The sequence below is a fragment of the Callorhinchus milii genome, unplaced genomic scaffold (assembly GCF_018977255.1).
Source record: "Callorhinchus milii isolate IMCB2004 unplaced genomic scaffold, IMCB_Cmil_1.0 Scaffold1, whole genome shotgun sequence".
In the NCBI taxonomy this organism is placed as follows: Eukaryota; Metazoa; Chordata; class Chondrichthyes; order Chimaeriformes; family Callorhinchidae; genus Callorhinchus; species Callorhinchus milii.
Window position 1 is genome coordinate 28,937,989 of NW_024704742.1, and position 144,179 is coordinate 29,082,167.

At 42.3% G+C, this 144,179-nt stretch overlaps 1 protein-coding gene across 1 annotated transcript; it reads left to right on the plus strand.

Moving 5' to 3' along the window:
• Nucleotides 1-8,229: 8,229 nt before the first annotated feature.
• Nucleotides 8,230-98,289, plus strand: slc7a11 (solute carrier family 7 member 11). Its single transcript, XM_007897739.2, has 12 exons — nucleotides 8,230-8,509; nucleotides 22,525-22,651; nucleotides 31,106-31,221; nucleotides 55,599-55,724; nucleotides 56,992-57,091; nucleotides 58,997-59,041; nucleotides 81,605-81,728; nucleotides 84,063-84,166; nucleotides 85,928-86,024; nucleotides 86,982-87,131; nucleotides 90,103-90,280; nucleotides 98,023-98,289. The coding sequence occupies exons 1-12, from the start codon at nucleotides 8,230-8,232 to the stop codon at nucleotides 98,085-98,087; spliced, it is 1,512 nt and encodes a 503-aa protein (XP_007895930.1). The 3' UTR covers nucleotides 98,088-98,289.
• The last annotated feature ends 45,890 nt before the right edge of the window (nucleotides 98,290-144,179 follow it).

Consider the following 144,179-nt stretch of genomic DNA (forward strand, 5'->3'; position numbering starts at 1 on the left):
AAACATACACACACGTATATACACACACATTAGTGTTGTGCACTAAAAACATTTTTTTGACTCTGTATGTCTGTCTGCAACAATATTAAAACTAATTTAATTGTGAAAATAAATCCTTGCATTTGACTTAGCATCTTTCACATGGGGAGGGTGTCCCAAAGCACCTCAAAAGATTCACTGTAAAGTGTAATGTATTTCTTTTGGGAAAATGTTTATTTCTGATTGTCTCACATGAACGCAAAGACAATCAGAAATAAGCTTTTAGGGTTCAAATTATGCAGCTAATAAAAGTGGATAATATGATAATCACAGAAACATGGCTGAGAGAGGAAGCTGTCTATAAGGATCGAGAAAAACAGAAATACGTCCACAGAGGCTGGAAGTAAATGAACAAAGCTGAGTGTTTTATAAAGAGTTAGCATTAAATCTGGACTTGTCAATTGAAAATAGATATGTGTGAGTTGCTTGATACAAGATGTCTGCATTTCATTACATAAGACATGTGCACATTAAGCCAAAATAAATGATTTGACAAAACAGGATGTTATATACTCACTTAACATAATTTTTCGGTAAAAATCACTGAAATTGACTGAGGGATAAAATAGCTCATGTCAGTTTGGTGTTTTTATACGCCAGTTTATTTGTGTTCAAATATTTCAAAGGATAATGTCAGGAAGTAAAGATGGGAGAACATGCACTACCTTAGTGATGGCGGCAGATGCCATGAGATAAGGAAACTAATTCCCAGATTATTTCACAATCCCCGTTTCTGTTGTTTAACAGGCAGAAATCACAAACAAAATTCCATTGGAGGCTGCAGCAGGGATGAATGGTTTGGCATCATCATAGTGTTAAGACAACGATATGGCAACAACGCAACAGTTAAGTGACTCCACATCTCTTAAAAGAAATTCTCAATCTCTTTATGAGAACCAAGTATCCTTTAAATTAATTCTAGCAGAAAGGCCATCCAGTCAAGAAAAGGATATGAGTGGTTTGTTGTTCAGTGATTTTGAAGAGCTAGAGAGCTAGTTGCTTCCTACTAATAGTAGAATGTAACATGTTTACCCCAAATGCATTAATGGTATTTCAGCAATGGTCTTAAAACAGACTTGAATGACAGCAATTACAAATCTGACAGTGGTTTGAACCTCACCCATTAATGAGAGCCAATTAAGGTTTTTAAGGTTTGGTAACACCACACAAAAAAATGATACTACAGTGACTCCAAATTTGACTCTGAATCCTGCCATTAACACCAATGACTTTACCATTTAATTTCAGGTCTTATATATACAAAGCAATATAAATTTACATTCATGAAGCTTTTTTCATATAGAGAAGACGTCCAAAAGCACGTGATAATCCTGGCTTGGCACCCGAAGGAAGGAAGATGACCAAAACACAAAGAATATTTGTCATGTCCCAGAGACCTTGAACTTGTAGAACTTGACCTTGAACCAATCTCATTTTGCTTTGCTTTGCTTACTCTTTCTGTCTACTCTCACTTAATTTTACTCTTGGCTCAACTTTTGATAATATGTGCTGACTGCAATGACAATTTTAGTAACATACTATTGAATGCATACTATTAAAGTTCATGGTAAAATTATAATGAAAATCTGACAATTTGGCCTGGTTGGTAGCACTCCCATCTCTAGGTCAAAAGGTGGTGTGTTCAAGTTGCATATCAGAACCTCAATCTCACAGTCTTGGCTGATCCTGCAGTGTACAGTGGAGGAGTATTTCACATTAACCTGACCATCCTTCTTGGGGAGAGGTAAACTGGGTCTCTTGGACTTGAGCCTTCTCCAAAGTGATGTGCTTGGCAACAGCACATTGCTAATGAGTCGGTTGCAGTCTCAGGAGTCCAGTTCCTGTGCCAAGCGTGTTGACAGGGTGGTGCTGATGACAGACCAGCCAGTGTGACTCATCAGTAGGACTTGGAGGAGCAGACCAGTGAGGAGGAGCAGGGATTTTTCCCATCATCTCCTGTTAATCATGCAAACACAAACATAATGAGTAGAGTGGTCCTAACTGGACAAGCCGTGGAAAGCTTGCCAGACACTGCTTTCAATAGGAGGTTTTGCGGTTTTAGATGGTTAAACTCTTCAAACTGGGCTCCCTGAACCTTGGCTCTTGTCAAACTGGTCATGGATGTTGGTGGGACATTGCTGTGTGCAAATTGGCCTACTAAATGCGCAATCATTACACTTTATGGTAAATCCAGTAAAACATAGCAATGTCCCATAAATAGCCAAGTTATGAATGAGCCATTTTATCTGGAAGATTGTTTACTAGGACACCTGGAGAAAATCCCTTCTCTTTTTGGATAGCACCATGGGATCCTTAACATCACCTGGACAAGCAAACCAGACGAATTCCCAATCATAGTGTGCATCTGGCCTATTTTTGTTAGTGCCAGAACAAATATCGGAACTGGTTGGGGAATGAATGGAAACATTTTGGGTGTAGTTCAATCTTTATGTCTTTATGTCAATCTTAACACAAGGTGTGTTAAGTAATTGGTCCTACTTATGAAATTTGCCAGTGTGTCTCACCGTATTTTTGATCAAGTGTGAGAGCACCTTAGCAATTACAGTGGCTACACAACAGATGCAAAGCCAATGCTAAAAAGATTCATATTAAAGGCAGAAAAATGTATCCTTTGGACTGCTTTGAATTTCTTAATGTCAAGAATGAATCAACAGGATCAGAAACTATTTTCTCTACTGGTGGGAATAAAATTGCCAGCAGAGGCATGGGTACAACAAACAACAACAATATTACATTTATAGAGCGCCTTTCACGTCGGGAGGACGTCCCAAAGCGCTGAACAGTCAGAGGTCAGGGCCCAAGCATGGGGGAGAGGTGGTGTAGGAGTAAGGGGAGGCACCGATGTGGGAGGGAGTCGAAGAGAAGGGTTTTGAGACCAGCCTTGAAGGAGGCAAGGGAGGAAACAAGGCAAAGGGACCGTGGGATGGAGTTCCAGAGTGTGGGGGCAGAGAGGCTGAAATATACCGATGGTAGGGCGGATAGGGCAGGAGACATGGAGCAGGCCAGAGCTTGATGAATGGAGGGAGCGGGCAGGTTGGTAGGGAGTCAGCAGGCCAGAGAGGTCGGAGGGGGCAAGGCCATGGATGGCCTTAAAGGTGAGGACGAGGATCTTGAACTCGATCCTCTGGGGGATGGAGAGCCAGTGGAGTCGGGCGAGGGTGGGAGTGATGGGGTCATGGAGCCTGGTGTGTGAGAATACATGAGCTGCAGAGTTTTGGATGATCTGCAACTTGTGAAGGGAAGAGTTGGGAAGGCCGATGAGGAGATAGTTCCCGTAATCAAGCCTTGAGGTGACGAATGCATGGGTGAGGGTTTGGCAGCCTGAGGGGTGAGGCAGTGGTGGAGTCTGGCAATGTTGCGGAAATGGTGGTAGGCAGTGCCGGTCATGGTGCAGATGTGGGGGAGAAAGGACAGTTCAGGGTCAAACAAGACACCCCGGTTCCTGACTGCTTAGTGAGGTTGAGTGTGCAGCCATGAAGGCTAATACTGCCAACGCCGGTATGAGTGGAAGGACACAATACCATCAGATGGTTTTCCTCACTATCAGAGAAGTATTGGGAAAGCGGGATTGTGGAGACGTTGGGGTATTTGGGATATTTGGACTTTTATAAATAAGTAAACTTTGCATTTCATACAGCACCTATTATATTGAAATGCGTCACAGATAGTAACTGAGTAGTAATTTAGCTGTCAGCTTGGCACAGTTGGTAGCACTCTTGCCCTATTTGAGTGAATTCAGTTCAATGCTACTTTGGAAGGTGCAGTGAAAATGACACAGACAGGTGTAGTTTATTCTAAGTAAATACGGCAGACATTCTGCACACAGCAAGGTCCTCAAAACAGCAATGAGAATAATCAATTTTATCTGGGGGGATTGTAAGACAGGAAGGTAAATTCCCTTCTCTTTTTCAAATAGAGCCATGGAATCTTTCAAGTCTAGGTAATGAACAGGCAAATGGGACCTCTGTTTAACATCCCATCTGAACAATGGCACCTCTGGCAACTCACTTCTCCCCTAATACTGCGCTAGAATGTCAGCCTAGACTACCAGCTCCAGTCCTGATGGGGTTTGAACCTACAACCTTCTGATGCAACAATGAATGAATGGCAGCTTGACAAAGGACAAAAAGCAGTCACGACTAGTGTCTTTATTTTGCCCATCATTTGCATACCGCATAGGTTGTCAGTATGGTACCCATTCAATTATGGATGGTATTGTCATGTTGCAATATGAATGACAGCCCGGTCTGACTTTACTGTGTCATCTCATTTTAACTGGAGGTTCCCATTGTGTGAAACACAAACGGTCATTGTTCTCTCCATTCTGCAAACATACAAACTCATTCTGCAGGCCTAGCATAAATGTACTCTGAACATTTGGGAAAGTGGGAGTATACTGCTTCTATCTAAAGCAAATTGAAAAGAATATACAAGGATGACAATAGGTTTAACATATTCCAAAATTGTGCCAATGTGATTTCATATGAACCGCAAAAAATTATAGCATAGTCCTGTTTACTTATCATTTTTCTGTTTCCCATGTATCTGTCCTTTCCCCATACACCCATAGTTTACTCCCTTCTTTTAAAACTAATATGAATTCTGCTTCAACCACCGTTCCCAGTAGGACATTCCATATCCTAATTACTCTGGGTGAAAAAAAATTCTTCTAACCTTCCCATTTGCTTGTTTACTAATTATCTTAAATAGTACTGAACGGATTGCTCTTAAAAGAGTCAGCACAGACACAATGAGATGAATGACCTTTGTATGTGTTGTAATTTTCTCTGGTTCTAATGTTCTGCAATAATTTAGTTGCTAAATTCAGGAGCTTATCCTCAAAATTGCCAAAGAAGACAGCTGCGTGCTTAAAAACAAGCAATGAAAATTTGAAAGTTTATATAAGCAAAAGGATAGTGTTCATCAAAAATGTTTGCTGTATGTTATTATATAAATCACTTGGTCAGAAACCAAGACATCAAAGGGAATCTAAGTTATAAAGAAAACTCATGGAAGTCGGGCTTGTTTCTTTAGGACAGGGGTGACTGCTGACTGACCTGATTGAAGTTTTGAAGATTATGAAAGGGATTCATAAGGTTGATCTGGCAAATTGTTCACTATCATAGAATCATACAACTATACAGCACAGAAGGAGGCCATTCGGGCAATCATGTCTGTGCCGGTTCTTTGAAAAAGAGCTATCCAAATCAAACCCATTCTCCCGCGCTCTCCCCATAGACCTGCAAACTTGTCCTTCCCAAATAATTATCTACTTCTCTCTTAAAAGTTGTTATTGAATCGGCTTTCATCACCCTTTCAGGCAATGCATTCCAGATCTGAACAACTCGCTGTGAAAAAATTTCTCCTCACCTCCCCTCTGTTTCTTTTAACAGCTATTTTAAATCAGAGTTCTCAGATTACCGACCCACCTGCTAGTGGAAATAGTTTCTCCTTGTTCACCCTATCGAATCCCCTCATAATTTTGAAAACTTCTATTAAGTCTCCTCTTAACCTTCTTTGCTCCAAGGAGAATAATCCGAGCTTCTCCTAATAACTGAAGTCCCTCATTCCTGGTCGCATTCTGGTAAATCTCCTTTTCACCCTCTCCAATGCCTTGACAGCCTTCCTAAGGTGTGGTGCCCAGAACTGAACACAGTACTCTAACTGAGGTCTAACCAGTGTTTTATAAAGGTTCATCATAAGTTCCTGACTTTTGTATTCTATGCCCCTATTTATAAAGCCTAATATCCCATATGCTTTCTTAACAGCTTTATCTACCTGTCCTGCCACCTTCAAAGATTTACTTGTATAAACCCCAGATCTCTCTGTTGCTTGAGCCCCTTTAACATTTTACCATTTTTTCTAGCTTATTTTGCCTCTCCTCAGACTTCCTCCCAAAATCATCCCTTTGCATTTCTCTACATTAAACTTTATCTGCCATGTGTCTGCCCATTTTACCAATCTGTCTATGTCCCTATGCAGTCTGCTACTATTCTCCTCAATGTTTACTACTTTTCCTAGCTTAGGATCATATATGCCTAATAATAATCGCTCCAAAACAAAATTACTAACGGCACTCAAGCGGCAGCAAGACGGGCTCTTGAACAGAGAAGTGTTTGAGGGATGTTATGAGATAGTGACGTTGAGAACTACAATCAGGGTTGAGTCTAAGGTTCAATGGCCTTTTTCTGTGCCAACATGTTTTTATGTACAGGTAAATATAAATGCTAGCTACATTCTGAATAGTGCTGGGTTAAGTTATCCACACATATTCCACTATTTGACGCAACTTGTGGAATTCCAACAGATTTGCTTGCACTCCACAATAACATTCAGACATGACAACAACGACAACAATTGACATTCATTGAGCCCTGTAGCTCAGTGGTTAGAGCACTCGCCTTGCAACGAGAGGACCTGGGTTTGATTCCCTGACAGGCGACTTGTTGGGGAAGTTTCCTTACTCCACACACCTCTGCGTACCCAGCAGTAAGTAGCAACCCAGTTTTTAGTTGACTGGTGGATCGCTTTTCTGTGGATAATAATTCCTTCCAAAAAAAATGTGGTCACTCAATCCACGACTGTTTGTAGGACACTGCTGTGTGCAATTGGCTGCCGCATTTTGCCCACATAATATCCAGGCAAATTCACTTTACAGTTTATTCTGTGAAGCTCTTTGAGACATATTGAAAACGTGCTGAAGTGCTATATCAAATGCAAAGATGATTATTATTATTGTGTCGGGAGAACATCTCAAAGTACTTTACACAGCTAACTAGGCATCCAAGCTGGACAAGTTGTGGCACAGGGGATATTTTGAGCCAGGCACAGCTGACAATAAATGGATTTTAGTTAAAATAAATAAAAGACATTGCTGTGCACAGCTGGCTGCTGCATCTCCCACACAAAATACACAGTCACTCTACTTTACAGTATATCCTGTGAAGCGTTTTGAGATGTCTCGGCAACACGAGAGGCTCTATATCAAATGCAAGCATTATTATTATTATTATTTTATGGATTAAGATGGAAATTCACCATTGTCGATTAAAAGATTGATCAAGATTTTTTTCGCCAACAATGTTTAAAGCATCAAAACACACTAGGCTCATGCTTGGTCAGCAAAGGCTAAAAATGCACTCAGATAAAACAAAAACAAATTGCCAAAACACTTCTGTTTCATTAAGACAGGAACCAAAATGTGAAAACAAAATCGATGCAATGTGCGAATTCCTTCCCCTTAGGCAATGAATTTGTACTTCTGTGGGTTGAGATTTATTCTCTCGTGTTTTATATTCATGGGGATGTGTTTTTTTAGTGTCTGTGGTGTGTGTGGTGTGTGGTGTGTGTGGTGTGTGGTGTGTGTGTGTGTGTGGAGAGAGTGGAAGTTTGTTAAAGAGGTCTGAGGTTGCTCTAACGATACAGATCTGGTCAAGTGTTGAGTGTTCAGTGCAGGTCGTTCTTCTATGGATGATGCAAGAGATCCCAAGTAAGTCGCATGAGCCCAAGTTTTTGTTTGCCTGGAGGTGAACACAGGAGCGGGCGGGACCTGCTCAGTACTTTGAGGAGGTTTCCAAACAGCAGTCAGTGCAGTCTCGCACACATGAGGCAGCAACAGGTGAGATGGACATCAGATACAATCCAACTTAAAACACACACCAGCACCACCACCACCACACACACAGGGACTCACTCACTCACTTCACTCACTTCACTCACTGAAGGCAAAGCAAAAATCCAGGGCTTGAGATCAGTCAGTGACAGACACACAGACTGACACACAGACAGACACAGACAGACAGACAGACACAGACAGACTGACACACAAACTGACACACAGACAGACACAGACAGACACACAGACAGACAGACAGACAGACACAGACAGACTGACACACAAACTGACACACAGACAGACACAGACAGACAGACAGACAGACAGACAGACAGACAGACAGACAGACAGACACAGACAGACTGACACACAAACTGACACACAGACAGACACAGACAGACAGACAGACAGACACAGAAAAAAAACATCAAAGAAGACCACGTTTGGTGAATCAGTTAACATTGAAAGGCAGAAAGAAACCCACTGCCTCCCTCCTCCTCCCTCCTCCTCCTCCTCCCTCCTTCCTCCCTCTCCCTCCTCCTCCTCCTCCACCGATGCCCACCGGCCCCGAACCCACCCTCCCCGCAGGGGGTCCCCGCAAAGGTGATGCCAACCGCTTCCCTGCGCCCACGGACTTGCCCGAGTCCGGCAGAGTCCCCCGGAACAAGGTGATGCTGAAGAAGAAAGTGACTCTGCTGAGAGGAATCTCCATGATCATCGGGACGATCATCGGCGCCGGCATCTTCATCTCCCCCAAGGGCATCCTGCAGCACACCGGCACCGTGGGCGCGTCCCTGGCCATGTGGGCGGCGTGCGGCGTCCTGTCGCTCTTCGGTGAGTGGCGCTCACTTTTGGCTCCTAAACTTCGGACCTTAGTCTTAGCGGTAGGGGGGGGGGGGGTGTAGTGGGGGGGGGGGGGGTGTGTGTAGTGGGGTAGGGGTGTAGGGGTGTGTGGTGGGGTAGGGGGTGTAGGGGTGTGTGGTGGGGTAGGGGGTGTAGGGGTGTGTAGTGGGGTAGGGGGTGTAGGGGTGTGTAGTGGGGCAGGGGTGTAGGGGTGTGTGGTGGGGCAGGGGGTGTAGGGGTGTGTGGTGGGGTAGGGGGTGTAGGGGTGTGTGGTGGGGTAGGGGGTGTAGGGGTGTGGTGGGGTAGGGGTGTAGGGGTGTGTAGTGGGGTAGGGGTGTAGGGGTGTGTGGTGGGGTAGGGGGTGTAGGGGTGTGTGGTGGGGTAGGGGTGTAGGGGTGTGTGGTGGGGTAGGGGGTGTAGGGTGTGTAGTGGGGGGGGGTGGGGTGTGTAGTGGGGCAGGGGTGTAGGGGTGTGTAGTGGGGCAGGGGGTGTAGGGGTGTGTGGTGGGGTAGGGGGTGTAGGGGTGTGTGGTGGGGTAGGGGGTGTAGGGGTATGGGGTGAGTGTAGGGGTGGGGTAGGGGGTGTAGGGGTGTGTAGTGGGGTAGGGGGTGTAGGGGTGTGTGGTGGGGCAGGGGTGTAGGGGTGTGTGGTGGGGTAGGGGGTGTAGGGGTGTGTGGTGGGGTAGGGGTGTAGGGGTGTGTGGTGGGGTAGGGGGTGTAGGGGTGTGTAGTGGGGTAGGGGGTGTAGGGGTGTGTGGTGGGGTAGGGGGTGTAGGGGTGTGTGGTGGGGTAGGGGGTGTAGGGGTGTGTGGTGGGGTAGGGGGTGTAGGGGTGTGTAGTGGGGGGGGTGGGGTGGGGGTGTAGGGGTGTGTGGTGGGGTAGGGGGTGTAGGGGTGTGTGGTGGGGTAGGGGGTGTAGGGGTATGGGGTGAGTGTAGGGGTGGGGTAGGGGGTGTAGGGGTGTGTAGTGGGGTAGGGGGTGTAGGGGTGTGTAGTGGGGCAGGGGGTGTAGGGGTGTGTGGTGGGGTAGGGGTGTAGGGGTGTGTGGTGGGGTAGGGGGTGTAGGGGTATGGGGTGAGTGTAGGGGTGGGGTAGGGGTGTAGGGGTGTGTGGTGGGGTAGGGGTGTAGGGGTGTGTGGTGGGGTAGGGGGTGTAGGGGTATGGGGTGAGTGTAGGGGTGGGGTAGGGGTGTAGGGGTGTGTGGTGGGGTAGGGGTGTAGGGGTGTGTGGTGGGGTAGGGGGTGTAGGGGTGTGTAGTGGGTAGGGGGTGTAGGGGTGTGTGGTGGGGTAGGGGGTGTAGGGGTGTGTAGTGGGGTAGGGGTGTAGGGGTGTGTGGTGGGTAGGGGTGTAGGGGTGTGTGGTGGGGTAGGGGGTGTAGGGGTGTGTGGTGGGGTAGGGGGTGTAGGGGTGTGTAGTGGGGTAGGGGTGTGTTGTGGGGTAGGGGTGTAGGGGTATGTGGTGGGGTAGGGGGTGTAGGGGTATGGGGTGAGTGTAGGGGTGGGGTAGGGGGTGTAGGGGTGTGTGGTGGGGTAGGGGGTGTAGGGGTGTGTAGTGGGGTAGGGGGTGTAGGGGTGTGTGGTGGGGTAGGGGTGTAGGGGTGTGTGGTGGGGTAGGGGGTGTAGGGGTATGGGGTGAGTGTAGGGGTGGGGTAGGGGGTGTAGGGGTGAGTGTAGGGGTGGGGTAGGGGGTGTAGGGGTGTGTGGTGGGGTAAGGGGTGTAGGGGTATGGGGTGAGTGTAGGGGTGGGGTAGGGGGTGTAGGGGTGTGTGGTGGGTAGGGGGTGTAGTGGTGTGTAGTGGGGTAGGGGGTGTAGGGGTGTGTTGTGGGGTAGGGGGTGTAGGGGTGTGTGGTGGGGTAGGGGGTGTAGGGGTATGGGGTGAGTGTAGGGGTGGGGTAGGGGGTGTAGGGTGTGTGGTGGGGTAGGGGGTGTAGGGGTGTGTAGTGGGGTAGGGGGTGTAGGGGTGTGTGGTGGGGTAGGGGGTGTAGGGGTGTGTGGTGGGTAGGGGGTGTAGGGGTATGGGGTGAGTGTAGGGGTGGGGTAGGGGTGTAGGGGTGTGTGGTGGGGTAGGGGGGTAGAGGTATGGGGTGGGTGTAGGGGTGGGGTAGGGGGTGTAGGGTATGGGGTGGGGTAGGGGTGTAGGGGTATGGGGTGGGTAGGGGGTGTAGGGGTATGGGGTGGGTTGTAGGGGTGTGGGGGGTGTGTGTGGGGTGTGGGGGGGGGTTGGGGTGTGGGTGGGGGTGTGGGGTGGGGGTGGGAGGTGGTGGTGGTAAGTGGTTGCCCTAAAAAAAAGGAACGATTACCCCCCCCACCCACCTCAAACAAATCAGGTGTGGGAAGCATCCACAGTCATCTCGAAAGCTTTCCATGACATTTGCAAAGATTTGCAAAGAGTAGTAGCACTTCTTGTGGCTCTTGTTTGGTTGTATGAACTCAGTGCCCTGTCCTCAGTCTTGAGGGAAAGCGAACATGTTGCCTGTTCAAACAGTTAATAACCATCAGCAAAGTGATGCCAATATATATGGAAGCGCGTAAAACGTTCACTGAGTGGTCGTGGATTTATACTAGAAACGGGGTGTACATTTTGTGGACTTTTAATTCAATTGCGATTAAAAAAAAGGGTCTTGTCAATCATGCGGTGAGTTCTTGTTGACTTCACACCCAAACTTTTCGGAGTGCGTTAAAGCCGAACACAATGCTTTTATTGTGTTAAAACATGATTTATGTTGGGTGAGTTGGCTAAGAGATATAAATGGTGAGGTGGGATATGCAACAACTACAACAACAAGGTTGCATCTGTTTAGCGCCTCTCACGTTGGGAGGATGTCCCAAGGTGCTGGACAGTGTATAGCATTTCAGACCCGAGCTGGGGTCAGGGGGGAGAGGGGAGGGGAAGCGGGGGTGGCCGAAGGCATGGTCGAAGAAGAGGGTTTAGAGGTGGGACTTGAAGGAAGCTAAGGAGGGGGCAGGGCAGAGTGATTGGGAGATGGATTTCCAGTGGTTGGGGGCAGAGAGGCTGAAGACTCTCCCACCAATGATGGGGCAGGTGGGGTGGGAGATGTGGAGCAGCCAGAGCCGGCTGAGCGGAAGGAGTGGGCGGGTTGGTAGGGGGTTAGGAGGTCGCAGAGGTAGGGTGGGGCGAGGCCATGGAGGGCTTTGTATGTGAGGACCAGGATCTTGAAGTGGATCCTCTGAAGGATAGGGAGCCAATGGAGTCAGGCGAGAATGGGGGAGATGGGGTCATGGAGTTTGGTGCGGGAGAGGACACGGGCTGCAGAGTTCTGGATTATCTGCAGCCTGTGGAGGGAGGAGTTGGGAAGGCCGACAAGCAGGGCGTTTGCATAGTCGAGCCTGGAGGTGATGAAGGCATGAACAAGAGTTTCAGTGGCCCGAGGGGTGAGGTAGTGGCGGTGTCGGGTGATGTTACGGAGGTGAGGGAAGGCAGAGCGGGTCATGGCTTGGAAGTGGGGAAGAAAAGATAGTTGAGGGTCGAACAAGACACCCAGGTTCCTGACTGGCTTGGCGAGTTGTAGTGAGCAACCATGGAGGTTGATGCTGCCGGAGCCTGAGGTGCAGAGGCGTTGGCGTGAGCCAATCAGGAGGGCCTCAGTCTTGTTCACATTCAACTGTAGGAAATTTGCCCTCATCCAGGACTTGATGTCCAGAGACAGTCTGTCAGGACAGCAGTGGTCCTGGAGTTGAGAGTGAAGGCAGAAAGATAGAGTTGGGTGTCATCCGCATACAAATGGAAGTTGACTCCATATCTGCGGATGATGTCAAGAAGGGGGAGCATGTAGATATTAAAGAGGAGAGGGCCGAGGACAGAGCTCTGGGGGATGCCAGACGTGACAGGGGCTGGAGTGGAAACCGTTGGAGACAACAAAGTGGAGACGATGAGAGAGACAGGATTTGATCCAGGCAAGGGCAGCTCCGCAAAGATTAAGTAAAGAGGAGAGGATGAGGATGGAGTGGTCGACAGTATACATTTTGAATATTCAAGAATAACCCTGCAGTCAAAGAATCGTAGGATCCATCGAATGTTACTTTACTCTGATTTCCTGGCTGGCATTATTTCTGAATAAGTTCAAACATATTTCCGCTGCCAAGGTTAGATGTTATTGTTGACGTTATCTTCTGAAAACATCAGCCAGTTGCAACAACAAACTTAATTAATAATCATAATTTGCAACTGGTTTCAAATCTTTTCAATAGGACAGTAATTGAATCCTATAATGTTGAAAAATGCTTTACAACTTAACCTTATATAGCACCATTCACATGTTATCATGTCTTGAAGCACATTGCAAAGGCATATGTGTAGGCAAGGAAGAAAAAGGATTTTGAAAATGTTGAGAAAAGTCATGAACAAAGAAATACATTATTAAAAGAAAAAGTTTTTTTTAAGCAAGAGTTTGAAAGGAAGAAGAGAAGATAGAAGGTGAAGGGATTTAGAAGAAAGTTCCAAATCCAAGGGCAAGGAACAAGCAGTTGGAATGAGCTTTGGATGTCAGCATACACTCAAAGCATTTGCTCTCTTGCATCTTCTGACAGGCATCAATTAAAACAATAATTTATATTAATGTATTAGCTTTCATGTAAAATAATTCAATGCACTTGCCAAATGTGGCGGTGCACACCGAGCAGGGATATGGTACATGTTTCTAAAGGCTTCTGAAAACACTGGCAAGGCAAATGGTATTGGAAGAGAGTTTCAGAGGGTACCTGCATGGTGACTGGTAGTTCAAGCATTGTTGGTAGAGTGATTGGTGTGGAAAACAAGCAATAGGTTAGAGTGAGAAGAGCAAAACGTATATGAGACTGTAGGTCTGGAGATAATTGCAGAAGTAGGCTAGGCAAGAGTACAGAAAGATTTGTGTGTGGAAGATTTAAATGCAGTTCTCTGATGCAATCTAATGGATCTTAGTGAGGAAGGGGGGAATGGGTGAGGTGTGGGGCTGGGAAGGGAATGGGTGTGCGGAGTCTTCGGAAAAGGTTACACATTAGGCTATATATAAATTTTGTAGTATACTATTTACTCTGTTATTAGGGGGTGTTACTTGTTTTGAAGTGACGCTATGATCTAAACTTTTATTTTTGAAAGTGTGAAACAGCTCTGTGCAATTCTTGCCTCTAGGTTCGAAAGCTGTGGATGTAAGTCCCACATCAGAACTTGAAACTGTTTGTGGGACATTGCTGTGCACAATTGGGGGATGCCGTGTTGGCCTATAAATGCATAGTCACTCCATTTCCCAGTACAACCTGTGAAGAGCTTTGACACATTCTTCTGTCGTGATAAGGTGCTATACCAAAGTGCATGGATTATTATTATTATTATTCTCTTTATATTCTCACCAATGTATCAGTTTTGCTCAAATGGTAACGTGCTTGCTTCTGGGTTGGTAGATGATCATAATAATAATAATAATCCTTGCATTTGATATAGCGCTTTAGCACGTATTCAAGACATCTCAAAGAACTTCACAAAATATACTGTAATGTGAGTCGATTGTATATTTTATGGGCAAAACACAGCGGTCAATTGTGCACAGTAGTGTCCCACAAACAGTCGTAGAATGTCAGTTCAAGCCTAAAGTTGGGGCAGTTTGTCACAATTAGTTAGGACAAATAATAATAATTATAATTTTAATATAGTGTCTTATAGGACCATCAAGTCATCTCAAAGCTCTCAACAGGAATTACTGTAAAGCACAATGATTGTATTTTTTGTGGGCAAGCTCGGCAGCCAATTTTGCGCACAGTAATGTTACCCCAACAGCCATTAAGTGAATATCTTTACATAGAAGGTGTTCGGAATGCAGAATTCTCTGCCATAAAGAGTTGTAGAACAGCGCTTCATTTATATTTTATAAAACAAACTAGATTGATGCTTGAAAGCATTAAAGGATATGGGGAGCGAGCTAGAGAGTGGGATTGAACTAGGATTCTTGTGTCCAGACATGATGGGCTGAATCGCCTGTTTCTGTGCTGTAACATACTATTATGACTCTGTGGTGTTCACCAGAACTTTGTCAAAGCAACCTTCCCTTGCTTGTAACATCAATTGATATGTTCTTATGTTTCTCACTTTGAAACTCCAGAAGCTACCCATCATACCTTATTTCAGAAACAATTGTATGGCAAAATTGAAGTAAATGTTGCGGTCGGTGGATAGACAGGAGCAGATTGCGAGGCAGATTGCAAGGCAGAACTTCATTTCAGTTGTTCTGATGACTTATATCACAGACCAGTGGCTTAGTAAGAGTTTAAAAATATTGAAGAAAACAAGGTAGATGAGGTTGTCTTTTTATGCTTTACAACAAACAAAAGAATAGTTGATATAGACAGAATCTTTCTGATATCTCCTTTTTTACTGGTGCAGTATAAATAATCTGATACTACTTAACTTTTATTGTGTGAACTGAATCCTGGTTAATAAGCCAAAACTTCATACATCTTTTTTGGGGTGATACTCTAGGTAGGTGTTATATTCTGATTTGTCTCAATGTATTTTTGTTGTTTTTTTAACCTAAAAAAAATCTATTGTGTGTGAATGGCAATTTGATAGTGTTTAAAAGAAGTGGATTTAATTGATACTGGGCTCATTATGAGGAGTCTAAATTGCAGTATTTCTCAATGAGATTCCTTAATAATGAACTGCCTTCTAAAGAAGGTCATTGCAGATAAGCTGAAAGTTGGACGATTGACACGGCTACTCCTAAATGCAACCAGGTCAATCCCCGATGTGGTGTGTGGTGTTGAAATCAGAAAGTGGGTGGCACAACTTGTTCAAGTAATATTATACACTATGTAAATGCAGTGATGTAGGAAGGTCCTATTACCTGGTAGCATCCAAGGTGAGTGAACTTGTCCATCCTGCTCCAAGGGTTAAAAGGCAAGTCCTTTGATGTACAAGTCATTAAAGGGACTGTTTTATGTGTATTGGAAGACGAGAACTCCACAGAGTATCCAGCAGGGAAAAGGGAATTGTTGTCATTTTGCTAATAATCATGTTTTTGAACAATTTGAAAGGTATGCTCTGGGGATTGCTGCTTTGAAACAGTTTCAAAACATGGCTACTACAGACACTACATCAGCCTCCATGAACACTGTCGCATTGTCCTGTACTTCGCAGTCCTGTAGCTGAGTGGTTAGAGCATTCGCTTTGCAAGCGAGAGATCTGAGTTCAATTCCAGGCAGAGGGCGAAACCTTGGGCAAGTTTCCTTACTCCACACGCCTAATAATAATCCGTCCAAAAACCAAAACCAATAATTAAATTGGTCATTTTCAATCTACGACTGTTTGTGGGACATTGCTGTGCGCAATTGGCTCCCGCGTTCGCCCACAAATATACAGTCAATTCACTTTACAGAGTGTTCTGTGAAGCGCTTTGGGACGTCCTCCTGACATGAAAAGCGCTATATCAAATGCAAGGATTATTATTATTGTTATTATTATTGGATATCCCTGATCTGGCGCTGTGGAGTTTCAAAAGTGCGAGCTTCTGATTTGCAAGACAATACATTCTCTTTAATCTTTCATTCTTCCTAATGCAAGTTGCTTCGAGAGTGTTTAAAGCACCTCAAGGAATTTCCATCGGATCTTTCGGTTCCTCACCTGAGACCGACTATTATGTGCAAAGGAAAGAGAAGCGTGAAACAAAGTCTGCAAGTGAAGGCAATGAAATGCTCGCAGCAAGGGAATAAAAGTAAAAGCGGTGGAGCAGGTCAGTGACCTCTTTAAACTCAATTCTTAATGAGGAAAATCAAACGCAAACACCTTCATTGCTACTGTGTATTACACGCTAGATAAAAGATTTCTAGCAATGAGCAACAGGTTGTAATTAAATGAACCCATTTGTTTCATGATGCTATGAACCACAGGAGCAGAGCAAGAGCTGATTTTAACTATCAACAAAACGCTGATGTTCAATTACTGCCTTAAACTCGGACCACCACTTCATCTCCCTTAACATCTCCGTACGCCTTCTCCCTACTCAAACCACTTCTATCACCTACCGCCCCCGGAAAAAAATCTCCCCCCACTCCCTCTCTATTGCCCTGGAGTCATCCGAATTCCTGCCCCTCTGGACCTCCTCTTGCAATGACCTACCCTCCTTGATCTCTCTTCCCCACAACTCCCTCTCCTCCATCCTTGACTCCGTTGTCCCCCTTACCTCCCAATCTACCTCATATTCCCATAAATTCCCCTGGTACACCAGCCATCTCTGATCCCTCAAGACCCTGTTGAACGCACCTGGACCAAATCAAACCTAACAGTCCATCAGCAGATCTGGCTTGACCACACTAAAACTTATCACTCCACTCTCGCCTCCACCAAATCATCCTTTTACTCCAAGATAATCTTGGAGGCCAAGGACAATCCCAGGCTCCTCTTCTCCATCACTAACCGCCTCCTCCATCAGTTTCCCGCGCCTTGCCCATCCTCTCCTCCAACTCCAACTGCGAGGAGATGTTGGACTTCCTCGAATCCCAAATCGAGGGAATTCGTTAAGCTACCTCTCCCCCGTCCACTGGCATCCCCTCGCCACTTGCCATCCACGTCCCAGGCCCCACTCATCCCCCCCTATACACCTTCAACCCTTTCTCTCCCTCCTCCCTCATCTCCATCATTTCAAAAATGAAGCCCACCACCTGCTTCCTCGACCCGATCCCCACCGCTTTCCTCACCTCCCAGCTCCACCTCCTGGTCCCTCTTTTAATCTACATTATCAACCTCTCCTTGTCCATTGGCACTGTTCCCATCCCCCTAAAAACAGGTGTTATCACCCCCATCCTCAAAAAATCTTCCCTGGACCCATCCCTACTCTCTAACTATCGCCTCATCTACAACCTCCGACTCCTCTCCAAAGCCCAGGAATGAATCGTTGGGTCCCAGCTTCGCTTTTTTCTCACTGATGAGAGCTAACGTCCTGCAGTTGAATATCAACAAGACTGAGGCCCTCCTGCTTGGTTCCCATAAGCGCCTCCATACTTCGGGTGCTGACAGCATCTCCCTCCATGGATGCACTCTACATGTCACAGAGCCAATATGGGACCTCGGCATTTTGTTCGACCTCAACTGTTCTTCATACCCCACATCCATGCTATTCATAACATCCAGGCTCGACTACGCAAACTCCCTGTTTGGCGGCCTCCCTAACTCCTCCCTCCATAGGCTGCAGATCATCCAGAACTCTGCAGCTCATGTCCTCTCAGACACGAGACTCTGAGATTCTATCACCCCCACCCTCACCCGACTCCACTGGTTTCCCATCATACAGAGGATACAGTTCAAGATCCTGGTCCTCACTTTCAAAGCACTCCATGGCCTTGCTCACCTCTACCTCTGCGACCTCCTAACTCCCTACCAACCTTTCTCCCTCTGCTCAGCGGGCTCCAGCCTGCTTCACGTCCCATTGGCAGGCAGGCCTTCAGCCACTCTGCCCCCACTCTCTGGCACTCCATCCCGCAGACCCCTCCCTTGCCTCCTTCAAGACCCATTTCCAGACTCTCCTCTTCAACTGTGCCTTGGGTCACTCTCCTCCCTCCCTGCCCTCCACCCTCCCCGATCCTGACCCCCAGCTCGGGTCCAAAACATTGATTGTCCAGCACCTCCTGACATGAAAGGCACTATACAAACATAATTTGTTGTTGATTCTTAAGTTTAGATTGTACGTTGAATCAGAAGCTCACAAAAGTTGTTCAGTTGGAAAAGGCCCTTTGTCCCAATTGATATCCTTTCAGAACATAGCTACCATTTTTCCATCGCAGTTTCAAGTTTTTCTTAAATGAGTCCTCATGATGTGACTTCTACCACCCTCCCTAGTAAACCATTCCAGCTGTTGTTTACTCTATGTGAAGAAATACCTGCTCGTTTTGTCCTGAGCTTGATCTTCACAACCTTGAATCTGTGTCCTCTTATCCTGTTACTTTAGCATACTTGGAAATATTATTTGGGTTAGCTTTCTCTATCTGATTATTTATTACTATCTTCTGGGGGGGAGGGGAGATAAGTGAGTCTCCTTGCTTGGATTGAACCGGCTCCAAGGTGGCATGCTCGGCAATGGAATGTGGAAGTCAAGTCAACTCTCTGTGTTTGTCTCAGTGGTCCGGTTCCTGAGCCAGGCACTGCCGATGGGAGACCAGCCAACCAGGCTAATCTGTAGGAATTAGAGGAGCAGACCAGTCATTGGGGATAGAGATTCTTCCTATCTCAGCTTCCGTTCACCATGCGAGCCAAAACCCTAGCAGATAGGGTCCTAATTCGTTGGACCACCAAGCAGCAGGAAGCTTGTTAGACAGTGCTTTCAATGGTAACTTGTGTTCTTTTAGCTGATTAAATTCCAGCACCTCTCAAATGCATACTCTGGGGTCCCAAAGCCTTGGCTCTTGGCCCTTGATACTCTCCGGAATTAGGAAAGCAAGATACGTCCCTCCAGGGAGAGAGTGCATAATCCATTCCAATACACAGGAATTTCCATGTATAGGTGAGATGCATGGAACTTTCAGTTTGGTTTCAATATTCTTAAGCATGGTGATGGGTTTCTGCATGTGTCAGATGCTCAGCTGACCACATTTTTTTTATTAAGCATCTTAAAAGCCTCTATAAGGTCTTAGGATTTTTCTTAACACTAAGGCTTAGGCCTTAAGGGCTTTCCTTGATTTGTTTACTAGATAAATTCAGTGTGGCACTGAATCATAGAGACCATGGAGGTCCCAGATTTAATCCTTAACTTGTGCTGAATCAATCATTCTTAGCTGGGATGGCAGTTGATGTGCTGCAATTGGCTAGAGAGGAAAAATTCAGCCCAAGTTCTCACTGTTGATTGCTATCTGATGGTCCCTGCTGGGCTGTGAGCATTTGTGGTCTTCAGGGAGGACAGGATCAGATTTTGCTGTGAGGTCAAGGATTGAAAAAGTGCTACTCGAAACATGAAACAAGAATTTTTATTTAGACTGTGAGTGTCAACATTTACTGAAACAGGAGATCACAAACAGCAACTCTTGTCAGTGACTGGATATGTGTTATGCCAATCTGCAGCAGCTCCACAGGGACACATTGGAATTTTCTCAGGTCGGAATGACATACATCTGGTTGCTTTATGGGACTTCCCATTATAGATATTCAATGTACCCAGCTTTAGAGAAAGGGAAACAAAAGAAAAAAATTGCTTTGTTTTGAGTTTCCTTCTCAATGCACAGACTGACAAAATTGATGTAGAGGCTGAAGGTGATTGGCAACAAGAGGCAGGTATTAAAAATAATGTTTATAATGGTAAATTATTGGACAATGTGTATAGAATATTAGCTAGATAGGAGATGCCTCAATAGTAATCCAAGGTGTGTGTGCATGGGTGTGAGGCTTCAGATGACATCAAGAGTCACATGTTCCATCTTCAGTAGTTTTTATTCCAAGTAAAACCAAAGATCTTTAGTGCCTTTGTTCTCTATTTGAGTGGCTGAACTTAGATGAAAGATTACGTATGAGCTTCAATGGACTGAATGACCTTTTTGGTCTCTCAACAGAAGCAATCATATACTTCCTATCCATAAAAATAATAATAGTGAAATAATACACCTTGCATTAAATATAGTACAGAAAAATATATGTCATGTTGGGGGAACATCTCAAATCGCTTCACAGAAAAGTATAGTCACTGTGTATTTTGTAGGCAAACCAAACAGCAGACTGTTTGAAAACAGTTGTCAACATCTACCCCAGCTCAGGTACTGTGTACTGAAAGAATTTCCAGAACAGGATAGCTGTGCTCGACAAAATCTGACCAACTGATCACCTAACCTAGTTATGTTGGTAATAATTTAGCAGGGTTGCCTTCAGCAAAGCACCTGCAGAATAACCGGTTCCTGAACATTTAACAGTCTGTGTGGATGGTGGGTTCTGCCATTGACAAGGGCAGCAATGTCGATGCTGTCTGTCCACTCACTGCCAATGTGAAATTTCTCACTGTCACTGAAGGTAACTGAGCGAAACTTCTGAATATCCGACTAACCTTGCACGGGGTCCATTAGTCAGCCCTGGGGAGATATTTTCTACTGGTGACCTTTCCATTTCCCAGAAACACAAAAAAATTCAATAATAATTTTGATTATCGCTATCCACATGCCTTGCACCCTTCAATCACGCTCTGGAGTCCCTTGCTGGGAATGAGTTCTACAAATGTAATGATGCTGGGCTGAAGACTTCTAAATTGCATAATTACCTTCTGCAATTCTGTGCTGAAAACACACTGAGAAGTATTTGAGGGCGTGTTATTGGGCTGCAACACACTGCAACACAAAACTGTCCGATATTTGTTCCACAGCACAAAATCTCAGAAGCAAGTGCAAACTCGGAGCACTGTGATGGAAGCAAATGCACAGTGTTGAGCATGTGACTGGTAAAAGAGGGTGGAGTCCTCTAGCTTTGTAGGGAGAGCACTCGCCTCAAGTGAGAGGATCTGGGTTTGATTTCCAGGCAGAGCGAAATGTTGGACAAATTTCCTAACTACACACGCCTCTGTTTACCTGGCAGTAAGTAGGAACCCGATTGTTAATCAATTTGCGGGTTGCTTTTCCAGGGTAATAATCCCTTCAAAAAAAAATATGGTCTATCAATCCACGACTGTTTGTGGAACACTGCTGTGCACAATTGGCTGCTTCATTTCGCCACAAAATATTCAGTCAATTCACTTTGCAGTATATTCTATGAAGCCCTTTGAGACGACTCAAAGACGTGAAAAGGTGCTTCATCAAATGCAAGGATTATTATTATCATTACACTCACTTTTTGAAGAGAATAATTCACCAGTGCCTCCAGAAGTATTGAATTGTCATTTTCAATGCAATCTTTGCACTATTTTATTCTGAAAGATATGCACTTATACTGAAAGGTTTAAATCTTTGTCCGTGCTTGATTAATTGATGTGAACCGAGGCTGTGGGAGCAATATACAGGCATCCCCTTTATAGTTCAGTCATCTGAGTCTAACTCTCAATGGTATGTAAAAACAGAGTTTAAAAAATATACTTAGCATAGGAAACATGACTGACAATATTTCTAATGTGGGAAACTGGCTGCTCACGACAGAAGCTGTAAGTATTCCACAAGAACCCACTGTTGGAAACAAACAAACCTGAGCTCTAATAACCCTTAATAACAGGTTTGCTCCCATAATTGGCATAAGCCAATAATTGTCATGAGCTAGATTAGAGAGGGGACATAATAATTCTTGCATCTGATATAGTGCTTAGAACGTCAAAAGGTATTAAAGCGCTTCAAAAGCAGAAGATCACAAAGAGAAGGAGGAGCCAGGGTAACCTTAAAATTGATCCATTGGATTTATGTGTTTTATGTGTTTACTTCAGGGAAAGAGAATTGGGCCAAACATGATCCACTCCCACCCCTCACCCCCCACCATATAGACTACTGACACTCATAGTCAAGTGGAGTCCTGTAGCTTAGTAGTTAGAGCGCTCGCCTCGCAAACGAGAGGCCCTTAGTTTGATTCCCAGCAGGTTGAATGGTGGGCAAGTTTCCTTACTCCACTCGCCTGTTTACCTAGCAGTAAGTAGGAACCCAGTTGTTAGTCAATCGGTGGATCACTTTTCCGGGAGTAATAATTTATTCAAAATAAATAAAAATAATTTGGTCACACAATCCACGACTGTTTGTGGGACACTGCTCTTCGCAATTGGCTGCCACGTTTTGCCCACAAAATATAAAGTCAATTCACTTTACATTATATTCTGTGAAGCACTTTGAGACGTCTCGAAGATATGATAAGGCGCTGTAGCAAACGCAAGGATTATTTATTATTATGATAGTCTCAAACATCAGGAACTGCTGCTTGGTTAAGGTACTTGAAGATGGCCAGTACCTGTTGAGTCAGCAAGTTTATAAAATGGGAGTTGTGGGAATAGGGTGGAGGAACCATTAAAAAGGTCAAGGGATTGTAAGAATCTTCGAAGTGTAACTTGTTTATTTTTTTTTCTTTGTTCCTTTCTTTTGACAGGAGCACTATCGTACGCTGAACTAGGGACGAGTATAAAAAAATCCGGGGGTCATTATATCTACATACTAGAAGCCTTTGGGCCACTCACTGCTTTTGTCATGCTCTGGGTGGAATTGATCGTCATACGGTGAGTAGATTTCCAGACCCTCAGTGCTTACATTCCAAACAACAATTTACATTTTTATAGCGCCCTTCACTGTCCTTCACAAGGACAGTGTCATTGCCGAGCAAGGGAGGTGGGGGAAGGCAAGGTGACCGTAGGCACAGTCAATGAGGTAGAAAAAGAGGGAGGACGAGGCAGAGAGGTAGAGGGGGATGAGTTCCAAAATGTGCAATCATCGATGATGGGACAGAGGACACGCAGCAGGCCCAAGTTTGCCAAACAGAAGAGATGAACAGAAGAATGGAGTAGAAGAAGATCACAGAGATAGGGAGGAGGTAGACTGTCCTTGAAATTGGTCCATTGGGAACCAGGGGACCAGTGGAGTCTGGTGAGAACTGGGTTAATTGGCAAGAAGTGTTTAGTTCAGGTGAGGATGAGGGCAGTTGGAATAACAACAACAACTTATATAGCGCCCACCACACAGGGTAGCATCTCAGAGCTCTTAACAGTAGCAGAGCCTGACTCTGAGCCGGTGGGGAGATGACCGTAAACACAGTCAAAAAGGAAGGTTTTCAGGTGGGATTTGAAAAAGGGGCGAGAGGGGGCAAGGCGGAGGGATTGAAGGTTTCGGAGCGTAGTGGCTGAATGCTTGACTTCCAATGGAGGAGCGGATGGTGCGATGTATAAGCAGGAGGCCGGTGCCAGTCGAGCGGAGGTGCCAGGTGGTGAATTGGGGAGGGCGGAGGTCGGAAAGGTAGGGAGGATCAAGGGAGTGAAGGGATTTGAACAAGAGTATGAGGATCTTGAAGTCAATCTATTTGCTGATGAGGAGCCAGTGGAGCCTGGCCAGAAGTGATGAGATGGGAGTACGGAGTTTGGTCTGGGTCAGTATGCAGGCAAACATGAAAAACATGAATGAAGTCTTCAGCAGCATTTTATATGAGATAGGAACCCGAAGCAGGCAATGTGGCAAAGAAAAGCAGTCTTGTCAAGGACCGAATGTGAGGAAGGAAAGCTGTGGATCGAATTTAATGCTAAGGTTGAGTACTGGTTCATTGACTTTGGGAGAGAGCCCGGGGAGGTTGCGATCAGAGCTAGAAATGAGGAACAGGGACAAATGCATTTTTTTTCCTGCCTAGTATAAAACTTCAAACAATGTTCCGGTCTGCAAACTGCATTTATGTTAATATTCAAATTCATATGAATCATACACAATTGAAAATCTCTTATATATGCTCATTATCAAGGGGTTGAGTTCTGACTTATATCAGGGGTTTGCACCTTTAGTGGGATATTTTGCTCTTCTGGATTCTTTGAATGTGGAATTAATTAAAACAAAGGTTTTAAAACAGAGATGGCAATTGCACACATGTGAACAAATAGTTGAATGGACTCCTTCTGTGCTGAAAAAATCTATGTTGCAATCCAAATAGCCTGAAAATCTCCTTATTATGGCTCCTGGCTTGTGACTCAGTTTGATTAAACAAAATACAGTAGGGTTAAAAAAAAAGTTGTTAGAGCTGATATACTAAATAACACCAATGGTACTGATAAATGGATCACTGATAAAAGCACCCAGTCAATGTATTAAATTACTGACTGGCCCACGGTGGTGCTGGAAATGGAGCACCTCTCCCTTCCCTGGACCTGCCATTATTGTGTGTCAGCCTAGTACAGTAGGTAGCACTCTCACCTCTGAATCAGAAGATTGTGGGTTCAAGTCCCATGCCGGGATTTAAAATCACATAGTCTTGGCTGACACTCCAATGCAGTGCTGGGGGTGTGTTGCATTGTCGGAGTTGCAGTTCTTTAGATGAGACGTTAAACCAAAGTCCCTTCTGCCTGTTCAGGTGAATGCTGAAGATCCCTTGGCACTATTGGAAAAGAGAAGGGAGTTTCTCCCAGTGTCCTGGCTAACAATCCTCCAAATGGTCAGTTATTCCATGGCTGTTTGTGGGACATTGCTATGAGCAATTGACTGCCGCATTTCGCCCACAAAATCCAAAATCAATCCGTTTTACAATATATCCTGTGATCCATTTTGGGACATCGCAATAATGTGATAATAATAATAATAATAATAATAATCCTTGCATTTGATATAGCGCTTTTCACGTCGGGAGGACGTCCCAAAGCGCTTCACAGAACACACTGTAAAGTGAATTGACTGTATATTTGTGGGCGAACGCGGCAGCCAATTGCGCACAGCAATGTCCCACAAACAGTCGTGGATTGAAAATGACCAATTTATTATTGTTTTTGGTTTTGGAGGATTATTATTAGGCGTGTGGAGTAAGGAAACTTGCCCAAGGTTTCGCCCTGCCTGGAATTGAACTCAGGTCTCTAGCTTGCAAAGCGAGTGCTCAACCACTGAGCTACAGGACTCCGAATGAGGCACTACATCAAATAATAATCCCTCTCCAAAACAAAAGCAATAATAAATAGGTCATTTTCAGTCCACGACTGTTTGTGGGACATTGCTGTGCGCAATTGGCTGTCACGTTTCACCCACAAGTATACAGTCAATTCACTTAACGGCATATTCTGTGAAGTGCTTTGCGACGTCTAGAAGACATGAAAAGAGCTATATCAAATGCAACGATTATTATTATCAAATGCAAGAATTATTGTTATTTTTATTATGATTGTTGATTCAGAAGCAAGCCTTTTGTGATGGTCAGCCTTTTACTCTTTCAAGGTCAGTAAAATGACTACCATGTCTATAGCTGTCCCCTAGAAGGAAACCATTCAGCCCATCAAACCTATACTGGTGTAAGCTGCCCCATTTTAGCTATCTAATAGGTACAATCTAATAGCTATCTCCCTGCTCTTTTCGGTGCCCTTTTACATTGTTCCTTATGTTCATCTTCGGAATATTTTTATAGCTTTTCCTCACCACTTTTGAGTTGGAGTGCAATTGTTTCAGCTGTCAGTTTCAAAGATATCATTAAAGAGGCCAGGGCAAGTTATTATTCCTGGTGTGCTACTGCTGAATAGTGTCAACGCTGGCATTGTTGAAACAAATTAATGTGTTTAATCCCTCCCTTTTCTCCCTCCCCCCCCCCATTAACAGCAGCACAGGATTCTCTCATGCCTATGCAGAGACCACAGACAGACAAATCTTAATTAACGTGGGCAGAGTGGCAAAGAAAGCTTGGCAACAGTGAACATCTCGGAGATGACATAGCCAAATTGCATCACACCACTGAAGTTCTTTATACCACCTCAATATCTTTATTAGGACTCCAGTCCATAATTGGCTGGGATCATTGGTGACCTTTTATAAAGAGGGAGAATGCCGTTAAGTAAAGTCATTGGCATTGTTTAGTCATTGATTCCCCTTCCTCTCAAATACAGGTCTAGTCACACACAAATGTATTAGAAGGCTACTTAAATTTAAAGGTAATGCAACAGAGGAAATATTCTCAATATAAAGTATTAAATGCTACTGAAATATGTAAATCAAACTTTTCTCCAAAGGCATGCTATTTCAATGGATGTTAAAACTAGTATCATTGTTGAGAAATATAAACTCGAGCAGAAAACTGGGAAAAATTGTACAAAATAGTCGTAAATGTAAGCTTTAATTTGCAGTTCATTGTATTGATTAAACTTTTAAGCACATAAGTAATTAGTAATTGATGTGCGGAAGTCTCTTAATTGACTGCTAATTTGCACAAATCTTCTGTTATTGAGTAAGAATGTTTGCTTGATGTTGTTTAATGAGCGGCTCACTTTAGCTTTCATGACTCAAACAACAGTTTCAAATACTACAGATTCCCATCATACTGAAGTCATACTGAAGCAATAATAGTGTTCTGCTCAGGACACACCCAGAGTATTGCATATAGTTCTGATTACTACGACAGAAAAGGGTTATCCATGCTCTAGACGCAGGCTAGAGGAGAGCAAGAGGACAATTCACAATATTAGAGGAATGAGCTATAAATAATTAGGTATGAGGGTATATGTTTGGCTTTGCAAAGAGAAGTATTTCTTTACCCAGAGGATAATTAATGGTTGAAGTAGGTTACCAGGAAGGGTGATTGAGGCCAGGGCACTGGAATCATTTAAAAAATAATTTGATGCTGTGATAGGAGAATGGTACGGTTGGTAAACTGGAAGGATGAGATCAAATGGGCCAAAAGACCAAACCAATCTTGTGATTGTGTGATAGCTGCGGTGGCAATTGCCTTAAAGAATTTCAGTTCAATGCTTCAGGTGGAGCTTCATTCAAGATACTTCAGACATCCTTTTGCAATGACCCAAAGTTTAACCCACTGTTGTTTCTCGCAATAATTTAATTTGTTGTCATCAGTTGCTTCATGTTTCTTTTTTGCAAATCCTTGAGCAAATAGAACAGGGAATGCACACTCCAAAGGATCCAGTGGAAGGTTATACCCAAAGAAATATCTTAATGTAGAACATGCAATGAAAGATATTTCTGAGTTTTAATATTACCGGTGACACCACCTATTGACCGCAAAATAATATTGCTCAAGATAGGAAGATAATCAGCTCTTCCTATTGATGTCCATATAACAGTGACTGTTAAAGTAGAACATTGGGATCATTCTATTGGTCTGTTGGGTATATATATGAAGCAATTCCATGCAAGAAAAAAACAATTTTTATTGGAGGTCAATAATGATATCTAGCAGATCCATTCTTCCAGCATGGGTTTGTTTTTCATGTGTCGACCATCAGCACATTAAAAGAGATTAGCATTACAACCATGTGCCCGGTACATTGGACTGAAATATTATAGCACTAAAGACCACATGGAGAAAGTTCACAGCCCAGGTGAGTTGCAAAGGATTTTAGTATTTGCGCACTCAGTGTGACCTACCATTATTGCATTTGATTCAAGACTGAGGTGGATAGATTTCTGTTAGCTAAGGATATCAAGGGATATGGCGCAAGGATGGGCAATTGGAATTGAGGTACAGATCAGCCATGATCTATAGAACAGTGGAACAGGCTCAAGGGACTGATTGCCTACTCCTGTTCCTATGTTCCTATGATTGTCCCTGTTCCTGCTCCCCATATTATGTCGGGAATTCTACCTTAGTCATTTATATTAAAATCAGACAGTCTTTGAGGGGGGAGAGCAAATTGATAGATAGGTTGTGGAAGAGAAGGGATGTTTTGCAACAGCAATTTTTTAAAAAGCAATTTCACTGGGGGAATTGCCAGCACTGATACAACAAGTCTCCGACATCCAAGTCCTTGTTTTCTTAAATTCACGGCAGCCCAGAAAATAAAAGATGGGAGCATTGACTGATTAGAAAGCTGCAATGCCACTTTGGTCTCTTTTGGGGTGAGGGGTTCACTCTTAAAGTATTAATATTTTCAACTGGATCATTAGTGATTCGGGCTGTAGCAATTCATTACGTTGACATCCCAACATTCTTCTGATTATTGAAGTGATTAATTACGGATTGCATCCTAAATAGATCTAGCTTCCTGCTTAATGCCCTAGTTACATTACAGGAGTGATGTGACATCGCTTGCAGTATGAAAGCGATTTGTAACGGAACACCAAAATTGCATTAGTCACTGCAAGTTTCGCTTGCCTGTGGCTAAGTTCACAGAACATTCTGGGTGTTTGTAACTAATAATAATAATCCTTGCATTTGATATAGCACCTTATCAAGTCATTGAGATGTCTCAAAGCTCTTCACAGGATATACTGCAAAGTAGTTTTGACTGTATTTTTGGAGTGAAACCAGACAGCCAGTTTTCGCACACAAACAGCCATAAAGCAAATGACCAATTTTAGTTTTGGGGATTGTGGTCCAGGACACTGGGAGAAACTCCCTTCTGTTTTCAAATAGTGCCATGGGATCTTTAACACCCACCTGAAAAGGTAGACAGGACATTGGTTAAACATTGGTTAACATCTCATCTGTACTTGCGTCAATGTGGTGCACCCCCAGCTCTGCAATGGAGTGTCAGCTTGGATGATGTGATTATAAGTCACAATGTGGGTCTTCAACCCCAAAATCTTCTGACTCAGAGGCAAAGGTGCTACCACTGAGCCAGGCTGCTACAACTAATAATAAAAAATAATAATCCTTGCATTTGATATAGCGCCTTATCATGTTGTTGAGACTATTGTTTCACAGGATATACTGTAAAGTGTAGTGACTGTGTGGTTTGTGAGTGAAACACTGCAGCCAATTGCACAGAGCAGTGACCCACAAACAGTCATGAATTCAGTGACTAAATTATTATTATCATCTAAGACACTTTCTGGCACTCACTCTCACACACTCTTTCTCACAATCTATCTCGCTATCTCACATTCTCTCTCGCACACTCTCTCTTACACTCTCTCACACTCTCTCTCTCACTCTCTATTTCTAATTAAATGCACGTGCAGAGTTCAAGTTCCCAGCACTGAACATTGTGCTTTTTAGTTTACTTATTAGAAATAGGAGTGCAGCCAGCATGCCAAACAGTAATAAAAATATTTTGAAGTGTGGTCAGAAACTTTTGAACCCTTTTTGAGGGTGTATAAGTTTTGTTACATCACTTGTGGTAACAACAGTTCCTACATAATAATAATAATAAACCTTGGACTTGATATGGTGCTTTTTGACGTCTTCTAGACGTCTCAAAGCGCTTCACAGAATAGACTGCAAAGTGAATTGACCGTATATTTGTGGGCGAAACGCGGCAACCAATTGCACCCAGCAGTGTCCCACAAACAGTCGTGGATTGAAAATGACCAATTTATTATTGTTTTGTTTTGGAGGGATTATTATCAGGCGTGTGGAGTAAGGAAACTTGTCCAAGGTTTCCTCCTGCCTGCCTGCAAGTGTCTCGCTTGCAAGGCGAGTGCTCTAACCACAGAGCTACAGGTCTCCACTTGCACATCTGTTTGCACTGGTTGGTTCAATCCTGGAGCAGAGCTCAACTCAAAATCAAAGGCAGTTAACCTCAAGTCAAACCAGTGTTGTACTAAAATATTAGCAATGATTGAATGTGGGAATTGCCTGGAATCAATGTGAAAAGTGCATTACTCTTTAATTGAGGCACTCAATTGTGTTGTTCAGAGATTCATTATACTTGTATAGTGATGTGTCATTATCACATTGAGTGAAAACTGTTCCACTCTGCATGTTTATCTTATACTATTGACGTCTTTCATGACGTCCAAGCCTGATTGCACTGCTCATTGGTCTCTCCAACTCTTCCCTGCACAGTTTGCACACTTTCCAGCTTGTGTCCTATCTTGCACCAGGCTCCACAAGCCTATCATCCTTATCCTTATTCAGCTTGAATGGCTCCTTATCCCACAATATCCAGTTGAAAAACAATGTAGGCAATTGTCTCAAATTTGCGTGGGATCTGGTATTGTACCTGAATTGGCTAGCTTTAGGTTTGAAGAACTTTAGGGTAGAAGCAGGTGCTTGTAATAGAAAGTACCAGTAAAGGAATATTCCTAGTAATAATAAGCATTATTAATAGAAAGTACTGCATTATTATTGGTAAGTTGGCAAGTTCAAAGTACTATTATTGTAGTATTATTGTGATATTTTTAATAGAAAGCCTCTATTAGTGATAAATGGTGTCACGTAAGAACTACTAATGAAAAGTAATATTGACGGCAGGTGCTAGAAATTGGAACTACAAATAATAGTACAGTAACTGTACCACAAATGAAAAATGCTAGAACTTAGAAGTGATTAGCCTGGATGATTCTCAAATCCATACCAACATGAATTAGTTAAAAAAACTGCAGTCACCTCTGAAAAACATCTTCATATCCTTCAGCACTCCTCTACATCCATTCCACTGAAGTGAGTGCACAATGAGCTTTGTAAATGTAAATCAATTACTTCATTTTCAAAATAGAATTATCAGCTGGTTTTGTCACTATTCACACAATGCTTGTTTCCGGCAAAATAAAGCTGGCAAAATATGGAATAAAATCAGTGGCTCCCTCTTTATGCACTGTACAGAGCAGCAGAGAATGAAGTCTTGCAGAGCTAAAAGATGCAGGGGGTTTGGCTTGATGATAGATTTATTTCATGTTTTATGGTATTATCTGACCCTCACTTCCATATGTTACAAATATATGTGATGCTCCTGAGCAGTTCAGTCTAATGAAATTCTAAGCAAGACATTTAGCATGCTAAACTCCACAATACCAAACAAACATCCCTGCGTAAATTGCCTGCTCTGTTCGCCCACAACAAAACGTAGCCATTACACTTCACACCATATCTTGAGAAGCGCTTTGAGATGTCCTCCTGACATGAAAGACACTTTACGATAATATAATAATTATCATTATTATTTCATTTCCTTCACTTCTGAATTAAGACTGAATTAAAAAAAAATGCAACATTCTTGAGTTTTAAGACAATGGTCTCAATACTAAGATTACGTGAAATCTTGGGTCGCTGGCTCTTTAATGATCTTCTCAAAGGTGAGCAGAATTTAATTTATTGTGCTTTTTTCCGACAGTCCTGCAAGTATTGCTGTGATATCGCTAGCCTTTGGGCAATATATACTGGAACCAATATTCATGCCGTGTGCAGTTCCAGACATCGCCATCAAGATTGTCTCCACCGTTGGAATCAGTAAGTTCAGACGTGCATCCACATAAATGTTTCCCTTCCTCACGTACAGGATTTTAATCTTTGTGAAATAAATCCATGCTTGACATTTCAAATTATTGGCGTTAGATCTCATAATCTACTATGTCTATCTTCCTGAGTGGAATAGATAACTGGGGATCTCCTTTGAACTGAACTGACTCAAAGATACATGTTTGACAATGGGATTCCGCAATCGAGTCAACCCTTGGTGACAATCTCGATTGTCTAATTCCTGAGCCAGGTGGGTTCTCAGTTTTCCAGGACGTTGATGATGATAGACTAGTCAACATGGCTCAATGGCTGGACTTGGAAGGGTAGACTAGTTACTAGGCGCAACTAAGGCTAGTTTCTAGTAACCAATCTACTAGGTAGGATGATTACTTAGCAACATGCTACTGCTAATCCTGCAGCCAAAGTTCTAATGGGTAAGATAGTCCAACCTGGACAAGCAGCAGGAAGTTTGCCATCAGTGTTTTCAATGCAATGCTGAAATTCAGGTAATAAGTAGGGTGCATTGCTCCAGGAAGACAGTACTCATTCCATTCCAGAGACAGAAATATTGATATATCAGTGGCATGCATATGTGAAACTAAACACCTAAACACCTAAAGTCTATTTTGGATACTCTTAAGCATAGTGATGAGTTTCCAGACATTTGAGTGATATCGTCCTCGGAGGGGAGTCACTTTGTATTGAGCCAAACAAACATGCACATGTAATACCAGCTTACCATTGGTCAGGGGATTGGGCTACAGTGGTCTGCAATACCCTTTATTGGCTCAGGAGGTGGGAGCAGGGATGATGTTAAACACGTGGAAATTACTCAGAAATGTAGTCAAAGCCAAATAAACATTCATCACCAGATATCCCTCTGTTCCATATTTAAATGCTGCATAATATGGCATGACACTAAACCACAAATCATTTTAATTTATGTTTCATCTCATTCAAATACTTGGATAGGGTAAATAAATTTGGCTCACGTTCTTCGTCCCTTAGTTGTAAGAGGCGAGGGAGTGAGAGCCCAGATTAATGTGGGTGAGGAATTTGGCAAAACTCCGAAATGCATGCTGAAACTCTTTGATCTTTTATTGTTCATTGCACTGAAAAATGCCTAGCAGGACAGTTTACTTGTGCGAAACCTAATCGGATTACATGCTTTTATTCTTCCTCTTAAAGAGCTTGTTTCGCCATCAGGGGCACTTTTCTGGAGCAAACTGTTACTAAGGAATGTGATTAATTTTAACAGTTTTTATTCTTATCTCTCGGCTTCTTTTTGCTAAATAAATTAGATCAGTCTTTGCATTAGAAGTGCTGAGCATCAGCAGGAGAACTTGTCGAGAGATTTAAATCAATGGCGGCTGCCATCTTCATTAATCCTACCCGAGCACTTCAGTCGTTGTGTCACTTCAGCGTCAGACTTACAAATTCAGACCTTCCCTCACACTGCCGAGCTCGGTAACCTGACTCAGCCAATGTCACTCACACCTACAGTCCTAATCCTTTAAACAAACACACAAAAAAACAACAGAAGTAATAACAATAATAATGATAATAATAATAATCCATGCATTTGACAAGAGGTTTGAGACATCCTCCCATCAGGAGGATGTCTCAAACCTCTTCGCAAGATTTTATTGTAACATATATTTTGTAGGTGAACTCCTAGTAGAGAAAAAAAAGTAGAAAAGGATGTTTGAGATTGAGAACTTTTTGTGACTGATTGCAATGTAAAGCTGCCGCAAATCTGAGACATTGGTGTTTAATGAGTCTGAACATGGACTCACCTAGACTGGTGCGAATGTTCAGGGAACCGCTTCTTGACCGTCCTGTGGGCCATAGCCAGCCTGCGGGCCATGGATTTTGCCATCAATGGTCTAGTTGACAGGAGGAGTAGAGGATCAAAGAGATCTGGAGATTCACATCCACAAATCTCTAAAAGAAGCTACACAGGTAGATAAAGCTATAAAAAGGCAAATTGTATCTTGGGCTTTATATCCAGAGAGATAGAATATAAAAGTGAGGAGAGCATGTTGAATTCATACAAAACCTTTGTTAGACCACATTTCTGGTTTCCAATCATAAGAACAATATAGCACTGATGGAAAGAATACAGCGTAGGCTTATGAGGATAATACCAGGGCTGGCAGATTATTGCTATTAGGATAGACTGGATAGGTTAGGAATTTTTTTCGCTAGACAAGAGACTCTTAAGTGGGGACCTAATAGACATAGTTTAAATTGTAAACAGATTAACATAAATTGACTGTTTCAACTGGTTTGGGATTCCGTAACCAGGGACACAAGTTTAAGATAGTGACTTGGGGGATCTAAACGTGAATTTAGGAGGAACTACTTCATACAGAGGGTATTGATATCATGGAACTCCCTGTCCAAAGTGGTGGTTGAATTAGATGTTATAGATGGATAGAAGAGGAACCTGGACCTTCACATGAGGGACAGTGGAATGGAAGGGTATGGGAGGAAGTAAGGAATGGGTGAAAATTTGTGTGCAGTATAAACACCGGTATGAACTGGTTGGGTCGATTGGCCTGTTTCTGTGCTGTATATTCTTTGGAAATTTCTTTGTAAATCACTTGACCAATCTTTCCTTGCAATGTGGAGTGCAATATAAACCTAAGACATAAGTAAAAACTGCTCAGGCATTTATTCCCCATCCGATATTCTGTGTGACGTACTGAGCAAACTGCAGCCATCTGTGAGAGAGGATAAATATTTAAAGAAGGATGTTAAGATTTGTTGGCGTACCACTGTGCCATTGATGTACCTTAGTGCTTTCCTCTAATTATTCGAAAAACAACAATCTCCAGGTTCACCAAAGGGCATTCATCAGTGAAAATACTTAGAAAGATTTTAGAATAGGAAAAGACAATATAGCCTCCCCTTTTCATAAACCTAAACCACACTATCTATTTTCTCATCATATCCCGCAATACCTTCTCTTTCCAATAACACATTTATTAGTGTTATTCAGTGTTATTCAGTACCACTGCAAGTTCCTGTAATTTGACACACTATGATGAATTTGCAAACTAATTGCTATAAAATTACCAAACTTTGGAGAATCATCAATCTATGTTTTACCTTGTAATCCCAATTTTTGAAATCTTCAATGTACCAAACAAATCTCCAGCATGCACCTTGTCAATCCCCTTCTACCAAATTATATCACAATAATAATAATCCTTGCATTTGATATGGTGCCTTATCATGTCATTGAGACGCTTCAAAGCGTTTCACAGAATATATTGTAAAGTGGATTGACTGTATATTTTTTCACCTTTTCCAAAGCAAACAAAGATAGTCAGGAACTCAGGGTAGCATGCAGAAAAATCAACTTTTGGGCATTTAGGAAACTCTTCCAAAACCAAACTGAGAATTCCAGGCTGCATGCCACCTGGTCATGGAAATTTCCAAGCTGCATGGAACTCCTATTTTTGTATGGGAAGAAATGAGGCTTAGTATTCTGGGAAGGTGAGATCAAATGGGTGAAAAACCTTCTTCATCCACACCTCTCTTGCAATCTCCTTTTTCTTTTCCTTTGTTGGTCACATTCTTCTTTTCACTTAACCTCTGAATTAACTCATTTGAACTTCTGTCGTCCGAGAAAGATAGTGATTGGTAGAATTACCCATCAGGCAAGGAATTTTGTGAGTAACAATTAGGACAAACACCACTGCCATTGGGTTTCTTTTTGTATAGGCAGTCTTCCTGTATAGATTCTGGTAATGTTTAACACAGAGAAGTTCAAACACTGCGGTCACAATTGCAGTGATTTGTTATGGGAGTCATTCATAACAACTTCCACATCACAATTATCAAATTCTTCCAGTAACAGAGAGCCCTGACCTGTGAATCCTGCTGGGACCATGCAGGAATGCAAGTCCTCATGATGTGCATCCAGTTACTGGAAGGAGTCACTACTTTGGCTCTGAGTAATTACCTGGCCCGATAGAAAAGTGCAGACATATTTGCAAAAAATTGCGGAATGTTTTACAACTCTTGCGGAGGGGTTTGCTAGATTTTGCAAGGAGATTGCAGGGTTTGATTGGTGCTATTGAGGTACATTTTACTGCTACATGTTTTCACTTTATTGATAAAAACTAAACATAAGGAAATAACAAATATTAGATTGTTGCAAAAAATTATTAATTGCTTCTTTAAAAACTGGGTGGCTTTTTTTTTGGGTGGGAGACACCAGCAAGGCTACAGGAGCTCACCACCTCCTGCCTCTCAGGGCCAGTACCGCACACAGACACAGGGACCGGAGAGACACACTCACTCTGAGACATAGAGAGACACACTCACTCTGAGACATAGAGAGACACACACACGTACTCAGAGACACACGCTCACAGACACAGTGAGAGGCATACACACTCACAAACACAGAGAGAAACACAAACACACTCACAGATACAGAGAGAGACCAACAGACACAGATAGAGACACACACACTCACAGACACAGAGAGAGAGATACACACTCACAGACACAGAGAGACAAATACATGCTCAGAGACACAGAGAGAGATACATACACTCACAGACACAGAGACACACATACTGTCAGACACAGAGACACACACACTCACAGAGACACACATACTCAACAACAACAACAACAAATTACATTTATAGAGCGCCTTTCACATCGGGAGGACGTCCCAAAGTGCTGAACAGTCAGGTGTCTCGACCTGAGCATGGGGGAGGGGTGGTGTAGGGGTGAGGGAAGGCAGAGAGGTGGGAGGGCGACCAACGGCACGATCGAACAGAGGAGGCAAGGGAGGAAGCGAGGCGAAGGGACTGTGGGATGGAGTTCCAGAGTGTGGGGGAGAGAGGCTTCGTTTGCTGTGACGAAGTGGAGGCGGTGTGAAAGGTAGGACCTGAACCAGTCAAGGACAGAAACTTGAGGGTTGAGGTGGGAGGAGAGGAGGTGGAGGAGGAATGAGTGGTCCATGATGTCAAAGGCGGCGGAGAGGTCGAGGAGGACGAGGAGGCAGAAGGAGCCCTGGTCGCACTTGGTCAGGTTGTCGTTTGTGACCTTGACCAGAGCAGTTTCTGTGCTGAGGGAGCACGGAAACCCAATTTGAGGGGTTCATGGAGGGAGTGGGAGGAGAGGAAAGAGCGAAGCTGGGAGGCAATGGCTCTCTCAAGGACCTATAGGAAAGGGAGGTTTGAGATGGGCCAGTAGCTAGATAGCTGTGATGGGTCAAGGGAAGGTTTCTTCAGGGTGGGGGTGATAATGGTTATTTTGAAGGGGGAAGGAACAGTGCCAGATGACAGGGAGAGGTTAATGATGTCGTTCATAGACACAGAGAGACACACACACTCATAGAAATTGGAACCCATATAGTCAATGCTTTAATGCAGTGTTGTGGGTGCACTGCATGGTTGGCAGTGCTGTTTAGTGGATGAAACTTTCAACCAAAATCCCGTCTGTCTATCCAGGTGGATGTCAAAGATCCCATAGCACTGTTCAAAAAGAGAAGGGAGTTTCTCCTAGTGCCCCGGCCAACAATCCCCCAAATAAAATTGACCACTCCATGGTTGTTTGTGGGACATTGCTGAACACAAATCAGCTGCCACATTCACCCACAAAATATACAAAGTCACAGCACTTTACAGTTGATGCTGTGAAATGCTTTAAGACGCCTTGATGACGATGTGATAACAACAAGATTACATTTGTATGGCGCCTTTCATGTCGAGAGGACGTCCCAAGGCAGCATATCGATACAAGGATTATTATTATTTCTTTTCAAATATAAAGTTCTGTGCAGATTATTGTTGCACCTTCTTCCTTTAAAGAAAATCAATGTAATTTGCCATATCCATATTTGGGAAGTGTTAAATAACATATTTAATAGCAGCTCCCTTAAGCAGTGTGCACCATTAATCTTGTGGTCTTGTTGCCTTGAGTAATGTTCCATCAATCCAAATGACAAATGTGTTCAGGGAGCTGTCTCTCATGTCGGCCCCAGGCTCAATCTTTTATTAAAATGAAAAAGCAGAGACGTTTATGTTTGGGGGCCCATTTAGTGTGTATAAAACGGGTGGTAATAATAAATAGACAACCTACATACAAGCAATTTTTTTATTTTTTTTAATAATAACAATAACAATCTTTGCATTTGATATAGCACTTTTCACGTCTTCTCAATGTCTCAAAGAGCTTCACAGAATAGACTGTAAAGTGAATTGACCGTATATTTGTGGGCGAAACGCGGCAGCCAATTGCACACAGCAATGTCCCACAAACAGTCGTAGATTGAAAATGACCAATTTATTACTGTTTTGTTTTGGAGGGATTATTATAGGCACGTGGAGTAAGGAAATTTGCCCAAGGTTTTGCCCTGCCTGGAATTGAACCCAGGTGTCTCGCTTGCAAGGCGAGCGCTCTAACCACTGAGCTTCAGGACTCCACCTTCTTTTAAAAAGAAGTCCAGTGCCCCAATCAAACACCTGGACGATCTATGGTTGAGCTCTTGCTGAGAGCAAGGTTTGGTGCAATTATAATTGTGAGAGACCACAGTCGTTGGAGCACAGTCATGTCTTTTTTTCAATAGAAACTTTAGAGAAAGAAATATTAAGGATCTGAAAAGTGTGCAGTAGAATGGGACTAGGTTAGGGGTATCACATGGAGTAAAAACACCACCTTGCACCTGATGGGCTCATTGGCCCGTTTCTTTGCTGTAGCATTCTTTGATTCTGTAACACTTTGACATTTCGTCTAAATGTCAACAGCTTCTAAGCTCTCACCCTTTTCCATTCCCCCCTGCTCGATAAAACAAAATCAGATGAAGAAAACAATTCCTCACATGTTTGTTTGTGGTGACAACATCCTTCTGTTCCTGAGTAGTTGGATCAGTAGAAATAAACTTTCTGAATGTGTTCTGTCTGATACCCAACCAACTCCCGAACACGCTTGCAATAGCTTCAGGAGGCTCTCCTGATTGGCTCCGCACATCAGGCACTGGCAGCATCAGCATCCATGGATGCATACTCCACCTTACCAAATGAATCAGAAACCCAGGCTTCTTGTTCGACCCTCAACTGTCCTTTCTCACCCACATACGTGCAATGACCCACTCTGCCTTCCCCCACCTCCGCAACGCTGCCTCGCCACTCAGGCCACCGAAATCCTCATACATGGCTTCATTACGACCAGCCCCGACTATGCCAACATCCTCCTTGTCAGCCTTCCCAACTCTTCCCTCCACAAGCTGCAGATCATCCAAGACATGAAAAGCGCATATCAAATTCAAGAATTATTATTATATTATTAACTGTGTAGCTTGTGCCCTCTCCCACACCAGGCTCCGTGATTCCATCACACCCAACCTCGCCCACCTCCACTGGCTCCCCATCCCTCAGAGCATCGAGTTATAAATTCTCGTCCTCACCTTCAAGCCCCTCCTTGGCCCTGCCCACTCCTACCACCCCAACCTGCTAATCCCTTAGCAACCTGTCTCTCCCTCCGCTCAGTACTCTGGCCTGCTCCATGTCCCCCGCCCATCCCACCCCACCATTGGTGGTTGGGCTTTCAGCCTCTCTGCCTCCACCCTTTGGAACTCCATCCTGCATTCCCTTCACCTCGCTCCCTCCCTAGACTCCTTGAAGGCAGGCCTCAAACCCTCCTCTTCGACCGTGCCTTCGACCACTTTCCTACGTGCACTCTCCCCGCCCTCCACCCTCCGTAATCCCAACATCCCCCCAGCTCGGGTCCTAATCCCTGTTCAGCACCTTGGGACGTCTTCCCGACATGAAAGATGCTTTACAAATGTAATTTTGTATTATAGTAGTTACTACTTATTCTCAATTGGAAGGTGCTCTTCCAAAAATACTTGGTGCTTTAAAAGTGCAAGTTGTTTTCCAATATAAAAAATGTTTAATCTTTATCTGTTTCAAGCTTCTTTTCAACAATAACTTGCACAGATAAAGCACCTTTTACATTTAAAAACATCTTAATATGCTTCACAGAGATTAAGTGGGAGTCCAAGTTAGTTGAGAGATGGAGGGGAATCGAGGGAAGTGAGCAAAAGTTCAGTAAAGGAGGTAGATTTTTACAAGGGTTTCAAAAGTGGAGAGGGATGGAGGGAGCTAGGCAGAGGAAGAATTTTCGGAAGAAAATTTCACAGAGCAAAGTGGCTGACAGCTCACCTACCGATGATGGGGCAGAGGGGTCAAGGATGGGGCAAGAACGTTTACAGTTCCCATGTAAACTGTCTTGTCATAATCTTTAAGACACAGTAAATGCAGTGTAGGGTTTATATGGAGTTCTGAAACATCCCATGGGATTTATTCCAACATCTAATTTTTAATACAATATTTTGACATCCTTTAGGCTCTCAGCTGTAAGATACTGAACCAGGGTTTAATCACAGTACTTGGAGTATAGGCTATTCACTGTTGTATACTAATCTTCCGCTAGCCAACTAAATACTAACATTACTGTCTTACTTGGCCACACAGGTCTCCCCGTCCAATAAATACCGTTGCCATCCTCTCCTGTGTGTCACCTGTGTCAATGTCAGACACAACCTTCTCACATTCAAAGGCTGTGCAATAAATCACTCGCGCAATCCTTTCAGTGCACCAGCTAAAGGGGGACTGCTTTTTTTTTGCCTGCAGCTGTTGTTCAATAAATTATCCTTGAATTCCCAACATACCAGCTGTATCCATTGTACCCAAGAACACCAGATGTAAGTAGTGTACAGTAAGGAGTGTCCTTCAGTCACTGGGATCCGGGTGTTTAAGTGGCCCAGAATGTTACCACCACAACGCCAGCTCCACGGTTCCAATTCAACCCAAACAGATGGGATGAATCACTTTCCCTTTCCCTTTCATCTATCCGTGCAGCACACAACCGCCCATAATTCACAATTGATTGTCACTAAATTGCAGACTCACTCAGAGAGGCCATAAGGATGGCTGATGCTGAAAATAATGCTTGGAAATACGCAGTTGCTGAACTTTACAGTCAAATTCTGTGTAAACACTTTGAGACGTTGCGATGATGTGATAAGTTGCTGTTCCAAATGCAACGATTATTAAAGTAATGACACATGGGAGCAAGTGCATCAGAGGAGTGTGGAAGAAACTTTACTTTGCACACTGTATCCCTGATGTTTTGCCATCTCCATGTTATTTCTCAACAGCCTTGTCAACAAATTTTCAGTTCTGCAGCATAAACTGATTACATAAGTACAAAAGATCACCCTCAGACTAACGCAGGGCAACAATAAAACACCAGGAAATCGCTTGTCAAGTCTCCACAAAAGAAAAACAGATATCCGTCTATGATCTCACCAGTTCCTTTTCCGATTTAAAATGATATTTTGAATTCCGAATGCTAAAAGAATATGATAAATGTATGCATATACTTACACATATAGATACACACCTAGGTTTTAAATGTGGTAAGTAAAATAATTAATACAATAGAAAAATTGAACATTTTACCAACAAACTGTTTGGTTTGCAAAAAACAGTACTTTTTCTTCACAGTCCAGGAGACAATCAGTTCTCTCCTCTCTCGCACTCTCTCTCTCTCTCTCTCAGTTTTGCTCTTAATTTGCTTTTGTCTCTGACCCAGGGACTCATCGGACACACTATTTCGGAGGTCTACTCACTGCTGACCAAAATCCTTTGATCTATATGAATTATTGATTGAGTTTCAGGTTGAGCAGGGCATTAGAATATTTGAGGTTAAAGTTAGATTCTAACTCTCTAACACTCCATTAGAGTTACATTAGTGAGTTTGTGCTTCCAAAAGATCCACAACCCTGCCAATTCCCATGATAGGTAGCGGTGCTCCATGAAGTCAGCCCTGTCAATGGCAATGCAACTACTGCCTCTCAATGGGGTTCACACGATCTTTACAGAGGTTTAATGCACTGGGAGTCTTCAGATGCTGCGACTGAATTTCAATTTCTATAAGATAAGAGAGAACAAAACATTTGCTACTTTATAACATCTTATCACATCAAAATCTTAGCAATAATTATTGTTAGTCCCTCCAGAGTGTGCCTCAAACATGTAACTCATGATTTCACCTTCAAATACCCATGATTTCCATGTGCAATGAGGTCAGTCATGTTAGAAGGTATTCTTCTGTCGTTTTACACTTAAAGTAATTGTGGCACTTGCCTCCCTCAGGCCCTGGTCTCCGAACAGCAATGATTTGTGTCAAATAATTTGTACGATTGTTACTTCTGTTTCACTCTTATTTATTGTTCAAGCGTGGACTGAGTGCATCCAGCTTGATGATGGCATACTCCCCTGTGCCACAGCTATTGACTATGAGTCAGCAGCACGATAGGCAAAGCAGAAGAGACATTTCTCTTCTACAGATATAAAAAGGATAAAATCGCAGCTGTGTCCTTTCCGACTTGCTTTTGATTTATAGCATTGCAAACATCCAGGTAATCCTCAACAGTAGTAATATAGAGCATTTCAGTTCCCATTCAGTGTTACACTGAGTAGGAGAATAGCTAGAAACATTGAATGCAATGATATCTGCAAGAGCCAGATCTTCAATAACTACAGCTGAGCATGTATCCAAAGTAATGCTCTGCAGTACACTCTGTGTAAATAATGAGAGCAGTAAACAATTGGCCCAAGAATCATAGAGTTGACCAGTGTTTATGAGATGGTACATGCCAACCAGTTGTAATATCACAGGGTCACATTGTTAATATCAAACTACATGCTAGGAACAAGGAGCACTTGCAGCACACCTTAGGGTCATGGAGCGATGATTCAGCATAGCCTTGGGAACAGTTTCATGTCAACATGCCAGACTAATATAAAACATGTTCAGGTAAAGGAGAAGGCTGGCCAGAATCTGTTAACTGTATGCGAGTGGCACCAAACTGCATCGGACATTCCGATGCGATCTATCATGATTCATGCGTTGTTAGGATTTAATTGGATTGTGCTGTCCCGATAAGATAAGATCAGCACTGTGGCTGCCTGGTGCCAGTCAGTGAATTAGACAGGTGTGCATTTTCGTGCAGTACAACAGTTTAAAATGTAGTGGTCCAATTGCCCGCTGATATGCCTTCAGCATTGCAATTAGTCCATGACTGTTCCTCACTGCTCAATGGCTTCCAAATTCTTTAAAGGGGCAACGCATTGTTTTAATTAAAAATTAGTTTGGAAACATGATGCCAACGTGTGCATGTATGCTGTACGTAATTCGCAACAGAAATGCTCGATGACTTTCAGGCTGCTCCCTCTTTCTTGGGGAAAAAAATAACTAGGTTTGTAAAATAAATTTGTGATGATTTGTACGCTTCTTCTTTAAACGTTCCTGGTTCCAAATGGATGCAGACAAGAGGGAGAAGGGAATAGAGAGAATTTGGAGGGGTGGACGATCATGTGGAGTATAAATACTGCCACAAACTAGTGGGGCTGAATGGCCTGATTTTGTGGTATAACAGTCTGTGTAATTCTATATGTTCTTTCAAGGGAAAAGGAGGAGGCCATTCAACTTGTTAGGCCATTGCTGCTAGATGTGTCAGCCTGGCTGACACTCAAGATTAGGTCTGGGGAGCATTGTTTTGTTGGAAGTGTCGTTATCAGATAGGATGTTAATTCTGATGTCCCATCTGCCTGTTCAGTTGGGTATTAAAGATCCCATGGCACTATTTGAAAAGAGAAGGACGTTCTCCTAGTCTACTGGCCACACGCCCCCAAATAAAATAGGTCATTCACTTCATGGCTATTTGTGGGATATTGCTGTATTGCTTAATTGAATGCTGCGTTTCACCTACAAAATGTGTTTCACCTAATTCACGTGAAACACTTTGAGACATCCTCCTGACATGAAACGCGCCACATCAACTATAAAGATTGTTATTATTAGATCCATTTGATCCATTGAGCCTGCTCAGCTTTTTTTTGATTGTGGCTGATCTATAACTCAGTACCATTTGTCTGCCTTTTTATCCTTACTACCTGATACTCTGACTAGCCAAGTATTTATCTATATTCCTCTGAAACATTCCCACCGACTGCATGAACAGTTCTTTCTGAAAGTGAATTCCACAATCATGGCAAACCTTTTCATCCCATATCCTCGTTTTCCAGAGGTATCTACGGTATCTCCCTTTTAAATATCCAATCAATTCTCCATCTGAGACATGAAATGAAGATAGTGCCTCTTTAAGGTGATATCAACATTCCGTAGTTTGCTCTCCACTGGCAGCACCTCACTTGATGTTGAAGGGAAGAGGCTGCATTAAATTCAAGATGAGTGTCAGTGACACTTCTATTTCCTTGCCACCACAATAGCTTTAAAGTTATTCAGTTTCTGACACCACGTGGCACAGCTGCTGATTTTTATCCACATGCCTGTGGAAATGTCAAATGGCTGCCAGTGAAAACTCTATTCACAAGAGCCCACATGATTAGTTCAGAAGAAGGAAGCCTTTCGACTCATTTGATTTTATACCTCTACAACACCTTCTCCCCATCACAGCATCAAACCACTTTTTGAATGCGTCCAGTGTCCTGGCCTCAATTACCCTTCCTGGCAACCTGTTCCAGTAGTTAATTATCCTCGGGGAAAAAGAAAAAACTTCTTGGTATCTATCCTGAAATTGCCCTTTGTAATCTTAAACCTGTGTCCTTTTCTGCTGTCTTGGAGCATGTAAAAGCATTGATCTGGATTTACTTTTTCCCATTTAAAATGTTATACATCCTTATGAGATCCCCGCTGAGTCATCTTCCATTGAGACTGAACCCTAGTTTGTCTAATCATTGCTTATAACTCATTCCCCTAACACTGAGGATCATCCTCGTTGCTGTCCTCTGCACTACCTCTAGGGCAGAGGCAACCCCTTTATGTTGCGACAATCAAAACTGTTTGCAACATACATACAATGTGTAGCCTGACCTGAGTATTATATACTTACAGATCATTATGAGGTTTCTGTGACTATCTGTTTAATTCATTTTAAATTTCTCCATTTTACTGTTAGATTCTTGGGGGGAGTGAAGTTTATTTGTCCGAAGGTGAAGAATGTTAGTGCAGGGATTTGGAACACTTTACCATTTCAGGCACCACATGTCAATATTAAGTGCTTCAGGGTCAAGTACATCATGGTTATAGATGGTCAGTAAAGTCCTTTCTCCTCTGTTCTAGAAATCTCAATAATAATAAATAATAATATTCTTTACATTTGCGCTTTTCACATCAGAAGGATATCTTAAAGCATCATGAGATATACTGTAACGTGCATTTTGTAGGCGAAACGAGGAAGCCAATTTAAGCACAGCATTAACCACAAACAGCCACAATCAGTAGCACCCACTACTGTATCAACATTGATGTTTATCCACTTCCCACACCAATCAGTATTCCCTTTGAATAATCCTGGCAAATTAGTCCTGAATTGAGAACAGTTTGTGCTGGATTTAAAGCTATTTCACGGTCAGTGCAAAACATTGCACCTCCCTGTGCACCTAATTTGTTTCCAAATATTTAATAACGTTGCTTGTGTCCGCTCTAATTAACTACCCCACATGAAGGGCAAGTTGTTGTTTGCTGTGTCCTCGGTAAGCAGGGTCTCCTAGGAGCTGAACTGACTCCAAGGTGATTGAGCCAGCCCTTTCTGGTGGTCTTGATAGTCCAGTTCCTGAACCAGGTGGGTCCACAGTACTCCAGGCCACTGCTGATGACAGCACATACAGCCTGGCTCATCGGCAGGATCTGGAAAGGCAGACCAGCCAGTGGGGGCAGGGAGCCATCCCACTCAGCTCCTCTTAAGCCTGCAAGTCAAAGCCTGGGTGGGTAGGGTGGTCCTTCAATCCATTGCTGGAATTTCCATGCGTAGGTGGGATGCATGGAATTCTTAGTTTGATTTGGATACTCTTAAGCATAGTGATGGGTTTCCGCATGTGTCAGACACCCAGCTACCAAAAACAATTGTGTCTTAAGAAAGGTTAAGAGGTTAGAAAACAAATCCTTCAGTCCAAAAATACACATTTTTCATTTTTTTTAATTTAATTTATTTTTTTATAAGTGTAAGCATTTAAAAGTTCTCACAATTTCCATTTAATCCTGCATTACAAAGTTTTTGGGGGGAGTGGAAGCAAAATGCAGTATTGGTCTGACAACTACCACACTACAGCTCTCATGTTAACTTCTTTAGTCTTCATTTTTAACAATCTTTTACTCATGAAAATGTCGATGCACACAGAGGAAACCCTATTAATTTTGTTAGGACAAATTTATTGAGTCAATATTTCTGGAAGCATTATTGATGAATGGGTTCTCAAGCAATGGAGAAATTATGATCAAGATTATTGTACACACAAAGTCTGTGCCCTTAAGAAAAGCATATCATGTTTTTCCTGGCTGTTTTACATAGAATGACGGGAGGATAATTCAATGCAGGGCATCAAATATGGGTGTTCTTTTACAAGTCCGAAAGACTCATAATTCACAAGGAATGAGTTATTTTGCCCTTTAACATGAGTGAAAGAAACCACATTTGACACTCGATTTTGACTATTCTTTACTCTGGTTATTTGTAATTGTTTGGGAAACAAAAATAACCTTTGTGTGCAATCTGTTTTTAAAATCTTTATTCCTATAACTTTTCAAACTTTTCGGTGAATCTGGCTGCTCAGCAGCATAAGCTTTGGTTAGTGCTATCATTATAATAGTAACAGTAAGCATCAAGCACTCCCAGGAAATAGTCAATAATGTGCCTACTCACTGAGATAGGGGGTAGACATGCTTCCATACTGGAGGATCTCTTGGCTGCCGCTAGCTGTGTCGTAGCTTGTAAGAAATTGTAGATAGCAGTTTTCCTCAGAAATACCCCATATCGGGAATAGTTTTTAAGACAATCTATTCTAGGATGGAAGGAATGAATGAACAACAATGAACTGTTTTGTAATAAATTGAAGATGAGTATAGAAACCTCTCCTGGGCACTAGAGTTAACACTGCACTTTTTACCTTTTCCATTTTCTTTTTTGGGATGAGACTGCTGGCCGCTAAATATTTAGTTGTTGAACACTTTCTCAAACAGCTTCCTGATTTCTACTGGATTCCCATCTTTAACCTTAACGGATTTGGGTTACTTAAAATTCCTTCCATTCTAGGAGAGCTTTTCTTCAAAATACTGCCATTTCTGACACGTGAAGAGGACAGTATTCCAATATACAATTTATTATAAGGCATAAAGGCAGATACGAGCTCTCTCTGCTCTAACAAAATGCCTTAGCCCTTGTAGGCCCCCTGTCTATTACTTTGGTGCACATGTTTTTTTCTCTCTATTTCCCTATACCCTTGGCCTCGCTGAGTAAGGTGAGCAAATTGCAGTGAGTTGTGAACTGTGCTGCTCAGTCAGTCCAGTGATGAGATCTCTCATTCACAGAATTCCCAATGTTGCCTGGACTTGCATTTGGCTTGGCAAGTTTATACAGTCAGCAGTGAGCATACAGAGCAGAAAGATTGTAGGTTTTGAACCCTGGTCCTGGCTGAGTTTGATAATATCAGTGGGGATGCTAAGATGATCTCAGTTAAGCAGGGAATAATTAGCTAGGTTTCATGCACATCACTGTCCAGCTGGAAAGTGTGCATGTGTGTGTTGGATAAGGATGGAATCAGGCTTAGTTTTAATAATAAATAATTCTTGCATTTGATATAGCGCCTTATCACATTGTTGAGGTGTCTCAAAGCACTTTGTAGAATATATTGTAAAGCGGATTGACTGTGTATTTTGTGGGCAAAGTATACCAATGTCTTTAATGTCCTACCCCCATCCATCATGGTGGAATAGTGTGCTAAAGTTCCCTATCAAAGCTCATACATGAACAGTGGCCACTGGGATGTACCACCAAAGTGTCTGCAAAACATTGCCTATAAGGAAGCTAAAAAGAAGTTAAAACAATTTCAGCCTTGTGGGGTAACAGTCATAAATAAAGGAAAGTCTTTGAATGAAAATCTGGTGACTTGAAGCAGATCCATGCACATTCTAATGTATATAGTGTCACTTGTTAATATTAAAAAAACAAGCACTCTTATCAGAATTTATCTTTCGTCTCTTCATTTGAACAAGAGCGCTCAGGAGAATCCTGGGTAATATTGGAATGGCCCAAGGATTAGACTTGCATCAATGTCCACCATGAGCAATTACCCCAGACACATTTCTAAAAGAAAATGAGTAAATAACTCTTAACTTCAGTGGCTGATATTGTCTATTACAGTGCTCTAGAAAACAATGAGACACAGAATTGGATTCTATTTATAGCCTTTTCATTCTTAAAGCTTGTAGTTGCTCTCCTGAGGATGAAAGTGCCATCTCCTCATGGTATCACAAGTCTGTAAGAATTAAGGCCTTTAATGGTTAACTTAACTGTAGTCCAGTTAAGTTAAAGTCCCTAGATTCTGCCTATTATTAGGAACATAGGAACAAGAATAGATCATTCGGCAGATAAAGCCTCTCATGCCATTTTATTAAATCATGTCAGATCTTTCAATCCCATTTCCCTGACATTTCTGGATCGCTCTACACCAATGTGGTGAGTCATCCCCTCTCTGGTCAGTTAATTCTGCTTGTTAACCTCCTTATCTCAAGGGAATATAACCCAGATTTACCGTCTCATAGTAAATCCCTTTATTCCAGGCATTAATTTGGTGAGTCATCACTGGCTTAATTGTTACCCTAATATTTGCCTTTATCCTCAGTTAATAAATGGTTCCTATTTTGCAGTCACCAAGTTGAAGAACATTGTTTCTTGCAAAAAATCCAATGCAGCAAAGTTCAACAGATGGCTTAGCAAGCTTACTCGGTTAGTAGCTGAGCCATACAGAGAGACTGCACAATCCCAGTCTGTGCTGAGCTAGTAGATCTCAGCTAAGGTAGCAGTTGCGGCTCTATAATAAGCCTTAACGTCCTGTGGTAGGAAAGAGAAAATCAGCAGAGTTCTCAACTCCTGATCATTATCTACCAATTGCTGTTGGAAGATGCATATGCGTTGACATCAGATGAGAACAGGTGAGGATTTGGCTGTGATGCCTCCACAATAAAATAGCCATCTGATATCGCCTGGCAAGGTTCACAGATGGACAATGTGGGCAAGATATTGGAGGGCACCCAGAACTTGTTCCTCAGTGAAAGAAAAAAAAGGTAAATGCTTCATGAAAGGATTACTTGGGGGCAAAATCAATAAAAGAAAGCAAGAAAATGCTCCCCGCCCTGTCCGCTCAACCATCGGCGGTCAAGCCTTCAGCCTTTTGTGCCTACCCTCTGGAACTCCATACCAAAGCCCCTCCGCCTCGTCCCCTCCCTTGCTTCCTTCAAGCACTGTCTTAAGACAGATGAATTTCAATGTGGAGAAATGCGAGGTAATGCATTTTCGTAGAAAGAATGAGGGGGGGCAATACAGGCTGGTAATACAATCTTAAGGGGGTTGAAAGAACAGAGAGATCTGGGGGTTCAGGTAAATGAATCCTTGAAGGTGGCAGGATGGGTAGATAAAGCTGTAAAAAGGGCATATGGGATACTAGACTTTATAAATAGAGGCATAGAGTACGAGAGTCAGGAGGTTATGATTAACCTATATAAAACACTGGTTAGGCATCAGTTAGAATACTGCACCCAGTTCTGGGCACCACACTATAGGAAGGATGTTAAGGCATTGGAAAGGGTGCAGAGGAGATTTACGAGGATGGTACCAGGAATGAGGGACCTTGACTATGAGGAAAGGCTAGAGAGGCCGGGATTATTCTCTTTGGAGCAGAGAAGGTTACGAGGAGACCTAATAGAGGTCTTCAAAATCATGAGGGATTTGATAGGTTAGAAAGGGAAAAACTGTTTCCACTGGTGGGTGTGCCAGTGACTCCAGGTCACATATTTAAAATAGTCTCTAAAAGAAGCAGAGGGTTGGTGAGAAGAAATTTTTTCACGCAGCGAGTTGTTCGAATCTGAAACACATTGCCTGAAAGGGTGGTCGAGGCTGATTCAATAACAACTTTTAAAAACGCAGTGAATGGATATTTGAGGAGGATGGGTCTGCAGGGTTATGGGGAAAGGGCTAGGGAGTGGGATTGACGTTACATTGCTCTTTTCAAAGAGCCGGCACAGACTCGATGGGCCGAATGGCCTCTTTTTGTGCTATACGATTCTATGCAGACCTTCCTCTTTGACCATGCCTTTAGTCATCATCCAAACTTCCACCCCCAACCCCTTGCCATCCACCCCTCTTGACTCCAGCCCCCAGCTTGGATACAAACGTTCATTGTCCAGCACCTTGGGACGTCCTCCCAATGTCAAAGGTGCTATATAAATGTAATTTGTTATTGTTGTTATTATACAGAATCTGTGCTGAAATTCTAATGAGAAATCCAATTAGCAGCAGGCTTGCACAAAGCGATTTTATTTAAATATGATTTATGGGTCGTTGAGTAGGTTCCTAGACATGACCAACACCCTTGTTCAGGTAAAATTAATAGCAATAATAATAGCAACCCTTCCATTTGATTCAGTGCTTTCTCACATTGTCAAGACATGCCAAAGCATTTTGCACAATTTTACTGTGAAGTGTGGTGGCTTTGTATTTTGTGGGCAATCATTATTGATGTACTAAATAACTTGGCTCAGGAACCAATGCGCCCAGATTAAATAATATATATTCATGCATTTGATATAGCGCACATCATCGAAAGGTCTGAAAGTGCTTCACATTGTTAAGTGCAGCAAACAAGTATGATCAATTATCCAGAGAATTTTTGGCCAGGACATTCTTTTCTCTTTTCAAATAGTGCCATGGGATTTAACAACGCATTCCAAAGAATGGCCCTCCAAAAATGCAACAGAATATACTGTAAAGTGAATTACCTGGTACGTTGCATTGGTGTGTCAGCCGAGACAATGAGAACAAATTCCAGACATGGAGGTTGAATCCACAATCTTCTGACTTGGAGGCAAGAGTGTTACCAGCTGAGCCAGGCTGGCAATATGACTGACACCATCACTGTTTGCCAGGAGTCTCTGGTCAAAGCACAGACGAGCCTCTTCAACAGTGTGTCAATATATGGACATGTGAAGGGTTAAATTGCAAAAGATTTAATTCAGAAAATGATAATTAAGCAAAACTAAAAGATAATAATAATCCTTGCATTTGATATAGCGGCTTGCCAGGTCCATGAGATGTCTCAAAACGCTTCACAGAATATACAGAATATACTGTAAAGTGAATTGACTATATATTTTGTGGGCGAAACGCAGCTGCCAATTGTGCACAGGAATGTCCCACAAACAGTCGTGGATTGAGTGATCAAAGTATTTATTTATTTTTTATTATTTATTTATTTTTTATTATTTATTGTTTATTCATTTGTTTTATTATTTACTTACTTTTGAAGGAATTATCACCCCCAGAAAAGCAATCCACCAATCAACTAACAACCGGGCTCCTTCATTTTTGTTTTGTTTCCTCCATTCAGCATTCAGCATTTGGCGTCTTGGGACGTCCTCCTGATGTGAAATGTGCAATACAAATGTAATTTGCTGTTGTTATTGTATATTTCCTGCACATTCTCTGTATTTCCTGCATTTATTATTATTATTTATTATTATTATTATTTAATAAAATTGAGCCAGGGAGTCTTATTGTTTAGCATAGCTTAGTGGTTACAGCACTTGCTTCGCAAGCAAGAGGACCTTGGTTCGATTCCTGGGCAGGACGAAACATTGGGCAAGTTTTCTTACTCCACACGCCTCTGTTTACCTAGCAGTCAGAGCAACCCTGTTGTTAGTCAATTGGCGGATTGCTTTTCCGGGGTTAACAATTCCTTCAAAATTACAAAAAATAATAATAATTTGGTCACTCAATCCACAATGATTTGTGGGACACTGCTGTGCACAATTGGCTGCCGTGTTTCCCGCACAAAATATACAGTCAATTCACTTTACAATATATTTTGTGAAGCACTTTGAGACTTCTCAAAGACATGATGAGGCACTATACCAAATGCAAGGATTATTATTACTGCTAGATAAACAGAAGCGTGTGGAGTAGGGAAACTTGCCTAATATTTTGCCCTGCCTGGGAATCAAATCCAGGTCCTCTCACTTGCGAGGCGAGTGATCTAATCAATATGCTACAGAACTCCACGATATAACCCTCTTCTTTATTAACACTGATAACTACAGATTCACTGCATTAGGGGTGCTATCAATGTTAATAAAGAAGAAGGTTGTGCTGTGTTGTGTTAGTGTCTGCTCCCAAATATATATGAACGTTAAGTAAAGAACACCCCGTACAACACAGTGTGAACTTTTCCATTTCCCACATTAGCGAGACGTCTCTGACTGAGAAATGTGAGTTTGATCAGATCAATACTGGGCAATGGGTCCACAACCAATAGAAACTTTTTTTGAAAGACGGTCTGGACTTGTTCTGCATCTGTACATCTGTCAGCGAGCAAGGAAGACTTCAATCCTATTAAAGTTACATGGTTTTAAATCCAGGCCTGCAGAGGTCAAGAAGCAATGTGCTAAACCAGCCACAGCACTGCCCAATCTCAAAGTACAGCAAGTAGGTTTGCTGTACATTTTCACCTGATCCTTCATCTGATGTGTTGTAGATTAAATAGAAGAGCCACGCGGAACGCTCTGTACTGTTACCTTTTCCATTAGGAGCTTTTCCATTTAGTGCAAGTTCTGTCAGTGCTGTGGAAGCAAAAGCTACTGAGCGAAACTCATTTATGAGCTGTCCGCCCAAACCTAATTATTACAAACCTGTGGCAACTAGCAATGTGGATCTTCTTGTCAAGGGTCAGCCTCTCTGAGGTCTGAGCTCTACTGCTTTCTTTAATAGAGTTTCAGGCAAACTCCAGTTCTAATGAGAGATTAGAAGCAACAGAGGTCCTTCTGTAATAAAGTGCTCTGTCTCCATTTGGACAGCCATGACTGCGATATTCAGAGGTAATTACTCCCTTACAGGGAACACGGAGTATTATTGGCATAACCTGGATTTAACAAGGCAAAATTCATAGCATGGCAACTTTGAAAAAAAAACACTTATTTAAATTTGAATCAAACTCTTCACAGCGAGCAAACCGATCATCTTTGCTATAAAACCGTTAACCCATCGTGGGCAAAGGCTTTGTTTCAGCACTGAGGTGAAATAAATTGAGATTTTGTTTCTCACAATATTTATTCCCAAGACATTGCTCCCCAAGAAAGGTTCTGCAGCACTGTAATAACCATAATAATCCTGCTGTTATTCCTGTTCACCCTTTCAGCTCTGCGAGTTCATCTTATTGCACGGAACAGGCAGCCAACGCCCAAAGTTCCATTCAACAGTAATAGTGACTGAAGATTGCATTGAATTGTGAAAAATTCTAATGCCCAGTCTTAATTTGGAGCTTTCAGACTCTCTCCCCACCTTTGGAAACTCCATCCCACAGTCCCTTCACCTCGCTCCCTCCCTTGCCTCCTTCAAGAACTGTCTCAAGACCCTCCTCTTCGACCATGCCTTTGGTTACCTTCCTACCCCTACCCTCCGTGCCCTCCACCCTCCTAATCCCAACCCCCAGCTTGGGTCCAAATCCCTAACTGTCCAGCACCTTGGAACTTCCTCCCAGCATGAAAGGTACTATACAAATGCAATTTGTTGTTGTTTCAAAACAAGGTCTATCGGCTGGCCTTAATAGTGAGTTTCTGTTGTATTTCTAAGTAACCACCAAATCTTTCTCTCTCTGATGATGCACTCTCTTCAAAGTCATTTTCTTTCCTTTCTCATCTAGATCTCTGTCTGTAGCTTGTGTTATCCTCAGCAGACAAAGCTAGTGAGATCCCTGATATGCCCCAGTCACCACTTTAAATTGGTCAAGGCAGCCTGGCATCATTTGTCCTGCAATTTTCTCACAATTCATTCCGCCCACCCCCAGTCCTCTCTCTCTCTTGGGAAATCCACAGCCTCCTTTCTCTCAATGCATCTCTGAGCAGGTTGCTTGGCTGCAAGATCAGGAACACAACATTTGGAGATGGATCCTCAGCAAGGCAGTAGGTCTGAAATTGCAACACAGTTGGAACAAAAGAACTAAAACTGAAATCTCTCTAATGAGTCCTTTAAGGTGTTGTGTGCACAAGTAAGCACAGCAGCACATCCAGGGAATAAATCAGTGCCTGAATCAACTCATTTTTTAAATTGTTCTATGTTCAGTGTTTAAGACATGCAAGGATGCTGATCCGTGGCAGTCCATTGAGAGCCTCACAGTGACAGACCTGTTGTGGAGTTCAGCTGAGCACCTCTCCTCCTTGGGACAGGGTGTCCTTGGAGCTGAGCTGGCTCCAAGGTGACATGTTTGGCAATGGAATGTCGGAATCTCATTAACCCTCTGTGGCAGTCTCGGTAATCCATTTCCTGAGCCAGGCAGGTTTGCAGTACTCCAGGGCTTTGCTGATGACAAACCAGCCAGGTGGCTCGTCGGTAGGACTTGGAAGGGCATATCAGTCACTGGCAGCAAAGTTGTTCCCACTCAGCTCTTATTAATTCTGCAAGCTAAAGCCCTAAGGGATAGGGTGGTCCTAGCTGAATAAGCAGCGGGAAAGCTTGCCAGGCAGTGCTCTCAATCTTAGGCTTTGCAATTTTAGCTGGTTAAACTCCAGAAGTACCCCAAAACACACTCTGGGGTCCCCAAAACTTAGCTCTCACCAACCTACATGTAATGTTCTCTGGAATTAGGTAAGCAAGGTGTGTCCCTTTGGGGAGTGAGGGTCCACTCCATTCTGGGCATAGGGAAATCTCCATGTCTCGGTGTCATACATATGTAGAACTCTGATTTGGATACTCTTAAACATGGTGATGGGTTTCTAGAAGTGTCAATCACACCGCAGGACCAAAATATACTCATCCATCCTTGAAGCTCAAACATGCCAAGTGTCAAGGGGGCTGCAGACTTTGGAAGGAAATTAGAAATTTCCCTCCTCACAGATGCAAGAAAACTTACCACAAGTGTTTTCACAAATGATGTAAGTGAAGTGAGTTACATTGAGAGCTCTTCCCCTGCAAGAGCAGTGAGATTACGTTAAGAGCTCTTCCCCTGCAGGAGCACTCGGCCTTTAACACTGTGAGCAGCACACTCAGCCTCTGCCACCAATTTCAAAGAGTGCCCTTGATGTCGGCCATTAACTTGAAAACACTGAATATTTTCAGTCAGATAATGTCGGCAGCAGACAGATTCTGTGCATTTCAAATGCAGGATATTCTGAGATCTGAATGGAAGAAATAGCTGGAAAATATTCCACATGTAGGAAATTCTATGAATAATTATAGAATATCAATGGCAATTACAAGAAGTAATCCAAGGGATTTCTGATAAATTTATGAACATTGAGAGCTAAGAATGATTGGTTCATTAGTGTCGGTAGAAACCTGAAGATTAACACACTGCCTTGATTTTGCTGCTGGTTGTTTAGATTTCATTTCCTTTCTCTCCCATTTTATCCCAAGGTTTCCTCTCTTGTTGACAGTCAATCACCCACACTCGGTATGCTACCATTCAGTCCTGCAGTCTTTGCCCAGAGAAAGATTTTTTTCATATGAATCTAGGCAGAGACTGTAAGCGAGGTGTTCACATGGAACAGAATAAAGAATAATTCTTACACTTGATATGGCACCTTTCATATCGGGAGGACATTTCAAAGTGTTTCACAGGATACTGTAAACAAAGTATACTGATACTGTAAAGTGTAGTGACTGTATATGTTGCCAGAGCAATTTGCACACAGCAATGTCCCACAATTAAATGATTGCCTAATTTTATTTCGGAGGATTGTTGGCCAGGGCATTGGAGGAAAGTCCCTTCTCCTTTTGAATAGCGCAAGTCCACCTTTTTAACGTTCATCTGAACAGGCATGTGGGTACTCATTGTGATGTCTCATCCGACATGAGGCTTGAATCCACAATCTTCTGACCTCCTCGGTGCTCTCCATAAGATGTATTTCAGACAATAGTGGGTGGGGAAAGGGAGACTTTTTTTTCATAAATTCCTCCTTTTAACTTGACTTTGAAGAGTTGGTTTTGTGTCTCAATTGGACAGTGACATGAGGGTAAGTACGACTTGGAGCTACCTTTATGGGCGACATGGGGGAAGGGGACCTAAAATGCGCTATTAGCAAACAAATCTGCAAATTCCAACTATCTCCAGAAATGTGGTGGTCTGAGCACTTTGTAACCCCTTTCGCATTTGGAGGACTTCTCAGAGTACTTCACAGAAGGTACTGTAAAGTAGAGTTGACTGTATGTTAGTGGACAAACGCCCACTTAATAAAAGGCAGTACTTATATTGTCTTTATTTTCCTAGCCTTGGTGATGTTCATTAACAGTATGAGTGTCAGCTGGACTGCAAGGCTACAGATCTTTCTCACCTTCTGCAAACTTGCTGCCATTTTAATAATGGTCATACCTGGAATGATACAATTATTTAAAGGTGAGCAATACTAAACTAAACATAAATTGTGCTACAATACCAAAATATAAATTATATCCCTGTACTTTATTTACATATAGTTACATTTCCTGCATCGTATAAAAATAGTACAATGTGTTTTTCTTTCTTTGAGATTGTTTGTTATGTAAAAATAATTTCAGTCTCTGTGTTTAGAATTTAAGAGCTAATAATCCCTTCAAAAAAGAAAAATGAAAAAAATTGAGTCACTCAATCCACGACTGTTTGTGGGACACTGCTGTGTGCAATTGGCTGCCAAGTCTCACCCACAAAATATAGTCCATCCTCTTCACAGTATATTCTGTGAAGTGCTATGATGTGATAAGACGCTAAATCAAATAAGGATTATTATTATTTAGCTTTGTTCTCATATAATGAAAATATCATGACTTTCTCTCTGCCCACTCCCATTAATTTTATCCTTACTCTGGTATTTGTTGGAATACCACAAACTCTGCATGGCCTCTGCCTTCCCAAGAGGCCATTCTTTATGTGTGAGCCAGACAGTGAGGGTCAGCAACTATTTGACAGATAGGGGAAACATCAAAGCTGACCTTGATCCTGTCCTTACGTGGAACCCGAAATTTCCTGTCATTTTAGCCTGTAAGAACATTTCATTTTAGCAAATGGCAGAATTCTGGAAAATAATTAAATTCAGTCTTAATCTGGAAGTCAGTTTTGCATTTTCAGTTCTTAAAAAGAACTATCTTTGAAGCTAAGGCAGAATTTAAGAATTTTTCACAGTTCTGCACAAACCTTTAGCTTAAAACATTGATTAATTAATCTAAAATTTTAAATTTTAAAATAAAATAACCTGACAGTTTAAGACTAGGTGGATTTTGGGGCTTCTGACATCCATACATGTGCGTTTGCCATCAGATGTCACTGAGAAAGTCATGATATTTTCATTATATGAGAACAAAGCTAAATAATAATAATCCTGATTTGATTTAGCGTCTTATCACATCATAGGAGAGGAATACTGGCTGATATTTTACTCCATTTACTGATTGATCATTATTGACAATTAGGGCAGACTTCAAAGTCTTTGCCTTCCAAATTAGGACATGACTGTTAAGAACCATCATGGCTTTACTTAATTTCAATAAGTTACTTCCAAAGACACAGGCTTTAAACATTGCAAATATTCTCCTTCTTGTCATCCAGATCATTTCTTTGTGTCTGCTTCTGTAATAACAGTATTGACATTGCCGGCGATGCTTATTTCGCTTTTCCTTATGTGCCACAGGAGAGACGCAAAACTTTAAGGAATCATTTAGTGTGACAGATGTTAGCATTACAGGATTGCCCCTGGCTTTCTATTCTGGGTTGTATGCTTATGCAGGATGGTAAGTGCCCTCCCTCCTTCACCGACTACCCCATGAAAAAATGAATGCACAGAAATCGAAAGGTAATGTAGCTAACCTGTTTATCTGAGTTTTGATTTCAACTTTGGGTTAGCAGCTTTTTAATCAAACTGTCCACCTGCACCCTATCCATGATCCAAAATCCAAAATCACAGGCCGTTGCCATTGAGAATAGCATTGGGGTGGGCCTACCTTCTGCACATCACAGTGCATTTGACGTAGCAAATATCAAATGTACCTTAGAATACACCACAGCTGCTGCCACAAGATTGGTTTAAATGAAGAAGGCCCTTCGGCCCATCCAATCTCATCCCTCCAGAACTCCACCACTGATTTAAGCTGCTCTTTAATGTCCTGGTCTCTACCATCTTTCCTGCCACTCATTAATTACCCTCTGGTTAAAGAAACACATCCTGGTATCTCTCTTGAAATCGCCCTTTACAACTGTAAGCCCTTGTTGTTTTATTCTGTTGACTCTATATTTTTTGGGCTAAACATGGCAGCCAGTTGCAAACAACAATGTCCTACAAACAGCCATGGAGTGAGTGACCAATTTTATTTGGGGCTTGTTGGCCCAAACACTGGGAGAAACTCCCTTCTCTTTTCAAGTAGTCCCAAAGGATTTTTAATGTCTACCTGAACAAGCAGACAGGGCCTCATCTCATCTGGAGGACAGCACCTCTAACAAAATAACACACCCCCAGCACTGCATTCGAGTGTCAATTTAGACTGTGTGATTCGATGTCCTGACGTGGGGCTTAAACCCATAATCTTCTGACTCAGATTGAGTGTGCTACCAATGGACCACACTGACATTTGGTTGCATTGTTATCGGAAACCTAGTGGGAAGAATTCTGTTCCCCCAATGACTTGCCTACCACTCCAACTTTGATCAGTAAGGTAGGCAGGCTTGTCAGTTATCAGCAGTGCCCTGGAGTACTACATACGTGCTTGGCTCCAGTATCGGATCACCTCCCACATAAAAAGTAACAAATTAGTCAGTAGACAGCAGATTTTACAACTTGTAGTTCTTGCTAATTGGTTATATCAAAGCATTAACAGGTATCACAGCAAGAAGGAAAACAAGACAACCTGCATATTCAGGACACCTCGGACACCTAGCAGAACTGTTGCTGAACTCTGGAAGTCTATTGTATGACCTCTCCAGCCTTAGGGTTGTCAGAAATGAGATTCAAGTCCGAGCAGAGTACTGGTCAGTGTGAGACATGTTTGATGGTCTGCACTAACAGTAGGATTGCAGGCAGCTTAGTTTCACTCTTATGCATTTCTATGGATCAAGCAAAAAACAACTGAGGGTGATCTTTCTCTCAGCTACTTCTGTGCCACTTTGAAGAGGACTATGAGAGCAACTCAGGTTGGCTGTCTGTCCGCTTTGCCTCTTTTCCTGTTTCCTTAGTTCCCTTCTCCGACAGCCCAGCAATCAAACTAAATGGAGAAACAAGGAGCATCATTGACACCTAGTGATTATTTATCCAGCTGAAGGCATACTCCTTTGTGAAAAGCTTTTGCTTCTTGACAAAATAAATGAAAGCCATTTCAAAAGCCAAATCACATGGCCTTTCCCACACATTACATAACAGGAGAAATGGGTTAAGGAAGTGAAAGCATCAGTGCTTTAATTGGACTGGTAGATATTAAATTGTAACTGTAAAAAGAGAGAACAATATGTGTTAAAATAATATTATGTACAGCACAGGAATGATGTGAAACATAGACCTGAGCTTGCATTCACAATATGAATGAATGAATTTTGTTATGCATAATTAAAGGTTAGTTTGGCTCTACTGAAGATGGCCTTTGATAAAGTAGTCCTTTGCTGTTTAGCTTGGTCTTAAGCTAATACTCTGCCTTCCTTATCTTATGCAGGTTTTACTTGAATTTTGTCACCGAGGAGGTAGAAAAGCCAGAGAAGTGAGTTATAAAAATTAATTCTCTTGCAATTTTTTTTTGTTGCCGGCAAAGAAATGTCTGACAAGCGTTTGATGTGTTCAGAAAAATGTTTGTTTTGACCTTTCTTAAAACCAAATATCCCCGTGGTATCCCTGGTCCATACAAGCTGAAATAACATTGCCCTCATGGAATACGGCGCGGTGTGTGCTTCTTCACCCTGGAGTCTAACTTGTGGTCTAAATTTAGAAATTCCTTAAGTATCAAAAATGAATTTCCCATCCCGTATGTTCCAGAGGCAGACTTTTCTCCACACCCTCTCCTCCAACCCACACGTACTGTTCTCAGTCCTGTCACCCATGAAGCTGGGTTGTTGTTAGTGCTCCATCTGTGCTCCATCACAGCTATTGACTGCTGACTCACAGGCAGCTCTACTCTACTCAGAAGTTTTAATGCTCTGATGAAAAAAATGCCACCTGTTCTCGTGGCCATGAGCATTCATAGCAGTGTTGACTAGCCTGTCTTCCACATATTCTGATAATTGATATTCGATACATTAGAACTTTCTAAAATTTAGTCAGCAAGTGTACAAACATTACCTTAAGTTTTTGTTGCTGATAAATGTGTGTTTTGTGGGCACAGGGGTGTGCACCATTGCTGTTTATACTAATTTGCATCTCCTGAGGCAGGAGAGCATGTACAGGACTAACTCAGTAAATCTGTTTCATGTTACAGGGGAATGTCAGAGCCTAGAGTGTATTATACATCATTGTCCCTGTATTTTTCTTTCTTTTTTTCTTTCTTATTTTATTTATATAGTGAAACAAAAAATAATCAATGGCATTCTGAAAGTTCGCCTTGTAATTATTTTTCCTCATTGTAATTTTATTCAGTCCTTCTAATCAGCAACAATCATTTGTGCACTGATCTTATTCCACAATACGTTCTTTAATATTTTGGACCTAATAAGAGAATTCCCTGTTGAATCCAGGTGGTGTGATCAATGAGAAAGCATGACAATAAGATCAGAAAATGCCCTCTATGATTTTTCTAAGAACCAATGTGAGAAATTTATTTCTCTCTGTTATAACTGGGCAATAACTTAAACATACGTGTATTTGATCTAAAAAAAGAGATCTGTCTCACTCCCTGTTAATGTCGGTTGAGGTTTTAGAGAAACATATCAGTGTTTAATATCCCATTTATACAAAGGGAAATGTGCAGATTATCCTCCTCATTGTGCTATATTACTTGTGAAGTATTAGGAGAGAGGCGAGGAATATTATTGTCGAAAGTGTGTCTCCATATGGAAGATCCACAGAGTATCTTCACTTTCCATGTATATATGGTTATATATATCAGTGGTTAGAGCACTCATTTTGCAAGCAAGAGACCTGAGTTCAATACCAGACAGGGCGAAACCTTGGGCGAGTTTCCTTACTCCACACGCCTAATAATAATCCCTCCAAAAAAACAAAAACAATAATAAATTGGTCATTTTCAATCTACGACTGTTTGTGGGACACTGCTGTGCGCAATTGGCTGCCGCATTCACTCACAAATATATAGTCAATTCACTTTACAGTATATTCTGTGAAGCGCTTTGGGACGTCTAGAAGACGTGAAAAGCTCTATATCCAATGCAAGGATTATTATTATTATTATATATATATATATGTTATGTGGCCCTTTTTTCCCGAGCCAGTAATCACTTACAGCAATCTTGCTGGCTGCTTTATTCATCTATTCTGGGATAGATCAGGCATTCTGCCTCTTAATAGGTCAAAGAGAGCCAAATAAAGTGAAGACCTACAGAGTCAAGATGCACACCAATAACAGAAATGAAAGTTGAATGAAGTTGCCGCACTTTGATTCTTTCTTTCTAAAAGACCATTTTGTTAACTCTGGCACTCTCTGTAATATCAGAGTTCATCCTGTTAGAGGTAATCCATTTAGAAGTTGGCACCATTGACCTTCATTATATACTCATTCTCTAATAGGGTACGTTGCTACAGAACAACAGCAACTGCATTGATTCATCATTAAATATCTCAGATAATTACAGCAATCCTTGCATTTGACAAAGCACCTATACATGAAAATGTCTGAAAGTGCTTTGTAGGTAATTAAAGTCTAAGTGTAGTGACCTCACAACAGACGCAGCTGAAACCCTCATCCACTCCTTTGTCACTTCCCAGCTGGACTATTCCAATGCCCACCTCACTGGTCCCGCCATCTCCACCATACACAAAATCCAATTAATCCAAAACTCCGCCACCCGGATACTCACCTGCATAAAACTCCGTACTCCCATCACACCAGTCTTTGCCAAGCTGCACTGGCTTCCAATTACTGCACGGATCGATATCAAGATCCTCACACTCGTTTTTAAATCCCTTCATGCCCTTGCACCTCCCTACCTATCGATTTGCTTATCCCCCACTGCCCCACCATCTGCCTCAGCTTGTCTGGTTCCAGCCTCCTGTTTGTCCTGCATCCCTCTGCTCCACCATCGGCGGTCGTGCTTCAGCTACTGCGACCCCAAATTCTGGAACTCTCTCCCTCAGTCCCTCTGCCTTACCCCGTCCCTCCCCACCTTCAAATCCCACCTAAAGACCTTCATCTTTGAGCGTGCTTACGGGCATCTCCCCCCCTCCTCTCCCCCTGGCTCATTGTCAGACTTCACCAATGTGAAGCGCTCCGGGACACTACTCCGCGTAAAGGATGCTACATAAATGCAAGTTGTTGTTGACTACATTCTGCAGACTACATTCTGCCAGTTTGCGAACAGCAAGGTCCCACCAAAGAATTATAGAATATTGCGGCACAGAAGGAGGCCATTCGGCTCATCGTGCCTGTGACAGCTCTGTGAAAGAGCTATCCAACTAGCCCCACTCTTATCCCATAGCGCCACAAATTTTTCCTTTTCAAATCATAGAATTATACAGCACAAAAAGAGGACATTCGGCCCATCATGTCTGTGATGGGTATTATTTTCAAGTAGCTATCCAATTCCTTTTTGAAAGCAACAATCAAATCTCATTAATTTTCATAATTTGTGTGTAAAGCTTGCCTACTGTGATATTATCATCACTTAAATAATCAAACTGTTGCTATGGGCACAGCAAACAGCTTAGAAAGTAAATATGAATCTTTGGTTGCAGAGGTTACCCACAAATATACACAAATATCCCACAAATGTATCCACAAGTTTACCCACAAATATACAGTCAATTCATTTTACAGCATATTCTGTGAAGGGCTTTGAGACGTCTAGAAGACATGAAAAGCGCTATATCAAATGCAAGGATTATTATTATTATAAAATACATGACACTAACCAACAGCTATACCCCAGCAGTGCAGTCATTTCTTTTATTCATTGCTCACTCTTCTCTCCATTTACTGTAATTACTGTGCAAGTTTCTCAGCAGTTTGCACATCTCCTTTTATCAGACCATTCTGTTGCATACACATTTTGAACAGCTGGGTTGCCATGACATATTTCTTCCTGCTGCGATCTATGGGTAAACTCGGCAACCAAGGATTCATATTTACTTTCTAAGCTGTTTGCTGTGCCCATAGCAACAGTTTGATTATTTAAGTGATGATGATATCACAGTAGGCAAGCTTTACACACAAATTATGAATCCACAGCAACATAATTTATCAATTTGATTCTGAGCAGGGGTATGGTGGGGGGGGGGGAAGACATCATGTTAGCCCTTGTAACCTAAATAGGAGGGTCAAAGAGGACGAATGTAAAGAGAGTAGTAAAAAAAAAAGGCACATGCATTAAATGGAAAGAGGTGTGGGTGACGTATTGAAAGGAATAATATCATTGTTGTGACTTAGCTCCACTTTGAGGTCTGCTTATAAATTACAAAATAAACCCAGCAGTATGAAATCTATTCTTTACTTAAAAAAGACTATAATTCACTTTTTCCCCATCGCTGAAATGCTTCTATATGTGGATCATTTGTTTGTTTGCCTCCATTCATCTGTGTTCGATTTTGATGGTCAAGCATTGTACAGATCCCTCCATGCTTTCCATAAGCCCATCTGAGAGGAAACTATGGGACTGAAGAGACAACTGGTTGGCACTGGGTAGCCAAGTATCACAGGGACATGACAACAGCGGAAGAGAAAATTCCATTGATTGGGTAGTGTAGACTAGAGAAATATTTACTCACCTTGTAACCCACAAACCGTATAGACTGGAATTGATCCCAATCATCCGAAATTGCTACATTTAATATGATTGGTAGATACATTCATTTCATGGGTTACTTGCTGATTAATTAAGATGATCCTAGCTACAGACCTCTCCGCACCAGTAGCAAAATGTATCAAGCAGCAGGTGAGAACTGTTGTCTACCTTATAAGAACATAACATAAGAATTTGTTGCCGAAAGAAGACCAAGGTCCATCTAATTCACCTTCCACCACCCTGGCAGTCGTACTGTATCCCGAGATATTATTTTCTAACAGAAATCTATCTAAGTTGTTCTTGAAACAAACAATATTTTCTGCTTTCACTCTCTCCCTAGGGAGCCTGTTCATAAGTTACTATTCGCTTACTGAAGTAGTGTTTCCACAGATTTGTTCTAAATTTCCCCCCCTTAAATTACAAGCCATGTTCTCTGGTTCTACTGTTCAGTACAAGATAAAACAGCTTATCATGATCTACATTATCTATTCCCTTCAGAATCTTAAAGGCCGTAATCATATCGCCCCTCGACCTCTTCTCCAGTGTGAAATGCCCAGTTTATTCGCTTCTCATAGTCCAGTCCCTCCATCATTTAAATTATTTTGGTTGTCCTCTGTATCCTCTCAATCGCTGCAATATCCTTTTTATATTGTGGTGACCAGAACTGTACACAGTATTCCAAGTGTGGTCACACTAGTGATTTATAAAGTGGCAGGATTACCTCAGTATTTTGGCTCAATATTGCTCTTTTAATATAAGCCAGCATTGGTTTGCCTTACTCACTGCTGCCGAGCACTGTTACATTTGCTTCAATTTATTATCAATCGGGATCCCCAGGTCCTTTTCATTATCCTAACAGATTATTTTATTACCATTTAAATAATAGTCCCTTCCTAGATTTTTTGTCACCATATTGTCACTTTGCATTTCTCTACATTAGATTTCACCCGCCATCGGTCTGCCCAATTCCCAAGAATGTTCAAGTCCTCCTGTAACCTATCCTGATCATCTTTGCAGTCTACCACCTTCAAACAATAATTAAATTGGTCATTTTCAATCTACGACTGTTTGTGGGACATTGCTGTGCGCAATTGGCTGCCGCGTTCGCCCACAAATATACAGTCAATTCACTTTACAGTGTGTTCTGTGAAGCGCTTTGGGACGTCCCCCCGACGTGAAAAGCGCTATATCAAATGCAAGGATTATTATTATTATTAGCTTTGTGTACTTGTGACTCGTAGCTCCAGTTTGCTAAGAAAGGAAACACTTTAGCACATTCCACCTACTGGCTAGGCCAAGAACTGTTTGAACACATCCGTTTGAGAAAAGTGAGTTCAAGGGTCTCACAACTGCAACTCAAACATGTGATCCTCTGATCACAACAGACATCCTCAGCTTCTTGAATTACATGGTGCTAGCGCCCTGACGCTTCTTAAGCAAAGGTGTCTTAAAAATATGAACTGTGCTTATAAGATACACAAAGCCTGAAATTCTACCTGGTCTTTCTTAAATTTCAAGATCATGCATAATTGTGGAATATTCTTAAAGTCTGTTAATTTGAAAGTTGTTTCTTTTTATGAACTATGGTAAACTGGGGGTGGGGGGGGGGTGGTGGGGGGGGAAGGGGGCACGATTGGGGCTGACATTTTTGCAGTCAATATAATTCCAGAAGGTTTTTGTGCAGCCAATTTTCTGTTTGCCTTTTAACATGCAATAAGCAGGAGGCTTGTTGTTTGTGGCTGCGAATCGGGATATCACACGTCAGCGAAGCAGCTGCCCAGCAAGCTGGAGATCAGAAAGGCAAGCCAAGCAGAATTGACTTTCTTTTAAGGAAATAACACTGCTCAGTGAGCACTTTTATCTACAATAAGGAGTTACGAGTGACTGTCACTTTAATACCCTGGATTACCAGATGGTCCATTGCATTCACTGGCAGCAGTCTACAGCTGGAACAGGCACCAAAAGGGAATCTCTTGTCCACTGACCTTAGCTCACAGGATGGAAGTGGAGTGTGTGCTCGAGTAGGTTAAAGGTTAACTGTGCAACACATTGTGTAAGCATGTAGCTTCTGTGAGGTCAACCCAGATGGGGACCTCTCAGCTTTTATTTGAATTTTCTCAGGAACTTGAAGCAAGGTGTAAGATTAGGGGGGAAATTCAAAGACCCAGCCAAAAAAGAAATGCGGTAGGAAAACCATGCCTTTTAGTGATATTTGTAATAAGAGCAGAGGATTAACATTCCCGCATTATACTACAGCATTACTGCTTCCAGTAACCCCAATGTCAGCAGCAGTATTTCAGTGTTAAAGGGGCATCACTAACCAGGAGCCACCAAGACATGGTTCTAAGAAAGGAAACACTTTGGACTTTGGACTTGAACTCATGTACTCTACGCTGACACTCCAGTGCAGTGCTGGAAGTGTGCTGCGCTGTCAGAGGTGCCGTCCTTCGGACAAGACATTAAAACCGAGGTCTTGCCTGTCTGTTCAGATGATCGTTAAGGTACCCGTGGGACTAATCGAAAAGAATGGGAGTTTCTCCTGGTGTCCTGGCCAACAGCAAAGTCATTACTAGTAGCTTAACATAAAAGTAGGAACATGTGGGTCAGTAAATTACCATAATGGTCTATTTGTCTTGTGCCAAAGTAAATAAATCATTTTTTTCAAAAGAATAAATAATGCTACATTACACTCTCACTCATAGCCCTCAACTGAATTTATAGAAGCTTTTAAACTGCGCTGGTGCTGCTGTTTTCATTGTTGCCGCTGGTGGTGTGGAAGCTGCCCTGGACTGCAAAGAGGGCAAATTCAAAAACCTCAGGGGCTCCAGTGTGTGATAGAAGCACTTCTTATTCGCAAAGTTTCTGCAAAAGAAAAGGATTGTTTATGATTCCATTAAACCTTCAGAGAGTGCTTTACTTCTGCATTCATTTTCCTGTACAAACCCTGTGGCATCAAGCTTTCTGTGTTTTCGAGTTGAGTCAGAGACTGGGTAGAAGCATTTGGAGATACTGCATTCTGTTTTGAAACCATTCCCACTTGTGTCAACAACAACAACTTGCACTTATACAGTGCCCTCCACACAGGGCAGCGTCTCAGAGCGCTTAACAGTGGCAGACCTGACTTCAAGTCGGGGTGGGAGGAGGTGACCATAAGCACGGTCAAAAAGGAAAGTTTTCAGGTGGGACTTGAAAGAGGACAATGCGGAGAGATTTAAGTTACAGAGCTTTGGGGCACAGTGGCTGAAAACGTGACCTCAGTGGAGTGGAGGGTGCGATGGACAAACAGGAGGCCAGTGCCAGTTGAGCGGGGGCACCGGGTGGTGGATTAGGGAGTGAGGAGGTCGGAGCGGTAGGGAGGTGCCAGGGAGCGAAGGGATATGAACATGAGTGTGAGGAACTTGAATTTGATCTGTTCAGTGATGGGGAGCCAGTGGAGCCTGGCCAGGACTGGTGAAATGGGGATACGGAGTTTGGTCAGGGTCAGTATGCAGGCAGCAGAGTTCTGAATGAGCTGGATCTTTTGAATGGTGGAGCTGGGGAAACCAGCGAGGAGTGCATTGGAGTAAATCAAGCGAGAGGGAGGTGACAAACACATGCACGCGGGTTTCGGCTGCATTTGGGCTAAGGTATGGTCGGAAACGGGCAATGCGGTGGAGGTGGAAGACGGTCCTGGTCAGGGACCGGATATGGGGGAGGAAGGACACCTGGGGGTCAAATCGAACGCCTAGGTTGCGCACTGGTTCAGTGAGTCTGAGGGAGAGCCCAGGGAGTTTGAAGAGTTCAGATCCTCAGGAATGAAGACGTTGACTTTGGTCTTGTATATAATAATAATAATAATCCTTGCATTTGATATAGCGCTTTTCACATCTTCTAGACGTCCCAAAGCGCTTCACAGAATATACTGTAAAGTGAATTGACTGTATATTTGTGGGCGAACGCAGCAGCCAATTGCGCACAGCAGTGTCCCACAAGCAGTCGTAGATTGAAAATGACCAATTTATTATTGGGTTTTTTTTGGAGGGATTATTATATTCAGCTGCAGGAAGTTTATACTCATCCAGGCCCTGATGTCTGCCAGCCAAGCAGATAGAACATCGGTGGGCCTGGAGTTGGTACTAGAGGAGGCAAAGTAGATTTGTGTGTCGTCCGCATACATGGGGAAGTTTACCCCGTGTCTGCGGATGACATCGCCCAGAGGGAGCATATAGATGAGGAAAAGAAGAGGGCCAAGGATGGAGCCAGGGGTAACCTGCAGGTGACTGCGCAAGAGTGGGAGGAGAAACCATTTTCTGAGATCGAGGATGGGTTTTTTAAGGAGGGTGTGATGACAGCGGTTTTTAGGAGGAGTGGAATAGAGCCTGAGGAGAGAGACTGATTGACCATGTCGGCCAGCAGGGGCGAGTGAAGGGGCAGTTGAGTGACCAGCAGTTGGGTGGGGAGGGAGTCGAGGCAGCAGGCAATGAACTTCATGTGGGTGATTATGGTTGAGGGAGGAGGGAGAAATGGGGGCAAAGGAGTATAAGGAGGGTTGAGTGGCAGGAGCTGTGACGGAGGGAGAAGGCAGTGTGGATGGTCTGGGTGAGATGGAAAGGGACATAGGTGGGGAGGACGATGCAGCCAGGTGGATGTTTTCAATCTTTGAGGCGAAGTGGTCTAGGACCTCTTCACACTTGGGCATTTCATGTAAGAAGCTAGAGGAGATGCATGGAGGAGGTGATGGATGGTGGAAAACAGTGTAATTGGGTTGTTTTTGGCCTCCACAATAACTTTGGAGTAAAAGTCAGTTTTGGACTGTGAAAGGGAGAGGCGGTAGGTGTGGAGGTGCTGCCATCTCCTGGATTTCCGCCACCTGCGCTCGAGTATCGGGGTTTGGGTTTTAAGTGAGCGGTAATGGCTGTTGTACTAGGGGGAGTGGGTGGATTTGGAAACTGCACCTGGAGGGCCAGAGGGAGCAGAGGTCCGAGGAGGAGAGGGCATTTGTGAGGGACTCAGGGGGGGAGCTTTTTCCAAGGGTGGAAAAAAATGGTAGAGGACTTGGAAGAAGGGAGGGGGATGTGGGAGGGAGATAAAGAAGTGGTCCAAGATGGCCTTGTCCGTGATGAACAGGTCAGAAATGCCAAGGCCATGTGTGATGACGAGGTCGAGGGGGTGGCTACGGCTGTGGGTCAGTGAGTTGAGTGGTGCTCAGTGCAGAGTGACAGGGATGAGAGGGGAGGAAGAGATACCAGTGAGGAAGGAGCCAGGAGGTTTCAGGGGTAGGTAGAAGAGGAGAATTGTGAGAGAGAGAGAGAGCGAGGAGGGATGGTAGAGGATGAGGTGCTCAAAGGAGGAGAAACAGCCAGAGGATAGGGGATAGACCAAGGGAAGCTTGGGAAATGAGGGCCACCCCGCCACCCCATTGGTTGGGACGGGTGGGGGGGTGGTGAAAAGTGTAGCCAGGAGGAGAGGCTTCAATGAGGGGGTCAGGGTCACCAGGGGAGTAAGCCCAAGAATGTCAATGTGCTCATCCAGGATGAGGTTATGGATCGTAAGGGCTTTATTGCAGAGGGAGTGGACATTTTGGAGGGAGATGCGGAGAGGTTTGCTGGTGGGGGGATGGAGGAGACAGTGGTATAGAGAGGATTTGGGGTCATGGGGGAGAAATGGCCATGGAGTTTGCGGAGCAGGGATAGTTGGGGAGGGTACAGCTGAGGGAAGGGAAGGGGTATTTGCATTTTGGAAGTGGTTGGTGCGGAGAGAGTGAGCGATGGGATAGTTGGGGTGGCTGCTCTGGGACAACCAATGCCGGGAGCCACGATGGGCCTGGTGGAGGATACCCAGGCAGGAGCAGAGGGAGGTAATGGTGGGTTCCAGGAGAGAGAAGGTGAGGAGGCCGGTGGGAAAGAAGGACAGAGTGGGAGTAGCAGGGTGTGGGGTTAGGAGCAGGAACATTTTCAGAGGGAGTGGCTCAGGTACGGGCGGCAGCAAAAACACGCACGCAGAGACTGGGAGCAAGCGATCAATGGGGCAGCGTCAGGCCATGGGCTACGGGAGACAGTGCAGGGGAAAGAGGGGTTGGTGATCCTGGTTTAGGCGCCAGAGACAGGGAGGGAAAGGAGGGAGGACAAGGTAGCAGAAGGGAATCACAGGGAAGTTTCACACACAGCAGGGCTGTCGAAGTGAAAGTATCATGTCTCCTGGGCTCCCTCAGTAAATTTTTCTCCTAATAATACGTAATCTATACTAATAAAATGACAATGTCTGTCGGTCTGCATGCACTTCAAGAAGGATCTCCATAACTGATTGACATAGAGATATGATTTTACCTCATTGGAAAGGTCTTGTACCTGGGAGTGACATGTGCTTATTTCTTTTGGGGTATCTCCTATCGTTCATGAATTATGATCTAAAATGTATTTCAGTTTTGCGTCTTTCACTGCAGTTACGCCTGGTGGCCATTAAAATGGCGTGGTGGCATTGTGGGTCATGGAGTATGTACGTGTGTACGCACTGCAATTTCACCCGGTGGCCACCTGGCTGACCGTGGCATTGTGCCATCCTGCGTCACAGAGCACGCACGTAGTTAAGCGGCGGCGGGAACAAAATAAAGAACACAAACAATGCTAAGCCACGGCAACAAACAACAAAACTACATTTTTAAAGTGCCTTTCACATCGGGAGGACGTCCCAGTGGTTATAAATTACACATTTATATTTCTCATTAGAAAGATGGCTAAGTAAAAATCAAACGTTTCAAGGAGAAGTAAAAATGCTAGACAAAAGAGAGAAGGCCCATTAAATGAAACTGAAGAAAAAGAACAGCGCGGCTGCACTTCAGTGCTGAAAGGAATGCAACAGCGCGCCAAAATGAGTTGCCACTCCAAGAACAGCACGGCCAAAATGAATCCTCCCACAGGCGTTCTCCCAAATGAGTATAGATAAAGATGAAATGTCTATCTGTGTGTCTGTCTGTGTGTCAATCTACATTCCATATTGGATCCTTGGAGAAAGCCTAGCTGCAATGGGCATAGCTAGTGTATATAAAGAGAGCGGAAAAACACTTGCATGTTGCAAATGCAGCACAGTGTGCGGAGATTTTTAAACCAATTTTTATGTGGTGAGAGAACAAGTGTGAGAGAAAGCGCTGGCTCTGAATGTGGAGGTTTGGAGGCAGACAATTTAGAGAATCCTTTGAAAATGTATGGATTTCATAAATTTATAATGGTTGTAATCAGTAAAACAGAAACCAAATCTACTGGGAAGAGGCTGTTCAACCAACTCAGCTGTCATTTGGGATTAGACTGTGTTTACCAGGTTAGGGAAAGCTCAATTACATAGGCTGTACAGGACAGAAGCAGACCACGCTGGTGTTTATACTCCACATGAGTCTCCACCTACCGCTTACTCCCTCCCATACCCTTCTATTCCCCTCTCCCTCATGTGTATAATCATACCATCTGTGCACTAATTGGATGTTGCGTTTGCCAACAAATACACCGTTACTATACTTCGCAGTAAAATCCCGTGAAGCACTTTAAGATGCCTCAGTGATATGATAAGGCACTATACTGAACTTAATGATTATTAACTATTATTATTATTGTCTAGTATCCATTTGATGAGTATGCTGGAGTAACTAGACTGCAGTTTATTATATGGAATCTATAATCCTTGCCTAGCACCTTATCACATCATCAAAACAACTCAAACCGCTTCAGAGAAATGACTTTAAAGTATAGTGACTGTGTATTTGCAGGTAAATATTTGTATGTTAACATCTCATCCAAAGGACAATGCCTCTGGTCATCTTAGACTAATAATAATAATCTATGAGTTCAAAATCCAGACTTGGGGCTTGAACGCATAGCCTGCTGACTCGGAGGGGAGAGTGCTACCAACTGAACCCACCTAGCACAGCCAAACAGATTTACCGGTACTTGGCATAGTATTGCATTTTGCAGACTCCCAAATATGTGCTCTTCGGACTCACAAAGAAAAGGTATGACATATTTCAAAGGAATAAGACGATTACAGTCAGCAGTGAGTCTACTGAGAAATAATGATGCTCTTGCTTTGACCATTTTTGAGCCTGAAACACATCCAGTCTATTAGAAATTGAAGAAGCTCAGATGAACTATACCTGATGCAATACTGAGGAATGTTCCTGATCAACACTCAGCAGACTACCAGGAAATGAGCACAGATGGATGCACAGCGACCTGACATTGGGGAGATTAGATGCATCAGAACAACCAGAGCTTCGGAGACCACAGATGTGTCCATCCCGTATGGACACTTCTAACAAATGGCGGTTCTTTTATGCGAGCATCAAACTCAAGAGTCTCACGAATCCAAGGGGTCCTAGGGACATGCTTGCTCACAGTTCCTCAGATGTTTCACATAAAACGGTGAGTCTTGATTGCTATGATGAAAACAAAATCAATCCTGAATTACCATTGATTCAGCAGGCTGAATAAGCAAAGCACAGCTCTGTCTGACCTGTTTAACAGGTCGCCTCCATGCTGAGGTGTGAGTTATTTGCCTGCATTCCCCCACCCAACTCCCACTCCTTCCACCAACCATAGAGAAGTAACGACAGCTAACCAATTCATATCCTGACAGAACTAGTCATTGAAGTAGATATAGATTAAGCCTTAACCTACCCTTGTTCACTCACTCCAGTTTGATTCAGTTGGCAGAACTCTCACCTGTGAGTAAGGCAGTTGTGAATTCAAGCTTCATGTTGCAATTTTGAGGTTATCGTCTTGGTTAACATTTCAATGTAGTGCAGGGGAATGCTGCATTATATGCAACAACAACAACAAAATTACAGTGATAGAGCACCTTTCACGTTGGGAGGACATCCCAAAGCATTGGACAGTCAAGGTTCGGGATCCGAGCATGGGGGAGAGATGGAATAGGAGTGAGGGAAGGCAGAGAGGTGGAAGGGTGACTGAAGGCACGATCGAAGAGAAGGGTCTTGAGACCGGCCTTGAAGGAGGCAAGAGAGGAAGCGAGACAAAGGGACTGTGAGATGGAGTTCCAGAGTGTGGGGGCAGAGAGGCTGAAAGCCCGGCCACTGATGATAGGGCGGGTTGGACAGAACTGGACCCTGCTGAACGGAGGGAGTGGGCAGGTTGGTAGGGAAGTGCCGCTGTGCCGACCTTCAGATAAGACAATAAATTGAGATCCTATCTGTCTGTTCATGTGGATGTTAAAGATCCCAAGTTCTATTCAAAAAGAGAATGCAGTTTTCCAGGTGTCTTGACCAACAATCCGCCAGATAAAATTGGTCATTTACTTCAGGTTGTTTGTGGGACACTACTGTGCACAAATTTGGCTACCATGTTTGCCTAATAATAACAATCACAATAATTCACTGAAATGTTGTAAAGCACTTTAAGACATACTAAATATTATAGGTACTATATCAAAGGCTTATTGTTTAATCAGTTATGAGGAAGAATTGAGATTAACCATTATATACAGGCATGGCAAGTGTCCATGTGGAAGCGAGTGACAGCTGACACTTGCATAATTACTGGGGGATGCAAGCAAACATATAACTGTGGACAAGTATTAACTCTCACAAGTGCCCATATTCACAACACCTATAACTAAATAAAATACTCTGGTTTGTTTTTGGAAGGTGGGGTTGCAGTGTTGCCTGCATCCGAACAGTCTCCCAATTATCTTGGACACTCTGGGCAAGAGTCAACTGGTTATCCTCTGAAAATCTATTCTTCCTTTTGGAAGGACCTCCTTTAATCTTAGCTCCACCCCAGCCATGGTTGTGGTTCATTTCCTGTTTAAATCATTATACATAAACATCAGACATGTTCCGCTCACAGTTATCACCTTGTTGTAACTTCTTAACCCAGAAGCATAAACTTGTTCTGAAAATGGCAACGGTCAGGCCGACTGATTTTGAGCTTGGCACAGACTGACACTCACAAAGGGGAACACCGCATCGTTAACGCTTTTTTAGTAGGCAACATAAATGGAAAATTTTATGTTTCAATCAGAGGAAGCATCGGTACCAAAGCCCATGAACAAAGTTGACACACATATCTATATGTGTGTCAACATATAGATCACATAATATCAATCAGCTGATTCTACTTTCAGTTTAGTACAAAATACCTAAGCCAGCGCTTCTTTGGCGTTGCCCAACAGCTTTACTTTTAGGGGAGGCACGTATTTAACTGGGAGAAGCAGATGAGAAGGATGCATTACATTAAATCTGATACAGCTGTTCTGTGAGTAGGGGAGAGATTAGCTGGTGACGGCAACGTGTTATCACATTCTTATAGATAAAAGATACTCCTGAGTGAGGATATTTTTCTCCCAGTATTGCTCAGTCTGCGTGCTTTATGTATCTATGTATGTATCTTATAGATACATAAAGCATACAAACTGAGCAATACTGGGAGAAAAATGTCCTCACTCAGGAGTATTGTGATTTATGGCATTGTAAAAGGGATAAACATTGTAATTGTTTTGTAAGAAGAGGCCGTTTATCTTATTCTGCCAATTTATTGCATCGCAATACATCTATTAATCCCATTTCCCCTACCTTTTCTCCATATTCTCTTTAGTCTTATTTCCCAAGTATCTATTTGCCTCCCTTTCAATCCCAATTGTCTCTGTGTCTGCTGTGCCTACTGCATTCCAGATTCTCACAGCTGTCTTCATGAAGATATGTTTTCTGATCTCACTTCATTCTGTTTGAGCTCTAATTTTAAAACTGTCTCCTCTTCTTTTGGATCTCTCTAACCCAACGAGGGATCCAAACCTTGCACTGTCTAGTTTGTCAATTCCTTTCATTATCTTGAACACCTCAATTAGATCATCCCTTAACCTCCTCAATTCTATCTTTACTTAACCTTCATCATTTCTAAACTTCTTCGCTCCAGGTATTACTCTGCTGAATCATTCTTGAATACACTTGGATAAAATAAAGTTGCGTAGAATTCGCCTATGTCGATTTCTGTAATAAAGGATTATTACTATATTATTATAAGATTAGGTTAGGGCCAATCCATAATAATGCACCCCATATGGGTCCACTTACAACATAGTACTCTGTGATCTATGACGGAAGGTCAGTACAATTCCGGCTTCTGTGGCTGACTGGACAGCGTATTGCGCATAATGATCCTGACATTTGGTATAGTGTCTTTCACATCGAGAGGACATGCCAAAGTGCTTCATCGGATGTAGTGTAAAGTGCAGTGAGAGTGCGTTTTGTGGATAATAATAATAATAATGAATGTGGCATAGTGCATTTTGCACAGGAATTGCACTTCACAGGATTTACTCTAAAGTGTAGTGACTATGTATTTTCTCGGAATGTGAGGAAGTAGTTTTCCAGTTGTACTGAGATTTGTAGAATGGCTTTTGACTCGGCTATTGCAAAACATAAACCCTTATTAATTGAGGATAGAGTGGAACCATTGGGTTAAGAAATGGAGGGCATCCAGTGATGACTCTTCAGATAAATACCTCAAATAAATAGTTTTAGGTAGGACAAGAGGCAGAGGAGCTTATAGGATGATCTGATTGGATATGCCATTGATTTATCAATCCTCCCAGCATGTCAGGAACTGAACATGGCGGGAAGGCTAAGGGGGATGGGAGAGAGCAAATTTCAGATTGTTGTCCCCAGTGCTTTCACACCACTCCTGACGTACATTGCACATCACCATAGTAAGAGACCCAGGACTAGGTCTCTCTCCAATCTCTCACCTGCACAAGAGGAGACCCATTTCTGGGAGGAGAAATGAAAATTAATCAGCAGATGTATAATGGTGAAGACTGAAGACAGATGGGACTATGAATAGGCTGATGGTGTATATTGGGGTGGGGAGGGAGCAAATAAGATCATTGGAGGAGACTAACCATCAGCCCTCAGACTGGTACAGCGAGTTAGAGGTGAAATGGAGGAGACCTGGTTGCAATTTGATAGATAGGTCCCCAAGAAAGAAGATTGAGTGAAAAGCTGAGAGAGAAATGAAGACAGCAACTGACAGGTGACTGAGCGAGTGAGTGAAAGTAGAGTGCAAAGGAGAGGCAGGTACGAGAGACAGACAGCAGGGAAACTGAGCTGCATCATTAATTCTCAAAACAGCAGCTAAGAGCCCCAGTGAAACAGGTTGGTGCAATCTCAATCCTGGTATCAGCAATGGTACGTTCACAGCACACAACCAAACCCAACCCAAGGAGCACAATGTGGAAACTAATTGTTACGATTGACTCTTCTGAGATTCAGGAATGTAGACGGATTCCTGAACTACACAGACCTTGCTTGGAGAAGGTCAAACACTGTTACAATATGCAAAAAGTCAGAGCTAGTCTTTCCCCCAGTACTGTCATACCTCCTTCTTCCCTCGAGCAAAGGAATCATTTTACTCTAGCACAAAGGTGGAAAGTGAAGATTTTGAATTAGTACTTAATTAATCTCTGTAGAGATGGGCTCTCTTTCTGAGCAGATTTCTCTCCGTTTGAAATTCCATGAAGTAAAATAAAGTCGCGTAGAATTCACCTCTGTCAATTTCTGTAATAAAGGACCACTGAAAGCAAAATAAGTCCAATCTAATCTACACAGTAATAACCTTAGATGACCGACAGGATACTAAGACATCATCTCGGATACACTGTTTTTCAGCCTGGATCAGAAAGTTATGGGTTCAAGCCCATGTTGGGATTTAGATCTCATATAATCCAGGTGATATTAAAGGTCACATAACACTATTCGAAAAGTGAAGGAAGTTCCTCCATTGTCCTGTCTAAAAATCCCCCAAAATAAAATCGGTTATTCAGTTTGTGGCTGTTTGTGGGACATTGTTATGTGCAAATCGGCTGCTGCATTCACCTACAAAATACAGTACATACAGTATACCTTGTGAAACACTTTGAGATGTTGTCTTGATATGAAAGGAATTATATCAAATGTAAGGATGATTACTATTATGATAATCAAAGGCATTGTCACCATTTCTGCAACAGTGAAAAATGCTATTAAAAACAGTTGCATTATTGTATAAGCTACATCCACAGGTTTTAACATAGTTCAGAGTAGTATATAATTTGCACCCAAGGCCAGAAGGAAGTGAAAACGTGCACAAAGGTGTGTCTTTATGTCCAAGATTTTAATGCTTATTTTTTTGCCAAGTCATGCCTTTGTAAATTGCAAGGTAACATGAAGCCCCAAACCCACACGTAATCTGATTTGATCGTGATTTATTTTTGGACCGAAGGAAGTCGCTCATTGTATTAACTTCCAGAATATACAGTCAATTCACTTGACGGTATATTCTGTGAAGCGCTTTGAGATGTCTCGAAGACGTGATAAGGCGCTATATCAACTGCAAGGATTATTATTATGATGATTATAATATAATAATAATCTTTGCATTTTATATATTGACATCTAAAAATACTTAACAGGATTTACTGTAAAATGTAGTGACTTTTTTTAGCTGAAAACAGTAGCCAATTTGCACGTACCATTGCCTTACAGACAGCCACCAAGTGAATGACCAATTTTATTTGGGGAATTGTTAGCCAGGACAAACATACTTCTCTTTTCTAATAGTGCCATGGAATCTTTAACATCACTTCACCAGGCAGATGGGAGATTGGTTTAGTATCTCATCTGAAGAATGACACCTCCAACAATACAGAGGTCAACCCCAGCACTGCACTGGAGTATCATACCACCGTGGCAGTTCAAAAGCCCAATGGAGGTTTTGAACCCACAACCTTCTGGCTCACAGGCAACTAAGCCAAGTTGACACCATTGTGAACCAAAAGTAAGAGAAGCAGAAAACTAGGAAAAGAGAAAGAGAAGAAATAAGTACTGTGAATTGAAGGTAAAAGGAGCTAGAGTGCATTGCGGGATGGAATGTAGACTATGATTTTATTCCTTTTCTTGCTTTTAATCAACTCCTTGTTTTGTTTTCACTCTTAACTCTACTGAAATGAGCTTCAGGGCCATTTGAAGATTGAAGGTCCTTTTTCAGAGTATGCCATTGTTTAATTCAATTGAGATCAGCTCTGAAAATTCAGCGCGAAGTGAGTAGTATTTTAACAGGAAATAGAATATACCAGTGTGTATGTTATTACACTTCCCTCCATCTTCATTCATGGCTTGATTGTAAACTAGCTCCAAGCTCTTTGACAAACTGCAGACCGTGCTCACAGCCCATTACCTGGAGACTCATTCGTGTTGAAATACTCTTTAGCAGATTAACACACAAATGCTAGACAAATATCAAGCATGACAGGAAGGAGAACACTAAATAAGATCCACAAATATGTGCAGCTCTCTAAAGGTTGTGGCCTGGTGAAGATTAACTTTCGAAACTTTTGCTACGGTTCTCTCTTCCCCTGTTTCCGTTGGGAGTTTGCTGGAGACATTTCACTATAAGAATCATTCCTTTTGGGCTGCATCATGCACCATGCAGAGTGGTGACATTTCAATGTAAAATTGCCTTTTTTATTATCGCTGTGTTAACATTTATCTCTGATAATTAAGCAGCAGAGAATATTTCCACTTCGAATCAAATGCCGGGTGGTAATTTGACTGCATTTGTACTTGATAATTGTATTACAGCTCCTAATATGATACGATTATGCCGGATACATTTACGGTGAAATTTGAAAGGCCTGGTTGCCAGGGCAACCCTAGATACAATTACCTGTACATGCCACAGAATGCTTCATGCAGTCTGAATGTTTTTCGCACCTTAATTGTTCACATATAGATAATGACAAATTAATTTAAAGCCTGCAACTGCAGTTATTGAATTGGAACCACGCCTGATTTGTTCTCAATTAGCTAACGCTCTCAATAAGGACGCTTTGTGTTCTGGCATCCGTTGCTGTCGGGGTCTTATTGGCAGCGTTTTACTGCTTCCACTGCTGGCGGTGCATTTGCCAATGTTGGCAGCAAATGTGTAATATTCCCTGATTGTCAGTAGATTCAAGCCCCTGGCTTCTCATTCTATGATGAGAAAATCTTGTGCTGGATCTCGTCTGAGATATATATTTTCATGGTAAAATCGTAAATGTAATTGGACGCTTTCTTCAGGAGCTATAGAGGGGTTGCAGAGGAGATTGACCAGGATGATACCAGGGATGAGTGGTTTGACCGATGAGCAGAGACAAGAGGAACTGAGACTGTTTTCATTGGAGCAGAGAAGGTTGAGGGTTGATCTGATAGAGGTCTTTATGTTATGAGTGGTTTCAATAGAGTCAATAAGGAGAAATTCTCTCTACGGGTCAATGAGTCACTGACTAGAGGGCATCAATTCAAGATAGTTACCAAGAGAGAAAGTGGAAGAGATTAGGAGAATTTTTTTTACACAGAGAATTGTTAGGATTTGAAATGCACTGCTGGGTGTAGTGGTTGAGGCATAATCCATATTAGGTTTTAAGAGGAACAGATAGACTCTAAAAAGTAATACAATGGAGATTCATTGAGATCTATAAAGTCCCAGCCTGTGTTGCGGTGAATTGCAATAGCAGGTTTGAATGTGCAACGTGGGATTTAAAAACAGTTAGAGAGGTATCCGACAAGACAGAAGAGTAGAGGAAGGGAGTTCCATAGGTTAGGAAAGTAGAATTTGACGCAGAGATTTATTAAAATTTGGAATGCTTTTTCACTAATGACATCTGGAACAACATCCATAACAACATTTAAAAGGCAATTAAATAAATACTTGAGAAAAATAATATTAGCGTGAACAGGAAAAGACCAGGGGAATTGGATTAAAGTAGTACAGGAAAATCTAATTATAACAAAGTTGGTTGTGTCCAATATCTCAGGGTCCACATAATAAGTGAGGTGGGAGAAAAATGTTCAATTTCCTGGCCATCTAGTCACTGCTGCTGCCCAGTGTGAGGGGCACTAGATAAATGCAAATTGTTGTTGTTGATGTTATTTTCTGCGCAGCCAGCAGGAAGTTACGTCACTGGCAATCTAACAACTAACAGGGCTATTTTGTAGTGGGAGAAGACAGCATGTCAACATCGGAAGCCAGATATACCGTACATCCAGTTAGCACAGGTCTACTGTATTCCCAGTTCTAAATGAAGCAGTTCTAAATAAATCCTTCAAAAAAAAAGAAAGAAATTGGTCAGTCACTCATTCCACGACTGTTCGCGGGACACTGCTGTCCGCAATTGACTGCTGGTTTTCGCCCACAAAATGTACAGTGTATTTGCTTTACAGTATATTCTGTGAAGCACTTTGAGACGTCTGAAGACGTGATAAGGCGTTATATCAGAAGCAAGGATTACTATTATTATTGTATCGAAGGGTTGTATAAAGGGATTTCCCTGTAGCTCCAGTGGAAGTGGGAGCATCAGCACAGATATTGTGGATTGAATGGCCTCTTTATGTGCTGCAAGATTTCTGTGATTCTATTTAGTTTCTATTCCAACTCAATTATAGAATTCATTATTTACTTATTGATTTATCCAATGATTTGATTGCTTATGTGTTTATTAATTCATCTCCTCAAAGCACAGTAGTTGATGGATTAACCTCTTGTGAAATCTGACTGAATTCATATTTATTCAGCTAGTTTATTGCAGTTGCACAGTAACTTCAATATTTGTTAACAATTATTAATGAGTCATGTTCTGGGTGACAACTTTTGGCAAGGGCATTTGCTGGCATATAAAAACATAGGCCCTGAAATACAGTGTGCAGAGCAGATATGGGGGTGGGGGTGGCTAAAAGTTTTGAGCTGGCTGGCATCAGCTAACTCAGACAGACCAGAGATCAGATTCTTAATGGTCTGAATAGATATCACTGCATTAATCTATCAACGGAATCTCTCCTCACTTTGCCCACTTGATTGAATCATGTTAAACTGTTTTCCTGAAATTTCTCATGGCTTTACATTGTTTTCCAGCACTATTGAATCCTGCACCCGAATTAATACTAAATGTAGGAATTTTATAAAATTCTGCACCAAATTAAATTCTATGGCAGTAGTTTTAAGGCTAAGAACATAGGAAAGATGGAACCTCAGACGTTTAGGCTACTACTCACCTTCTGAGCAAGGGGTAACAGGACTAGAGAATGCTTACTACCTTCATCTATGACATATACATAGAATAACCCTGGAAACTTGGCACTTTAATGGCTGCAGCGCAAGCAAACTGAATCAATGGTGGGGGAGGAGTCTATATTTTATTGATCCATGAAAATAGTGGTATGTTCAAAGAAAGAAAATTACTTATGAATGTGCAAGTAAATGTCAGTTACACTTTGCTAAAATGAAAATGGATAAAAAGCACAGTTGAACATGACAAAACAGTCTGAAACAAGCTTGTATGGATTTTATCAAGCACTTCTGTAACACAGGGATTAGATTTGGGACTTGCTTAATACCTCCACAATGCACAAATATCTCATGATCCCTTTTTTCTGTGTAAAATCATTTTCCCTTCAGTGTCCAAAGTTAGCAATAATGGCAAGCTTACAGTCACCTCAATGTCAGAATTCTGCTTTGGTTGCCTGCAAAATACACAGTCACTACATTTTACAGTATATCCTGTGAAGTACTTTGAGACGTCCTCCTGACATAAGAGGTGCTTTATTAGAATTACTATTTGAACCAGTGTCTACATTCTTAACAAGACTTCAATGCTAAACATCTGGAATTCAATACTTGTAGTGCATTTTAGGAGAATGAATGGCAATTCCATTCCTTCCATTATACACTCAAACCTCTGTAATTATACACCACGTTGGGCAAAACAACTTTATTAATATTGTAAAATATATTCAGTAGATCGACAACAGATGAAAGAATTTGATCAGATAGATGACTACTTACTAAAGGTAATGGGCGTAATTGCACCTCAGGGTTCAATGAATGAATGCTTGCAGCAGTAATGTAGACATTCTCATCTGGCAGGTTACACAGACGACGAGCATTTCATTTCCCATTCAAAAAGGTCTCATTAGGTCACTTTACTGATAGTACATCAGAAATATTACAAGACAGGTACAAGAGGTCAATTAATTTGTCCCCTTTCAGTTCAGTGCAAGTCAACAGAAGGAAATTAAATTTCATAGCTGATGAGCCCAGTAGAAAAATGTAAGCATTTCTGCAATAGAGCTCACATAACAATGATTGCAACACAACAGAAGACAGATAACAATCATTACAGTACTATAGGCTGAAATAAATAAAATAAATTAACTCTAGTGTACCAGATGTCATAGAGATATAAACGTGTGAATACAGAATATGCGGTTACTGCAAATAATGAAATTGCCTCAACATTATTGGTCTTAGAAAGCACTCTCGGGTTTAACAGGATTTTTGAGTTATCTGTTATTAAACTAATGTTCAATTGTATTTTTCCCCCAACAGAAATATACCTCTTGCTATCTGCATATCAATGACAATTGTCACCATTGCCTATGTGTTAACAAATGTGGCCTATTTTACCGTAATGAATCCTCAGGAGTTGCTGGCATCTGAAGCAGTGGCTGTGGTACGTAATATAAGGGTAAAAAATAAGATGTTTCTCAAGGGATTTGATGTGATAATTATCATATTGAATCTGTTGTGAAACACTGCATTTTTGGCTCCATAAACTTTAAGAAGTGAAATGCACGTGAAAGAACCTAATAGTGTTTCAGAATGTGAGAGATGCTTTTGTTTACAATTGACCGCAAAACAACTACATTACCGTTATTGCACTGAAGTAGCTTTCAACCACAGATGGAAGGTGGCTAGGAAAATTAGGCTGTTTTCAAAATATTATGATTGCTTGCAACATTATGATTTGCTGAAATGGGCTGCAATCCAACAAACAGTGCAGTGTGATTTCTGTGGGAGCAAATCCTAAGGATTTAGTCCATTGACTTAATATAATAATCCTCAACATTTCAAATGAGAGAAATGTGGAATTCAGATGACAGAGAGGGCTACAGGAGTTATTCCTCACACAAGGGCTTACCAAACACAACATTGTTCTTTAAGAGGATGTACGGAACTAAGATGATCACTGTAGCACCTTATTACATCAAAACATTAGAGGCCTGAAAAAAAAATCCACTTAGTTCTAACCTGTAAGGATATTTTGTCTTGAAATCACATTTCCCTTCATTCTCCCTCTCCTCACCCCACCCCCTCCCTCCGATCATATAGAATTGTGATAAATTCTTAATTTAGATCCCAATTTTCTTAACTATTTCCTAAGAAAAAACATCTTTCAAACTCAGACAGCAATTATTTAGGAATTTTCCACAAGTAATTTTAAGGGAGTTTGATGTTATAGGCTGAAGCTAAGTGGAATTTGGGGCATCGGGGCTGAGCACTCCCACATCAGGTAGAGTATTGAAAGATGTTTCCTCTATTGTGCCTCAATAATGTGCTTTGACCTGAGCCTCACTATTGTATCAGTCTGAATCTTCCACCTTCCTCATCCAGCAAGCTAGCTCTATGGCCTCTCTGACATTTACAATTTAAGACAATTCTGTACTGTACTCCAGTTCACTAAAAGTATAGACCTCTCCTCTTCAAAACTCATTTCACATAGAGCTCTTATAACCTAAATGGAAGAGTAAATGGAAGAGGCTTTCATCATGCCATCCGGGCTGCATTCAAATCTAAATCTCAGAATTGAATGGACAGTGTGCAAACACTCTGTGTTACCCATTTCACAGACGACAAGACCCGAATGGTCTTCTGTGCTGTAAATTTCTAATTTCTATCAGGAGTAGTTTAAAATATTCTACAGTGAAACAACCAAAGTCTAATTTTAAAAAAAAAAGTCCGAAGCTCCAAACCTCTGATCAACAATCTGTTCTTCGTGGGCCACTGCAATCCTGTGAATTTCATTCTTTATTCCTGCCAAGGAAATTTTCAAGGCCGAAAGAAAAGAAACATTTTCTTTCAAATGTATTGCTCTCATGAGAAAGGTCTCAATAAATTGCTCGGAACGTTATCACACGTGAGCTCTCAGGTCATCCTCGTTGAATCAGCGCTGTCCTCCTTTGTCCTCTGAGCTCTTATTTGCATAATTAATGTTTGCAATAATTATAAAGTGGGAAATTTAGTTAGAATCAGGCAAACACAGAACTGCGTGGTTGTTTAGCAAGCAACAGCTTAGCTTTTGGAAAGGTGAGAATTCGGTTATTGGAGTTTAAAAACAGTTTGAATGCCAAAAGTCCATTCTCATTAGCATGTTACCTATAAAATACAGTCATTGCACTTCAGCATTTATCCTGTGAAGTGATTTGAGACATGCTCTCCACTTAAAGATGCTATATCACAAGTAAGGATTAGTATCTCTTTCTGAAAAAATGCCTCGGTACATAAAGTGCATCTCCAGCAGGGAGCTCCATATATGTATGTCACATTGACAGATGAGAATTCTGTACCAATGCAGTCTTGAGTCAGAGTCAAGGTCTGACACGGGTCTGCAGGAGGTACATGAAGTTCTCTGGAGATGCACTTCATGTCACGAGACACATATATCTTTGTGAGGTACGTTTACAATTCAAAAGCTTTTTCAATCCCTCCCTCTTTATCAGCAGAACAAGAATAATCAACTGAACTACTCCTTCATCTTTAGCATTTATAGACATTCCCGACTGTTACCAGGGGTTTCATGACTTGTTTGTATTTATTTACAATGGTTATCTGGATGGAATAATTATTTTCTATGTTTTGTTTTGAAATGTAGAAAATTGCCTTCTGGTTGCAATTGCTTTGCAGATGAATACATTTAGGATTGTGTTATTGTACCTGCATTCAGTAAGTAATTTAATAGATCACCATATGTGACATATTTGATTATAACCACAATTCAATTTCACAGACCTTTGCAGAACGGTTATTGGGAAAATTCTTTATAGCAGTCCCAGTATTTGTGGCTCTTTCCTGCTTTGGGTCCATGAATGGAGGCATCTTTGCAGTGACCAGGTGAGCACTAGCAATCACTTTGCAAACTATTGAAGACTAAACATCATACAGTTTGGGACATGATATATGCAAGCGACTGCCAGGATGGCGGAAGTTGAACTGGATGGACTTTGGTCTTCTTTCGTCTAGCAATTCTTATGTTCTTATGTAAGACCAGTCATTGGACCATAAGTTAATCTTCTCCCACCTTCAGTTTAAGTTTCTGGACAAGAGAGAATGTTGTTTTGAATGGTTCCCACAATTGCCCAGCAAATGTACTTTGAAGTGTCCTCCCACGCGAAAGCCGTTATACCAAATGTAAGGATTGTTATTTTTATTATTATTATGATGATTTATCATAATTTATCATTGAAATTATGATTTTAGGCATTAAAACTTTGTTTGAAATTGAAGTTTCCTTCATAGGACCAATTTGCAGAAGCCAAGGAGAGGAAATGGAGGTGTGGGGTGANGGGGGGGGGAATTATGATAATTAGCCCAAGGAATGTATCCTGAAACATCAGACATTTCACCCTGTTTGTGCCAAAACAAAAGTAGGCATTTGGAAAATTGTATAATTATTTAACTGTAGCAGAGGTCCAGCCTTGGGCAGAATCTTATTCAGGGCCTTAAAAATGTATCATTCAATTCTGAACTATTCTGACTTAGCATTGTCAGGGTTTTTACAATTCAGATATTTTGTCAATGCCACAATGACTTAATAGACAGTCGGGTACCTGAATCAATTCAATATACTGTCAAAGAAGAGCAGCATTAGCAAAGGTAATGCAGTGATATATGCAGTCAATTCACTATATAGTATATTCTGTGAAGCACTTTGAGACGTCTCGAAGATGTGATAAGGCACTATAACAAATGCAATTACTTATTGGTATTAATCTATCTAACCAGGTGGGTTATATTAGTTCAATTACGCTGGAAAATATCCTATCCATCTTGTTCTACCCTGTGAGAAAACATCTTCTAATGACAGAATTTTATAATGTCTTTGAAATGACTCGAGGACTAAGGGGAAATCAGTTGTTCCTTCAAATGGAAGCATACAAATCAAATTAGCATTTCTCTTTTAAATAACTAAATAAAATCCCTCCACATAACTGGCAGCAGAAAATAAAATTATGTTATGTAGATTTATTGGGGTTTGAGTCATTCATTGTATATTACCTAAATGTGAGCGAGACAGACAGAGAGGGAGACAATTGCTTGCACATGTTCTGAATTTTAGTGGCTCAGTTGGTAGCAATCTTGCCGCTGGGTCAGAAGCCCCACATCAGGGATTCTGAGCTCACAGTCTAAGCCGACATTGTAATATCATGTTTGGGGAGTGCTGTATTGTTTGAGATGCTTTCTTTTGGATGAAATGTTAAACAGAGTTCTTTTCTGCCTGTAAGAAATCTTCATGCTCTTCGAAAAGAGAAGGGAGTTTCTTCTAGTGTGAATTGGTCATTCACTTCCTAGCTGTTTGTGGGACAATGCTGTGTGTAAATTGGCTACCCCGTTATAATAATTACAGTAAAGTGCTTGTGATATTGTGGATTTGGGCTCTAAGTCAAATCCAAAGATTTTTAATACAAAACAATTATGTTGAAAAGAAAAGCAGCCACGGTGCTAAATTCTAGCAAACACTTGGATTGGATTTGAATTTAGTGTTTGCAGTGAGCCTGCAGGTCTTGTAAGCTGATGTTTGTTGGTAATGAAAAGTGTGCAAAATACTGGTACAGTGCTTATACCTAACCAACTATATGTGACTTATCTAAACAGAATGTATTATGTTGCTTCTCGGGAGGGCCATCTTCCAGAAATCCTCTCCATGATCAATGTCCGAAAACATACTCCTCTTCCCGCTGTCATTGTTTCGGTAAGAAAACAACTTGCAAGTGTTTCGAGATCGTCTCATCCACCGCTTTATATCTTTTTCATTTGCATAAAACAGTCTTTCATGCCTCCCTGGCACTAACGCACTGTGACAATTATCACATGTAAGCCAGTGGGCTTTAATGTTGTGCCAATACATTTTTTGTGCGATAATCTTAATTTACCAACTCAAATTGCTCCTACTAATTACCACCACAATTGGCAGTCATGCCACAGACCAGATCAAAATGTTCTCTCCTGACACAAGGACAAAATCTATAATCTATAATTTTCGGATGAGTATTTTTCACATTTCAAATGTACATTAGCACTAAGATTTCCCACACTCACTCTTATGCTTTACTGAATTCCTGCTGCATTGGAAACTGGTTATTAAGCACCACCTGCTAAATATTGTGCACATTTAAAGTTGTGTTAATGTTAGTGCAACATGGTTAGAGTTTAGAAATAGGGAAGGGGAAGAGGGGAGATAAACCTCAGGAATCGAGCAATAACTCACTTGCAGAGCCTGCTGCCTAGTCATCTGACTCTTCATTCAGCAGAGTCACCAGTGACCTTCATGTGTCCTCTCTGTTGCACTGGGATCTGCTCCTCACCGTTGGAAAGAACAATGGGAACAGATCATCAACAAAATAGTAGCTAATTCTTCAATTAAATTCTTCAATCAGCTAATGCAGGCTTGAACTGTCAAGCACTAAGCCGCTCACCTGTCGAACTCCTCGTCTCTGTCGCTCCACCTCATCCCCTCTCTATTGGTCTTTAGAATCACACCTTTAGATCTAACTCTTCAATTATACTTACGGTCAAGTACCTATGTTTGCATCCAACCCTGCCACTATGAAGCGCTCCGAAACACTACATAAATGCAAGTTGTTGCTGTTGTTCAATCTTGCTGTGCGATTGATATGAATCAACATTTTTAAATTTGTATCTTTCACAGTATCCTTTGACAGTGTTATTGATGTTTATGAGTGATATCTACAGTCTTTTAAACTTCTTGAGCTTTGCCCGGTGGCTTTTCATTGGTCTGTCTGTTTCTGGTCTGATTTACCTCCGGTACAAGCGCCCAGACATGCCGCGCCCATTCAAGGTAATGTCCATCACCAGTTATTCTGTAGAGTGATTCTTGAGAAGATAATAATAATAATAATAATAATAATAATAATAAACCTTGTATTTGATATAGCGCCTTATCATGTCTTTGAGACGTCTTAAGATGAAAGAAAGGAAATGAATATTTGAACATTACAGAGGTGATTTTCTGACCATCCGTGAATTTGGCAACTTTGAAAATGTCAACTTATAATGGGGGGGAAATCACCTTCTGTACCTTTGCCTTTCTTTACATGTTGGAAGATATTAATTATGTGTATCACTGTAGAGTGTCTAAAGTGTTCCTGGACAGCTTGCAGGAATGGGTCGATTGCCTCATCGCTGTTGGTTGTACATTGCTGGTGACTACTCTCATGGGTCCAGTGTGCGATTGTGAGGGATAGGGCCACAGGCAACAACGTCATTGGGTACCTGGCCCACATGGTCATTCCTTCATGTATGGCCCTGGAGACTGAGCATTGATGGACTCTGTGACACCATAGCTGAGCCTCAACTGGATCTCACTCAACATCCATGTCGGGGGGGAGGAGGGAAGGAGTCAAGGGATAATAGTCATTAGAGGGAACCCTGGCTGGCTTTCCCCCCCTTGCAGTCCAGGAACGCTGAAGCCAATCATTGTGCACTCTCCACAACCACAGATGAGGTCATTTAAGACCCGGACTTGAACCTGGGATTTTCCCTCACTCCAGATGCACACCAGTGATCAGATACATTTAGCTCCTAATGTCATCATAGGAGAAAGTTGCATTGTTTTTGACTGACGTCATTGGTATCAGAATGAAAATACACCCTTCTCTCAGCTGGGGCAGAATTGGGTAAAAATTCCATTCAGTATTACATCAGCCCATTCTATAATGCAAAGCTATACGTGGCCAATATACATAACGTTGAACAGTATTTTTACCCTAATGTAGGCAAATTCATCACCTTTCAGGCTTATCCCTGACTATCTACATAAGCATTTGTTTTTGTGTCACGGGTCATGTTTCATCTTGAACAATGTGAATGCAAATACTGATAATTTCAGGCCATTTGAAAGTAAAAGATTTTTTTCTGACACAGAGCAACAGAGCAATGGATTTGTCAAATGTCCATTGGAAGCAAAAATGCCTCATTATGACCAAACCTTTATTGACCTATGACAAAAAGGCAACTGGGTGACAAATCTGTGGTCTCAACAGCACCAACAAGCGCAGGCAATATCACATTATGAAAAGAACACACTGGCATGGCTTGAGGCATTGCAATCACTCAGCATTGTAACTCCTTCCCAGCAGCAAAGTGCTAAAAGGCCACACAGTAAAGACAGAAATGAAATAATCACATTCAATTTTACAGCGCTTTTAAAAATGCTAGCACACATCATTTCATGCAGGATATTTTTAAAAATGCAAATGGATACACAGCGGTGTAGTAAATTACATGGGCTGCTTTTCCTGCTGAACATTTTACCCCCTGAGACTACTCAGTAGTATGATTGACAGCTCTCCTGGGATTGGAGTCCTTTTCCTCCTTAAAATAGATGTATTTAAGTAATTAATTATTTATATATAAAAATATGCTTTTTCAACAAAAAAACAGTCATTTGGGGTAATTTAACACGAAATGGACGAAGTCGAGTTGCTGAAATCTTGCAAAAGTGCTCAGTTAGCTCTAAATGATAGAGAGAGAGCAGCTAACTTAACATCAAAACACATGAAGACCCAATGCAGTCATCAGTTGAGCTGACACCGCCACACCATGCCAATCCCAGTTCACAAAGGCTCCATGCGAGACCGAATGACAATTTTTTTGCACTGATCAATCATCCTCTAAACAAAAAGCTCATTCATGTCAGATACTACTTACTTTGCACATAACCTAAGACTGGCAGTGTTCCAAGGAAAACACATTTTCTCTCAAATTACCTTATAAAATAGCATGGCGCCACTCGCCTGATTGTAGTTAAAGTGCATGTTGCTTTCCTCAAATGTGGCTCATTTCATATTTCGCCTTTTGCCTACGAGGGTGGTGCAGAGCAGATTTCTAACAAAAGCCTCATTCAAGTTCCATTGAATTATTATTGTGCTGAGTGATGGATATGGAATAACATATCACTGTGAGTGTGCTGTAAGACAGTAACACGTCCAGATGTTCTGGCCATAAACTGCACAGCAGAGCTCAAAATGTTCATCAATGCCACCTGAACCACAGGATTTTCATTGCCTTGAACTGAACTCTCATAGGGATTTTGTTTTAATTCTTTGGCGGTCTGACTTCTCCTGAATTAACCTGCTTTATGCCTGGGTTCCGTGTTATACTTCACTTACAGCTTATTAAACTAAATGGTGCTCCTTTCATAAAATAAATGGTGGTCTAATGCTGTATGCTGCATACTTTCTGGCCCCATATCAGTCTGCATTTTCAAAAGTAAAGAGGTGGACAGCTTAAATTTAGTGGCGTCCACAAAACAGACATAAAAGTTGAGTTAAGTCCGCCTTTCCCTAGCTGCCACAGAAATGCTGGTATCAGAGCACCGGCAGGAATCGCCTGCTGGTTGGCTCAATAACTGCAAGCTTTTGGGGCAGAACCATTCGAACCAAGTTGGGTTTGCTCACATGGCTATCAGCTGGGACATCTGGGAGAGGAGCTAGCTACATAAGGGTAAATTGTGTTGCATTGCATTGTATTGAAGGAGTGGAATGCCGTACATTGTGACATTTATTACATATAAGTTTTCCAAGCCTAAATCCCGCAGAAGTACTTGCAGGATAGCTTTATTATAGGAAAAATGTGGTCTGAAGTGGAGCTTGTTCTTGTTAGATCTGCCCTCAAGGATAGCAACTTGTATTGTTCGTACAGCAAAAGCTTAACCAAGTTTAACCAGATTCTTTCGGTGTTTGTGATGTTTGAATATTACCATACATCAGATCTGCCTTATTTCTAACAAACTCTGCTTGTTGTTGCAGGTCCCTCTGTTTATTCCCACTTTCTTTTCTTTCACCTGCCTCTTCATCGTAGCGCTGTCACTTTACGCTGACCCCACCAATGCTGGCATTGGATTTGCCATCACGCTGACTGGAATCCCTGCCTACTACCTATTTGTAGTGTGGGACAGCAAGCCAAAGTGCTTCCAAAAATTGATGGGTAAGTAATATAAAGCATTCATCCGCCCATAACATAAGCCTGTGTTTCTACTCTATACTACAGGAGAGCCCTGTTGAAGTGCCCTTCAATATAACACTGCCTCACTTTTTTCAATAAAATTTATTTATTGGTATAAAATATACTTACACTTGTCTCATAAATAACAAACTCGTAACAGCAAAAAAAACACAACTCTTCCGTAACCCATTACAAAATTCCCCTTGTAGCAGAGCCCTATTTCTTTGCGCTCATAATACTGCCTCACTCATAGCACAGGTCAGCTGTAGTCTTATGCTAACTGGAAACATGCTGCACCAGCTTCAAGTTAAAAATAAATGGCTGACTTCTGGGTCATCAGGACACTCAGGATGTCACTTCCTGCACATTGCACCCTACTACATTAGCATCACTTCCTACACTCCAAGCATGCATGCCTGTGTAAGAAGCCCCGCTTCTTTACTTTGCATAAGAAGGGGCATTGGCAGTACTTCCTGTGCATAATCTGTATGCGCTCAATGCAAATGAAGTGATATCAGCAACGACCAGATATCAATCCAGATTTCAACCGCTGAAACATTTGAACCAACTGAATGTCCCTATATTAAGTTTATCCTGTATTTAATAATAATAATCCTTGCATTTGATAGTAGCACCTTATCACATCATTGAGACGTCTCAAAGCGCTTCACAGGATGTACTATAAAGTGTAGTGACTGTGTATTTTGTGGGCGAAATGGGGCAGCCAATTGCGCACAGCAGTGTCTCACAAACAGTCATGGAGTGAGCAACCAATTTTATTTGGGGAATTACTGGCCAGGACACTGGGAGAGAGAAACTTCCTTCTCTGTTAGAAATAATTTAGAATGTACTATTAATCATGCAATTTCTGGTTCCTTCAATGCCCTAGTGGGTAAAGGCATTATCCTGCTTAGTGGATGTATATACTTATGTTTTTTTAAGTTATAGTGAGAATATATGTCATCTGTCTAATAGTATTGTGGTTATACATACCTGTATGCCTAATGGTATAATAATAATAATAATAATCCTTGCATTTGATATAGCGCTTTTCATGCCGGGAGGACGTCCCAAAGCGCTTCACAGAACACACTGTAAAGTGAATTGACGGTATATTTGTGGGCGAACGCGGCAGCCAATTGCGCACAGCAATGTCCACAAACAATCGTAGATTGAAAATGACCTATTTTTTATTTTTGTTTTTGGTTTTTGGAGGGATTATTATTAGGCGTGTGGAGTAAGGAAACTTTCCCAAGGTTTCGCCCTCTGCCTGGAATTGAACTCAGGTCTCTAGCTTGCAAAGCGAGTGCTCTAACCACTGAGCTACAGGACTCCACGAATATATGCTTGTGTGACTCCTTGGTATTGTGGATCTATGCACCTGCGATTCTTATGCTATAGTGAATGCATACATAGTGTTTGAATGGTATAACAGCTGCATAAACCTTGGTTTTAGTAGTGTAGTAAATATGTATATATATATATATATGTGTGTGTGTATTTCTATTGGTTTAGTGGCTGTACATAGCTATATTTCTTGAATACATATAATTTATCTCAGCCATAATATCTGGTGATATAAAAACAACAAATTACATTTGTTTAGTGCCTTTCACGTCGGGAGGACATTCCAAGGCGCTGATGAATAGCGATGAGTATTCATTAAGGAAAGAATCAGAAGGACTTTCATCAGAGTCATTAGAAACCAGTTACACTTTTGAGAACATAGGAATATCTAGCATTTCCAATGTTTTTCCAATTAAACTTTAAACAAACATTACGAGTATGAGTTATATTTTATGACTGATTACTTTTGCGGATGAAACATAATTTGCTTGATTCAGCTCATGCTCCCAAGTTCTGCTGTTGCCATAAAGGCACATTTTCTAACCTGACATTTAATCCATTGATACAAATCACTTCAGAGACCCATTGTTCCTCTGCTGTATGATTGTTTCTCTTGTGTGGGTTCAAGGCAGTTAACACAGCATCACTCATAGTGGAACAGTGCAGTCCTATTAAATGCTAACTTTGTGACTTGTTCAACATTTATTCAATACCTGAAAATATTTCTAATTATCTGATTGGCTACCTTCCACTCAATGAGTAGTTTAATGGTACTGACAGCTGAAGAGGAGGTACTGGAGTCTGAGACTTCAGCCCGTGCTGTTGCATACAAAATACTCCTTCACTATATACTGAGGGAAACCTGTGTGCTGCGGGAATAACAATCCTTCCATTTCATAGTGCCTGTAACATTGAGAATGTGTCAAAGCACTTCACAAAGTCTCTGTGACGTGCAGTGATCGTGTATTTGTGAGTGAACACGGACACCAATTTGCAAACAGCAAAGTCCCACAAACAGTCATGAGTCATGAGGTGAATGACCAAATTTATCTGGAAGATTGTGGCCCAAGACACTAGGAGAAGTTTCTTTCTCTTTTCAAATAGTACTTTGTGAGCTTTAACATCTATCCAAACAGGGAGAGGGCCTTGAGGTCACTTCTCACAAGGTCATAGGATTGTTTTGGATGAATAAGACTCTTTGGCAATTTGATCTCATCCTTTCAGAATTCCGACTCTACTAGTTGTTTTTTAAATGTTTCAGTAACCTAGCCTCAACTATCATTCCTATCAATCTGTTATCAAGCTGACATTCCAAGACACTACCCTGTGTTAAGAGCACTATATAAATGCAAGTTTGTGTTGTTGTCAAACAGATTAATATAAAAGAGAATTAGAGAATTGTGGAGTCCTGTAGCTCAGTGGTTAGAGCACTCGCTTTGCAAGCTAGAGACCTGAGTTCAATTCCAGGCAGGGCAAAACCTTGGGCAAGTTTCCTTACTCCACACAGAGCCTGATAATAATCCCTCCAAAACAAAACAGTAATAAATTGGTCATTTTCAATCTATGACTGTTTGTGGGACATTGCTGTGTACAATTGGCTGCCGCGTTCGCCCACAAATATACGGTCAATTCACTTTACAGTCTATTCTGTGAAGCGCTTTGAGACGTCTAGAAGAAGTGAAAAGCGCTATATCAAATGCAAGGATTATTATTATTATTAGATAGATGCGTGAAGAAAAGGCACATTAAAAGGCTATGGGGAATGAGAAACAGTGTAGGATTAGATTAGGTAATCATCTTTCCAGTCTGAAAATGATTGGAAAATTGAAAGTGAGCCTGGGTGGGATGATGTGCTAAAACACCAACTAACCCTTCGATTTTTTTAAAAAAACAGCAACAACAACGATGGCCTGGCAGCCGCTGCCACTGCCATCCTGGCCATGACCTGGGAGGCTGAGCCTGAGGGCTGATGCCACCCCGCTGATCGCTCGCTCCCGGTCTCTGCATGCGCGTTTTGGTTGCCGCCCTGACCCCAGCCGCACCCTCCACTCCAAATGTCTCTCCTCCCGTCCCCCTCTATGTCTCTCCTCCCAACCCCCTCTATCCGCTAATCCCCCTCTGTCCTTCTCTTCCACCGCCCTCCCTGCCTTCTCTCTCTCCTCGACCCCATCACCACTTCCCTCAGCTCCAGCCTGGGCATCCTCTGCCGGGCCCATCATGGCTCCCAGCACTGACTGTCCCAGAGCAGCAATCCCACGTGTCCCATCACTCACTCCCTCCGCTCAAACCACCTCCTTAAGGCAAACCCAAGTCCCCCTTCCCTCATACGTAGCCTCCCCAACTCTCCACTCACACCACTCTCCACAACCATCTCTCCTGTACAACCCCATATCCTCTCCGCACCACTCTCTCCTCCCCTCCCTCCAGCAAACCCACCCGCATTTCCCTCCAAATGTCCGTTCCCTTTCAAATAAAATAAAGCCCTCACCATCCACGACCTCATCCTTGGGCTCACCAAAACCTGGCTCTCCCCCAATGACCCCGTCCCCCTGGTGGACCTCCCCTCCAGGCTACATATTCCACCACACCCGCTGTCCAAACCAACATGGCGGCAGAGTCGCCTTCATTTCCAAAGCTTCCCTTGGTCTTAACCCCTACTCCTCTGGCTGCTTCCCCTCCTTCGAGCACCTCACGCTCTTCCACCCCTCTCTTCCATTGAAAATCCTCCTTGTCTACTGCCCCCCCTAAGCCCCCCGGCTCCTTCCACACAGACATCTCTACCTTCCTCTCTTCCCTGCCCTATGCTCTGAGCGCCTGCTCATAATGGGCGATTTCAACCTCCACCTAAACTCCCCTTGCACCACTTCTGCCGATTTCACTGCCCTCCTCTCCTCCCTAAACCTTACCCTTCACATAAATTCACGCACCCACAACCTTGTTCATGCACGTGACCTCGTTATCACCCATGGCCTTGACATTTCCGACCTCAGCATAGTGGACAAGACCATTTCGGACCACTTTTTCATCTCCTTCTCCTCTCACATCCCCCTCTCCTCCACCAAGCCCTCAATCATCCTCTACCGCCCTTGGAAAAGGCTACTCCCTGAGACCCTCACAAAGGCCTTCTCATCATCAAACATCCTATCCCTCTGGCCTTCCACCCACGGAGATCCTGAAGCAGCCGTCCAGCTGCTCCATGATCGCTTCTCTTCCACCTTCAACTCCCTCGTCCCCCTGAAATCCAGGATCATCTTCAAACCCACCCGATCGCCCTGGTAGAACAACCATCTCCGCCGCCAAAAAACCCAAACCCATCTGCTCGAGCGCAGATGACGGAAAACTGACGTGATAGTTCACCGCCATCTGTGGCTCGAGTATCTCCACAGTTACCTTCGTTCTTTGACAGGCGCAAAAATGGCCTTCTACTCCAACATCATCTTGAAGGCTAAACACAACCCTAAAATCCTTTTTTCCACCACCCACTACCTCCTCCGTGCCCCACCTCAGGTCTCCTCAATCTTCGTATCAAATGCCAAGTGCGAGGAGGTCATGAACTTCTTTTCATCTAAAATACTTAACATCCGCCAGGCAGCCTCATCCTCCTGCCTCTTGTCACCCACCACCACACCCTCTCTGTCCCCCTCACCTTCCCCATCATCTGCTCCTACCACCATCCCCATTCTACATTCCTTCCTCCCCATCTCTCCCTCCTCCCTCTCACCCACCATCACCTCCATAAAACCCACCGCCTGCTGCCTCGACCCCCTGCCCACCAACTTACTGGTCACCCAGCTCCCCCTCCTCTGCCCACTACTGGTTGACGTCATCAACTAGTCCCTCTCCTCCGGAACAGTTCCTGCCTCCCACAAAACTGCTGTCATCACCCCCCTCCTGAAAAAACCCTCCCTGGATCCCTCAAACCCCAGCCACTACCGCCCTATTTCTAACCTGCCCTTCCTCTCAAAAATTCTAGAACGCGTTGTTGCCAACCAACTTCGCGCACTCCTCTCCTCCCACTCTCTCTTCAAACCCCTCCAGTCCGGTTTCTGCGCTGCCCACAGTACAGAGACTGCGCTTGTGAAAGTCACAAATGACATCCTCTCTATCTATGACCAGGGCTCCCTCTGCCTCCTTGTCCTCCTGGACTTCTCCGCCTGGTTCGACACAGTCGATCACGCCATCCTCCTCCACCACCTTTCCTCCGTCATCCACCTCAGTGGGGCCGCACTCGCCTGGTTCGAGTCCTACCTCACAAACCGCCAGCAGTACATCTGCACAAACGGCTTCTCCTCCCGCTCTCACCCGGTCACCTGTGGGGTACCCCAAGGATCCATCCTTGGCCCCCTCCTCTTTCTTATCTACATGCTCCCTCTTGGGGATGTCATCCGCAGACATGGGGTACACTTCCACATGTATGCAGACGACACCCAACTCTATTTTTCCACCTCTTTTTGCGACCCCCAGTCCCCTGATGTTCTATCTGCCTGCCTGCCAGATCTCAGGGGCTGAATGAGCGCAAACTTCCTTCAGCTGAACGTTGACAAGACGGAAGCCATACCCTTTGGCTCTCATCAACATCTAAAATCTCACGGCTCTCACCTCGTCCACATACCCGACCTCCCCCTAAAACTCTCCGAACCCGTACGCAACCTAGGCATCAGGTTCGACCCCCAATTATCCTTCCTCCCCCACATCCGGTCTCTCACCAGCACCACCTTCTTCCACCTCCGATGCATCGCTCGTCTCCACCAATACCTCTCCCCAAAAGCCGCTGAAACCCTGGTCCATGCCTTTGTCACCTCTCGGCTGGACTACTCTAACGCTCTCCTCGAGAGTCTCCCATCCACTACCATCCATAAAATCCAAATCATTCAGAACTCTGCCGCTCGCATTCTCACCCGCATGAAACTTCGCTCCCCAATCACCCCAGTCCTTGCCAGACTGCACTCGCTGTCTGTCCCAGCGAGGATCGATTTCAAGTTCCTCACTCTTGTGTTCAAGTCCCTGCACTCGTCTGCACCCCCCTACCTCTCTGACCTCCTCTCTCCTCAAAACAGTACCCGTTGCCTTCGCTCCTCCAGGTCTGACCTCCTTCTTGTCCCCCGAGTCCTCTGCTCCACCCTCGGCGGCCGTGCCTTCAGCCACTATGCCCCGAGGCTCTGGAACTGCCTCACATGTCGCTCCCTCCCTTCCCATTTTCAGGTCTCTGCTGGAGACCTTTCTTTTCGACCGCGCCTTTGGTCACCTTCCTCCCCCTCCCCATGGCTCGGTTCCGGGATCCGTTACTGTGAAGCGCTCTGAGACGCCGTCCAGCGTGGAGGGGGGTTTATAAATCCAAGTTGTTGTTGTTGTAACCTTTCGATTCAAGAACATGTTTGCCAGCAAATAGAAAACTCATAGGACACAGAGGATAGTGAATACAGAATATGATTTACAATATACATGTGAGGAGAATGTCATAGCTAAAATTAAACAGTGAGCTCTGAGGACCTGGGTCTTAAGTTGCTCTATTATTAGTATTTTATAGGATCCAGAAGTTGGTAAATTCTTAAATACAGTCTTAATTTTACAAATCCTTTTAAGAACTACAGAAAACCAACAGATAAGTTTGAATTCAATAATTTACCAATTTCTGCACACTCTGGGTTGTTCTGCATGAAATGTTAAGTAAATAAAGTAGAATAGACCCAAGTCCAATTTCCCTCTCTTAAAGTCCTTTCACTAATGTAGTGTAATGTATAGCTAACAGTTCAGCATGCAACAAATCGTTTTACAGTGTGTGCAATTTGTCCTTGTGGTCCCTCAGTGTGGATCTAAGTGTCATCCTAGCTCAGTTGGTATCACTCTTGTCTCTGAATCAGAAGGCTGTGGTACAAGCCCCAACATGTGGGATGTATGTGCGTGTGCACATGCATAATGTTCTCAACTGACAGACCAAGACCTTGTGCAAACCACTGAGTTATTCCAATTCAGATTATGTTTCATTATCTCTTCAACTGGGAGCTCGTCCCTACCAACAATCACTGGGTGGAAAGTGGGAGATGGAAGTACCATGCTGGTGCAGCCGGTCAGTGTTCAGATCAGTTTTAAAGGTCACAAAAAGGACAACATTTTGGATCTGATGCGCAGTGTGACTGATCAAGGATGCATGGTTTTTTGATGGAAAATACGAATGTTCCTTTCTTTAACCTTATCATTTTCCTACTTTGATGACAACAGATACACAAAGTAGCAAAATTGATCCATTTGAATTATTAGTTGATATCTGTTACATTCAAAAGGTACAATATTGGCAAAGGTTGGTCGAAAGATTACCCAATTGTTAGACTCCTAGGAATAACAGTTCATTGATTTCACCTTTCATTTTCCTCTTACAGCAAGGGTCACCAGAGCATTACAGATCCTTCTGGAGGTAATGCCACCAGAAAATCATGAAGACTAAATGCATCTGCAGATAGGGCTGGTTCCTGACTGTCAGAAGAACTGTGACACTGACACGATCGGCAACTGACCAAATGTGGGACTGCCATTGCAGGCTTACTGCACAATATTTCTCTCCATCACTTAGTAAATAATAATACTGGATCAGACTACGTGTTTACTCCTTTCTGTGTAAGTAATGCACTTAGTCCTTATCATGATGAGCTGGAGGATTGTATTTATTACTGTAAGGAACAATTATTTTCTAAAAATATATGCAAATGTACAGATTCATCATATTTCTGGAAGCAATAAACTATTGAATTGATTTGTATATAATGTAATGCAGTTGTTATAAATGTACAACTGCAACTTATTTTTCTGCTTGTAGATCTTGTAAACAAAATTGGATGTATTATGTCCTAAATAGTGAATTTGTTTACTGTGACCAAAGATTTTCTACTCCATTCAGTGCATTTCTACAAATATGTTCAGGTTGTGAATTACTCGAATACAATTTTAACTTATAAATAACATTATATTACAAATGTAGAATTCCATTCTACTTTTTTAAATTAGCCAAGTTCCTGTGATGACTCAACAAGTTTATCCAGTTCAGAACTGAACCATTAAGACCAGAAAGGTCCCAGATTTAATTCACTGCCTGTGCTAAAGTAACTGATCTCAGCTGGGGTGGCAGCATGGCAGCAGATGTGGCAAACAGTACAGCTCACTGTCCTGAGTGAGGGAGAGGGAATATCTCGTAACTGCCATCTGGCAAGCCCTTGCTGTGAATTTCCAATGAGGGCAGGATTGGATTCAACAGTGATGTCCCCAAGACCAGAGAGCCTGATTGTTCTTACCGTCAGGACTTTCACACTGTGATAAGGCGATAAATCCTGTCTCTGCTTTCTATGGGTATTGGTGCTCCATTTATTTATAAAGGAGCATGTTGGGAGGAGTGCGGGGGGATTTGTGACTCGTTTAAAAAAAAGGGGCCGCTAACAAGGGCTGGACTTCAATCAGGGTTGTTGGAAGTCCAGCTCTAATAATAATAATAATCCTTGCATTTGATCTAGTGCCTTATCACGTCTTCGAGACGTCTCAAAGCGCTTCACAGCATATCCTGTAAAGTGAATTGATTGTATATTTTGTGGAGGGAAAGTGCTAATTGGGCTCCAGCATCCGGTTAATGATTGAGCACCAATGTATAGCTCTAGAGAAAGGAATGGGTAGTTTGGAAAAGATGGTTGTAAAAAGCAATAGCTTCCTTACTTTTTGATGATAGAACCCTTGGTACATGTTTTGTTTTCCGGGCATGACTCAAGCCCCCCTACACACGTGAGGATGCATAAAATAAATAATATTAATGACTATCCTCCTTAAGAAGGAAATTAAGGTCTGTAATCCATTTCCTGAGCTGGGTAGGCCTGCAGTATTCCAGATCACTGGTGATGAAAGGGGTAAAACCATCACTAACTCAGGGATTTTTCCCACTCGGCTCATTTTAACCTTGCAAACTAGAGCCCTAATGGTGGGGCACTCCTAGCTGGATAAGCAGTGGGAGGCTTGGACAACAGTGCTTTCAATAGCACGCTCTGCAGGTTTGGTTGCTTAAACTTCAGCAGTACCCCAGAATACACTCTGGGGTCCCTAAGCCTTGGCTCTTGTCAAATCATTTAATGTTCTTTGGAATTAAGTAAGCAGGATTCATCCAGGGAGAGAGTATGCATTCCATTCCAGACATGGGGAAGGCATTCAATGTTTAGGTGTCAGACGTCTGGCTGGCCAAAAAAAAACAAATAACAATCCTTCCATTTGATATAGTGCCTTATCACGTTGTTCAAATGTCTCCAAGAATTTTACAGGATTTTATTGTGACTGTGTATTTATAGATGAACCATATCCTCCTACAGAAAGAAAAAAAAGTCGAAAACAATGAGATGTCAAAAATTTACATTTACATCGCAATTTGTAAGAATCCAATAAGATATTCGCTAAATTTACCCCGAACAAAGCAAAATAGGCTTGAACCCAATAACATATTTTTTACACAGAACACAAGTAGAGGAATAACTCTCATTGTTGCCATTTTGACAAAGACCTATTACGGATCGATTTTGGGTGTGCCTCATTTGACACAAGTATATTTATTTCAGCACCTGCTGAGAGATTTATGATGACTGTCACGCCCACTATTTTTCTCTTCAGGGGAATTTTAAATAGCATAGGGAATTGTGAATAGCAGTTTTAACTAAAAAGTTACTTCAGATGGAACAATGATTATTTTGGAAGAAACTACAGTTTTTTTATGTCAGTGTCTTAAATGCAAACATTGGCATTGGACGTTTGCTTCTCTATATATTTAGTTTGCATATGTCAGGGCAGCTGCGTTAGAAACAATATTAATGTGGACCAGATATCAACCCCGTCACATTGGCTATATCTCATTTGCTCACCATGTGGTTTTCTCTCAAGCTCTTTACTCACCATGGTCCTGTCATATTATTATTCTGTGCTGGCCTCATTCCGTTTCTGACTTGTCTGCCAGTAGCCTTTTCTATTACCATTCACTGAATGTGTTGACCTCTCCCTCATTGCACTTCCAATCAGCTTCTCTGGTTAGTTTTCCATAGTGTCTCCCAATAAAACAAGAGAGATGTTAAACCCAGAATAGAAATGAAAACTAGTAATAGACAGGGAGATGCACAAATTTTAAACATAATGCATTAATGGCAGTAAACAAACACAAAGAAAGAAAAGTTGACTTTTGTTGACTCTTAAGCTAGGAAAAGTAATAAACAATGAGGAGGATAGTAGCAAACTGCAGATGGATATAGACAGACTGGTAAAATGGGCAAACACGTGGCAGATGAAGTTTAATGTGGAGAAATGCAAAGTGATGCATTTTAGGAGGAAGAATGAGAAGAAGCAATATAAGCTGATGGTACAATCTTAAAGGGGGTGAAGGAACAGCGAGACCTGGGGGTTCATATAAGTAAACCTTTGAAGGTGGCAGGACAGGTAGATAAAGCTGTTAAAAAAGCATACGGGATACTAGGCTTTATAAATAGAGGCATAGAATACAAAAGTCAGGTGTAAAGGAGTTATGATGAACCTTTATAAAACACTGGTTAGGCCTCAGCTAGAGTACCATGTTCAGTTGTGAGCACCAAACTTTAGGAAGGATGTCAAGTCATTGGAGAGGGTGTAAAGGAGATTTACCAGGATGGTACCAGGAAAGAGGGACCTCAGTTATCAGGAGAGGCTAGAGAAGCTAGGATTATTATCCGTGGAGCAAAGAAGGTTAACAGGAGACTTAATAGAAGTTTTCAAAATTATGAGGGGATTCAATAGGGTGAATAAGGAGAAATTATTTTCACTGGCAGGTGGGTTGGTAACCTGAGGACCCCAATTTAAAATAGTTGTTAAAAGAAACAGAGGAGAGGTGAGGAGAAATTTTTTTGCACAGCAAGTTGTTCACACCTGGAATGCATTGCCTGAAAGGGTGGTGAAAGCCAATTCGATAAAAACTTTTAAGAGAGAAGTAGATAGTTATTTGGGAAGGTCAAGTTTGCAGGGCTATGGGAAGAGAGCGGGAGAGTGGGATTGAATTGGATAGCTCTTTTCAAAGAGCCGGCACAGACATGATGGGCCGGTTGGCTACATATTTCTATGATTCTATGATTGTCTCTACAGTTGTTTTTCACTCTAAAATGTGTAACGCATGTTGTTTGGATACAAGGCAGCACAGCATGGTATACGTAGGCAATGCCTGTGAATATGAGTTTTTGAGGGAGTGATTCAATAGCCCTGAGAAGCAGCTGAGAGCTGGTGTTGGACACATGTACATTGCTAGGTACATGGATGGTGAAGGTGGCCAGAGCTTCCCTGAAAACATGTGCAGGGATGGATATCTGTGTTAGTGGTGAATACATCACATTGGGAAGATTCATCAGTGTGTTCATCTAGGTGAGCATAGATGATTTTTTTTGGTGTAATTATTGTAGTGATAATATCCGGTTGGTCTGTAAGAAAGAAATCTATTTGAGAGCAACCTATATTGTTTTTTCTCTTCAACCATGCTTACAGTCACTTCCCCTCTCCCACCTGCTCGGCGTCAGGCTTTGCCACTGTTAAGCGCTTTGAGATGCTACACTGCATGAAGGTCGCAATACAAATGCAAATTGTTGTTCTGGTTGTTGTTGATAGGAGGTGCATATGTTACACTATAAGCTATAACAGTTGTACAAGGGATCTGACCGTCTACTCTCTTGTATCCCAGCACAAAGTGAGAAGTTTGAATTCCAAACAAATAGTATCTTGTTTTATATATGCATGACAATATGATTGCGCGAGATTACATTTCAAGTTTTTCACTGTTGTTCATCGTAGAATTTACTGAACCTAAGGGTAGAATTATTTGCGTTTCTTCAAAGGAATAAAGCTTACCTCTTCAGCAATCCAGTTTGTTTAAGTGTCTTTTATGCTGTTAAAGTCTATACTCAACTGCTGGAGTACAAATAAACCTGGTTTTGAATGGATCAGTCTAGTGTTTGATTGGGATATCCAGAAATGTCTAAAATATAAACCAGATGCCTAGAGACTATTGAAAACAACAATCTGCTTTTTCCCAGCATTGCAGGTCCTGGTGCCATCTTAGTATTATGTCTTTATGCAGATGGTAATGAAGCTTCATCTGATCTTTTGACATCCTATGGTTCTGCGGTCTGCAATTGAATGTCATAGACCCAATAGGCCTAATGTTTCAACTGGTCTTACAGACTAAGACTGGGTGGAACTCCAAACCTTAGGTGATTCAACTCTGGATAAGGAGTAATCTTCAGGAAAATAAAATATCAGATGATTTTTTTCAAATAGAAGATCCAGCGTTAAGAAAGACATAGAACAGAACACTGGAGAGTTATTTTGGGAGTGGTGTTGGGAGAATCTTGGATAGTTGCCAAGCTCTTGCCAGCCAATGTCGATGTGAGTGAAGATGGATTTTGTTCAGTTGCCTTTGCTTTTGAAACAGGAACAGCGCACAAAGCTATGAGTCTACAGGATGCCCACTTTACAGCATGATTCATTCGCACACAACACTTAGTATAAGATGTTGTTGGCTATTCCAGTCTGTGGATAATTGTGATTCACTGTGTCGGAATGGAGGAAAACTCTTGAATTCAATCATCCGAACTGTGCAATCTATTTCCCTGTGTTATTAAAATATTCTGGATGTACTTTGTGGGGAATGTAAAAGAAATCTTAGGTAAGAATGCAGGTGCAAGTCCTACTCAACCATATCAGTCACTTTAAATTCATGTTGATAGAACAAGGAGCTCCATCTGATGTCTTTAAATAATTCATTTGGTTTCATGCACAGATCCAGGACGTTTCCCAGTGTCCACTCATCCTGAGATAAATTCAGTCCAAGTACAATCAGTTCAGAAATTCAATGAATGCTTATTTATGTAAACATTGTCCTTCCCACTCGGTACAGATGTTTTACACTTATTAGTTGTGCATAATGAGATTAAATGCAAATTGTTGTTGAAACCTTATGAAGCTGGGAAAATAAACAATGGTAAGTGATCTAAAATATATGAATAAAATGAAAAACTTTCTTTAAAAATGATTTCAATGACGTGAATATTGTCGATATAAGGATGACTGTGAACGTTGTACTCAGGGTCATACTCCACCACTGTCAAGTGCTCCAGAACGCTACCCTGTGTGAAGGGCACTACATAAATTCAAGTTGTTATTGTTGTACTGGATGCACTCTCTCAATGACTGGAAGATGCTCTCAAGTAGCGAGTGAGTGTCAGGTAGCTGATTGCTCCAGGTACCTAAACCCCTTTGAAGCTGGGTGAATTTTGCAGGATTACGAAATTCAATTGGGGTCGCCTTCAGGTAACTAGATATTAATCTGAATGGCCTTGCTCCCAAAGTAGCCCGAGTTCAAACAGCATACCTTGGGCAAGTTTCCTTACTCCACACACCTAATAATAATCCCTCCAAAAAAACAAAAAACAATAATAAATTGGTCATTTTCAATCTATGACTGTTTGTGGGACACTGCTGTGCGCAATTGGCTGCCGGCGTTCGCCCACAAATATATAGTCAATTCACTTTATTCTGTGAAGCGCTTTGGGACGTCTAGAAGATGTGAAAAGCGCGATATCAAATGCAAGAATTATTATTATTATTATTATTAAACCCATGTTTTGGCATCTCAAATTCAAAACCCGAAATTCTTTCATTAAATTAGTCGCGTTAACACAACAACACCAACAACAATTTACATAGCGTCTTTCTTGCGGGTTAGCTTTCCGGAGTGCTTAAATGATGAAATTTGGAGAGTAAAACAGTGTAACATATCTTAAATCATAGTGAAATCCCGGAGTCCTTTTTTTTCCCCTGTAGTGTAAAAAAACATGATGTTACCTTTGTAAAAATGTTATTTGAACTTGATTAACAGGTGAAATTCTTCATTTCACATTATTTTACAACCTGTTTTGATTTTCAGTTGACACACGTTGGCAAGCCAAATTCTACTGTAGAAGGGAATAACGTGGCGGACTGCATGTAGAATGGGTGAATGTCCAACCTCTTGCATGATCATTTGGTGACCTAGTAAAACTGTAAATAAACATCACAGGCTTTAACTAGCTGCTTCCCACTTGTTATCTGTTCCTAGGAAAGAAATGCAACTGCTGGAATACCTGGGTGCATCTGAACTGGTGCAAAAAAGCAAGCTAATTAACATTAATCCTTTCAATGTTTGTCTACCTGAATTGGGTGCTGGGCGTAAGAATCTAATTTCTAGAATAATAATAGTAAATAATAATCCTTCCATTAGTTTTAGCACCTTATCACTTCATCAAAACATCTCAAAGCACGTCACTGGGTTTACTGTAGAGTGTATTGACTGTGTATTTTGCAGGTGAAGGTAGAATGATATAGAAAGGATGGCTGTTTATTTCCTACATTGGCTTGTTTATGTTGTTGAATATGTAATCTGGACATTTGCTGGATATCTGATATATCTGTGTTCTGTGTTATTACAATATGTGTGCAATCTGGAGCACTACTGGTAAATAATTTCCATTCTATAATTTTGCTGCATCCATTGTTCTTTTTGTGCCACCCGACCTGTGACATTGATCAGCTCACAAAGCAGTTATTTCCAATGGATAAGTCGAGATTGGAAGCTGGCTCTCTTTGTAGGACATAGAAAAGTGCGAGCCCTATCAGTGAAGTAGAATCATAATGGAAATGCCTCTCTCAGTGTGTGTTTTATGCAGAGCAAGGCCATTATTTGGGACTGATCCTTAGAAAAAGAGATGTTGACTCCCTGAAGGCCGCATTCAATACATTGCAAAGAAATATTCTGAAGGAAAAATTCTCAAATAGAAGCCATCTATCTGCATGCAGCAATATTTGCAGTGAGATATAACAGTGAAGCAGACCAAAGCTGAATACTAATTTCAACGCAATAGCCCCAAAATTCCACCTCATCTTATCCTATCACCTCAGTTTGTCTTAACATTTAAAATCGCATAAAGTTGTAAAACATCTTGAATTCAGTCTTAATTTGGAAACTTTTTTTTAAAAAAAAGCCCCAAACATTTATTAATGACACAACTGATTGCCACGTGAAACGCCTGCTTAAGTTCCCCCCGCACCCCCATCCCCCACCAACCACCCATTCAAATTGTAGATTGACCAGGAGTGAAGTGACAATTTATAACACATGTCAGTCTGCAGAGCAGTTTCCTGGCTCCACTCTGTCCAATCACTATTGTGTCATATGGGCCTGTCAATGACCAGAGTGAATGCCTGATGGATTTGAGCCCAACTCTGAGCCGTTGATATGTGCTTAGAGTCACCATGTAAAACAACCATTAATTTAGTACTTTTTTCTGTAAGTTTCTTTCATTTAATTAACTTTTTAATATGGCCTGTTTCAGTGGGAGGCAGAGGTGTGTCAGCAATGACTGCCCCCCCCCAAGAGTGACCTGCTGGGTACAGAGCCTCACAGCCCCTACAGCTCCTGCTCTTTGCAAAGACCAGCACATTGCAGCTTCTGAGGTGTTTTCTCGCAGTGAGTCTCATCACCAACAGCCTCCCGCAATGCTGCAACCCTAAGCTTTATAGCACAGCTGTTTGCGAGTAAGCATTGATTCTAAATAAAACTGTGGGGCACACATTTTACAAAAATCTTAGACTTGGTGTACTACCTTTCACGATAGGTGGATGTCTCAAAGTTCTGTAAAGTGTGGTGACTGTGTGTTTTGCAGACAAACAGTGTGAAATGCTGAAATATTTGCAGAAATGTTTCTGTTCTGTACCCCAAATTGACATGTCTCCAAACTGTAGCTGTCATAATGATTTAATCATGATGTTCTTTGTATCTGCCACCATTGCCTTCCAATTCAGGGAACGTATTTTAAATTCTAAATCTTTGGTATCTATAATAATAAAAAATTATTTAGTCTAAAAATTGTGTTTTTTTAGTTCTGTGTGTGCCGCAACTTCAGGATTATAGCCTGAAGCATCTGTCACCAGAACAGGTGTCTCATATAACATGACCTGAGTGGCAGCGGAGAGGACAGAACAACTGAAAATTGGAGTTGTGTTGCCAACAGACAGTCCTAGAGCTTTCCTGCAGCAGCTACGCAGCATGCTCCAAGGCATTCTCCAGCAACCCTCATTCAACAACTGATGGTTAACTCTGCATTGGACTCTTGTGTGACAAGGACACAACTCCAGCCAGGCAACAATCCTGGCTGCAAGAGAGTTACTCAGAAGGCTGGGTGTCAATTTGGCTTTGTAGGTAGAACTCTTGGTCTGGGTCAAAAGGTTGTGGGTTCAAACCCCTTATTGGAATATATATTCACACGTCCAGGCTGATTCTCCAGTGCTGTTCAGATGGTACTGTGCTTCAGAAGAGATGTTAGATTGAGGTCTTGTCCATTCATGCAGATATTGAAGATCTCAAGCAACTTTTCAAAAAGATGAGAAAGTTTCCCTCTGTGTCCAGGTCAGCAATCCTTCTGATAAACTCATTTCAAGGTTGATTATGGCATTTTGGTGTGCATAAAATATCTGTCAGGTTTACGTACAAAAAAAAGATACCCTGTGGAACAATGATTTCTGTGAAAGACTTTGAGATGTTTTGATGATTATAAAACACGTAAAATTACAGTTTGTTATTGTTTTGGAGACAGTGGGCCTACCTTGCACAGCTAAACACTGGCAAATTACACAAAGGAGACTGTGGAAAAAATATATTGCAGAATGTGGATTTAAAGCATTTTGAGTTGATAAACAGTAATGACTTCCACACCCTTATTGATAAATATTCTGTCAGCTGCAGTGACTATTGTATAAAGCTCGGAAGTACATTGCTAATGCACTGAATTGGTAATTAAAACAAATGATAGGTCTGATCCAGCAGATGATAACCCATCCCACTGAAAGAGGCAACATCATGATAGCCTCAGGACACATTGTGAGTATACAAAGAAATGTTCTGTTTGGCAATGGAGATTTGGAGAGTAAATTCCATGTCAGCTCAAGCACATATCTGCTGGGTAGGACCATGCAGATCTGAGAAGAGGTCCCTAAAACTCCCATTACCTAAAAACACATCCGTGCAAAAATTTGATCCATGCATCATTGAGCAGAGGTGGTTTGTTCCTTTGGATCAATTAGCATAAACCCTAGAGTATAAACACTGGCACAAACTAGTTGGGGCAATTGGTCTGTTTCCCTGCCATATCATTCCATGTAATTCAATGTAGGATGATGTATTCGAGCAACTGTGAAGCTGAGTGTTTATGGGTTGTGAGAAACTTTGCATTCTAACATGATGAGGAGGTAGAGCACCAATAACGTGGCACTGAATTGAAGGCGATCCTGGGAACCATTGGTAAAGTGCTGATATCAATACTCTGCATTATAGATGGAATAGCCAAAGTTTAAATACATCAACACAACAACAAGAACAAACTTGGATTTATATAGCGCCCTCCACGCCGGACAGAGTCTCAGAGTACTTCAGAGTGCAGAGAACCCAGCAAAGAAGGACCCAGGAGTGCAGGGAACAATGAACCATGTGGCTATGCATCAGGATGGTGGACACATTTGCAAAGTAGGCAATTATAGGATTCAATAATGCAACATAGGACCAGTGTTCAACCTCAACTTTAGTCTTGTTATCCAGGAACACAGGCAATATGCCAGATTCGACCCTCCAAGGAATGCTGCTGTAAACTAGTCTCTTCCCCTTCTCCAAGTCAATCATTCATTGACTAGAAGCTCAATAACCAGTCCTACTTTCTGGTCTCTGTTAGCCTATGTATGGAATGTGGCACATTGGTTTGGTTAATGCCAGTCAGATCACCTAAGTAACTTTTTAGGTGCAGAAATTAAGCGCAGTTTGTCACAATCACACCTAGCAGGACAGCTCTGCATTTGAAATGTTTTGGTCCCAAACCTTTCCGAATTAGGACCTATATGTCTGTAACCCCGCAAGAGCCTATGTTATATACAATGTTGTACTCATAAGCTCAGCCAGGGCACTCTGTTACATACTCTGTGTACCTGAGATTATGAACGATGTGCCAACGGTGGTAGCATTGCTCCCATTCCATCATCTTGTCTTTCCCTCACAAACAGACTGATAGCAGTAACAATATGTTGCCCCTTTTTATCTCCAAGGTAACTCAAATGAAACTCAGCTTCAATCATTAGTTTAAATATTGCAAAATTGTCAAAATAAATATAATTATTGCATTCGATGCAACACATCACATCAACAATATCTCAAAGTACTTCAAAGAGTTTTCCGTTAAGTGTGATTGATATTTGTAGTCAAACACAACAGCCATGATGGGATTGATCAATTAACTGGAGGATTCATGGCCAATGTAAATTCCCCTCTCTTTTTGAAGTGGCATGGATTTTTTAATATCCGTCTGAACAGACAGATGAGGCCTTAGTTTTTCAACTCATTTAAAGGATGCTCCTCACTGCACTAGAGCATCAGTCTAAACCATGAGCATAAAGCCCCTGACACTAGTCTTGAACCCACATCCTTCTGACCCAGAAGCAAAAGTGCTATCAACTGACACTATAAATCTCATGGTCAAACTCAAATCCTATACAGAATTTCTAACTCCAAAGAAAATCAGTCATTGTTAGCCATAGGAAGGCCAACAATGGTTGGTAATCATGCTTCAAAACTTACATTGCACACAGCTGTAATCTTCCCTGTATGCTTGCTATTTGCTTTGCTACATGTGAGCAAAGCTTCAGCCATGGTGAAATATTGAACAACTATACCTTTACCCTGATTAAATATAGCGGCTTTGGGCTTCAAATGAGACTGCATCAAAGTGAACCTAATAGAGGTGTATGAGATATTAATATCCCTTTAAAAATGATTCAAATCTTGTAAATATTAGTCTCTCAGTGGCTTGGATAGACAGTATAAGAGAGCTATTGGGTGTGGGAGGAGGCTGGGCATACTGGGAACATTGGAGTCATTTTAGAAGTGGTTTGGTAATGTAATGAAAAGATCAAATAAGTATTCTGGGTGGATGACATCAAGTGGGCTGAAGGGCTATCTTTATTCAAACCGCTCTTGTGGTATGATCAAGGCAGTCTAATCAGTTGTGACAGACTTCATGCCAAAGCCAAAGTTTGCTAAAGTTCCTCTAACCATATTTTTATGACCCACTCAAAAGGTTTTCAAAGAACAAAACTTAAAACATGCCCATCTGTTAATGCATAGCAAATCATTCTTAACAATTGGTCCATTTTGGCCCAGTGCTTGAGGTTGCCAATGTTACTTCAAGTGAACATAATTTGAAACAGCAAAAAAAATGTAATCATTGAAATGGTAGATTCTTGCAGTTTTTTTAAAATTTGTTTTTATACTCTGTGTCAGGATTCTCCTGTATAAATTAGTGATCACATACCTGAAGAAAGATTGAAATTAACACAACTCAGCACTTCCACGTTATTCAGAAATTATGGCGAGTTAAAGTCTTGTGCGAGATTGTGAGCAATGAACAGTCAAGCACGTTTACGCTGAACTGGGAACAGAGAATTGATGAATGTATTCAATGTTACCTCATGCTTTAATTACTTCTCTGTTCCCGACTCCGGTAGAAAGCCCCAGATGCTGGAACGATTGTCAGCAGACGGGCCTACTTCAGACTGATTCTTGGACTGCAGCCTGTATAGGACAAGTGAGAGTAATCAGTTTTAATTCATGTCTGCTCCACGATTGGATTAGATAATGCCATACAGGCTACCACATCTGCTCCAATATAATACATTTATGTTGCTTATCTGCAACCTTTGTTTTATTTTGTTTTCTTCAGCCACAAGTGGAAAATTGGATTGGAAACACTTTAAGAACCAATCTCTAATTTCAACCAATATGCCATCCCCTTAGACCTCTGGTGCTACTGTGTCGCTGGCGGAATAGACAAGAGGCTGCACATCTCAGAATGTCAGAGTTTGCTGGTCTTGATTCCAGAACCACTGCTCTTCTGACCAAATGACTGTCAGGCATCAAATCCTAGATGAGAGTTAATTTCCTCATGTTGAATCATGTCAACGAGACAGACAGAGGCTCTCCTGCTTGGCTCTCGTCAGCGCCTTCTCTCCTCAGACACTGACAGCATCAATCTATACAGATGCACACTCCACCTCATGGAGCCAGTGAGGCAACTCAGGGTCCTGTTCAACTCTCAACTGTCCTTTAAACCCCACATCCGTGCCTTGACCCATTCAGCTTTCCCTTACCTTAGCAAACCTCTGCCACTTCCTCCCTCCTTGGGCAATTGAGACCCTTATCCATGATTGTATCACATCCTCCACAAGTTACAGACAATACAGAACCCTGCAACTCATGTCCTCTCCTGCACTAGACTCCAGAAGCTTATTGCCCCCATCCTCACCCTGCTCAACTGGCTCCCCATCCCCCAGAGGATCAAGATCCTCATTCTCACTCTTAAACTCCTCCACGTCTTGCCCCACCCTACCTCTGTGACATTACCAACCTCCCGATCCCTCTCCTCAGTAGGTACTGCCCTGCCCACACCATGATCGGCATTTGGGCCTTCAGCGTTTCTGCTCTCATTCTCTGGAACTCCATCCCATTCCACCTCGCCCATTCCCTCGCCTCCTTCAAGGTCCATCTTCAGACCTTCCTGTTTGACCATGCCTTCAGTCATCTCCGCTTCCCAGAAAGTTTTAGGCTTAGGCTGACAAGAGCCAAGACCTTGGGCCAAAACAGTCTCTCATCTGACAGTCCATTTGATTGGATCATGCAGTGTTGCAGTCTAACACCAAATTGAGAATCCCAGGCCAAAAAAATGCACAATACGTAGAATTGATTGCCGTAGATTATACTTAAAGTAAATGAGAATTTCCAAGTTTCTAAAGTTAATATTGGACACTGTTTTGGCATGGTCCTTGGGGCCTCAGCAGGTTCAGCTATATTTTCTCTACCCTTGTAACAGCACAATATTAAGGAAAGGGAAAGATGTGTTGCCTGCATAATCCACAGCAGCTGAAATGAAATAAAACCAGGAACATGCAGCAATCAGTCTGCTCGGAATATAGACAATATGTCAGGCAGTGCTGGGTTGTATATTGTCCATGAGACTGACCTGACTGGGTTATGATCAGTTTTATGTGTGGAGAGGTCTATTATATCTCACTTTGGTTTAACTGCATGAGTTTTTAATGTTTTCTTCAGATGAATGTATTTTATTAGATCTTCATGAATGTAAAATCATAAAATAGCCCTCAAAACACCCATAAGGCCTGAAATGCCATCTAGTCTCAGGTTCTTAGACAATTTTGTCTTAAAGTTTAATATCTTGAAAATTGTGGAAACATTTTTAAACTCAGCCTCAATTTGGAAACGTTTTAAGTACTGTGGAAAATAACCAAGGAATTTAAGAATTTTCAAAAATTGTGGGTGATCAGCAATTTTAAGACAACCTGGATAAGATAACTTACTGGATAAGATGTGTTAGAATTTCAGCACTGTAAGGCAGAAACATTTGCATTCATAAACGCAATATCACTTGTAAAAGTCTGAGAACACCAATGAGGTTCAACCATTGAATCAATCCTAGGAATTGGACTTGATTAGAGATATGGTCACAGTAATAATACTCGAGGAGTTGTGGTGATGTTGTAAGCAAAGCTTGAGCAGTTCTCTGTCATCCTAACCCAGGAGTGTGATAGGGCTTCAGTACAATCCAAATGTGGTTAAATATTTATATGAAATAGATTCATATCATTTTCAGTCCAACACAAACCGTGGCTTATTAAATAAAGTTTTTTCTTTTCTGTTTCTCACACAATCCTCTTTGAATGCCTGTGACAATATACTGTGCTACCACTATTTTATTTGCCACTGTACTGACTGTAGAAATAGATAATGTCCCATTAGTGGGAGTGCGTCTATGTAACTTCATGAGTATGAAGAAGCCGTAAGCAGTGAATTTGAGAGTCTTTTGAAAACCTTCCTCAAAGTGAATAAAATAATGTCCTTCAGTATTCTTCTTACTCTGCGCTCATTACTGAGGTTAGATTTTAAAGTTATCCAGAAAACTGTATGACGTGCAGAATATTAAGTAATATTAAGTAGACCTGTTTATTTTATCATGTCAGCTCTTTTACCAGTCACTGTACTGCCAGTCTTCAGGGGGATGATACAAGGTGTGGGATATCATAGATTTGTACATCCCCTTCGAATATAAGCATGTAGTTAATCATAAACATTGTCCACATCATTCTTTCATTGGGACTTTCCCACCCAACATTAAGCACGCATTAGACTAGCCTGAACTGAATGGGATCGTTGCAGGGATCAAAGCACAAGTGCGGATAAAATTAAGTCAACCAGAGCACAGATTAGATAAACCACCATGTGGTACGTGAGCTATATTCAGATTGACTTTCCTGCCTTCCGTTCTGTAACACTAATAAAAGTTGAGTAATGTTTGCAATGTTTCTGAAACAGAATCCTAAATTGATGAATAGGTACTGAAACACTGGAATTTTTATCCCAGTTGTGGGTCAAAAAATCTGTTAATAATAATAATAATCCTTGCATTTGATATAGTGCTTTATTACGTCTTTAGACGTCTCAAAGCGCTTCACAGAATATACTGTAAAGTGAATTGACTATGTTTTGTGGGTGAAATGCGGCAGCCAATTGCACAGATACTGTTCACTGAGTGTCATGAACATCACCTTTAGTGATTGTGGCATCATAATCACACAGCACAAAAGGCACTGCACATAATGCTCAATTAAATCTTGTAGCATAGTAGTCAGAGCGCTCGTCTTGCAAGCGAGATGACTCAGGTTCAATTCCCAGTTATGGCAAAACCTTAGGCAGGTTTTCTTACTCCACATACCTCTATTTATCTAGTAATAAGTGGGAATCTGGTTGATAGTCGATGGGTAGATTGCTTTCCAGGGGTAATAAACCCTTAAAAAAATAATAATTTGGTCACTCAATCCATGGCTGTTTGTGGGACACTGCTGTACGCAATTGGCTTCTGCTTTTCGCCAAAGAAATATACAACCAATTCACTTTCTAGTATATTTTATGAAGCAGTTTGAGATGTTTCGACGGTGCTATATCAAATGCAAGGATTATTATTACTATTCCTAAGAAGCCAATTTGGGGAATTGCTGCTCTTAGAAAACATCAGTTCAACTCTTTCCAGAAATGAGTAGCAGATACTCTGTTTCAGCTCAAATACTACAACAAATGATTTTTTTTTTAAATGCTTAATTGAGTGGAATTTAACCCTGATCTTAAAGTTTGTGCTCTCTGCACCCCCACCCTATCTCTCCAAGGCATGGAGTAAGAGAGGAGAAGCTCTGAAAAGCCTGGTGTGCCCTGATCTGCTTACTCTGGTGAGGCAGCTCTGAAAATACCAGGGTCAACAAAACTAGACCGAATTACTGAACAGGAATTTACATCATTTGTTTGCTTTACAGCTAATTCACTTCAGATGTGCACTGAAGAATCTAACCACTTAACCACAACCCATCCAGTTCATTTCCAAAGCTCTCCACAAACAAAGTCAGCCGGGTTAATAACCCTACTTGTACTCAACGGACAATTGCAAAGGCAATAGGTTCAGACGTGGAACTCACATAAAAGGAAACAATCAGTGCATTGAGATTTTCTTTTCTGTTTCTCATCAGTCTTCAATGAATCTCAGCATCCGACAATGATGTGCATATGGACCGGTGATTAATGTAGTCAGGCCCAGAAATCCAATGTGGTGTATTAATAGCCATAATAAAGCTCAAGTTTCAGCTGAGGGACATTCCAGTTGTCTGTTTTATTGAAGACAGGTACTATCCCAAACGGGCTTCGAATTACATTCTGGTGGCTCAAACTGATGGCATTCTCACATCGTACCCCGATCAAATTCTTGATGAATAGAAGTCTCTCTCTCCATTGAAATCTTTCTTCTCTTTCTTTAGTTTGTCACAGTTTACTTTTGTTATTTTTCCTCTGAACTTTCCACTCTTGTTCCAAGTTCCATCCCACACATTCATCCTCACTGGCATCCTCACTATATTGAAATAAAAGATTAATTGCACCATCTTTCACTGTAACTCATTCTTCCCTGGGATCTGAAAGCTGTGTAATGTTTTATTTTTCTCAGACTTCGTCCAGTCTACAGTTTACATACTTTTGAAATCCATGCAAGGTTTGCGCACTGTTTGTCATTTATTTTATCTTTCCTCCTACTCTTTTCGATATCTGCAGGAACTATATTGGGGCTCCACTTCTAATCTCAATTTCCACAAGCGTTTGAGTGCACTCTGCATCTATTTGATTCAAAGACGATGAACCTGCCATTAATAATAATAATCCTAATAATCCTTACATTTGGTACAGTGCCTTTCATGTCAGAACGGAATTGTTTAATGAAGGAAATCAATTAAACAAAAAAACATTGATGGGTTCGTCCTGCCCTACCAGTAATCAATATTTCAAGATATAATATAGGGCATTGGTACAAAAGTTGAGTCATAGCTACCTGTGTGTCAGGCCTGGCTCAGTTGTTTGCACTCTCACCTTCTGATTTGGAAGGTTGTAGGATCAAGCCCCACGTTGGGACTTTGAATTCAGTCTAGGCTGTTTGCTCCAGTGCATGCAGGACATGTTGCTGTCCTTCATAAGAAATGTTAAACCGAGGTTCTAAATGCCTATTCAGGTGGACATTAAAGATCCCATGTCACAATGCAAAATCAGAAGGGAATCTCACCCAGTGTCCTGGCCAACATTCCCTCAGATAAAATTGTTCTTTCACTTGATGGTTGTTTGTGGGGCATTGCATTGCTGTGTGCAAATAGGCTACTTCATTTGCCTACAAATACAGTCACTATCTTGTGAAGTGCTTTGTGACATCTTCTTGATCTGAAAGGTTCTATACCAAATGCAAGTATTATAGTATTATTATTGATCACAAGAGGGGTTCAGATGAAGAAGGCCCTTCTGATTTTTTCTTTCCATTATATTCACCTTCTCATCGTAGCACTAACCTGTGTCTAGTACTTTAGTTTCAACTATTCTTCCTGGTAACGTGTACAGTAATGCACTTTATGACTAAGTTAAAAGGGCATGCATCTGGACCCATTGGTCTCTATAAAGACATTAAGTTATTCAATTCCTATTCCTGCATTCTTCCATTCGATCAAAGTCCAGAGAAAGCATTATTTAAATACCAACAGTCCTTGCATCTTGCAGGGGTACCTACATGACAGTTCAAAGCACAGCATTTCTAACTTATATCTACCAGGCAATTATGCAGAATTATTTAGGTTTCAGTTTCTGTAAACGTCTGAATCAGAAACTGTTTAAAACAAAGAACAGAAAAATCATATGGGAATTTCAGCAGATCTTTGATGTCACATATTTGCTTGTTCCCTAATTTGTACTTGCCTGCTGCTATATTAATTGTGCCAGAGAGCATTGCCGCTGGTATTCTCTTCTTGATGGTACAGAAACCATATAAGTCACTCAGCTACAAGGAATATTTTGCGCATTGACATTTCCGTTCTCATCGACATCCCAAAAAGACTGGAATCCCTGGTTGGTCCTGTATCATTAATTATTTTGTCATTTTGTGCCCAATCAGAATACTGTTGAATCGACAAGTTCAAATCGAGGAAATACTGTATTTTCTTACAAAAATCTGTGAAGCTTTGCAATGTTTTACAACTCAAAATCTGAGTTCTTTGCTTGCAACTTTCTCGCCACACACACATCACCTTCCAAAATAAAAAGTCAGAAGAGAAAATGGAGGGTGTGTAAAAATATATGTGTTTGGAAAATAAGCTAAAGAATGAGTCCATTGGGCACATGTGGATGATATCAGTCAACTGGTTTCCACAGACGAAATACTGAAGTGCAGAGGTTGTTTCTGTTCTGATGATTGACACCATCTGCAATCAGTTATGTCAATATTGTAAATCAAAAAATGTTCATAGATTTTTTTTGTTACCGCTGGATACAGGTTTAATCACCAAGAGGCCCCTTGATAAAATCTACAGAGTTTCATTGAGTTAGTATAGCTTGCTGAGGAGATAACTTTGTTCGCAAGCAGGCAAAGAGACAAATGCATGCAGTTTGGTTTCACTGGGTCAGTCCATAGGGAGAAAGGAAGATTATCAAGGGTTCTACTGCAATTGTGAAGAACGTCCTTCACTGAGGACTCAGACTTTTTTAATTTGGCCTTCATCTACCACACAGTCATTGTGTAAAGCTGCTCCTTTTATGATCTCAGGGTAAGAATTTTCACTCCTTTGATTATATTAAACCACCAAAACAATTGCCTAAAGGAAGAAAACCCATGTAAATTGAAGAAAACATGTTTGTTTAAGGTCCAGAAACACCTATAACAACTTAGATTGGGTCTCATGAGTCCCTGAAGACCGCTCATCCTAATAAGCCTGTACCCTTGAAACAAACTATTTCTGGTGACTTAAGGGCTGCTGCACACTGATGGCTGGAGGTCACTGCAGAGAAGACTCTGGTTGCTGTGAGGGAAATATGTTTAAATGGTTATGGACTGTTTAACTGTGTTGAGGTTTGACAAAATGGCGTTTTGAACAGACTGAATGGCAGCACTTTCTGCTGTATTTAAATGAAGATGTATTACAATTCATTAAATGTGCAGCAACTGAGTAACAATGATGCTGTTTCCGGATTTGCAAGTAAGAAAGTAGATGATCTGAGGGTTTTAACCTCTGACCTGGTAGCTGAGGTAAGAACTAGCAGAACTGTGAAATTACATTGAGAGGTTACATTCCACATGATTCAACTCCAGTCCACGACTGTGCTCATTAAAAGGCAACAGGCTGTCGGACAATGTGATATCTGTGATGAAGTAACCTTGATACTCAACAAAAGCAAAGAATAAGTTGAATTCTTTGACAATATAAAGAGCTCCTGATTGAGGGAACACTGATGGATGCGACATATTTTGACTTTCAGAAAGCACTCAAAGATTCCTCGTAGGAGTTGTACGTTGAAGCGAAAGCTCACGGGATCCAGGATGAAGCTGTAAATAGTACTGTGATTGGCGAGGAAAACGGTAAAAGAAGGGGAGGTTATCAATGGCAATTCTTCTAGTAGGTGATAGGCACTCGTTCAGCCCTGTCGAAGGGGGTGTGTTATTTTGGGGGTGCAATTCTCTTGAGCACCAGCACTCAAGTGTCAGTCTGCAGACAGGCAGTTTTGGCAGGCTTTAGACTGCAGGGGGACTGCGGACAATCTGTTATCCTGTATATTTTTGATCCCATCCTCTCCCAGCACACATACACATACATACACCCAGCACACATACATATGCATACATACACACATTTTCCACTGGGAATCACTGGCTAATTTTCAGCAGCAGAAAGTCTGGCTCTCTAATCCTGAATGTTAAAACAGTAAAACTCACTGTATTAGTCTTATCTTTATACATCGAATAATGGCCTATGTCGTACATTCACCTGAGTCCCATTCAGTTTCCTATCATAGCCACTTTGCAATTCTTGTATTAATCACCTCCCAACTCGTAACTTTCGGTGCGTCGTGTCTGTGCCGATTCTTTGAAAAGAGCTATCCAAATCAATCACATTCCCCTGCTCTCTCCCCATAGTCCTGCAAATTAAATTAAATCAGATTAAATCAGATTTTATACGATTTATACAGTTTGCTTGCAACTCAGACTTCACTTCAGTGATATTAAATATAATATGTCCCGATCGATATGAATTATGTGAGTTTTACTGTATTTGTAACAACAACAACAACTTGGATTTATAGAGCGCCCTCCACGCCGGACGGCGTCTCAGAGCGGATCCCAGGACTGAGCCAGGGGGAGGGGGAGGAAGGTGGCCAAAGGCGCGGTCGAAAAGAAAGGTCTTCAGCAGAGACCTGAAAATGGGAAGGGAGGGAGCAAAACGTGAGGCAGTTCCAGAGCCTCGGGGCATAGTGGCTGAAGGCACAGCCGCTGAGGGTGGAGTGAAGGACTCGGGGAACGAGGAGGAGGTCAGACCTGGAGGAACGAAGGCAACGGGTACTGTTTTGAGGAGAGAGGAGGTCAGAGAGGTAGGGGGTGCAGAGGAGTGCAGGGACTTGAATACGAGGGTGAGGAGCTTGAAATCGATCCACTCTGGGACAGACAGCCAGTGCAGTCTGGCAAGGACTGGGGTGATCGGAGAGCAGAGTTTCGTGCGGATGAGAATGCGAGCGGCAGAGTTTTTAACTATTTGGATTTTTTGGATGGTAGTGAAGGGGAGACCAGCGAGGAGGGCGTTGGAGTAATCCAGCTGAGAGGTGACAAAGGAATGGACCAGGGTTTCAGCGGCTTTTGGGGAGAGGTATTGGCGGAGACGGGTGATGAATCGGAGGTGGAAGTAGGCGGTGCTGGTGAGGGACCGGATGTAGGGAAGGAAGGATAATTGGGGGTCGAACCTGACGCCTAGGTTGCGTACGGGTTTGGAGAGTTTGGGGGAGGTCGGGTAGGTGGAGGAAGTAAGAGCCGTGAGATTTTAGACGTTGACGAGAGCCAAAGAGTATGGCTTCCATCTTGTTCAGCTGAAGGAAGTTTGCGCTCATTCAGCCCCTGAGATCTGGCAGGCAGGCAGATAGAACATCAGGGGACTGGGGGTCGCAAAAAGAGGTGGAAAAATAGAGTTGGGTGTCGTCTGCATATATGTGGAAGTGTGCCCCATGTCTGCGGATGACAGCCCCAAGAGGGAGCATGTAGATCAGAAAGAGAAAGGCGTCAAGGATGGATACCCCGTAGGTGACCGGGTAAGAGTGGGAGGAGAAGCTGTGCAGATGTACTGCTGGTGGTTTGTGAAGTAGGACTCGAACCAGGCAAGTGCGGTCCCACTGAGGTGGATGACGGAGGAAAGGTGGTGGAGGAGGATGGCGTGATCGACTGTGTCGAACGCGGCGGAGAAGTCCAGGAGGACGAGGAGGCAGAGGGAGCCCTGGTCATAGATAGAGAAGATGTCCTTTGTGACTTTCACAAGCGCAGTCTCTGTACTGTGGGCAGCGCAGAAACCGGACTGGAGGGGTTTGAAGAGAGAGTGGGAGGAGAAGAGTGCACGAAGTTGATTGGCAACAACGCGTTCTAGAACTTTTGAGAGGAAGGGCAGGTTAGAAATAGGGCGGTAATGGCTGGGGTTTGAGGGATCCAGGTAGGGTTTTTTCAGGAGGGGGGTGATGACAGCAGTTTTGTGGGAGGCAGGAACTGTTCCGGAGGAGAAGCACTAGTTGATGACATCAGCCAGTAGTGGGCAGAGGAGGGGGAGCTGGGTGACCAGTAAGTTGGTGGGCAGGGGGTCGAGGCAGCAGGTGGTGGGTTTCATGGAGGTGATGGTGGGTGAGAGGGAGGAGGGAGAGATGGGGAGGAAGGAATGTAGAATGGGGATGATGGTAGGAGCAGATGATGGGGAAGGTGAGGGGGACAGAGAGGGTGTGGTGGTGGGTGACAAGAGGCAGGTGGATGAGGCTGCCTGGCGGATATTAAGTATTTTAGATGAAAAGAAGTCCATGACCTCCTCGCACTTGGCATTTGATACGAAGATTGAGGAGGCCTGAGGGGGGGCACGGAGAAGGTAGTGGGTGGTGGAAAAAAGGATTTTAGGGTTGTGTTTAGCCTCCAAGATGATGTTGGAGTAGAAGGCCGTTTTTGCGCTTGTCAAAGAACAACGGTAGCTGTGGAGATACTCGAGCCACAGTTGTCGGTGATCTGTCAGACCAGTTTTCCGCTATCTTCACTTGAGCAGATGGGTTTGGGTTTTTTGGCGGCGGAGATTGTTGTTGCACCAGGGAGATTGGGTGGGTTTAGAGATGGCCCTGGATTTCAGGGGCACGAGGGAGTTGAAGGTGGAGGAGAGGCGATCATGGAGCAGCTGGACGGCTGCTTCAGGATCTCGGCTGGTGGAGGGCCAGAGGGAAAGGATGTTTGATGATGAGGAGGCCTTTGTGAGGGTCTCAGGGGGTAGCCTTTTCCAAGAGGTGAATACCCCTTGTAGGTGAATACCTATTGTTAGCAACAACTCCTAGAGTCAGTACTGAAATCTTGGCTGATAACTATGTTTATTAATCATCTCCAGAATAGGCAGCATTTATAGAATCACAGAATTATAGAATCATAGAATCATACAGCACAGAAAGAGGCCATTCGGCCCATCGCGTCTGCACCAGCTCCTAAAAGAACTCAATCCCACTGGCACGCTTTCTCTCCATAGCCCTGCAATCCTGTCCTCCCCAAATACCCATCTACTTCTCTCTTAAAAGTTGTTATTGAATTGGCTTCCACCACCCTTTCAGGTAATGCATTCCAGATCCGAACAACTCGCTGGGTGAATTTTTTTTCCCTAACCTCCCCTCTGTTTCTTTTAACAACTATCTTAAATCAGTGTCCTCGGGTTACTGACCCATATGCCAGTGGAAACAATTTTTCCTGGTTCAACCTATCAAATCCTCTCATGATCTTGAAAACCTCTATTAAATCCCCTCTTAATCTTCTCTGCTCTCGGGAAAATAATACTAGTTTCGCTAAACTCTCCTCATAACTAAGGTCCTTCATTCCTGGTACCATCCTGGTAAACCTCCTTTGCACTCTCTCCAATGCCCTAACATCTTTCATAAAGTGTGGTTCCCAGAAGTGAACACAGTACTCCAACTGAGGTCTAACCAGCATTTTATAAATATTCAATATAACCTACTGATTTTTGAATTCAATGCCGCTTTTTATAAAACCTAGTATCCCGTATGCTTTTTTATTAGCTTTATCTACCTGTTCTGCCACCTTCAGAGATTTGCTTATGTGGACCCCCAGGTCTCTCTGTTCATTTTCCCCCTTTAAGATTGTACCAACTAGCTTATATTGCCTCTCCTCATTCTTCCCACCAAAATACAACACTTCGCATTTCTCCACATTAAACCTCATCTGCCACGTTTCTGCCCATTTTACCAATCTGTCTAAGACCTCTTGGAGTCTGGTGCTATCCTCTTCACCATTAACTACTTTTCCTAGCTTAGTATTGTCTGCAAATTTGGAAATTGTGCTCCCTATATCCAGGTCCAGATCATTAATATAGATCAGAAAGAGCAGTGGTCCCAATACCGTCTCCTGAGGGATATCACTACACACCTCCCTCCAGTCAGAGAAGCAAACGTTTACTACCACTCTCTGTTTTCTGTCTCCTAGCCAGTTCTGGATCCATGTTGCCATAGTCCCTTTAATACAATGGGCTTCTATTTTGTTTATAAGTCTCTTATGTATATTTTGTCAAATGCTTTTTGAAAATCTAGATAAACTACGTCTACTGCGCTACCTTCATCCACGCTCTCAGTCATTTCATCAAAACATTCTATTAGGTTTGTCAGACACTATCTGCCTTTAACAAATCCATGTTGACTGTCCTTTATTAAACCATATTTTTCTAAGTGAGAATTTATATTGTGCCAGATTATAGTCTCCAGAAGTTTCCCTACTACTGATGTTAGGCTGACTGGCCTGTAGTTCTCAGATTATTCTTCTGCCCCTTTTTGTACAGGGGAGCAACATTTGCAATCTTCCAGTCCTCTGGCACCACTCCAGTGTCCAAAGAGGATTGAAAGATTGTGGCCAGAGCCTCCACTATTTCCACCCTTGCTTTTCTCAGTAACCTAGGCTGCATCCCATCCGGACCAGGTGATTTATCTATGTTGAGCACCGACAGCCTTTTTAGTACCTCCCGCCTATTGATTTTTACATTGCACATTGAATGGCTGAGCCAAGGTCACACAGGAAAGTAATAAATTCAAAAGATACAATTCAAATTTACAAACTTAAAAAGTCTTTCCTTGATCCGTACCCGGTGTTAAAAAATCTGGTACAGTTATAAGGCAAGAAATTTTCAAGTAAACAAGATGAGCAGTAAATACTTGGCAAACAGAGTGTTACAGAGCCAATCGTCATTGAACACAGAAAGCGCCAATTCAGTGGAAGGATCTAAAAAAGAAATGACAAACTCTAAATCCAACGAGAGCAGTGAGATAAAATGTTTACACCAAGGCAAGAGAGAGATTAAAATGTTCTGAATGGACATGGTGAACTGGCAAACTAAACTACAGGCACTCTATATAACAGGGCATTATAATCTACAGGCAAATTAAACTACAAGATGATATAAACTACAGGACAATCTAAACTACAGGTAAACTAAACTACAGGGCAATGTGGACAACTAGCAAACTAAACTACAGGCAAACTAAACTGCAGACAATCTGAACTACAGCCAAGCTAAACTACAGACCATCTGAACAACAGGCAATCTAAACTACAGGATAATCTAAAGTACAGGACAACAACAACAACAACTTGGATTTGTATAGCGCCCTCCACGCCGAGCGGCGTCTCAGAGCGAAACAACTAGCAAATAATTTGAATAACATGCAGACCTAAACTACAGGGCAACTACAACAACAACAAAGTACATTTATACAGCGCCTTTCATGTTGGGAGGACGTCCCAAGGTGCTGAAATCTAAACAACAAGCAAACTAAACTACATGATGATGTGATTAGGCGCTAGATGAAATATAAGGATTATTATTATATACTAAACAGTTGTGTAATTAAAGGCACACACATTGCACTTTTTTATGTTTAAAATGCTAATACCTTCAGAACCAATTGTACCAGTAAAAAAATCTTGTCTTTTCTGGCAGAAACACAAGACTCCAAGGACTCCAGACACAAAATGTCCTTGGAAGCCTTTGGTCCCTGCTAGATAGGAAACATGTTGTTTGCCTTGAGCTCTTGCAAAAAAAATGCTTCTTGATTATATTAATAGTTTTTAGTTCACATGCAAAAGCGTTAAACTTTTCATATCCACCTGGAGAACAGTGCTGACCTAAATATAATACATTTGAAACAGGTAAGAAAATGGTTCTTGTTTGAAATGTTTTTTTTAATCCACAATAGCCAAGTCCAGTGTTGAAATGCAGAAACGGAGTTTGCCATTATTTACAGAAGTCTGCCTAGTCAGCATCTCCTGTCTGCCTTTGGGAGACGTTATTCCCACTGTTCAACGACCCCTCATAAGGTCCACAGATTCCCAGACATGAGTTGAAGGAGGGCAAGAATTCTGTTCTAGTCAGAATGCAACTGAGGGTTAAAGCAGAAATATTCTCAAGACCCAGCAAAAGCTGTGCTGAATGTCTCCTTTGAAGAACTTTATTTTTATTTGCCCCCAGTCTGTAAATGCACAATTTTTGTTATGAAGTATCTCTGTTATGTCCTGGCTCCCATTATCAGTATAACTCAGTTTAGTAGCAGCGAGCACTGCAGTCAGGATGTCATTCATCTCCCGATAAATGCTTTGAAGCCTTATAAGCAATATGTGAGAGTACAGTTTTTCACCGCAACGCTTACCAGCGCAAAAAAATCTATTGTCAGTTAACACACTAAAAACAGTCGATCAAGCCTCCTGTTGTCAATTAACAGATATTTATGATCATCTTCATTCTTGCTGCTGGCTGAACAATAGTTTAAATGCTGTGTGGGAAGAAAGTACTGAGTACTAAGTCAATATTAAAATTGCTCATATCTCTGGCCCTTGTCACTGCTAACACATTTTACAGTCTGTATAACAGGAGACGTGAATACCAAAACAAACGATATTCTTTCCTTTCTGCTCTTTACTGCAAGATCTTGAGTGGAGTTCTCTGAGTGTGGCACATCCGTAATTTTTCATATTTGATGATGTAATCTTTGCTACAATCTAAAACCTTGTGAATGGAGCTTTGTGTAAAGCACGCATAGTGTGGCGCCTTATCACATTTAAACATCGCAAAGGTAACCTTTGGGTCTTTTTGACCCTCAACTATTCTTTCTACTCCACATCTGTGCCATGACCCATTCTGCCTTCCCCCACCTCCGTAACGTCGCCCGGTTCCACCACACTGCAGGCCGCTGAAACCCTTATATATGCCTTCATTACATCGAGGCTCGACTATGCAAATTTATTACTTGTCAACTCCCAACTCCTCCCTCCACAGGCTGCAGATCATCCAGAACTCTGCAGCCCATTTCCTCTCCCGCAATAGGCTCCTCAACCTTATCACCCCCATCTTTGCCCATCTCCACTGGCTTCCCATCACACAGAGGATACTGTTCAAGATCCTGATCCTCACCTTCAAAGCCCTCCATAGTCTTGCCCCCCCTACCTCTGAGAGCTACTAACATCCTACCATTCTGCTCGCTCCCTCTGCTCAGCGGGCTCCGGCCTGCTTCACGTTCCCTGCTTCGCTCATCCCACTATCGGTGGGCGGGCCTTCTGCCACACTGACCTCACCCTCTGGAACTCCATCCCGCAGTCCCTCCACCTCGCTCCCTCCCTTGCCACCTTCAAGACCTATCTCCAGACCCTCCTCTTCGACCGTGCTTTTCGCGTTTCGCCCACAAGACAGACAGTTAATCCACGTAACAGTATAACTTGTGAAACCTTTGAGACATGTCGATAGTGTGATAAGGTGCTATATCAAATGCAAGGATTATTGTTATTATTATAATATTATTATTTAAGAATTTTCAATTATTTTCTGCACAAAATTACCTTACAGACTCTGAGTGAAATCTCGATTCCTGATCATTTTCCTGTGATAACCTTTTGGAAAGTGGATGTGTATGGATATCAGGTGAGGAAAGGATTGAGCCCACCCATGCTCACATGACCTGACAGCACTGTCTAAGCATTCTGAGACTCTATCCTGCGTGGAGGGTGCTACATAAGTGCAAGTTGTTGTTGTTGTCTAGGCTCTCACAATAAGAGTGGCCATTTAGTTAACCGGAACCAGTAAACTCATACTCTCGCTAAAAGTCAAGACAGAAGAGGTAGAGAAAATAGGCAAAAAAAACTTAAGAGAAAATACTTTTTCAGATGTTTTCAATGTCGACAAAATGCAATTTCAGACCCCAGTGCACATAATAAAATTTGATCACAGAGCAAGACTACACCACGTATAAACTTGTTATTTGCACAGAACACAAAATAATTATATTCCACACAACACAGGAAGCCCCGGAAGGTAGCCAAGTCAAACAGACAAAAAGAAGTCTCAACTCGTCTGCTCTGCAAGAATTTTCTGATGGCCTTTACTTATATGAACCATGTTTTTTGCCACCATACCTACCATTATGATATGTTATCCTGCTAGCCAAATTTCTAATGGGTAGGATGGTCATATCTGGATAAGGAGTAGGAAAGCTTGACAGACAGCAATTTTAATGGCAAGCTATGCGGTTTTAGTTGGTTAGACTCCTACAGCACACCAACCTACGCCTTATACTTTCCGGAATTAGTTAAGCAGGATGTATCCCTCCAGGGAGAGAGTGCGCATTCCATTCCAACCATCTATTTATGGGATTTCCATGTGTAGGTGGGATGCATGGAATTCTCAGTTTCATTTGGATACTTTCCTTTTGAAAATATATATTCATTTATAAATATATTTACTACCACAGAAATCCAAAACAAACACAAAACAATTTACAATTTTTCCTTTTCTTCCGATACAAAAAACTTTCCGTTGTTTACGGTACGTTCCTTCACCGCACATAGATTATGCATAAGTTTTTTGGGACGCTCCCTTTAACACAGTCGGGAGTCGGCCCTGTGTACACCACATCCATGTGCCTGTGCGCACATACACTTGCCACCTTCGGAAGGTGCCCCGATGTGCACCGTACTTGCACATGTTTACCGTACATACATTTTCGGGACGCTCATGGGTTACATCTCAAGTGGTCTTCTGTACCCTTACTTCAGTCAGTTTTGGGTCCGCTCATGGGCTACCCGATGGGTGCACCCTGAGTGGGTTGTGCCAGAGCAGCTTCGGCCAGGGTGAGGCCCCATCTTGCCTTTGCCGCGGATGAGCCAAACTTCAGCTTGTCCCTCAGTATGTAGTTCCTGATCCTAGCGTGCGTGAGCCTGAGGCAGGCCCTCACCGTCCCCTTGTTCTGCCAGAAGAACACCTGGTTTCGGGTGTGCCAAAGGGTCTCCTTTACCGAGTTTATGATGCTTCGGGTGCATGCGATGTGGGTTTCACTGTGAGTGCCCGGGAAGAGGCCGTACAGTACCGAGTGCTGTGACAGTGGCACTCCGCAAGCTGCATTCTCACCCGCACTAAACTTCATACCCCGATTACTCCAGTCCTTGCCAATCTCCACTGACTCCCTGTCACAGAGCGGATCGACTTCAAGATCCTCACTCTAGTGTTTAAATCCCTCCATTTCTCAACATAGGATAGGTGGTTCAGCACTGTCCAACTGTCTGGAACGTTTCAAGGCAGTTCTGCCAGACCCACCCTTCTTAGTACCCGGGTATAGGTAGAAACCCAGCACGTAGCGGCATTTTGTTGTCGGGGTAGGAGGCCTCCAGGCACAGCCTCAGGCAGCTGCACACAAAGGTGACCATGAAGAACAGGGCTACATTAGGGGTGCCTTTCCCCCTTTTTCTGGAGCTTTGTGCACTGTGTCTCTGCGGATATGATCCATCTTGGACCCCCAGATCAATTGGAAGACCTCTCTGGTGACTGCAATGGCATTGTTCCTGGTCAAAGGCCAGACCTGGGTCATGTACAGTAACACCGAGAGGGCCTCACATTTTATCTCCAGATTTTTCCCGGTGATGGACAGCGAGCGCTGGCGCCTTATCACCAGTTTCTTCCTCACTATACTTAGACGCTCCTCCCAGCTTTTTTGGCATGCCCTGGCAGCCCCGAACCAGATGCCGAGGACTTTGATGTAGTCTGGTTTCAGCGCAAAAGGTATGTGATTGCATTCTTCCCAGTCTCCAAAATACATCACCTCGCTGTTCTGGCGATTGACCTTGGCTCCTCAGGCTTGTTCAAACCGGTCGCAAATGCCTAGCAGGCTCGAGACCAATTTTTGGTCTGTGCAAAAGACGGTGACATCATCCATATACAGAGAAGCCTTGGCTTGTGGACCGTGGCTGCCTGGAATGGTGACACCTCTGATACCTTCGTCCCTCCTGATGGCTTGTGCAAAGGGTTCGATGCAGCAGACATACAGGGTGGGGGATAAGGGAAAGCCCTACCTTACACCCAACCTGATGGGGAATTGCTCAGTCTCGTACCCGTAGACTGTGACTGCGCTACAGATGTCTGTGTAGAGTAGTTGGATCCACTTGCGTATGCCCTCCTTGAAACCCACTTTGGAGAGTACTTCATCCATGTAGCTGTGAGATACCCTGTCAAAGGCTTTCTCTTGATCAACAACAACAACAACAAGATTGCATTTATAGAGCGCTTTTCATGTCGGGAGGACATCCCACGACGCTGGACAGTTGGGTCGGGACCCGAGCAGGGGGGAAATGGTCAGGGTGAGAGGAGGGAGGGAGGGAGCGAGGAGGGGGTAGAGAGTCGAGAGGGGAGCTGAAGGCACGGTTGAAGAGAACCGTGCTTATCAGACAGGCCTTCACCCCTCTGTCCTGCATGTAGGAGATGGTATCCGTTAGCAGCGCAAGGCTGTCCAAGATCCTTCGGCCCAGAACCGTGCAGGTCTGGTCTGGGTGTATTACCCACCTGAGGTCAGTCTTTGTCCGCTCAGAGATCACCTTTGCCAGGATCTTACAGTCCACATTCAGGAGCGAGGTTGGTCGAAAATTCTTTATCTCCTCCTTCTCCCCCTTTTGTTTGTCAGTTTCGTTTGGATAGTCTTAAGCATGGTGATAGGTTTCCGCGTGTGTCAGATACCCAGCTGACCAAAAAAACAATGCCTCTTGGTTCCAGGCACCGGTCAGCTTCTCTCTTCCCATTCACAATGAGGGTGAGTCGCCTCACGTTGAGCGGAAGGAGTCTGCGATTAATAGGTAATAAACGGTTTTCCCAAAAGATAAATTTTGCACAACCGAAACACGCAGAATTGTTCATGCTCATCTGAATGCTTGCATAGAGAATGGATAATAGAAGAAACTATTCTAAAACATTTTTTTTCTGAATTTCTTTCATTAACCCTTCTATCGCCACCCCCACCACCACCACCACCATGCACACCCTTTCTTCCCAGCTTCCCTGCACCAACCAAGGTTAGATAGAAGATTAGAATTTTCCAGTCTCCTCCTCAGGGAGAAAATGAGACATGTTCAATGTGTGCTACATTGTATTGGATCATGTTCAACAGCTTCTTTTGGCAGCATGCCATTTTGTGTAAAATGCATGTCGCACAGAGCTCTAGATCTGGCTCTGGGCAGCACGGGTCAGGCCTGTTTTGAAAGGAATTGTTACCTGATGAGAACAGCTGTCGCCTGGTAAAGCTGTTATCATCCTACAACTAACACAGTGGGAGCCTCTGCCAGAATTAAATCGATGACCAGCGGGCAGGTTGGAAGAATTATCTCTCAAGTTTTTTCATTTCTAGTACTGAAAGACTGCTGGACATAAGGCCAGATCACAAACAACAGCTCACACTTACGTAGGGCTTTTCCCATAGGAAAACTCCTCAAAGTCTTAACATAGACAATGTGGGAGCCGGGGCAGGTGGGAGATGGGGAAGGGATGTCCGAAGATACAGTGTTAAGGCAGGTTTTGAAAACAGGACATGAGGTGGAGATATATGGTGTGAGTCCCAGAAAGCAGGAGCAAAGTGACTGAAATCTCTCCAATGATGGTGGGGCAATGGAGACAGGCAACGTGGAGCAGGCCTGAGTTAGCAGATGAAGATTAGTCTTGAAATGCTGTACACTATCCAGCACCGTGGGACATCCTCCCGACGTGAAAGGTGCTATGCAAATGTAATCTTGATGTTGTTGTTGACTCTTGACTGTCCTAGCACCTCCCTCCCTCTTTAACATGCTCAAACCAAACATCGCTACCAGACCCCTCTGCAGAACCATCAGTCTCTACATCCCTAACTTCCGACCTCAATCCCTCTGCTTCTTTATCTATCATTAAATCCCACACTTTAACCATGCTTATTTTCACCTCCCCTTTCTCCTTTGCTCGGCATTCAACCCTGCACTGTACAACCTCCAAGAGCTATCCTACATGAAAGGTGCTGCATAAATGCAAATTGTTGTGTGTATGTTTACTTTTTTAAGAAAAAGACCTCTGTTTTAAATGTGTGTTTTCAGCAGGTTAACATCTCCCCTATGGGTCTAAATAATATGGAGCAGGTCAATAGTAATAATAATATAACAATATTTGATATAGTACCTTTCACATCAGGAGGACATCCCAAAGCACTTCACAGGATTTTACTGTAAAATATAGTGACGGTGTATTTTGTAGACAAAGTAACTCAAAAGCCAAATTCCTGCTTTTATCTTTTATTTTTAAGGGTTTTGGGACATCCACCCATGTGAAAGGTGTAATAAAAGAGTAAATTGTATTGCATTGTACCTTCCTGTAGCGTGTGGCCTGCAGGTTACAATGGAAGGACACTTATATTTATTAATCTCAACGTTACCAACAGAAGAAGAAATTGTTAAGGAACAGTTGTCGACAGAACAAAAGAAACCTAAAAGGCGTTATATCAAGATGCAAATTCTTTTTACAGACATATAACTGCCATAAAGGGAGTTGAATGACACTGCTATACTTTTAGTTGCACAAAATAGTAACAGTATTTTAGTGTTAAACTCTGGGAGGTTCAAATTCTGACAGCCTTACATAGCAAATCAAATGTTGCTTTGACTTCGAGGCTTGGCACAATTTCAACAAATACAGCAAGATGTTACGTGCCACCTGGCCATGTCTGGTGGATATGAGCACTGGCCCCAATGGGATATGTCACCACAAAGATGGTTGGAGGAGGAGGACATTTGACAGGAGAGGATCCAGTCACCTTGAAACTCAAATGCTTGAAGACAGTCTAGGTAAGTCTGGTTCAGGGTTCCTTGAAGACAAGGAAAGTTTCTTCAGGGCACTTGCACCATAGCTGGGCCAGAGAAAGGCTTATCGTATGGGAGAACATTGTGGCCTGGGTCAGTGCTGCCAACACCATACAAAAAGATTTACATTAAGATTGTGAAGAAGTACAATGACCTGAATACAAGTGCCAAGGTAAGAATTGCAGGTTTGGGTCAAGAAAATAATGTTTACAATGACATTACAAGATCATGTTCACCCGAAAGTCACGGTGGACATTCCAAGTTTAAACTTATCAGAGGCTTTGCTTCCATCGCAGAAGAAGGTGATTTACAATCTGAGGAAAAAGAAGAGAACAAGTGGAGTGTTCCACAGAGAAGGTCACAACGTCAAGGATGTGAGCATGCTCCTCATTTAGGAGCTGCTGAAGATCCTGAGGGAACAGGAGTTGGGAATGAGGTAGAGGGAGAAGGTAAAGGCCTGCAGGCAACTATGATGCCTAATTGAATAACAGTAGGACTTTGGTATCAGTACTATCTAAATTGAAAAAGTCAAATGGATAAAGCAATGTGTTTCATGAACATTGATATTAATTCTCGTATCGCTTTTGTACAATTATATAGCTGGGAGGATCTTGGTTTACTGGTACCAGCTATATATTTGGTATATAGATATATATGGTATATAAAATTATTATACAAAAAGCATATATATATAAATATACTTTACAGTATATTCTGTGAAGTGCCTTGAGATGTCTCAATGATGTGATAAGGTGCTATATCAAATGGCAAGGATTACTGTTCTAATTAATATTAAATACTCTTTTATAGTATCCAGTAGGAGTCTGATGTGTGAGATCATGATCTCCTGCTTCAAAATCACATTCCTATATTTGTTGATAAATTGTGTTCATTATTCCTTTCCATGAAAACTCAGTTTCTGCAATTTTTTCTTGTTTTGCAGCAGTGGTAGTGGTGTATGGGTGTGTGTGTGTGTGGAGGGGGGAGTGGTAAGCCACTAGAGGAAACAATAGCAGAGTAACAGGCAAAATCAGAGAGCAAGAAAGAGTTATGTAGAGTGATATGGAAACAGACCACTCAGTCCAACTGCTCGGTATCAACTCCCTAGCTCCCTTGTTCAGATTTCTCTGAAGTCTCTCCGCACCCTACCTCTACGACATCTTTCACACCTACTACAAGCCACAGACTATCCAGAATTCTGTAGCTCTTTCACATTAGGTTCTGTGAACCTAGCGCCCCCATCCTTGCTTGGCTTCACTAGCTCCCCATCCCCCAGAGGATTGAATTCAAAATCCTTGTCCCCATGTTCAGATTCCTCCAAGGTCTCACCCCATCCTACTTGTGTGACCTCCTTCACACCTACCATCCAAGCCGCTTTCACCGCTCAGCAAACACTGGCTTGCTTTATGTTCCTTGCCTATCCTGTCCCAGCATCAATGGACAAGCTTTCAGCCATTCTGCTCCACACTCTCTGGAACTCGTTCCCAGATTTGCTCTGCCCCATGCCCTCCCTCGTCACCTTTAGCACCCTCTTCAAGACCTTTCTTTTCGAATCATACTTTTGGTCACAAAACGCAAAGAGTTTACACCAATGGCAATAAGTAAAATAATTTAGAGCATTGAATAACCCGCTGCTTGTGAGAATTGTAAGGACCTGGTTATCGAACCTCAAAAATATTACACCAACATTTCTATTTTGCAGAATTATAACTCTGACTCTCTTAGAAATTTATTTCGGAGCGTAGAGCACAGAAGCCCAAAGTAAAAATTTCTGATACACAACTCAGATTCAATGAGAAGGCATTGCTGTGATGTAGATCAGTGGCAGAGTATTATTTCTCTGCTGTGTTGTTTGCTTCTGCTAGGACAGGCTAAAGTGCCTGAGACTTGGTGTTATGGTTCACACTGCCACCTAGAGCCTGGATATGTTAATATTCTGTTTCTCATTAACCTTGCTATTGCAAAACTTGCATCATTTGCCTTTATCTCATAAAGACACGGCAGACGAAAGGATGATCTGATTCTATCAGCTAATTTTGAATTCCTTTTACTGTCTATTTTAAATTTTAATCATAATCTTGCTGTATATTAAGCGGTACAACAACAGGGTGTAGAGAAAGACAGCTGTAAAATAAGACCAGCAGATGTTTCATAAAATGGACCCTTGTGGTTTCCTAGAGCACAGAGACTTGGAGAAATTGCATTTAGATAACTAGCAGGTACTTCGCAGAGCTCCAGTAGCTTAATACATGGTCCAACAACCCTGATTCAGCAAATGATGGTTAACACTGTGTCTGAATATCTGAATACAAGTGACAGAGCTTCAGGCAATGACACCGTCTCGGAGAGCATGGAAGCAGTGCGTGAAGTTTCAATGCTGGAATGTTAATAGCATTTCAGTGCTGGCATGTTGCTAGCGCAAATTAGCTGCAGCATTCTCCTACACAACATTCACTTCATTTCTAATTAGTCTCATTCTGTAAAGAGCTTCAGTGCAAGTTTACTTTGTGTGTGAAAGCTCCTACAATATGTATAAATGTATGCTTTTGGTATTCTGTGTGGTTTGTTTGGATCAGATTGTCAAGGTGCAACTACAGAAACTGTTGTGTTTCCAGTATAAACACTGAAGTTTGGCTTAAACACCATGAACTGGTCCAGTGCTGCTTTGACTATATCTTATCAACTAGACTGTACACCATCTCAGCTGCACTGAGTAAAGCAGCAGTGCATCCACCATTTCATAGAACTATAGAAATGTATGACACAGTAGAAAGTCATTCAACCAACTGTAATGTATTGCTGGATATCCCGCCAGGTTTCATTGGCGGACTTAGAAGATTGTTACTGGCACAATCGAAGATTAAAACAATTTTGATTCGACAAACTCAGCAGTTTGTCACAACTTTCCAGCCATCTACTGCTCTATTGTACATGAGGCCCAATATTCCATCCAATCTTACCTCTAAGATCACTATGTCTTAACATTTAAAATCAAGCAAATTTGTGGAAAATTACTACATTCAATTTGTAATTTGGAAGCCTGATTTTCAATAACAACAATCTGCATTTGTATAGCACCCTTCACTCAGGTTAACGTCTTGGAGCAGTTAACAGTGATGAAGCCAGGGAGTGGGGTAGGTGAAATAAAGGCACTGTCGAAGAGGAAGGTCTAAAGGTGTGATCAGAAGATGAAGAAGGAGGAGGCAACGTGGAAGGATAGAAGCAGGGAGTTGGATAGGGTCAGGCTGTAATGGCTGAAAGCACGGCCACTGATGGTGGAGTGGAGGGGACGAGAGACGTACAGAGGCCAAAATGGCAGCTAGTGGAGCGGGGTGTCAGTCAGTTCTTAAATTGAACCGGCTTACAAGTCTGGCCAAATTTTTTAATATTCCACAATTCTGCACAATTTTAGATTTCAAGATAAAATGGATTTACAGGTTAAAACTATGGAATTTCAGGCTTCTGGTGCCTGTCACAAAATGCTGCAATACATTCATGTGATCCTTTTCCTTCTTGTCTCTTACGTCTTGGTGCCTGAACCATGCAACTGCATTCATTATGCCCTCAGTATGCACTCAGTATACAAAGAACACAGCAATAATAGAACTTAGGTTCATATAGGTGACCCTAAGGAACATTATAGATAGATGGGAAGGAGTTACATGACTTTAATCTAATCCTGTGATTTAACAAATGCCATTGAAACTCTTTTATCGGATTATTATCATCTCAAAGTACCACGTCTCTCATACTACGGCTTTGCTGGGTGGATCTGAGCTACTTTATGCTTCTGTGAAGCTCCCACTGCAGGCATTCCCAGAGTATGATAGAATCTTTGATCTGCTACTGAATCATGAAACCTTAAGTCTTAAAAGAAACAATAAGAACAGAGAGTTTAGAAAAACAAATTAAAATTTAGCAATAGGATTTAGGGATTGTTGTCAGGTACTGTAAAGAGAGCTAGTTGTACATTGCACTTACGGCAATGCTGTGTCTGCCCAGAGAGTATTTGACAAGATCTTTGGTGCTGTTTTATTCCCCAGAACTCTCATCTCCCAGCACAATGTTGTAATATTGTGAAAAATGTGCCATCCAATGTGAGGTTGAGTTATGGGGGTCTGTGAACTGACATTGAAATGCTGTGCTCTCCAGAGCAACAGGTTCAACTATCTCCAAAGAGGTCAGCTCAATAGTTGTCACAACACATTAAGATGCACCCAAACAGGTGAACAAGAGGACATAGGTTGAGAGTTGCAAGGGACAAATTCAGGATAGGTACCAGGAATGTTTTATTTATCTAGAACGTAATTAACGTCTGCAATTAATAGATACCAGGAAGGGGGGTTGATGCCAGGATATTGGACTCATTTAAAAAGCAGCTTGATACTGCGATGGAAGGATGGTAAATTGGGTATTCTGAAGGGATGGGATCAGATAAGGGTAGAAGGGCATTCTTCATCCAAACCAATCTTGTCATCTTGTTATTGGGTATTGGTATTGGGTGCAACCATTTCAACAAAGTGGGGGGCAGGGGGGGAGGGGAATGTTCACGCACAATCAGTCATCAAACAGAGCTTTGTCAAGAGCAGAAATTATGACGATGCAATAATTAACATCAGTGATAATTATTAAATCAAATGTCTCATTTTCCACATAGCTCTAACCTCACCACAAGCAACTGCGGGAGCTGGAGGGCGGTCATTCGTGGGGTTGCACGAGAAGCCTGGGCAACCAGAATGGAACATGAAACATGACTTGTTTTATAAGCAAGAAAGGAATATCTTGCACTGCGTTCATTTCAGTTAGCGTTCAAATAGGCTGAAAATAAAGCTTCTAAAATAAGCTTCACTTTTTTACCTGAATTAATTGGTTAGCCCCAGCGAGTATGTGGTTTGGGTCTCCCTGTTTTTGTCTCATTCTTCATTAATTTTGACAGTACATATACTACACTGTCTTCTCATAGCGGAAGTCAAAGAACTCTGCTTACATGAAGGGTGGGGAGGGGACGGAATGTGTTATGTCAGCATAGGTGTCAGCCTGGTGAAATGTTACAATCACGGAGTGAATTTGGGCAGAGAGGAAAAGCCCCAGTAGCAAGGGCATTCAACAGAAAGCTGTCCTTAATTCAGCACTAAGATGCCAATCTCATTCAGTAGAAGTTTTCTGCTGGCACAACAGTGACTGAATGGGATAGCTTTTCAACTTACCCCATGATAAGCACGTGACTTATGGAACAATATTGGCTTGTTCAATGCAAGTTCTCTACCATTGCAACATTGATAATTTTAGCAAAAAGCAAACTAAAAATGCAAACTATGTCAGCGGTGCACAGCTGGGGAGTCTATTCCCAATAAGGGCAGGACTGCAGATCACAATACATTATGAAGGGATCTAAGATCACAAGACTGATTTGGATAAAAAGGCTCCTTGGCTCATTTGATCCAGAATATGCAATTCACCCTCTTCCCATCACAGCAATAAGCTGTTTTTTAAAAAACTCCAGTGCCCTGACTTCAAATACCCTTCCTGGCAACCTGCTTTATCCTCCGTATAAAGAAAATGTTCTGGTATCCCTCCTGAAATTAATAATAATAATAACAATCCTTGCATTTGATATACTATCTTATCATGTCATCGAGCCATTTCAAAGCACTTCACAGGATATATTATAAAGTGGATTGACTGTGCATTTTGTGGGTGAAATGTCGCAGCCAGTTTTGCACAGAGCAATGTCCCACAAACAGCCATAGAGTGAGTGACCAATTTTATTTCGAAGATTGTTGGCCAAGACACCAGGAGAAACTCCCTTCTCTTTTTGAAGAGTGCCATGAGATGTTTTACGTCCTACCTAAACAGGTAGATAGGACCTTGGTTTAACATCTCATCCAAAGGACGGAACCTCTGGCAATGCAACCCTACCCCCCCCTCTGCACCACCTTGAAGTGTCAGCCAAGACTATGTGATTCCAAGTCCCAACGTGGGGCTTGAACTCACAACTGTCTGACTCAAAAGCAAGAAAATTGTTCTTTGTACCTCTAAACCTGTGTCTATTGTTCTATTGCCTCAAGTATTATTCTGTGTTTACATTTTCAATCCCATTTAACATTTTATCATCCTCTGTAAGGTCTCCTATGAGACATCTCTCAAGAATGAAGAACCTCAGTCGTTGATCATGGCTCATTCCTCTAACATTGGAGATTATCCAGAACAAAATCTTTGCGTGAGGTCAGTTATCTGGTGTCACCTCCACTAGCTGTATCATCAAGTAATAAAGAGAAGATTTTTTTTATATTGAGAAATCTAGACAGAGGGTCAAAGCTAAGGTTGAAAAGAGCAGAGAGAAGTGAAAATAAATCAAGACATAATGGTTGGCTGACATTAAGTTTGGGTCAATTTCTTATTGATTGGTTCTCCCTTCTGGAACCTCCCTATCAGCAATTTAAAGATACATGGAAAAATTGGAATATTGGCCAGAATCCATTTTAAAATTTTTATATTTCTTCTGTGGGAGGTAAACAAACCTGGAGTGAAGGGAGTCTTTTTTAGTTGACTCAATGCAGTTTGCGCAGATGCTCCTAGGTCGAAACTTTCTGTCCTCCCAGTGAAAGTAGCAGGAACAAGGGAGAGAGTTAGAATAAAATAGGAGGGAGTTTCTATTTTAAACCCTGATTATTTATACATTCAGGTGTTACACTGGTTCAGTCGGAAGCATTCTTGCCTCTGGGTTCAAGTCTTGCATTGGAGACTTTGAGCTCATTGTCTAGGCTGATACTACAGCAGAGTTGAAGATAATAATAATAATAATCCTTCATTGCTGCAAGTGTCATTCTTTGCATGAAATATTAAATTAAGATCTCGTAAGTAGATATTAAAGATCGCATCGCAATATTTAAAAAGAGAAAGGAGTTTCTCCCAACTGTCCTAAGGCTAAGCAACAATCCTTGAGCTACATTTGGCACTCAACTGTTCATTGCATTTCGTAAATTGTCTACCGTGTTTGACTGCAAATAAGAATAATAATCCTTACATTTGATATAGCGCCTTATCACGTCTTCGAGACATCTCAAAGCACTTCACAGAATATACTGTAAAGTGAATTGACTGTATATTTTGTATGTGAAGCACGGCAACCAATTGCGCACAGCAGTGTCCCACAAACAGTCGGGGAATGAATAACCAAATTATTTATTTTAAGTTGCTTTTAAAGAAATTATTATCCACGGAAAAGCAATCCACCAATCGACTAACAACCGTGTTCCTACTTACTGCTAGGTAAACAGTGGTGTAAGAAGTAAGGAAACTTGTCCAATTTCGCACTGCCCGGAAATCAAACCCAGATCCCTTCGCTTGTGAGGCGAGTGTACTAACCACTAAACTACAGGACTTTAGTACAGTGCTTCAAAGGAAATTATATTGGATGTCTAACCAGCCACAAATGAAATAGAAAGTTAATTTTTGCAATGACCCATTGCTTTATCAATGTTCCTGTGTGTAGGGGTGATATTGCAACTGATACGAAAATCTAGCCATAGACATAAAAACACATAGGGCCTCGGAAGAAGCCTCTTTATCAATAAACAGGAGTGCTAATTTAAGTTAATAATAATAAACCTTGCATTTGATATAGCGCCTTATCACATCTTCGAGACTCTCCAAGCGCTTCACAGAATATACAGTCACAGAATTAACTGTATATTTTGTTGGCGAAACATATCGTAAAGCTTGTGATATGAAATAACCCAAATAACTGAATCACTGGAGATAGTTAAGTGGTTATTGTTGTCACTCTGATTTCCATCACTTGAGTGGCAGCCTGGCTCATTTGATGGTGCTGTTGACTGTGGATCAGAGGTTGTGGGTTTTAATGCTCACTGTGAGACTTGAACTCATAGTCAAGGCACAGCACTGGGGGGAATGCTGCAACATCTGGGCTGTCTTTCCAATGAGATGTTAAACCAAACTCTCACCTTCGTGCTTCCTGGTGAATGTTAAAGGAGAAGAGCATTTCTCCTGATGTCCTGGTCAACATTCCTCCAGATTGACTTCATTCACCTCTGTGGCTGTTTATGCAACTTTGAAACAAAAATTAAAATAACTGCAGTGTTTGCCTGCAAAAACTTGTTTGTAATTAGTTAGAAGGCAATTTGAATATGACATGGCAAAATTGGCCTGGTTCTGGGTCTAATTTGGCTTTATTTATGTAACGTGTTAGAACTTTGTAAACTGGTAAATTGTCTCAAAATTTAAGTTGATTTTTCAATTAGTACCTAGAACAGGTTACCAGGAATGGTGTTTGAAACCAGTGTGCTGGAATCATTTGACAAGCAGCTTGATGCTGTGATGGGAATATAAAAGAGTGAGTATTTGGGAAGATGAGATGAAATGGGCCAAAGGCCTTTTTTCATCCAAGCCTCTCTTGTGATCGTGCGAGCTAGGAAAAGTGGTTAGGATAGAGGAGAGGAAGGTGAAGGAAGCATAGATAAAAGGAGTAATAAAATAACAAAAGAATTTATGTTTTTGAGGAATTGAGAGAAAAAATACAACCATTTCATTTTTAAAAAAACACAGTTGAAATTGAGTGCACGTACCATGACAGATGTTTGGCAGTTGTTGGACTGATACACTTGAGAAGTGTGAGATGCAGCTGGTTGTACATTGCCTCAGTGCTGTGGGGGTCTCACACAAGGCAAATGGAATCTTGAAAAGTAGCCCGGTGAGAGCAAATAACTATAATGGCCAAACTATTTCTCCAATCCCCACTTGTATGGCAGAAGTGATATATACACAGTTTCCTAATGGGGTGGAACATGATTGAGGGGGACGGGGGACGATGGGATTCAGATAATATCATAAACCATACAATAAAAGCTTGCGTGGCTTATGGTAGAATATGAGATGGGAGATTGAATTAATATCTTGAAAAACACAACTCTTTGCTGAGGTCCTATTAGGTCAATAACCTGTTTTTCATAACATGTTACTCATTCCTCAGACGTTGGTGGTGAAACATTAGTCAGAGTTTTTACTTGTGCACTTTTTTTTGCTCTGTCTTTAATTGTAGTTAATTTTTTTTGAAAATGTAGACTGCTGCATATTATTATGACTTCTAACTTGCTGTAATTTGACAGATGGTAAAAAGGGTAGAAGTCATGTAACATATAATAGGTAGCGTGACTGTTTGTAATTTCTGCTATAATTATGGTAAAATTCATAGCCTCGGCCAAAAGATTGTTCACTGTGTAGGAATTTACATCTAAATTTATTCAAGTTAGCAGTACTGAATAGAATGAGCAGAGATAAAAAAATGACTTTGGATTTTTAATTTCTAATCCGTCAATAATAACATTTCCTTATCTAGTGTTTGCGTAAGTAATTAACACATCATGTTTTACAATTTTCACCCCAATAGCATGAGGCTTATAACAATAATAAATGATAATCCTTCCATTTGATCAGATAGATGTCTCAAAGCACTTCATGTGATATATTATAAAGTGTAGTGACTGTTTTTGTAGGAGAGACTTACAACAGCAAATAGGAAAATGGGATTAAAAGATCTCCCACAATGGAATAAGGTGATGGAACAGATACAACAGGCTCAATAGCATTTTCTTGTTCCTATGTGTTTTCCTGTCTCTGTTTCATAGATTCAGATCACTGTCACACTTCAAAAACACCAAGATGCACAATTTCATTCTTAGTAACACAGACACCCCTTCATTTTCAAGAACACATCAATTTGTCTAAAATTGAAAGTGAATAATCAAAAAGAACATTCTGCTTTGGGCTTTAGAAAGATATAATCATATTAATTCTGGTTGTGGTTCCACATGTATCTAATATATTTGCCGAGTGTCAGCCTGGCTCAGTTAATAGCACTTTCTAGCATTCTCTGGGTCAAAAGGGTGCAGATTCAAGTCCCCATGTTGGGGCTTTGAGCTCATAGACTAGATTAATACTCCATTGTACAGTATGTGGGAGCTATATTGTGAGAGGTGCTATCCTTCAGATGAACATTAAATTAAAGTCCAGTCTGCCCTTTCAGATGGACATGAAAGATCTCATGTCCCTGAGATCTTCCTTGGGATGGAGGTTAGCAGTGCCTCTTTGGAGCTAAACTGGCTCCAAAGCTGGAATCAAACCAACCCTCTGTGGTGAACTCAGTCGTCCAGTTCCTAAGAGAGGCAGGTCAGCAGTACTCCAGTCCACTGCTGATGAGAGACCATCCAGGCTGTCTCATCAGCAGGACATGGACAGGTAGGCTTAGGGCATGGATTCTTCCACTTAGCTCCTGTTACCCCTGCACGCCAAAGCCTTAATGGATTGAGTGGTTCGAGCTGGACAAGCATCAGGAAGCTTGACAGACAGTGCTCTAAATGGTAAACTGTGCAGTCATAACTGATTGAACTTCAGCTGTATCCCCAGTATACACTGGGGTTCCCAAATTTTGCTCTTGCCAATCTACACCCGCAGATTTGTCTGGACCATGTCGAATCCTACCGCTCCGCCCTCGTCTCCGTTAATACGTCGTTCTAATCCAAGGCAATCTTGGAAACTAAGGGCAACACCAGGCTCTTCTTCTCCATCACGAACCGACTCCTCCACCCACCCTCTCACACCTCACCCATCCTCACCTCAAATGCCAACTGCAAGGCGATGTTGGACTTCCTCGAATCCAAAGTCAAGGGAATCCACTCAGTTGCCTCTGCATCTTCTCTTCCCACCCCAACCCCTACCCACCCACCCCTCCACACCTTTGAACCCGTCTCCCCCTCCTCTCTCATCACCACCATAACCCGTATGAAACCCACCACCTGCTCCCTCGACCCCATCCCTACCACCCCTCCTTACTTCCCAGCTCCACCTCCTTGCTCCTCTACTCACTGACACCGTTAACCTCTCCATGTCCTCTGGTACTGTTCCCACCCTTTAAAAAACTCTGTCATCACTCCTATCCTTAAAAAACCCTCCCTGGATCCTTCTCTACTCCCTAACTACCCCCCCATCTCCAACCTCCCCTTCCTCTCCAAGGTCCTGGAATGAGTTGTTGCTTCTCAGCTTTGCTCCTTCCTCTCCCGCCACTCCCTTCTCGAACCCCTCCAATTGGGCTTGCGTGCCGCCCGCAGCACAGAAACAGCCCTGGTCAAAGTGACAAATGACATTCTGTCCATCTGCGACCAGGGCTCCTCTGCCTCCTCGTCCTCCTTGACCTCTCTGCTGCTTTCAACATTGTCAACCACTCTATCCTCATCCACCACCTCTCATCTCACCTCAACCTCCAAGGCGCTGTCCTTGACTGGTTAAAATCATACCTCTCACACCGCCTGCACCTCAAACGGCTTCTCCTCTACCTCCCCAACTCCTCCCTCCACAGGCTGCAGATCATCCAGAACACTGCAGCCCCTGTCCTCTCCCGCACTAGGCTCCGCGACCCTATCACCCCCATCCTTGCCCAACTCCACTGGCTTCCCATCACACAGAGGATACAGTTCAAGTTCCTGGTCCTCACCTTCAAAGTTCTCCACGGTCTTGCTCCCCCCTACCTCTCCAACCGCCTAACCCCCTACCACCATGTTCGCTCCCTCTGCTCAGCGGGCTCCGTGCTGCTTCACATCCCCCGCCTTGCTTGCCACACTATCAACAGGCGAGCCTTTCACCATTCTGCACCCACCCTCTGGAACTGCATCCTACATCTCACCCCCTCCCTCGCCACCTTCAAAACCCACCTCAACACCTCCTCTTCGACTGTGCTTTCAATCTCCCCCGATGATCTCTTCCGATGACAAACACCACACGATAATTCCACAGTGTTATCCTGTGAGTCACCATCCTTCGTAATGAGTCACACAATCTCATGCACAGTCACAAAGCAGCAAGGGGTGAGATGTGGACAAACAGGCTTAATTGGATTAGTACTATAAAATAGGAAGCAAATGCCACTGTGCAATACAAATAAAGTGTAATAGAACTCCTATATGGGTAATAATCCCGAACATCTGTTCTCTCTGTATGCAATGTACCAACTGAACTGAAGTGTTGTGAGACAGCATTGAATGGCACCCAGTATGTCACCTGATATTCTGATCATTTGGGTAAAGCAGCATAATGAATTGTAACACCCTTCTCCTTCACTATACACTTAAACTTCATAACTAAGCTCAAAGGGTAAAATATTCAGTCGTTAAAAAAAAGTGGCACATGTGTGGCCAGGAGCTGACAGCTGTAGCCTTTATATTAGTTTTATTTGACACTCATAATCTGTAAATCGGTTACCTAAACTCTTTGATTAAATTACAGCCTTACACTTCTCCCACTCAACTATTATTTTATACGTCTTGAGGTTTGATATCAGGAAGGTACTTTTTTTTTAAGTATCAATAAAAATTAGTCTATGCTTACAACATCCCACTTCTGCAGCTGATCTGCTAAAGCCATTGCTTTAATAATAATAATAATAATAATAATAGCCATTGCTTTTCCCAGCATTTACCCGCTGGGAAACCAGCTATTAAACTTTGAGCTATTCTAAGTGAGATCAATCTTTGTGTAAATAGGCAATGTCCATTGGTGGCAAATATAGCATGTGAATCTTGGTAGAAAAGCTGGACTACTCAGACACAGTGACATGCCAGCGCCATGAACAAATTATTACTGAGCGGGAGGTTGTCAGTCATGACACACTGACTATGCTGCATTGTGGAAAGTTGAATTTCAGGACATTGCTGTCAACGTAAAGGTTGCCAGTTCCAAAGCACATGAGTATAGGCTTTGAGTGGAAGTGCTCTCCTTTGTATGTCAAGAACCCTTCTAAATGTCACTGTTCCAACCTGTCATTTGTTTCTCAGTCAATGCCCTCCAATGGAAAAGAATAATGAAAGAGGAGAAAACACATGCACTATCCGACTGAATTCCATTCAATATCCAACACAGCATCTATCCCCTTTCTATCGTCATATTCCTGAAAGGAAAAGGTGAAAAATAGTTTTTAAAAAAGCCATTGGAACTTCATTGTTTTATTTCAGTCACCTGGAGTACATGGGCTGCTCGGACTGAAATTGCACATCTAACAGCATCATAGAAGTGCAAGAGGGAGAGAGATTGTGTTTGTGAAACAACGATTTGTGTGCAATAGACAGAACATTGTTTTGGAAAAACAAAATATGTGCGTGTGAGCAGGAATGAAGCTACATCACTGTGCACAAAGTGGTTAGAGTAGTGACTGAACAATCAGTCCTGACAGCTGCGGGAGAAATAGCTTTCTTTATAACTGTTTTAGATGCATTACAATTCTTCGATTTGAGGAATCACTTTGGCAAACTTCACAAATGAGTGTAATTGCAGTATTTCTTATAATTATCGAATTTTTCTTGGGCGAACACAAAATGTGACAAAATAGTATTCTGAACTCATTTATGAAATTGTTTTGACTCTGTAAGGTGGTAGGGTTGGCACTCGGGAATAAATAGGACCATATAGAATGAAAGGCCTTCTTCATCTGAATCTCTTTTATGTTTTTATAACCTAGTGGACAGAAGTGCTTCACTAATACCATGAGCAGCAGACGGAGGGAACAGAACAACCCTCTACAAATAAGTGGAAGGCAATTTACAAAACATCAAAAACATTTT

Bases quoted from the DNA above. Each gene is read 5' to 3' on its own strand.
- slc7a11 (XM_007897739.2), top strand. From the start codon at position 8,230: ATGCCCACCGGCCCCGAACCCACCCTCCCCGCAGGGGGTCCCCGCAAA. The intron at 8,510-22,524 runs GTGAGTGGCGCT...TTCTTTTGACAG, and splicing joins CGGCGTCCTGTCGCTCTTCG to GAGCACTATCGTACGCTGAA. The intron at 31,222-55,598 runs GTAAGTTCAGAC...TTATTTTCCTAG, and splicing joins TGTCTCCACCGTTGGAATCA to CCTTGGTGATGTTCATTAAC.